Here is a 140904-nt window from a genome sequence, read left to right as displayed (position 1 = left end):
TTTCAGGCTCATTGTTTTGCTCCAGAGGAAGCTGGGCCTAGAGAGGTGAAGGCCCAGCTTCTCCATTATCACTGGGGACAGGTCCCTGGGGTTGCGGCTGCAACAAACCTGGATGGGAGAAAGCATGAGTCATGCTATTATCAGGAGTATTAGCGCTTCAGGTAAACATGATTTCCCTAGTGCAAGGTTAATGGTGGCGGTGGTGACGTCTGAGCAATGAACCTGCTGCCCCCCTTGTCCTTGCTAATCTAAATTGCTTTCTGTTGGGACGGCATGCAGGGAACGATTAAAACTGCACCCGATGCCCCCAAGCTCATTAAAGGAATCTTGGCAAGCGAAGAGGCATTCACTGTGCATCAGATAAGGAGCAGCTGGAGGATGTTCATATTGATACTGGGCCCAGGTATGTGTGATTACTCCTCGCAGTGCACTGGCCATGCCAGCCATGACTACAGAATTCTGCAGGGCTCTGCGATATAGTGCTTGGCAGTACCACCCCAGACCTCAGCAAGATGGATGGTCCCTGCAGACTTTGCCAGTGCTCCAGTCTGACTGGACTGTCCCTTATCACCTTTGTCCATTGTCGCACGTTTGTTTCATCACTGTAGCTTCAGGCCTGGCATCCTATGCTGTTGCCATGGTGTGCTTTCCTCTAGTTTATTGCATTTGTGCAGGGCTTTTTAATTATATAGCATCTAACGATGTAGCCAAGGGCGCGTAGCATGTGCAGACTGCCATTGAGGCTGCCATGTTTAATTAGTTTATTTCTCATTTTTGATCGATGTCTCTAATAAAATGCAGCAGAGCCAGCATAAGCATGTCAGCAAAACCCTTCATCTCTGACCTCCCGGAGTGAGTGGCAGAGTTCAGCTGAATGTGCCCTGGAAATACACAACTCTGTAAGGCACCCTTGTCTCCTGAGCCCAAAGGCAGTGGGATGAAAGCGTCCTGTGGCTCATCCGGACAGGTTGGGAAACTGACTATGGTGGTGCAGAATGTGCCATGTTATTCTCCAGCAGGTTAGAGGATTTATGAGAAACTAGTTTGCTCAGTGAGAGGGTTCCTGCACTGGGATTGCTAAACCAGTCTGCTGCAGCATAGCATCGTGGTCTGAGCACAGGCCTGGAAGCCAGGAATTCCTATATTTAGATTAGCTGTACCACTGCTAGCTCTGCTATTTTGGGCAAGCTACCCTCCACACTGTCAGTTTAGCTATCTGTAAAACGGGAGCAATAAAATGCACTGTGACGGGCTGGATCACAGAAACCTCCTGGGAGCTGCCACCTGATGTGCCAAGACTACTTCTGCCCCTGCTTTCCCTGGCGGCCTGGAACCCCAGCACCCTGTCTTGCTGACCCAGACACGCCCGTCTGTTCCAACACAGACCCAGGGTCTGAATTACTTGCCCCAAAGCTGCAGACTTGACTGAAAGCAGCTCACAGAAGTGTTCCTGCCTTTAACACTCAGATGCCCAACTCCCAATGGGGTCTAAACCCAAATAATTCCGTTTTACCCTGTATAAAGCTTATACAGGATAAACTCATAAATTGTTCGCCCTCTATAACACTGATAGAGAGATATGCACAGCTGTTTGCTCCTCCAGGTATTAATACATACTCTGGGTTAATTAATAAGTAAAAAGTGATTTTATTAAATACAGAAAGTAGGATTTAAGTGGTTCCAAGTAGTAACAGACAGAACAAAGTGAATTACCAAGCAAAATAAAATAAAACACGTAAATCTAAACCTAATACAGTAATAAACTGGATACAGATAAGATCTCACCCACAGAGATGTTTCAATAAGTTTCTTAGACTGGATGCCTTCCTAGTCTGGGCATAGTCCTTTCCCCTGGTATAGCCCTTGTTCCAGCTCAGATGGTAGCTAGGGGATTTCTCATGATGGCTCCCCTCCTCTGTTCTGTTCCACCCATTTATATATCTTTTGCATAAGGCAGGAATCCTTTGAGCCTCTGGGTTTCCACCCCCCTCCCCACTGGAAAAGCACCAGGTTAAAGATGGATTCCAGTTCAGGTGACATGATCACATGTCACTATAAGACCCCAAGCCTTCATTCCTCCCAGACTGACTCACAGGAAGGCCTGCCACAAATAGAGCCATCTACTGTCAATTGTCCTGGTTAATGGGAGCCATTAAGATTCCAAACCACCATTAATGGCCTGCACTTTGCACAATTACAATAGGTCCTCAGAGTTATATTTCATATTTCTAGTTTCAGATACAAGAGTGATACCTTTATACAAACAGGATGACCACACTCAGTAGACAATAAGCTTTGTAATGATACCTTACAAGAGACCTTTTGCATGAAGCATATTCCAGTTACATTATATTCACCCATTAGCATATTTTTATAAAATCATATAGACTGCAACGTCACACCCACCTTACAGGGAGGATGAATTGGTGTCTGCGAGAGCTACAGAAATGCCAGAAATTACTAGCAAAGGCAGGGCTTTTCAATGTTTGGAAAGATCCTCGTTAGCCTCAGTGTTTTAAAGTGACAGGCAGAGGCCATTGTGCTGCCTTCTGGCCTGGCCTGGTTTTCCCAGACCGGGCAGTGCCCTTGGTCCTTTCTGATCTTTTTCTTTCTTTAAGTGTCTCAAGGATTAAACATTCCAGCTTCTGGGTCTCTCACTCCCTAGAGAGCTTATTTAATATTCCTTCCATGGGGTAAGTGTATGGCTGGCCCTGCACAGGGAAGTGCTCTGTTTATGTGTGAAACAGGTATGGCCTGGGCAGTGCAAGCTGCCCCCAGCCCAGACCCACAGGGGGGCTGCAGAGTGGGGGGATCTCTCCCCATGGCCTCTCCCTTCCTGTTCCCAAGTACCAAGGGAGTGAATTGTGATTACAGTGCTTGTGTGATTACACCTGCCTGCTAATATGGTAATGACTGTGGTACTGCTGCCCCAGGGTGGATTTTCCCCCTTGTCCTGAAGGTGAAAGGCGCTATCTCAGTACCAGTCCTCTGAGCCAGATGGGACCCCACACGACCAGCTTGAAAGATATTCCTTTGCTCACCTACGGCACATTCCTGTGGAGGGTCTCAAAGCACTTGGCAAATATCAGTGCATTTAGGCCTGGCAGTTCCCCCTCTGAGGTAAGTGGCTGTTATCCCCATTTTACAGATAGGGAAACTGAGGCATCGAGCAACGGTGTGAGTGGCTAAGGCCCCATGGCAAATCACTGGTAGCATTGCATATAGAGCCCAGACTCCAGTTCCCTGGCCTGGCTGCTAGCCCAGAGGCTTTCCCACCTGTGGCACTGGTCTGCAGAGACCTGCCTGGTCACGTGGTGCTGGCTCTCCTTGTTCTGGCGGAGGACAGATGGGGTGATGGACTGAAGAGCAACAGGGGATGGTGGCACTAATTTTTAAGAACACCAAAACCTGATCACTAGAGAGAGAGAGAGAGAAACACCCTGGTTCTCACTGTCCGCGTACACAGTTCTGCAGGGATGTTATGCCTGTGCACGTGGCGGGGATGGGAGACGGCTCATGATTGCTGTGTATTGCCACAGCCCCTACAGATCTCAGCCAAGATCAGGGCCCCTTGTGCTGTGTTAGGAGGTGGTAAGGATGGTCCTTACCCCTGGACACTGACTTTTTCCGCAAGGGAGTGGTCCTCACCAAGGGTGAAAGTGCATTGAAACCGGAGTGAGATCTTTCACTGCACCAGCCAAAGAAGAGGGGAGTTGTGCAGAAGTGGTGTTTACCCAAGCCAGAGAGAGGAGAGGGAGCTGCACTCCCCTGCTCCATCGTCCTTTGACCCCAGTCCATGTTATGAAAACGCTTGGGTTCCCTCACGCTGGGAAATGGTCTCTGATCACGATGGGGTGGGATGGGCTGCCACAGGGTGCAAACCTGCACCTTCTGTTTTTCCACTCACCTCCTGGACTCATCTTCAGTTGCTAGAAGTGACTGATGTATGGGAGGAGCAGACAGAGCAAAGCTGTGAGTGACAGAGCGGTACAGAGGTAGTGCAGCCAGACAGATGGCAGACTCCGGACTAGAGAAGACAGGCACCAGCCCTCAGCATGGAGAGGGAGATCAGAACCTCTGAGCCTCCTGGAGTGGGGCCTGATGAGGTAATCCCAGGTCTGGGGAGCACTGGAGTGTTTGCCCTGGGAAGGAAGGGCGCCTCTGGCTTTGGGCTTTATTTAGCGAGGGATAATGTGATGTTCTGATGCACAGGATTGCTCAGGGGGATGAAGTCAGTGGCCCATCTGATCTGCCAATGCCAGTCACATCAGGGATGTTCCCCTGGCTCCCCACCTGTGCGATCCTTTCTCACTGGGGGAGCTTTCCTGCAGACCCCGAGCAGGGATCATTTCACACGTGGGCCTGGAAGGCCTTGTTGTGTATCTTGGCTAGTGTTGCTGTGTATGGGGATGCAGGGAGGGCCGTACTACTTGGGTGACTGCTTGGGGCCCTGCATGCCTGTGGACGCATCCCCTGTCCCCCTCAGCTTGCTGTTGGAGCCTGTGGCCAGAGCAAGAGGCAACGTGTGTTCCGATTTGGGCCACATGGGGCCCTGGGCTGGCGCAGCAGAAGGCTGCACATGCTTTTTCCCCTGAAGATTAGCCAAGGCGCAGAGAGAGGAAGGGTTGAAGCAGGGAGGGTGCTGGGGAAGAAGGCTCAGTGTCCGAGGGGAAACCAGGCAGTGACTTCCAACCTCAGCAGCTGGAAGGGGGCATTTGCTGCCAGCGAGCGCTGAAATGGCCATTGCTAGCACAGGTCCTTCGGGATGCTCAGATCAGCGCCCTCCCCCCCCCCCCCCCCGGGGCTTGTGAGGGAGCGTTCGTGAAGTCCCTGTGTGTTTCCATTGTAATGTGCAAACCTTCACACACACAGGACAGGGAGGATATCACCCCCGCCACTGGGGCTATTCCCTTAAATCCCTAGTCCCACTCCTGCCCCCCATCACACACACCGCTGTGTGCAGCTCCGTCCTCCACCGCTGAGGAACATGGGAAGGAGCTTTCACTGGAAGCCCTCAGGGCCCATCAGTCATCCAGCGAGGGTTGCTGCTGGGCAAGGAATGCCCCCTGCCCTCCGCATCCCAGCGCCTTGAGCTGGGGAATTCCAGGCTGCTCTGAGACTAGCTTTGCCTGTGGGGCTCTGAATTAACAGCAGGGAGCGACGCATGGGGCATCACACAGAGCTGTTTGCCCCCCGCATGCGCTGGGACGGTCTCTAGTAGGCCCACCAAAGTCCTTAATAACAATACCATGTGCCTGTTGAGGGTCTCCAGGCATTTTCCATGGGAGGTGTTAGCCCTGTTTTACATGGAGGAATGGAATCTTGCCCAAGGTCACTAGGCTTAAGCTCAGGCATGCCTGGCTCTCTGGGCCCTGTTCCATCCACTGGACCATGCTGCCTTTCTGCTCCCTGCGAATCTCCGGCAGGACTGGCGCTGTGCTCCCAGAGGTGACGGGGTTGTGCTAATGTATCTGCTCCCCACACTGAGGTCCTGTCGTCTGTTTATCTCAGGGCCCAGTTCTGCTCCTCGAAGGTCAGTGGGTATTTTCCCACTGAGTTGAGTGAGACCAGAATCGGACCCTTCCTGAGCAGCAGCCTGTCTTCTTTTAAATCTGTTTGTTTACTCGGACCATCTGCAAGGGGCCGTGGCGTTCCCATGCCCGAGGGTCACGGCTCTTCAAAGTCAAGCACAGAAACAAGCACAGGATTGCACGGGGGGTTGGGTTTGGGACTCCCAGTCCCCTTTGAAATATGCCTCCCAGCCTCTGCCCTCTGGCTGGGCAGCAAGTGGGTGGCTGTAATGGGCACAAGGTGGCCTGGCCCAGCGTGGGTGGGGTTTCCTGGGGGTGAGGGCAGAGCCCCTTCGGCGCAGAAGGAAAGCTAAGTCAGCTTCAGCGTGACTGTAACACAGATTTATTTCAACACCTCATCATTCTTGACCCATGGGGCCATTCAGCAAATGTGCTGCTCCTGGAGAGCCACTGCCTCTTCCGCCACCCTCCCAACCACTCCTATGTACAGTAAGTGCTTCATGGCCAGTCCCAGCAAGCTCACCCTTGACCTGCCACCCTGTCAAAAGCTCTCCCACCCGCTGTGTGACTGCACCCTTCCCGTCTTCCCTGTCCTTCACCTGCAGGCGGGCGGCATTGGCAAACATGCCCCTTGTTCTGTGTCCAGTGCACATGAGCACGCAGGCCAGTGACCGCTTGCGAGAGCCAGGGGCTGGGGCCGAGTTCCACAAGTCCATCTGTTGCTGTGCCGACTGAGCACTCACTGGTCTCTTGGGGACGGCCATCTGGGATGCTGCTCTTCCTCTTGGTGCAGAGGGGGTTTCCCAATGGAGAGCGCTCCCCTGGGCTTGTGTTTTGCTGCCTGCCACTTGAGGGGGCTACGGCACAAGGCCAGAACCAGCCTAGTCCATGCAAGCTGCTGAGCGCCTTGTGAGACCATTGGTCAGTCAGTGGAAATTGGGATTCAAGGACAAGTGCACGAGAGAGACGAGCTCAAGTGATTGGCTCAGCCTCTCCTCTTACCTCCCCCAGTCCAGTCTTTCTGAGTGGCCCCCAAGGCAGGTGAGGTACCGTCCAGGGTTTAGATACCGACTGCCTTGCTGCTGGGGAGTTGGCCAGGCTTCGGGGCTCCTACACGTACCCCGTCAGGTTGTAGGCACTGAATTCGCTCTTAGGTTTTTGAGTATGGCTGATGGACGGCCGGGGGGTTGCCAGGGCTTTGGATTGATAGGCGCTCTGGTAGGCTGTCTCAGACTCCCGGGGCGGGCAGGACGCGGAGAGTATGCAGCCGCCAAGGAGGGTGAGCAAGGCTGAGACAATGCCCAGGTACATCGCCTCCCCCATCTCATACTTGGCACTGTCCGGGATGAGCGGGTTGTAGAAATCCCGCAGCACCACATGGGTGTTCCACACCATGGGGATGAAGCACAGCACACCCCCCAGGATGAAGATCACCCCCCCTGTCACTGCTACCCTGTCCTTGGCAGGGGAGCCCTGGGCGAAGATGGTGCACTTCATCCCCATCACGGAGACAATACTGGCCAGTGAGGAGATGGCGCAGGAGGTCACCATCAAAGCCTGAGAAGCCTGGATGTCGGAGGGCAGGGACAGCAGGGAGTTGTAGATATCGCACTGGGTGATGCCGGTGCTGTAGATGGCACACTCCATCCAAAGGCCCTTGGTGAAGCCCACCGCCGTCACGATGCTGGCACCGATGTAGGAGCTGTTCTTCCAGTTGGGCAGGAGTGTGGTGATCACGGTGCCCAGCAACCCAAGCCCCGCCAGGATGAAGCCCACGAGCTGTAGCCCGACTGAGACCATCTTCAGTTGTTCTCCTCACCTGGCTGTGGCTGCCTGCTCCTGCCTTTCCTTGCTAGCTGCCTGGCTCCTCACCACTAGCCCCTTTCCTGTCTTTCTATTGTCCCAGCTCTTAGAGAGCAGCTCAGCGGTCTGGGCTCATCTCCTCCCCGGTCCTTGTATGCTAGGTCTGTGGGGCTATCTATGTGGGGGCGGGAGAAAGGGGAGGAGAAACTCCCTAGAAGGAAAAAAAAATCCATAGCAGATTAAATATTTACTAGAGACTCCTGAGAGATGCCAAGTGCCCTTTCACCTCCGCTATCATTTCAAACAACCTTTCAAGAGAAAAAGCCCCCCAAATCATAAACTCTGCCAAAGGAGTCTAAATGTGCCTTGGTGGCAGGGCCTGGCAAAACACCCACCCGCAGGAATGTGAGCTGAATCAGAGCTTTGCTTCACATCTCCATGTTCTCTTCCAGCCCGGCTGCTGGATCAGCAGCTAGTGGCATGTGCCATTGCATTGCCTGAGCTAAGGCACCCTGCGATTAGATGCTCTCTCTCTCCCGCAGCCTGGCAGGGGAATCGCTCATGGCTGCCCACAGATCCTGACCCCTCCGGCCCCTGGTGTTTGAGAACACCCCCTCCCCGGAGTCATCTCCGCCAGCCATCACTAATGTCATGCACATAGGGAAGGAGCGCGCTGTAAGTGCCAGGCTAGCGCCAGCTCCCTGCCCAGCCAGGCCAGTTTGAGCAGTAGTGCAAAGGCAGCCTGAGGGGTAGTGCTATCAGGATGCAAAGCCCTTCAAAACGGAGACCCTCTGTCCCTGCTCCGAGGTTCTGCTCATCTGGGATGACCCCACCTCGGTCCCTAGGTTCAGCAGTGACTGGGCCAGGGAGGAGGCTGTGTGTTTCCCTCCTGGAGAAGATCCCCTAGGCTCCCTCGCTGACTGCCTGATGGGAACAGCACTAGTGAGAAGGCACAGCTCCAGTACGCTGTCCCTGTGAGCCCCGCTGTGGCGTCTCAGGTGACAACAGAGACCTGACCCTTTGGAGGTGAGGGGACAGCTCAGGTCTCCATGTCCATCTCATCCTGGGCTCTCTCAGACTGCTCCCCACCCTAAGCCACAAACCTGTCTCCTCTGGGGCGTGCAGCTGCTCGGCCCCTGCCTGGCATTCGCTGGCTAACTCAGCACTTCTTAATGCTGTAGGGTTCCTGCCGCTCCTGGTGCATACAGCACAGCAACGCATAGGCCTCTGAGCGCTGGGATGGAGTGAGGAAAGGTCCCCCAGCCCCCATGCTTTCTGCTCTCCAGTTACATTCTCCTCTGTGCAGGGCTCGTTCTCCTGCATTTTCTCCTGTTCCATGTGGTGTTTTCAGGTCCTGCCACCCCAGGTGGCTTCGGCTGAGCACTGAGGGGAACCTTGCCTCCTGTCGCACTAGCTTAGAGTCCAGTAGCGAACACAATCCAGTTGGGACACTCCCAGGGAAATGCCAGAGAGCGGCGGGACGGCCCTTGGGAGTGGATCTGATCACCCTGCTTGTCCCACTTTGGGAAAATCTTTATTTCGAATTCAGCCCCTTTCCCTCTTAAAACATCTTCTGAATAAGCCCATCTCTTTGCAATCAGTTGGCTCCCCAGTGGGTTTGGGGCTACATTTGGGGGTCACTGCAGTTCTGAGCTTGAGCCATAGCGTGCGCCAGCGCCTCGTGGCTGAGCCCCCCAAACCCTCAGACTGCGGGGGAGGAGAACAGGCTGTGTTCAGGATCGCTTCCTAATCTTTCCTTGGAGGGGAAGCTGAGACATGTGAGAGAGGACTGGGGCCTGAAAGGGAATGACGTCATCCGGGAATTAACTGCTGCAGAGACATGCTTCGCTTTTTGTCTTCGGTTTGGTGACCAAGCAGGGCCCCAGGCCTCCAGCAGGGGGTGCTCTATTGCCTACTGACAACCTGGATTGTCACATTAGTGGGGAGAACTTAAACTTGTTGGTTGTGTTGGCCAGGTGCCCTCCCTTCTCAGGCTGGCCTTTCCAGGTCTCAGGCAAACCCTGTCTGCTAACAGCCTGTGCCACAGAGACACCTCGGTTAAGTGACTAAGGCCTGGGATGTGAAGTCAGAAGATCTGGTTTCTCTTCCTGCCTCTGCTAGTGAGTTGCTGTTGACCGTGTGCAAGTCACTTAGGCCAGATGTGGGCAGCTGGAATTAATGGGTGAGTTGATTTCCCGGGGCACTTAATGCCCACGTCTCTCCTGGCCACTAACGGTGTCTCCAGCTGGCACCTAAAAATGGAGATGCCTGAGTTGGTGGAGATGATATTTTGAAAATGTTGGTAGCCACCTGGCTATGCCTCGATATTCCCATCCCAACCCAGGGGTCTCCCTGCTCAGGAAAGTGCTTCATAATCTACAGAGGAAAAGCACCACCCAAGTGATGGCTCAGTGGTTTGCGCATAGGCCTGCAAAACCTAGGGTTGTGAGGTCAATCCTTGAGGGGGCCATTTAGGGACACGGGGCAAAAATCTGTCTGGGGATTGGTCCTGTTTTGAGCAGGGGGTTGGACTAGATGACCTTCTGAGGTCCCTTCCAATCCTGATATTCTATGAACAACTCTATAAGTGCAAAGTGTTTATAATAATGTCAGCCTAGGAGAGGTTCTGTAACTGTCCAAGGGCACTAGGGTGAGCTGTGGCTGCTGATTTCAGGTGGAGAGAGGGATCCTTTTGTTAGCAGCCCCTCATCTGGCACAAGGAGGAAACAAACTGAACATCAGTGTGAGCGCCCGCTGCTTGGCAATAGCAATAGCCCAGGCTGGCACTGTGAACGGTCCCTAAGGGCTGCTCTTGTTCTGTACTCACGCTGCTGTTCGGTGCTCTGCTGGGGTATTTCTCCAGCTGCAGCCCCTCTCTCAGGCCCTCCATTGTGCCTGGCTTCTGCCAGGCCCCTCCCAGCATGGCACGACAACGTGGACAAGTAGCCCGCTGCATTGTGCATATGCTTCTGGAGTTTTGCAGCAAATCAATGTCTTTCCCCGTCTGTTTCAAAAATCCCCACAGGTGCATTCAGAAATGGGGCCTGTCACCCCTAAAAGACACAATCATTGCAGGCCAGCTGCCTCTTTCCCTGGGAAAGTCAGCAGCAGGCTTCGACAGTAAGGTTGCCAATTTTGGTTGGATATATTCCTGGAGGTCTCATCACGTGACATAATCTTTAATTAAAGATTAATCTTTAATTCCTGGAGACTCTGGGATGATTCTGGAAGGTTGGCAACCCTATTTGAAAGCCACAACCTGAGAGAGAATAGAACGAACCACAATTGCCTCTGGCCTGTCCCCTTTCCCTCAGAACTGCCTCTCCATCATTTTGTTGCAAGTTTTCCCAACATTTGTTTCCCTCCCAGTCACCCAGTGCCCCCACCCTCCAGCCCAGCGGTTTGATGGTATCTCAGCTGTCTACCTTTGATATTTCTATTGAGCACATCACTCTAGTATCTTGGCACTGCCCCTGTTAGTCCCAGGGCATTTCACTGGTGCCAACCGTCTGGGTCGGATCCCAGCTCTGATGTGATCTCTGGAGATGACTGCAGTGTGGACTCCAAAAGTGGAGTAGACGTGTTTGTTCAAAGGACAGCTTAGGCCCTGCCAAGTGACATAGGCAGAGCAGCATCCCCCTCCCTGAAATGCAGACAGGAAAAGAATCATAGAATCGTAGGACTGGAAGGGACCGCAAGAAGTCATTTAGTTCTGTCCCCTGCACTCACGGCAGGACTAAGCATGAAAGAGGACGGAGTGTTGAAAGCCGGCAGCAGCCTGTACATATGGCTCAGTGACACTCCACGAGTGCATTGGGACTGGGTCAGGCCAGGCCAGGAAGTGAAGAAAGGAACGAGGGGAAATCTCATACAGACAAGCTGGCACCCAGAGAAAAATGCACAGTGGCTCTGAAATACTTACCGGAAATACAGGACCTGGAGGGAGCGACGGAGTAGCCCAGTGGAGATTGCACAGGGGGCACGAGTATCCAAGTGCAGGAGGACCATGTCTCCTCGGGACAGGGCGAGCAGAGAGCAGGCCAGGGCCCAGGGGATAAAGGATTTCTAGTGGTTAACTGCAGCTTTGCAAAATCCATCTGCAAATCTTAGCCTGGGGTCAGAGGCTTATTCCAGATCAGAACTAAACCCTTGAGAGGATGCAAAGCATCGAGGAGTTGGGGACACCTTTTTGTTTGTGTCCTGCCCCCCCCAATTAATTAAAAATGTAAATATTTTGCAAGGGGTTTGGGGTTTATTGCCCATGTGATTTCGTGGGGGGTGGGGCAGGGAGGACAGAGCAAGAAGATGGTTTGGGGCAAAGCTGAAAAGTGCAATTCCCTGCAGAGTTTGGGGTGCTGATTTGGTGCAGCCTCCAATCTGTGCCAAAGTAGGAAATTGACTGGGCGTGGCATGACGCAGATGGTGAGAGCTGCCCGTGGTGGTGGAGAGAAGGTGGGACTCTTACTGGTGAGTACAGGATTTCCCCTAAACCTACAGAGCTGATTTTAGATAGCAGCATCCCATAAGCATCCCTTTGAATTATCTCAGCCAGTGCATGGGGAAGCGTCTCGAAACTGAAGGTGAATTAGACACAGTGGTGGCAAAATGTAAGAGTTCTTGAGTCAGTGCAAGTGTCGTTTGGCTACTGCTCTCGTACCTCCATCCACACATATGCATCATTGTGCCCCCATTAGATCCTCTGGTGGCATAGCCGTCAGCACACGGGTTTTCCTTGGAGAGCTGCCATCAAGGCACTGGCCAGCTGCAGCCCCACTTAGCTTATAAACTCAGATTCTCAAGATCAAAGATCACAGGGATACTGCTGCAGGCATGGTACTTCTGTCACCAGTATAATGGCAGATCTGCTGTAGATAGGCCAGGGCTCTGCAAACTCTCAGCCCCATGGGGTGTGAGAAATCCAGACCCATCAGGCATGCAGAAAGGGGGTGTATGACCCTGTGACCTTTGTCTGACTCTGTGCTACAAACTCCGAAGTGTGCTGGGTCCAAAGGTCTGGAGAAGTGACAGCTAAGCAGAGTGTGCCAACACCTTCCCAGGCCAAGCTGTCGCCTGTGAAAAGGGCAAGAGAGACCATTTGGGAGGCTGAGGTGTGAAGTCTCCCATTTAGGCTACACTTTCCAGACTCCTGTCCACTCCGCTGATCCTATCTTTGCTGGTGCTAGACATGAGATGGGTTAACGCTGCTACGGGGTCCTGGCAAGTGTGATCAAAGAATTGCTGCACTGACAAAGCAGCCGGTACGGCCATACATCAGACCTGTCTAACCTCAGGCTTGGGGCTTTCCCAGGGCCTCAAACCTGCATCCAAATCGCAGGCTCTTTCGTGTGAAAGTGACACTGAGTAGCGAGGAGGAGGGATAGAGAGAGAGCCCTGTTAGGCTGCAGAGGAGAGCGTTGGTGAGCAATGGGACCTGCTGTTGGTGGGAGTCGCTGAAAGTCGGGAGCTGGCGTTTTAAAGAATTCCTGTCGGTGTTTTTGCTTTGTCAAGAGAAGCTGTAGGGCCAGGGGAGTGGTCACCATGGCCAGTTTCCATTCACAGGAAGCCAGGCGGTAGATGGGGGGGATGCTGGAAGCAATTGGGCTGGAACCAGGGGTGAGCTGGAGCCGGTTCGCACCAGTTCGCACGAACCGGTTGTTAAATTTAGAAGTGGTTTTAGAACCGCTTGTAAACTGGCTTCCCTGCGAGGGAAGCTTTGATGGGCCCCGGTCGGGGAGCCTGTAATTCCTCCTCCCGGCCACCAGGGGGCGCTGCGCTGCGGGAGCCATGTGGGCTGCCTCCAGGCCCTGTTGCTGCTGCTCCTTGGACCTCTGGCTGTGGGGCTCCTGCTGCTACGTTGTGGGTTCCCAGCTGCTCTGCTGGACCTGGGCTGCGTCCTGCTGCTTGGGCTGCTCCCAGCCGCTCTTCCCACCCCCTGCCCACAGCCAGCTCCTGTTGCAGCCAGCCTGTGTCACACCCCCTGCCTCCAGCTAGCCCTGCCCCACGCCCCTGTCTGCAGCCAGCCCCATGTCCACTGGTGCCCTGCAGTTCTCAGGGCAGTAACCCTGCACACCTGCTTCAATGAGGGGGGCAGGGAGCAGCTGGCACCCACACATGTGCACACCCTAGGGTGACCAGACCGCAAGTGTGAAAAATCAGGACAGGAGGTGGGAGGTAATGGAAGCCTATATAAGAAAAAGACCCAAAAATCAAGACTGTCCCTATAAAATTGGGACATCTGGTCACCCTAGCACACCCCAAAGGAGTGGCGGGGACCCACACGTGAAACAGAGCTCATTTCTAGTTCAGGCCCATCTTTTTAAAAAAGAACTTTAGGTAGGGTTAACATACATCCGTATTTTCCCGGAGATGTCAGGCTTTTTGGTTCTTAAATCGCTGCTCCCGGAAAAATACGGACGTATGGTAACCCTATTGGTACAAAAAATACATACTGTGGCACATCCCTTAAATCAGAACTTTTTATAGGGAACCCGTTGTTAAGATTTTAGCAGCTCATCACTGGCTGGATCCCTTGACAGGGCAGGTTGCTATGGTGTGCAGTTGTCAGGCCCCCCTCACGTGACCACAAGTTGATTTATGACTAGTTTATAGGGTGCTTTAGAGCCCAGGTAAGGAGACAATGTCCCTGAACCAAAGAGCTTGCAAACGACAACAGCCAAGTCTAGACCCAGGGAGGTGGAGAAGGGCTGCACTGGTGATGGCAAAGGGATTGAGCTGGGGCGTATGCGTACGGCTTGTTTGTACCGTGGTGGTTGTATAAAATATAATGTGAGCGGGGGGCGGACAGGTGTGGGCAGGGAGGCCAAGCTGTGGGGTGGGTGGGTAGGGCAGCACGTCCCTGCCTAGCCAGGCATGTGAGGTTTGGCTGGAGTGGAAGAGGAGGGAGGTTTCCAGGTGTCACAGGGTGACTGGGCCCTTGAAGAGGGAGCAGGGGCCAGTGCACCCGGGGCTGCTGACCTGCTGCGCCTTTGGCGTTTACAGGGAGGCACTGGGGCCTTTGTAAAGAGGAATGGGGCAGAGGGCTGCAGACGCTGTGAGGCTCCTGCAGGCTGCAGAGAGCTGCTATCCGTGGAGCCCGCTCAGCCTAGAGAGGTAAGGGCTGAGAGCCAGGTGAGCAGGACTCGAGCCAGGGAGGGCTGGGAGTGGCTTGCCAAGGCAGGGAAGTGCTGCAGAGAGCAGATCAGGGAGAAAAGAGAAGCCCCAGGACTGAGCACTGTGTGATTTAGGCCATTAAATTAGCCCCTAGGAGAAGGGGCGCTACTGGGGGGAGTTAATAAGGGGTGCAAGGAAGAGACCGGAGGCAGGCTGCTGCTGAGGCACACCAAGCCGGAAAGGGGGTGCTGTGGAGCAGGTGTGCCATTCTAAAGCGCCCCCTTCTGGCCTGCTGTGGCTCGGCAGCGCCCTGGCTCAGGTTGTGGGTTGTCTGCCCAGAGCTAGCCTGTAGGGCCTGATTCTCCATAATGCTGGGCAGCTGTGTCTCTTGCTGACTCCAGGTGGAATTACGGGCGCTTAGCCCCTCTGATTATCGGGGTGTCGGAGTCGAAGCTGTTGGCTGGGAATGAGCTTGGGTTTGGTACACAGGGCACTCCAGGGAGATGGAAGGCTCTGTATTAAGAAGAGCATGTGTCTCCACACCACCAAGAGTTGGCCCAAGACAACATTGACAGTGGGCCAAGTCATCCAGCTGGGAGGTGTCCATTCGTCCTGAGCAACCCTACAATAACAACTCAGGCTCCTGAACAGGATGGAGGAAAACAAGCTGAAAGGCAACAGTTGTCCATCCGGTATCAGAAACAATGGGGAGGACAAAACGGGGTCTGCGCCCACTGAACTCGATGGCAGAGCACCTCATGCCGGCAGTGAGAGCAAGATGGAGTTCAGGGTGAGGATGCCATGGCTAAGGCTGAAGTGCTTCCACACAGAGCTCAGCAATGCCCAGGGTGTGTCGGCTCAGCGCTCGCTCTCTTTACTCCAGGGCAGGCCCATGTTTTCCTAACCACTCTCTCACATCTGTGCACCTCACAACCTTAATATATTTAGCGTCCTAACGCTCCTGGGAGGCAGGGAAGGGCTGTTACCCCCATGTCTCCCCAGCCCTCTGGTTTGTGTGTGCAAATGGCATTTGCATGTGCAGCCTGGCTAGGCAGACCCCGATGGCTGGAGGGAGGAGCGTGAATGCACACGCAAGCTGGAGTGCCCCTAAACACAGATCCAAAGCATTGTAAACTGGAGCGGAGGGGATCCTGAAAATCTGCGCCATGGTGTCCATCTGTCTGGTGCGTACAAATAACCCCGATGTGATCCCCCTCTCCCCCAGTGTAACAACGGCAATGGGGCACTCAGGCTAGTTCCCAGAGGCTGCAGGGCTCTCTGGAGCAGGGTAGCGGGGAGGGGAGGATGATGGGGGATCTGGACTGACTGGCTGAAATACCTCTCTCAGCAGCAGCCTTCTCTGCCCTCCCCAGGGTTTGTTATTCTAAGACTCCTGGCCCAAATGAGAAACAAATGGGGAAATGTAACAAGCCCTGCACAGGCTGCCGTGCAGGCAAAGGCCTAACCACCATCACAAATGGGGGGCAGAGGGGAGCCCCAGGGGTGACAAATTGTGTTCTCCAGAAGGGCCCAGCAAAGCCTGGAGTGCTCGTTCCCAGAGCTGGAGCATTTGGGACAGCTGGACGCAGAAGGCAGAGGCTGGACGGGACCATTTGCTATTTTCTTTCCTTCTCCCACATTGAAGGCATCTTGGGAGAGGGGGCTGACCCATGACCCCACTTTGCCTCCTGCCCCCATCCCCACCCTATGCGTGTTTCTAATCCGAGTCTCACCCAATGATGAGAATAGCAAATGGGGAAGAGGCAGATCTTTGGAGTGGGTCTCCTGGGATAAAGTGGGGCATCCTACAGCATCATGTTTAGGTTGCTTTTATTTATCTCTTTGCACGCCCTACATCAGCCAGGACCCATGTGCTTCTTGGTGTGACACTATGCTGAGGCTGAGGGGGATGGTTGCTGACTCTGTTTCGAAATGAATGACAGTTAATCTGGGGTTAGAATAAGGACAGCGAATGGAGGAAGAGGGGTGGGAAGCAACTGGCATGGAGTCCCCTCCAGATCAGACCCTCAAACGGAACGTCCCTGGAAAGAGGTTTATTTTCCCTGCTGTACAACACCCAGCGGCAGCTCTGCACAGTGGGCCTTGTTTGGAATCAGACGCATGCTGTTTCCCTGCCTGCCTGCATCAGTTTCCCCTAGTCTCAGCTGGCAGGTGCGTGATGTGAAGTGCCCCATAGCCCATGCTCCCGTATGGATAGCCACATGGCACCCCAGCCCCAGAGGGTGGGGATGGGGGAGAGGCCCAGCACAGAGGAGGTAACATTTCGGGCCTTATAGCACCTGAGCAAACACGGTTGGGAGGGGGAATAACCCCCGTGACTCCCCAGAGGCCGAGCAGCACTGATCCCCTAAATGTGCCACAAAAAGACCAGAGAGCAGGCCCCTCATGTTTGGAATCAAAGGGCAGTCGGAGGTACTGGAGCAGCCAGCATGAAGGGGGTGGGGAGGGGGTTGGCCAGCGCTGGAGTCCCATCCATGCACTGAATCCCCAAGTTCTTTCCCTTGATTATGTCTGTTGAACAAGCAGTGGGAGCTGGGTCGCCTCATTGGCAGGCTGCTGTGTCTCAGAAAGGAGACGTCTCATGGCCGTCAAAGCTCCCACTGACTTGCAGAGTGACCTTGAGCAAGTCACATACGCTCCGATCTTCAGACGAGTTTAGGCACCTAACTCCCACTGAAATCCCCTTGACATGGGAGCTAGGTGCCTAAATACCTTTGAGGATGTGGGCCTTTCCCTCCCCATGTCTGAGCTTCCTCCACTGCAAAATGGGGCTGACGATGCAGCCTAGCTAATGATTTTATACTGCCGGGCTGCCCATCATCCTTGTATGTGGGCACCTTCCCTATGAAATTGACAGCAAATGGGGAGGTTGCTAGGGGACTTGGGATCTCTGGCCTGGCTCCTTCGGAAGCGTCCCATCTCAGCTTGGGCTACCCTTTGGTTTGTTTTATTGATCTCTCCTTTGTAAAGGGCTCGGAGAGCTGCAGCTGGCGAGTTCTCTGGTAATGGTAGATACTGTTGGGGGGTAAACTTTAAATGACGTTTTACAGAGCTGAGGAGCAGCTTGTCCCAAGAAGTCGAGTACCGAGTATTAACAATCAGACACGAGCAAGCTGCTGCACTGAAAGCAAGGACTGCTTCGTAGCTTGAGACTCTTGTGTGATCCGTGGGTGTGATGCACAGACACTTTATAGCTAAGCAGCATGCTCAGTCCTGCAGTGCTCAGCTCAGAAATACTCACGACAGGCATTTTCTGTTGTTGGATTGTCCATAGGATCCTTTCCCCGGCTTCTTGTTCCAGGGCCAATGGTTGCTTCGCCAGAAGCAGTGGCCAACCCTAGGGTCGGAGCGGCCTGTTGAAGTCGGATCCCTGCTCTGTGACCATGGACAGGAAAGAACCGGAGTGCTGGCTTCCAGACATGCAGCCTCGGAGGTGAGTGAAAAATCAGCTGCCATGGTGAGGAAGGGCCCAGCATGCGCCTGACTTGATACAGCTCTGAAGGGGTGACCGTGCCCCCAACCCAGCATTAGGCTGTCTCGGGGCTTGCAACGTCCAGCGATTCAGGTGCTCTTAGGTGCGCCGTGTGCAAAGTCCCTCCCTGCATGTTTGTCCGGGCTGTGCTGACTCAGCAGGGGACATTCCCTCCAACTCCTTCCTCCGGGCCCAAAGCTGGGGCTGGGGGAGTGGGGGCTGTGGCCCCAGCCTGGCGGTAGAGATTTCCCAGGGCTGAGGGAAGGGGAAGCTGGCCTGGCGCAGGGCGGGAGGTGGAGATGTCACTGCAGAGTCAGTGTTAATCGGAGGCCCCGTAACAAATCCTATTAGAGCTTCATTAGGGCCCCTTTGGGGCTATAATTATCAGAGGCTCCCTCTGGTGCTGCAGATACTAGAGCAATGCCTCCTCAAGGCCAGATGGGAGGGGTCGGGTGACGGGCAGACTGGGAAGCAGAGAGGCGTGGGGGTGTGTGAGACACGGGGCCTGGTTGGTCCCGGCCTCATGCCCTGTGCAGCATATCCCCTGTACGGAGCAGGGGTGAGATGGTGCTGTTCAGCCCTGGGCCGGTTTTGCACGCCCTTTGCACTGTCAATGGGGGTGGGGAGAGGGACCAGTGCTGTGAAGGCAGCTCTGGCAGGGGCTTAGTGGAGGGTGCATGGACTGTCCACCCTGGGCGGGTGAGAGGGCTCTGCGCGGCTGGTCTGCCAGGAAATTCCAGAGTCCTGCTCCCCAGGGAGCCCCTGCTAATGGCCCAGCACCTGCCGGCAATGCCCAGCTGAAAACAAACTCATTTAGGGAGACGCACAGGGCTGCCCCTAGCAGCGGCATAGCCTCATGCCAGGCTGGGAGGACAGAGTGCTTGGGAAAGAGAATCTCTCCTGCAGAGCCGTGGGGCTGGGTGCCGGGAGCTGGCTCCCTGAAGGTCCTGCAATACACAGAGCTAGACAAAAGCGGGGCCTGTCATCCCCAGCTGCAGTGGGGCTGCCCCATTGGTCACCCCTGCTGAATTATCCATCCTTCTCTTGCCAGAGCACACAGGCCTAGGGGGACCTGGCTGCCTTGTGCTGCTCCAGAGGCACCAGCTGCCTGTTTCTCCTGCAATCATAGAATCATAGCATATCAGGGTTGGAAGGGACCTCAAGAGGTCACCTAGTCCAACCCCCTGCTCCAAGCAGGACCAATTCCCAACGAAATCATCCCAGCCAGGGCTTTGTCAAGCCTGACCTTAAAAACCTCTGAGGATGGAGATTCCACCACCTCCCTAGGTAACCCATTCCAGTGCTTCACCACCCTCCTAGTGAAATAGTGTTTCCTAATATCCAACCTAAACCTCCCCCACTGCAACTTGAGACCATTACTCCTTGTTCTGTCATCTGCCACCACTGAGAACAGCAATCAGTGATGCAGCTCAGCCCCAGAGGAGGAGCAGGGCTGCTCCTTGTACTCCTACATCCCAGACAGCAAATCCTTTTGACTACATGCATCCAGCCCCGCACGTTGTTGCTGGGGCTGAATCTCTGGGCTGCCCTGGTGCTGTCCAGCCTGCAGAGCAGTGGCCTGACCTCAGTGCAGTCAGAGCAGGGACTCTGAGCCCAAGCCTGCCCCTGCCCTGTGTGTGTCCCTGGCAGCTGGATGGGGCCCGCAGTGAGAAACCCGCCATTGGTACCAAGCCAGGCCCGCTTCCCTATTTACCGCTTTGTTACAGCCCTGAAATCTCTCGCCTCTCTCCCCTCCCCTCCCCTCCTCTGTTCCTTGCCCCCCTCCCTCTCTTTCCTTCTGGCCCTCTCTCCATTATCTGTGCCATCCTGCACAGACCCATTTCCTCCCCATGTTACTGCCCCCCGTCCCCTCCCTTAGGGTAATGCGGACAAAACTCCTAATCACCCTCATTAATTGTCCGCTCCCCACTCCCCCTGGCCCCCTGGGGCATTTCTCACAAATGGTGTCTAACTTTTCCCTTCTGTGTTTTGTTTTTCCACTGGAGCTGACGGTTCCCCCCCAGCCTCCCGCTGAGCTGCTGTTTACTCAACTGGGGCATGCTGGACACCCTGGGACCTCCTGCTCTCCCCCCTTCCCCAGCCCCGACCAGGCCGGGATGGCTATAAAGGGCTCTTGGGACAGGCGGGAGAGAGACACCTCACTCCTTCTTCGCCTGCTCACCTCATGGAAGCTTCTGTCCACGCTCCCCTCGGGCTGGCTGGCTGGCTCCAGGGCCCGCTGGGTGCCTGGGGCTGCGGGCGCCCTGTGCAGGGCCGAGAACAAGGCGGAAGGTAATGAGGATCTTGTGGCCACAGTGCCCGTTGCCCGCTCTGTGGCTGGCGCAGCTGAGTCGGAGGAGACGGGGCTGGCAGAGCGGGGAGCGTGGCGCTCCGTGTCACTGCTGTTGGCAAAGGGGCGAGGGGGGGGGGTTCATACGGAATGGGGTGCATCTGACTGTGATTGTTAATAAGGGCTTTGTACTTCTCTCCCATTCTGCCCTGGCAGCTCAGAAACAGGCCCCCCAACCCCCATGTCCAAACCCACCTTCCAGATGGGGAAACTGAGGCCCAGAGGGAACACCTTGAGACCGTGCCAGAGGACCAGGATGCAGGGACTCTCCTGCTGTCACCGCTAGCCCTTAACCCCTGAGCTCTACTTTTGGGGGAGTGTTAGGGTGGGGGCTGCAGTGCAGTGCTTTCCCCTGCCCCCCCCATCCCTTGGCACTGAAAAGCGTAGGGCTTCTGAGGCAGTCCCCCCAGTCCCCAGGCAGTGAAGCCGCTGGCAGTCTAGGTGCAGGGTCTGTCCACAAACAACAGATCCCCCAAAGCGGGGGAGGCAGAGGGCTGGGGACGGGCTGTGTTTGTGGATGGGGGCGGGATGCAGGATGAGGGATCTTAGTGCTGAGAACACCCTCGCCCTGTGTGGGCACGCGGGTGCTATGGGCCGGCATTTGCCTTGGTGCTTGTGCAAAGCCATGGCTCTATCAGCTGTGACGAGCTGGGGCTTCTCAGCATGATAGCGCCCTGGGCCTGCTGACCACTGACTGGCCCGCTCCAGCCCCCTCTCCTTGTCTCACTTTGCAGATCCCCACCTCTCTGGAGACCCTGGCTTCCCACTGCAAAGGACCTGTGCAGGCAGAACAGGGACCAGACAGACCTGGTGAGTTTCACCCTCCCTGATCAGAGGGTATCCAGCTCAGCCCAGCCCCAGAATTCACCTGGTCCCTCTGGGGCTCAAGGTGGGTCAGAAGGCAGGGTTGGGTGCTCGCTCTTCACCTCTGCATCACAGCATCCCTAGGATGAGCAGCCTCATTCCCGAGGTATTTCCCCTGGGTTCTTTTGCCATCTCTGGGGTTATTGCATTCAGGGAGCTGTCCTTGGGTGACTTCCAGCTCTGGATTCTGTTTCCATGAGGCCCAGGGCTTCAGCTCGCCTGACGGGACACACTGCAGAGTGGGAATTCAGGATGGAGCTCGTGGGAAGCTGCCTGGCTGTGAGATTGGGGGACTGGGGGACTGGCTCCCAGGGGAGATCCATCCCTCAGCTAGGGCTGGACAGCACCTGACAGGGCCGGATCCTGTGCTGGCCCCAGGAGATGGACAGGCTGAGCTGCTGGGCCTTTTCCACCTCTAACCTCTGAGCTCCACGGGCTCGCTGGGCTGCACACAGGGACTGTTCGGGGGCAGGGGCAGAAAAGGACTGAGGGGGGTGTGAGGTGGGAGCCAAGCAATGTTATTCTGAGTGCAGGGCCTGGCATCCTGATGCATGGGATCCTTTGAGTAGTCTCCATTCACATCCCACTGGAGGCTAGTGGACCGACCTCCCCTGGCTGGCACCTCCTGGAGGCTGGCGGGTGGGGCAGACCTCCCCAGCTGGTGCCCCCTGGAGGGTGGCAGGCAGACCCCCCCACCTGGCTGGTGGAGGCTAGTGGACAGAGCCCCCTGGCTGGAACCCCTTGGAGGATGGCAAGAAGCCACTCCCCATGCTGGCATCCCTGGAGGCTGGTGGGCAGACCCCCCCCCATGCTGGCACCCTGGAGGCTGGCAGGCAGACCTCTCTGGAAGCCAGGGCACCTTTCCTCATCCCTCCCAGCTGGCACAGTCTCTCCTTTTGAAGGCAAGCGGCTGTGAAGTGAGCCCCCTCCCTGCAGTGGGTAGTGTAGGCCAGTGCCAGGCTGGCTCCTCTGCTGGCAGGGCTGGCTCTCCCTGGGTAGCTGCTGTGGGGGGTTAGATTTCAGAGGGCTCTGGGTGGTGGGAAAGGGACGCCTCTTCCCTGGCCAGGGCCGGGATTCCTCAGGGGTTAGTGGCGCTGGGCAGGGGTTTGGCATGGGCGGGAGATTACAATGGATAAAGCCCTCCCGAGGGTAGAGCCAGCTTCCTCCCTGGCCCTCTTTGCTGTGGGCACCAGGGAGTGTGTTCAGCAAGGCTGGGGTGGGCGGAGGAGGCCGAGCCACATCCCCTCAGTGGGCTCACTTCTCAGCGTGGGTGGCAGCCAGCCGGAAGGAAAGGAAATCTGCCTTGCTGGGTGTGATCCCCCAGGGATGGGGAGCGGCCAGCATGGCCTCCCTACTCCCTGCACTGCTCATGTGCCCTGCCCCGTTGGAGAATACCAGCAGGCAAAGGAACCACAGAGCCCAGGAGAGACGACAAAGCCCCAGAAGGGCAGCTGGCTCCTCATGCCAAGGCTGCTGTCCTGGCCGGGCTAGCAACAAGGCTCCCCACCCTCTGCTGGGAGCAGGTCCCACAGCCTCCCCCATCTCACGAGCAGGAACCTTTCCCTACTATTCAGCCTAAACGTCCCCTCTCCTCATCTCATGCCATTGCTTCTTCTCCTGTCCTGCCTGATCCCACAGAGAAAGTACGGGACACTCCAGAGCTGGGAAAGGACCCACGTCCTCTCCCGGCCAATGCAGGCTGGTCCCTGCAGCGCATGCATCAGTGCTGGGTCTGGGTCTAACACAAGAACAAGGGGACGCTGGTGGGAGGCAAGTTCAGAACTGGTTCAAGGAAATACTTTCCTTCAGGGCACCATGCAGGACTCTTACTACTGGGGGTAAGGATGCCACTCTCCCTGTGGGGAGGTTAGTCCCTATCTCCCTGCTTGCAGGATCTCCCTCTGCAGCAGCTGGTGCTGAACATAAAAAATTAAGAGTCAGACCAAAGGTCCATCTAGCCCAGTATCCTGTCTTCCAACAGTGGCCAATGCCAGGTGCCCCAGAGAGAATGAACAGAACAGGTAACCATGAAGTGATCCATCCCCTGTCACCCATTCCCAGCCTCTGGCAAACAGAGGCTAGGGACACCATCCCTGCCTATCCTGGCTAATAGCCATTGATGGACCTATCCTCCATGAACTTATCTAGTTCTTTTCTGAACCCTGTTACAGTCTTGGCCTTCAAAACATCCTCTGGCAGGGAGTTCCACAGGTTGACTGTGCATTGTGTGAAGAAATACTTCCTTTTGTTTGTTTTAAATGTGGTGCCTATTAATTTCATTTGGTGACCTCTAGTTCTTGTGTTTTGAGAAGGGGTAAATAACACTTCCTTATTTACTTTCTCCACACTAGTCAAGATTTTATAGACCTCTATCATATCCCCCCTTAGTTGTCTCTTTTCCAAGCTGAAAAGTCCCAGTCTTAGTAATCGCTCCTCATACGGAAGCCATTCCATACCCCTAATCATTTTTGTTGCCCTTTTCTGAACTTTTTCCAAATCCAATGTCTTTTTTGTGATGGGGCGACCACATCTGCATGTAGTAGTCAAGATGTGGGCGTACCATGGATTTATATAGAGGCTTACTATCTATGCCTTTCTTAATGATTCCCAACATTCTGTTCGCTTTTTTGACTGCTAGCCCCTGCCAGAGACAGGCCACGTGGAACCTAGCCTCTGATCTAGTCTGATGAGATGGGTGGGGTCATATCTTTTATTGGCCCAACTTCTGCAGATGAGAGATATTAAGACATGACCTCACCCACTTTGTCTCTGATCTCCTGAGGCCAACCCAGCTACAACACCACTGCAAACAACAATGTCCAATCTTTGATCTAGGCTGGTGGGTCCTGTGTGCCGGAGCTGCCCCTGCTTCCCTTGAGAGATGACCCCATGGCCCAAGAGATCCCACTGGCAGGCCAATCTTTCCTGCTAGTCAAACTAACTTTTCCTTTGCTTAGTTACATCCTATTCTTTCCAGCTAGAGACCCTCGGACTCTCCCGGTGTACCTACTACATCCCCCATCCCTGCCCCTGGAATCCCATCAGTCCCCACAGGGATCCTAACTCGCCCCCATCCCCCATGCTGGGGGGAGGCTGCAGCGTAGGTGCTGAAGGCATGGATCCGAATTCCTGTTCTGTGTTTCCCAAGGCCCGCGGCAGCGAGATGCTGGTGGATGGTGGCTCAGGCAAGGCATCAGCACTGTTCCGGCACCCCGTCAGGTACGTGCACCCTACAGTGCCGGCACGCAGGCTGCTTGCTTCTCTGCTCTGGGGGGGTAACCAGCACTCATGGTGCTGGCTAGAATGGAGCGTCAGCTTCTTGCACCTGACTCAGCCAACACCCCACTGGCCATCCCTGCAGCGCCCCCCTGCTTGGCCAGTCCCGCCCTACCTTTGCCCCATAGCTCTGCTGAGGCCCTGCAAGCCTGTCTTGCAGCCCCACTCCTGCTACTCTACCACTGGGCTCCCCCCACACAGCTGTGCCGACACCTCTCACTCCTGACCTGCAGCCCCCTTCTAGCCCGGTGCTGGGCCCCATGCAGGATGTGCTGCCCCTTTCACACCCCTGGGCTTTCCAAAGAGGAAGCGGAAGGAACCTGTATTTCTCAAGTGTGTTTTCCCCACAGACTCTTCTGGCCCCGCTCCAAGTCCTTCGATTACCTGTACAGTGAGGGGGAGAAGCTGCTGGAGAACTTCCCCGTGCAAGCCACCATCAGCCTCTATGAGGACTCCGACAGCGAGGAGGAGGAAGAGGAGGAAGGCTGGGGGGAGGAAGGGCAGGTGGAGGAGTCTGTGTTACAGCAGGAGGCAGGCTGCCATCAGGAGCCAGCTGGGGCCAGCCAGCCAATAAAGCTGTGTCTGAAGTGACCCCCACAGTGCCCAGCGCACCTGGGCAAGACTCAGCTGTGGGGATGAACGCCACACCACCTTCCCCGGTGCTGCCGGTAAAGGAGCTTGCCAGAGACTCCACCCCACAGTGCTGGGACCCCAGCCCTTGCCGCCCTACACCAGGGTGTGTGTGTGCGGTGATGGGGTCCAGAGGGTTGTTTGGAAGCATTTTCAGGTCTCTCCACTAGGAGGCACAGTTCACACTCCAAGATGGTCCTGCTGGAGGCGAGAGGCCCCCGCGCCTGTCCCAGGTGAGCAGTCAGAGCTCGGGGCGGCCGAGCTAAGTGTCTGCCAGGGAGAGGACTCTCCCATTCCAAACCATGACCTCCCCTGAGCAATGCCTACCTAGTGCTGGGGAGCGGGGCTGGGCCGAGGGCAGAGGCCAGCTTGCCCTGCTGCACCAGCCCCTTTGGGAGCCGGATGAGGGGCCTCAAAGAAGCCTGCCCAGACAACACTGCGGGAGCTGGGCTCAGAGCGAGTGTTCCAGCCTGCTCCCCATAGCCCCGAGGGGGTAATGCCCCCACTGGGGGCGCTGGTGCCCAGGTGGAGCTCAGCTGTGCCCCTGGGTTTTAGGCTCTATGTTCTGGGGGTTACTGCATAGCAGGGCATTGAGGAGTGAAATAAAGCATGTGATGCTCTAACATCAGGGTTCATGGCGCTGTGGAGTCCATGGCCAGGAAATCTGCCTGCCATGGGGAAGCGGGCATATGTGTGATGGGGGGAGGGATGTGGGTGGGGGAATGACCTGGTGGGAGCAGGGCAGGGTCATCAGTGTGTCCAACAGAAGGTGGGGAGGATGGGACGCGGGGGGCCCCACAAGGCAGAGGGAAGTGCCAGATTAGCAGATACCCCCTTGCTCCAAGGTCTGACTGCTGTCCTTGGAGCCAGGCACAAGATTATGGCGTCTCCGACCTGCACCTCTGTCTGCAGGGGGCAGGTGGCTGATAGCCAGTCTCTGGGTGGGGTGAGGACTACATTGCTGGCCAGGCCAGGTGCCAATCTGTGCTCTGACCTGGGGCACCCTCTCCATTAGCACTTGGGGGCAGGTGTCCTCAGGCAAGGACAGTGCAGCCCTGCAGGCTAACAGGGCCGGAGAAGGCTGCAGGGGGTGCCAATGCCCGCCACTACACAAGCCTTGCCATGCGGCCGGGTTCAGAGCAGAATCCACAGTGGCATTCAGGGACAGGAAACTCTCAGTTGATGTCAAACTGCTTAAATAGCCCCATCTAGTGGCCGAATGCGGCACGGCTCAGAGCCACAAAGGGGAACCAGGGCTGCCCATTCTTCACTACAAAACTAAATGTGACTCGCTGAACTAATAGTGTGACTGCAAGGTCTAGCCCGGGGGTAGTCAACCTATGGCACACGTGCCGAAGGCGGCACGTGAGCTGATTTTCAGTGGCACTCACACTGCCCGGGTCCTGGCCACCGGTCCGGGGGGCCTCTGCATTTTAATTTAATTTTAAAAGAAGCTTCTTAAACGTTTTAAAAACCTTATTTACTTTACATACAACAATAGTTTAGTTCTATATTATAGACTTATAGAGAGAGACCTTCTAAAACGTTAAAAAGGCACGTGAAACCTTAAATTAGAGTGAATAAATGAAGACTTGGCACATGACTGCTGAAAGGTTGCCGACCCCTGGCTAGTGGTTAAAGCTCTACATCGGGAATCCGGAGATCCGACTTCTAGTCACGCTGCTAGAAGATGCTGGTGAATTGACTGAGGGGTAAACATATTTGCTGTTTGAACATCCAAAGCCCCTATCTCCCCAGACCTGTTCCCCACTCCCACCTGCCCCTCTTTCAGGCTGGCTCTTAGGGTGAGTGAGCAGGCTCATAGAAGGGATGAGGGTCATGTCTGCTGAGGATGCCCAATGCTAGGCCCACGCGTGCATTTGCAGCAGCTTAACTAAAGTGGCTGCAATGGGACCCCACCACAGTTTGACTGGTGCAATGTCCATGTAGACCAGGGGTTCTCAAACTGGGGGTCAGGACCCCTCAGGGGACTGTGAGATTATTACACTGGGGGGTCGCAAGCTGTCAGCCTCCACCCCAAATCCTGCTTCACATCCAGCATTTATAATATATAGAAAAGTGTTTTTAATTTATATTGGGGGGGGGTCACACTCAGAGGCTTGCTATATGAAAGGGGTCACCAGTACAAAAGTTTGAGAGCCATTGATGTAGACAAACCCTGGGGAGGGGCGCTCTTATCCCAGAGTCAAAGTGCCTTCTTCTGAGTGTGCTTAAGTCAGGAGTGAATCAGAACAGGTGAAACAGGTGTCCATACACAGACCTACACTGAAATAACAAGAGGTGGGACTCCAAAGCAGGGTTGTGGTTTTGGTACAAGTTCAGGTGTCAGCCCTTCCCAAGTCATAGCTTCTGCCTCTGAGCTTTTACGGGCAGCCCTGCAGAACCACCCGAGCTCTGAATCTGTTCTGGCTCAAGGATCATCCATACTATTGTTGGCTACGTTCCAGCTGCAGAATCTTTAATCCTGCTGGGGATCCGTGAGCCAGGAAGAACCCAGTTTGACTCTCCGATCCCCAAACCTCTGGCTGCCAGAAGCTGGGACTGGATAACAGGGGATGGATCACTCAATAATTGCCCTGTTCTATTCATTCCCTCTGAAGCATCTGGCACCGGCCACTGTTGGAAGACAAGTTACTGGGCTAGATGGACCATAGATCTGACCCAGTATAACCGTTTTTATGTTCTTATAGGTATTAGTATTGTTATAAGGGTCCCAGTTCTAAAACACAGCCTCCAAACAAAAACCTATGCTACTTGTAAACTGTAATGAAAACTCCAGGACCTCTAATTGATACCCATCCTAATTATGGTGTGGTCAGGCCTTTTCAAAATATTAGCAGCTACTGACACCTGGTGGACATTAGGCGTGTTGCACTTTAGTTAATATTTTACTGTAGGATTGGAGATTATGTGAACCTCTTGAGCTATTTCTTGAGTTGGCAAAGCCCATTCGAGTTCACAGACCTTTCCTTCTGTCATTTAAGAGCATGGATCCCTCTCAGTTTGATTCGTCTAGGGAAAATGTTGATTTCCAGCTAATAGGCAGCTTGTGATCTCCATATTATGCATCAATCACTGATACCCTCAATTTAAACAACACTTTGCTGTTCCCCTTTAAATCAATATTTCTTAGGCTACGTCTATACTACCCACCCGGGTCGGTGGGTAGTGTTCGACTTCTCGGAGTTTGATATATCGCGTCTCATCTAGACGCGATATATCGAACTCCGAACGCGCTCCTGTCGACTCCGGAACTCCACCACCGCGAATGGCGGTGGCAGAGTCGACGGGGGAGCCGCGGACTTCGATCCCACGGCATCTGGAGGGGTGAGTAGTTCGAACTAAGGTAGTTTGAGTTCAGCTACGCTATTCGCGTAGCTGAACTTGCGTACCTTAGTTCGACCCCCCACCCCCAGTGTAGACCAGGCCTTAGCTACAGTTGTGTGGACCCTGTCCCCTGCACTCCCATAGTAAGGGCCTCATTTTATATGTCAAAAAGAGAATCTTGCACTCTAGTCTCCACCTAAAGTCTGAGAATCAAGCTGGGTCTTATGTGACTCCTACACCATGAGTGAATGGCTGTTTGTACAGTGTTAGGAACAAAGGACTGGTAGGGTTGGCTCCTCTGAGGTGCAAAAAACCAGGACATCAGGGATGATCTTGAGGCTAAACCCATAAACCTAGACAGCTGCCAAAGCGTACTGAACCCCGTTATAGATTTTCCCAGGATAGCTACCTCACACAAGGGATGATTCTGCAGCTCTTTCATATTATCCTGTTCATAAATATACCAAGCTCCATTTTAAAACTAGTCCTTATTGGGACGCTGTTCTGGAACCTCCCTCATGTGATGGTTAGATTTCCAGCCTAAGTTTATTTGTGGCCAGTTTATCCCCATTTCCTCCCTGGTGTTGTTGTAAGAGCCTTAGATGATAGACATAAGAACATAAGAACATAAGAAAGGCCGTACCGGGTCAGACCAAAGGTCCATCCAGCCCAGTATCTGTCTACCGACAGTGGCCAATGCCAGGTGCCCCAGAGGGAGTGAATCCAACAGGCAATGACCAAGTGATCTCTCTCCTGCCATCCATCTCCATCCTCTGTCGAACAGAGGCTAGGGACACCATTCTTACCCATTCTGGCTAATAGCCATTTATTGACTTAGCCACCATGAATTTATCCAGTCCCCTTTTAAACATTGTTATAGTCCTAGCCTTCACAACCTCCTCAGGTAAGGAGTTCCACAAGTTGACTGTGCGCTGCGTGAAGAAGAACTTCCTTTTATTTGTTTTAAACCTGCTGCCTATTAATTTCATTTGGTGACCCCTAGTTCTTGTATTATGGGAATAAGTAAATAACTTTTCCTTATCCACTTTCTCAACATCACTCATGATTTTATATACCTCTATCATGTCCCCCCTTAGTCTTCTCTTTTCCAAGCTGAAGAGTCCTAGCCTCTTTAATCTTTCCTCATATGGGACCCTCTCTAAACCCCTAATCATTTTAGTTGCCCTTTTCTGAACCTTTTCTAGTGCTAGAATATCTTTTTTGAGGTGAGGAGACCACATCTGTACACAGTATTCGAGATGTGGGCGTACCATGGATTTATATAAGGGCAATAATATATTCTCAGTCTTATTCTCTATCCCCTTTTTAATGATTCCTAACATCCTGTTTGCTTTTTTGACCGCCTCTGCACACTGCGTGGACATCTTCAGAGAACTATCCACGATGACGCCAAGATCTTTTTCCTGACTCGTTGTAGCTAAATTAGCCCCCATCATGTTGTATGTATAGTTGGGGTTATTTTTTCCAATGTGCATTACTTTACATTTATCCACATTAAATTTAATTTGCCATTTTGTTGCCCAATCACTTAGTTTTGTGAGATCTTTTTGAAGTTCTTCACAATCTGCTTTGGTCTTAACTATCTTGAGAAGTTTAGTATCATCTGCAAACTTGGCCACCTCACTGTTTACCCCTTTCTCCAGATCATTTATGAATAAATTGAATAGGATTGGTCCGAGGACTGACCCTTGGGGAACACCACTAGTTACCCCTCTCCATTCTGAGAATTTACCATTAATTCCTACCCTTTGTTCCCTGTCCTTTAACCAGTTCTCAATTCATGAAAGGACCTTCCCTTTTATCCCATGATAGCTTAATTTACGTAAGAGCCTTTGGTGAGGGACCTTGTCAAAGGCTTTCTGGAAATCCAAGTACACTATGTCCACCGGATCTCCCTTGTCCACGTTTGTTGACCCCTTCAAAGAATTCTAATAGATTAGTAAGACACGATTCCCCTTTACAGAAACCATGTTGACTATTGCTCAAGAGTTTATGTTTATCTATGTGTCTGACAATTTTATTCTTTACTATTGTTTCAACTAATTTGCCCAGTACCGACGTTAGACTTACAGGTCTGTAATTGCCGGGATCACCCCTAGAGCCCTTTTTAAATATTGGCGTTACATTAGCTAACTTCCAGTCATTGGGTACCGAAGCAGATTTAAAGGACAGGTTACAAACCTTAGTTAATAGTTCCGCAACTTCACATTTGAGTTCTTTCAGAACTCTTGGGTGAATGCCATCTGGTCCCAGTGACTTGTTAATGTTGAGTTTATCAATTAATTCCAAAACCTCCTCTAGTGACAGTTCAATCTGTGACAGTTCCTCAGATTTGTCACCTACAAAAGCCAGCTCAGGTTTGGGAATATCCCTAACATCCTCAGCCGTGAAGACTGAAGCAAAGAATCCATTTAGTTTCTCCGCAATGACTTTATCGTCTTTAAGACACTGTAGAAGTGCAGAGAATCATCAGTCATCATCGTTTTAGTTATTTATAAGCTGCAACATGTGGTGCTGGGACCAACTTTTGCAGCTCGGAAGTGTTTGGTTTGAGCCCTTTTCTGTTGTTGGTAGCAACAGCACCAATGCTTCTGGGGTCAGAGCTCAGCTGGCAGTGGGATGCACTACTACCTGTCAGCAAGGTGAAGCCTGGCCCATCTCACCCCATGTCTTTAACTGCCCTGTTGGCATGGACTGTGAGCTCTCTGGGCAGGGCCTGTCCCTTACTGTGTGGATACAGCACAAGGCACAACGGGGTTGGGATCTCAGCTGCGACCTATAGCAAAGGGACTCTTCCCCATGACCCCGGCAGCTCTTGGGCCAGGCAGGCCTCCACCGGGAGCAACTTCCTTCCAAGTCTGGGGCAAGTGGAGAAGACTGGTGCTGAACATGATTGGTGGAGCCAGGTCCCTCTGCAGCCACAGAACAAGGCCCTGGCTTGGTGCGATCATGGGCCCAGACACTGCGGTGAAGGGCGCATCAGAGCCGCAGCGGACGGAGACGCCGCCCACCGCTTCGTGCCCACTCCAAGCCCCTGCAGCGTCCTGGCATGACCCAGCCATTAGGACTACAGCTCCCAGAGCACCCTGCGGCGCAGAGGCCTTCAAACCCAGAAGTGGGACGGCCCTTCCTTCAAAGGCTGCCCTCTGAGTGGACACAGCAGGCGGCAAGGCCCGCCTCTGCCACGGTGATTGGTCACAGTAGGAGAGGCGTCCCTCCCCTCCCATTTTGTGATTGGGCAGACTAGATGAAGCGCTCACGCCTTAGCGGATGAATTATTGGCCATAGACGTCTGCCAGCTCCGCCTCCGCTCTGTGATTGGATAGGAAGGGTGGCTCGGCCCCGCCCCGCCCCGCCCCTTGCCCTGGTGGACACTGGTGGCTGCAGGCTTGGGCTGCGCCGGGCGGGCGGGCGCGGAGCCGTCGGCTCTGTGTGTGCGCGCGCGGGGAGCCCGGAGCTGCGGCGGGCATGAGGTACTGGGGGTGGGGACTATGGCAAGGCGAGGGGGTAATGGGAAGCACAAGGAGGGGGTCATGGTGAGGAGTATGGGGTGCATGGGGCGGGGAAAATGGGGAGGGGAGAAGTGGTGGAGGGGAGGGGTATGGGGTTGGATAGGGGTGAGAGGGATGGGTTGGATGGGGATGGGAGAAGGGTTGGATGGGAGGGGTATAGGTTGGATGGGGATGGGAGAAGGGGAGGGGTATGGGGTAGATGGGCAGGGGTCATGCAGAGGGGAGAAGGGTGGGGTTTAGGGTGCATAGGGCTGGGACAGAGGAGGGCCATTGGATAGTTTAATGGGGTGGGGTAATAGAGCAAGGGGCAGGGGATGAGAGGAGAAGGGTTTTGGGGAGGGTAGTGGAGGATGGGGTGTAGGTTTGGGTTGGAGGGTGGGGAAATGGGGAGATGGAGGAGAAGGGCCAGGAGGCTAGAGGAAAGGGGGTGGAGAGGACAATGGGAGGGGGGCTGTAGGGATGGGGGGTGGATAGAGGAGTGGAGATGGGGGGTGGATAGAGGCATGGGTATGGGGAAGGGGGGCTGGAGGAAGAATGAGATGGATGTCTGGGGTGGGGCACTGGGGAGTGGAGGGGAAGGGGGGAGGAGGGGCAGGGTAGTATGAATTTTTAGGAGCTGGAGACAAGCCAGGGCTGTGGGAATTGGGGGTGCAGTAGAGACTGAGTTGGAGGCTGAGGGGATGTGCTAGAAGAGGGGTGAGGGACAGTACCGGAAGAGGGGATTGAAGGGGAGGGTGGGATTGGGGCTTTGGGCACTGGAGTAGAGAGGAAGGGGGTTGAGTCTGCCTTTGGGAATCAGGAGGGAGGCAGGAATGTCAGGGAAGTGGTGGGGAAGGAAAGAGGGATTGGGATGGAGGGTGGGTGGGAGGAGAAGCACGATGGCAATGGAGGGAAGAGTGAAACGAATCAGTACTTGAGTGCTAAGCTCCGAGGAGCTGGGAAAGTATCTGCTAGGGTGTGTGGGTGCTGTGGATGTGGGGGAAGGTGTGTTCACTGGGGCTACAGTAGGATTTGGGGCAGGTCCAGGAGGTGGAGGGTGCCTGGCTGGTACGTATCAGTTTACACAGCTGTTTGCGAGCATACACTCCAAACCTGGTGAGTTTTAGGATTGGTTTGTGGGGATGAATTCTGGTTCTATTGAGGGTTTGTGGATTGGTTTGTGGGGATGGCATCCTGGCCACCATGGGGCTTTGTGGTCTCTGAGAATTGGAGCCTTCCCCGATGTGTTGATCTTGGCTTTGAAAACAAAAATAGTTCTTCGAACTTGCGAAGCAGCTGGCATCCTTGGCGGTATGACGCCCAGCAATCCGGCAGCCTCCCGACGTGCCACCACACGTCAGTGGTGTTACGGAATCCCACAACCCGCTCCTGCGCTGGCAAGAGGATCGGGGATTCTGGCTAACCTCTCTGTCTGTGTACATCCTTCCCCCAGACCGCATACCCACGCAAAGTCTGCCTGTATTGCTAGAGACAGAGGACACCATAGTCTACCAGCACGGTTTCCTCAGCATCATCGTTGGGTGGGGGGAGCCCGGGGGTTGCGAGATCTGGAAGACACGAATGTGTGACTGCATCAGCATCGCTATTGCTGTATACCTCACGCCTCCTCACCATTGCCATGGCAACCTCCTATTGATGGTGTATTTATAGAGGAGGAAAACACTGTTCGGAGAAGGAGGGAGGGGAACCGATCGGGTGGGCGTTGAGGCTGGGCTCGGGGTTTGGGTTCCTTAGGTTTTTGGCATCCTTAGGCAGAAAAAATTAACTCTTCAGTGTCCTTTGAGGTGGAGTATTTTGTGTTCCATTCCTTATGTTTTGTATGGGTGCCTATAATGCTGGTGTGTTTAGAAATGTCAAATACATGCCCAGAATATAAATGTATTTATATATAATCTATGTCATTTGCTGAAATACATGCCCAGAATATAAATGTATTTATATATGATCTGTCACTTGCTGAAATACATGCCCAGAATATAAATGTATTTATATATAATCTATGTCACTTGCTGCTATGATACATGCACGCCAATCGTGTGTATAGTATACACATGAATATTGAAGCTCATATCTACCAGGTTATTTTTCCATTGGATTAAATAGCCCTACTCCTTTGTGCTAGGAATATATTTGCCTTCCTCACACGACCTGCATCCCATCAGCTGGCCCCTTGCATGCATAGTTCAAGTATTACCAGCCTGGCCTCAAACTTATAATTAAGCTTAAAATATCAGCTCTTCTTAAAATGATCCCCCTCCTCTCCCCACACACTCATACCTCTGTCCCCTGAAATGTGTCTTTTCTGAAGAGGGGTGTACACCGCTGTTCATCAGAGACACCACGTGGCCTAGCGACAAAGAGTCCTGTGGCACCTTACAGACTAACATGTATTGGAGCATAAGATTTCGTGGGTGAATACCCACAGCGTCTGACGAAGTGGGTATTCACCCACGAAAGCTCATGCTCCAATACATCTGTTAGTCTATAAGGTGCCACAGGACTCTTAGTCTGGATCTGTAAAAAGCAACAAACACGGCTACCGCTCTGATACTTGACACCATGTGGCCTAATGAGCCAGGATTCCTGATTTCTAATCCCAGCTCTTGCCACTGACTTGTGTGAGGATAAATTAATGATTGTAGACCACCTTGTCCCTTCTAAGTATTGTTGATGAAGATGAGGGTTTAACCCTCTCCTGTTGTCACATATTTTTTTATTTCTTAATGAAAACTGAACATAAGCAAAAATTAACCAGAGCAAAGCAACCTCTGATTATAGCCGATGCAACTGACCACGTTATAGTCCATAGAAGATCCAATTGGATAGTTACAAGTTCTCAACCTGTGTCACATCAGTGTTTTAGGGACCAAAGTTTTCTCTGTTCGGCTAACCAGAGCTTAGAAAAAATTTCCAGTGTTGAAAGCATCTATATTGGTCCAGTCTGTCTTCCTAGCCCCTGGTGCTATGTGAGATAGCAGACTGTAAAATCAGGTTATCTTGCTTTCTTCCTTCATCCTCACTTTAATTCCAGCATGTATTTTGCAGTCAATATTTCGCAGACTGAAATGAGATGAATGCTTTAGGCCACTGAAATGTGCATTCCATATGGCTACAGACTTATATTCTGTGTCTAACCATTCTTGATACAACAGCTTCTAAAATCATGTAAGACATAGTTGTGGTGTTGGTGGATAGAAATGTTAGTAATAACCAAAAAGAGGTTGTGTGCAAGGTTCACTACTCCCTGCTCCATTGGGGTGAGAAACAACTGCTCTGTGCTACTGGAAGCCTTAGATTCCTGGGTTTTGACAAGATGTGACATTTATTTCTGGCCCTGGTGAGTAAAATAATTGGGCTTAGAAACTGTCGTTGAGCTACTTAAGGATTGATCTAGATCTGAGTATTGTTAATCCTGGACCTCAGACTAGTGTAGTTTTTATTTCTTGTTGTTTCTCCTCTTCTTCTCTCCTCACCCCATAATAAAAGTAAAGTCCAGTGAGAATCTTTTTACTTCTCTGGTTTGCAGTGTCACTAGAGCCCCTAGGTGGAATTGTGCCACTGTATTACATGGTCAGAATGAGGGGGATGGGTTCTGCTGTGCAGATCTGAGATGGGGGGAGAAAAGCAGGGAATTCCTGTAATGATGCATCATGGGCTTGAGCTGGCTAGCAGAGCACAATGGGGAGGTGGTGGTAGAATAGAGTCTAAAGGATCCACTTGTCACTGGTGGATAGGAAATGGCTCCTGTTTGTGGAGGGACACCAGACACTTCTACACAATGTGATTTCATTTTTTACGGCAAGTTAACCTTCCAAATGTAGTATTGCCTTCCTGAGTTTGCTGACAGCTGTAGCACCACGACTGTGCCGTTAGTTTTGCCGTGCAGCATTAATGGAACTCTTCTCATTTGCACTGCTGCTATGCAGTAGGCTGAGCAGCAGTGAAACAGTCAACAGTTGTCATTCTGCAGGTATGCGGGAAAGCTGTGAACAGCAGCACCATCCACTGGAACTGTTCATGGAGGAGAAGGGCTCAAAAATAAATAAATTGGAGGCTGTTGAGGGGCTTGGGTAGAATAGCAGTAGCCGGGAGGTGGGGGAAAGATAGAGTAGCATGCTGCTCAATCCCCCAAGCAGTGCATTCCAGCACCCTCTCTAGCAGCTGGGGATACTATTACTATATTACTGTTACTCAACTTGTAGTGGTGCCTTGGGCCTTGATCCATTACTGGGGCCCCTATGTGCCAGGTGCTGTACAAACTCAGAATGGATGGTCCCTGCCCCAAACAGCTTACATTCTGTGGGCAGGGGCAAAGGGGGTGTTTCTTCCTTCATGTGGCTGGTGTATTCAGCCTAAAGCTAGCCGGTGCCAGGTGCAGTTTTCAAGCCTGTAGTACAGTATCTGTGTGCTGTGGAGATTGGCTTTGATCTAACACAGGGGTAGGCAACCTATGGCATGTGTGCTGAAGACGCACGCGAGCTGATTTTCAGTGGCACTCCCACTGCCCGCGTCCTGGCCACTGGTCTGAAAGCTCTGCATTTTAATTTAATTTTAAATTAAGTTTCTTAAACATTTTAAAACCTTATTTACTTTACATACAACAATAGTTTAGTTATATATTATAGACTTATAGAACGAGACCGTCTTAAAATGTTAAAATGTATTACTGGCACACGAAACCTTAAATCAGAGTGAATAAATGAAGACTTGGCACATCACTTCTGAAAGGTTGCTGACCCCTGATCTAGCACCTCTCGGTGAAGAAATCTTGTTTGTTTCTCGCCCTCTGGCTCGGCTCTGGGCTCCTGGCCATCTGGCTCATCTTTCACTTTATGGACACGGTTCTGTATGCACCCAGGTGTCCAAACTCTCTTCTTCAAGGGCCTGATTCTGTGAGGTGGTTGAGCATCCTCAATTCCGACTGCCTTAGGGAGCTGAGAACACCCCAAGCAGTCTACATTAGAGAGTCTATACCAGTAGCTATGCCAGTAGAGCCGCCTAGAGGAGATGTGGCATAAAGAGATCTTTTGCCGGTATGGTTCAACCACCAGCCCAAACTACATAAGCTATACTGGTAAAAGGACTCGTGCTGGCATAGCAGCATCTACATGGAGGTTTTTGGCAGCCTAGCTGTGTTGGTCAGCAGTGTGGATTTTTTCACACCCCTGCCCTACATAACTATTCCAGGAAAATTTTGTGGTGTAGACCTGGCCTCAGCAGGTTGCAGGATTGGGCTCTAAGCTCTCAGACCAGTAAGGCTCCAAAGTGCACACTGTGGGTTTAGACTGGCTGGCAGAGCTTTCCTGGCCACGTAAGAGGCACTGGCCTTGGGGTGAAGGGTAGTTAATGTTAGGGCAGCGGATGTTGGACGTAGCCTGGCAGTGAACTATAAAGTCTGCTGCGGTGGGGAGAGGTTGTAAAGCACTTTGCAAGCCTGCATGCTCTATGCCTCTCGCCCGCCAGCCTGAGGCTAGATGATATGAGGCAGCCAGTTAATGTGTGGGGACCGGAGTGTGCTACATCTCCCCTGCATGATGTGATGGAGCAGAAGCCATGGGGGTGTTTTTACCCTCTTCTGCTGAAGTGGGGCATATCTGTTCACTGAGAGACAGAGATGCCCTGAGCTGACTGATGAGAATCCCTGTAGGCCTTGTGGCCTGCTTCTTGGGCACTCTGGGGTTATGCAGAGCGGCTGATATGCTCTGTCTTGAAGCCGGGGGATCTTGGGGCAGATCAGATGCCGAATGGATATGTGGGGTGGGAGCAGGGCCGCCTGAGGGAGGGGGGGCAAGAGGGGCAATTTGCCCCGGGCCCTGCAGGGGCCCCGACGAGAATATAGTATTCTATAATATTGCAACTTTTTTTTTAATGGAAGGGGCCCCCGAAATTGCTTTGCCCCAGGCCCCCGAATCCTCTGGATGGCCCTGGGTGGGAGGGCTGAAAGTGGGTTGGATGAGCTGGCGAGGGCCAGCTGCCATTCTGTGACGTGTGGTGTGTACCTAAGGAGCCTGGAGGCAGTATTGGGTGGGTCATAGTTTCCTGTAGAGACGATGGGTATATAGAGCTCAGCTGGGACCTGCAGCAGGCTGCCCAGGCTCCAGAAAAAGCCATCTTTCCCCATGGATCAGTCTCTGCTACTCATGTGACCAAGGGCCTGCGACTTTGAGCCCTCCATGACTCTCCCATTTTCTTCCCAACAGGTAGGTGAGAGCCCTGAGTATCTGAGCAAGGCAGCATGGCAAGTAAGTATTTCCCAATGAGGGCCTCAAGGGCAGGGAGGGGCAAGCGTGGTCTCTCCACCCTTCCTGGAGGAAGAGGTGTGGGGGGACGGGTCTCCTGCACGTGGTGGGGGAAGGGGCTGGTAGCCTCCTCTTTGAGAAGATGGTAGGGAATGGTCTGTGTTGTCTTGGGTCTCAGAGGTGGGGCAGTGTCATGGCTCCTTCTAGGATCAGAGGCTTGAGGCATGGCTTTATCTCTTCCTGCACATCTCTTCGCTGTGTGTTCCCTGGTTGCAGAGTCGGAGTCTGGTGTCCAGTAGAGCAGCTGGGTGAATTGCTGGTCCCTCTTGCACACCTGTAACACACCAGGCACCCCCACCCAACTGTGCATTTTTAGTTATGCCACCATTTGGCTCTGCCTTGCTCTCACTACCTTACCAAGCCAGAGTGGGCATGGATTGCTGGCCCAATAGCCCCACTCGTGGACGGAGTCCTGCTCTGCCCTTCCCACAGTGTACTGGTCACAGCCTGCCTGGTCTGCTTTCCATGCGTGGCACAGTGGGCCATTTGGCTTGGAGCCTGTTACCTGTGCTGTCCAGGCGGTGGCGCTCATTTGTGCACTGTGTTCACAACAACCCACTTCTTCAGCAGCAATTTGACTTTTTTCTGCTCCAGTCGCCAGCATGGCTCTGAGGAGGATTTCCTGGGAGCATGGTAGGGGCAGATCTGAGAGTGCTGGGGCAATTGGTGACTAGCTGGAGGGGAGGTGACCCAGGCCCTGCAGTCGCTATGTAAGTGAACAGCCAAGTAACCCACTGCAATGGCCGCTGCTCGGACTAGCAAGCTGTGCTGGGACAATATAGAGGGCCCAATGGTTCATTATGATAAAGCTGAGACAACAATAGCAGGGTGGGAAAAGCATGTTTGATCTTTAAAGAGCCACACTGAATCCTCCCTGCTCGCTCTTGTGTGCAGCCTGACGTGCTGCTGCATGGCACAGAGGCTGTGTGCGGTGCTCCGCTGAGAGCTGATGATAGCCCTGGTTCTGAAGCCGGACTGGGAGAGGCCAGGGATCTTGCTGTGATCTTGGGATCTGCTTGAGGCATGCCAGGATCCAGACCCAACAGTGGAGACAGCGGTCGAGCTGAGCCAGCAGGAGGACCCAGGGGACGAGGGCTGCTCTGTACCAGGTATGCAGCTCTTTGTTATATGTATTGTGCCAGTGAGGAGGCTGAGTGCAGGTGCAGGGGGAAGAGTTTTGTGGCTTCTTATGGATGCTGCCATTTCTGTTTTTCAAAAGACACTTGTCGCCTCAGACTAGGGTGGAAGGCCCCACCTCTCCCCCTGGCTCCACAGCTACCAGGCCTTCCCCAGTAATTCCCCAGTTCTGGCCTCCTGCTCAGTAACCCTGCTCAATGCCCTTCTGGCCGTATGAGCCGTGTTTACTGTTAGGGTGACCGTACCCAGCAGCCACTGAGCAATGGCATCTGCCTGGACTCGAAGCTGGCAAAGTAAGGTGGGGAAACAAAAATAACACAAACTGGAGCTTAAGCCTACAAATAAGACCTGGGTGGCAGGAAGCTTACCTCTTGGCTGCTGTGGCCAAATATTTATGTGGCACTGCATCTGTTGGCCCCTGGGCCATGGCATCCAATTAGCATGCTGCTCTTACCTGGCCTCAATCACATGCCGTTCTGTCTGATTAATGCATGAAAGACAGTCATTGGCATATTTTGATAGCAAAGTGATGTAGAGATAACACAGGCCATGGGAGCTGCCAGGATAATTACTGCTTACCCTACCTGCTGTCAGGCACTGAATGCATTGAAAGAAATCTACTGTGGATACCAATTAACCTCAATCCTTATTCCTCTGTGTCTGTAAACCTTTCATGATGCTTGTGCTCCAGCGTACAGAGGGAGGTCTTCAGGGGCACACCCTGCTGTTGACAGTCAGTGGGGCTCACTGGTCTTAGTGCCTTTGAAAATCACCCCCCCCGCCCCCGATCCAGTTTGGAGGCAGTGCTTATTCCCCTTTACCCTGTAGAACATGGGAGGGCAAACTATGGCCTGCAGGCTGGATCTGGCCCGTCAGGGCTTTCAATCCGGCCCGTGGGATTGCCAGCCCTGTGGCACAGAGGGGCTGAGGCAGGGACCCTGCCTGCCCTGGCTCTGTGCTGCATCCCTGCGGTCTCTGGGGGGGAGGTGGGGGTAGAGGGCTCCGTGCACTGCCCTCTCCTGCAGGCACTGCCCCCCGCAGCTCCCATTGGCTGGGAACAGGGAAACGTAGCCAATGGGAGTTTTGGGGAGGGTGGTACCCGCAGGCAAGGACAGTGTGTGGCGGAGCTGCCTGCCCCACCCCACCCCCAGGAGCCACTGCCGGACATGCTGGCCACTTCTGGGAGCGGCGCGGGGTCTTAGCCCTGCTGCGTGACGCTGCCACCCCGTAACCGCTTGAGATAAGCGGCACCGGGCCAGAGCCCACACTCCAACCCCCTCCTGCACTACACACCCTCTCCTGTACCCCAACCCTGTGCCTTGAGCCCCCTCCAATACTCCGCACCCCTTGCCCTAAGCCCCTTCCTGCACACTACCCCCCCTGCCCCAGCCCTACATTCATAGCCCTGAATACAATTTCCCCACCTAGATGTGGCCCTTGGGCCAAAAAGTTTGCCCACCCCTGCTGTAGAAGCTCACGCAGCCCCTGCTTTCTCTGAGCCTGTCCCGCAGTGTCCATTCGAGTGACTCCAGGGCCAACCTGCCAGCCTCCCCCCTTGCTCTGACATCCCTTGCTTACTCTTGCTGGGACCATCAGCACAGATGTCTCCGAGGCTCCTGTTTGCCTGATAAGTAGCCTTTGGTAGTGTGGTTATACTGACTGTCTGTAGCTCCCCATCCCTTCCTTGTCCTTCATTCCAGTGATTTAGCATCTCCACCCTCCTTGTAACAGCTGTGAATTCTGGAGGCACTGGCATTTGAAATTGGGCTAGAACAGACACTTCCATTGTGTTCCTTGGTGATCCAAGGAATGATCGAGCTTTTGCTTCACTTATTGAAGCTCTTATTTGTTTCTTTTCATTATAGAAGCCAGTACAGCACCGTGGATGTCCCAGAGCAGGGAACGGGCCAGGTTGCACAGCGGTGGAAAGGCTGGCAAACCTGAGGTCCAGGAGAAGCGGGGAACAGGCTTGTTATTTCAGGAAACACAGAGGGAGACTCAAAGGAGCTCAGAGCGAATGGTCCAGTGCGAGGAGGAGGAAGTGAGATGCGCTCCTGAAAGACTGGATGGGTCGAGGCAGGAGGCCGAGGAGCTGGTGCCAGGCTGTTTCCAGAAAGATAGGAAATGACTTGAGGATAGACCGCTCCATTGTGAAACCTCCACCCAGTGCATGAAGGCTGAAGAGCCGACGATAGCCAAAGCTGACCCAGCAACCGATCCCTGCATCATCTGCTCAGTACAACCCTGCTAAGCTGGCCGGTGCTCCTCTTGGGACAGCTCCCTCACAGCCATTCCCCATGAAACTCCTTCACAAAGACTGAAGAAATAGGAGAGCTGAGGCCCCAGCAAGATGCACTTGATGACTGTAAAATAGTCTCTCCATTGCCATTGTTTTTGTAAATATGTTGCTCTGGTCTAGTATTGCAGCTGGCCTGCATCTCTGTATAATAAAGTAGATTCTGGAGAAAAGTCACTGTAATTCACATCCTTCACACAGTTCTTTATTATGCATGTCGAGCTGTCTGCAGTCACTCAGGAGCATGAGTACCAACCTCAGGGCAGACTGCTAAGAACCAGGGCACAAACCCCAAATTGCCTGTGAGTTCTATACTTAGAGTTCGCCAATCAGTTATTAAGTGTAAACTCCTCAGGCACTATAACAGCCTTAACATGGAGTCACAGACAGACTCCTGGGGTACTCCCATCTGTCTTGTCATCCAGGTGACGGTCCCTTACACCAAGAATCACAGCAATATTCAGGTTACCCCAGTTCAAAGGACCAGTCACTTACCGTAACTCAGTTGCACTTTAGATCTCACACTGAAGACAACACTTGTAACCAATCCTATAATAAACTATCTAAAGATTTATTAAATAGAAAAGGAAATGAGTTATTTACAAGATTAAAGCAGGTAAAAATAAATATACAAATGTTACAATCTTAAGTTTCAAGAGGTAATAGAAGCTTCTATAAAAAGCAAGCTCTATATGTCATTTACGGCTAACCCAGGCTAAGCTATCTTTTGCTTATGCATAGAAAATCTTGCCCCCCAGAGTCCAAGCAGCATAGAGATCCAGTTCTTTCTTGTTACGTGTTTTTATTCCTATCTCTCCATGCAGGGGACTGGACTAGATGACCTCTCAAGGTCCCTTCCAGTCCTATGATTCTGTGTGCTCTGAGTTGTGAACTCAGCTGATGGGAAGAATCCACTTGCATGACTCATCTTTGTGGTTGTGGTGGTTGGTGGGGTGGCGGGGAGAGCAGAGCAACAAATGTCTTGTGTTCTCTTTCATGTTCTACAGTAGTCCATCTGGTGTGGATGGGCCTTCCTCTTGGTCAGGACATAACACCTTCTGTTGGTGACCAGCACTTTACACTAGTTAATGTCTCTCTCCTGTTTAGTGATTTACAGCATCACAGAAGCTTACAATACAGATGCTTAAATATTACTTATAGAGTCTGTATCCCATATTGTAAGGTGAGATTAATGCATGCAGCAACTCACAAGCAATCAGTAAAGTCTAAATGTTATTAAATTCTAATACCTATTTTAATAACACACAGGTGAGCTAGACTGCTTCCAGCTGTGTATTTTTCAGTGTTCAGTTGAGACATGGGGACCTTAGCATGAGCTGCTACCTGGTCTGCCAGTGTCGCAATCCATACAACAGCAGCTCTCTCTTCCATAAACTCCCTCATCAGAGCAAATATTAATAAACCACAGGGAAAAGTAAATGCAGTTACCCATCAAGTGTATCCCATCATGACCAAAAGATGGTGGCATGTCATAGCAGTAATTGCTAATACACATCAATGCCTCTGGAGTAGCATACTCCATAAAACCACTCACCATACCAGTTGAGAGTAGGAAAAATGAAGGTCACATGAAAACAAGGAGAAACCTGCCTCCAATATAGCAACAAATGACTCCTATTTAAAGACAAGGTAACATTTTTCGTTAACTACTTGCATGATCCTTCTTCCAAGTCCTGCCATTAGTTAGAAGTGTGTGCACAGAGCACTTGTTATCTGGGCAAATCGCAGGCTGTGCTAATGAACAACTGCTTTATGTGTAACAGTTTGGCTGTGTGTAAGTTGCTTCAAATCCTGCTGCCCTCTCACTCCACTGTGCACAGGAGACCTTGCCTTTGCTTTCACATGGATTTTGCAAAATGCATGTGATTTGCAGATATAATGGTTACAGCAGTCAGTGAAGTGTCGCGGCGGGTAACCCACTTGGCCTTGTCTCCCAAATGTGCACTGTCCTGGGTACAGGTCTCTGGGTTTGTGCCATCTGAGAATGTTTCAGAAATTGAGGCACTGGTTGGCCTGCAGGGTGAACCTGAATTGTTGTGGAGATGGAGACCCCATCACTGCCTGTGCCATTCAATGAGAGTAGGGTTCGCCTGGAAGAGTCCAGAGTGTTTGACCATTCTCCTGTGTGCTCTGGGCACCCTGGGTATGTTTGCATGATCGTCCTGTGATCCCCAGTGAGTAGGACCCCTTCCTATGAGCACATTCTGACTTGCTGGGACAGAGCACACAATAGGCACGTAGGTTCCATTGATTGGAGCCAACCTGATTATTTAAATCCATGAATTCTCTCTGCCACCTTGGCTGCTCTAGCACATGCCAGTGCATGGAATACCATGCCATTGCGAGAGTCTGAAACCAGCACCTGCAGGAGACTCCCCATCCCCAAACTGGGACCCAAGGGATAAATAACCGTCCTGGGTGGATAGCTTCCACAGGGCACTTGCCACTCTTCTGCAGGGTGATTGGCTGTCTCCTCCTGGTGGGCTGGTGCTTCCGCGTAGGGGCTAGTCCCACACCCACTGCACTGAAAAGTGTCCTTCCTTAGTACGAAGTTATGCAGCTGCTTGCTGCTCCTCACAGGTCCTGAACCACTTGGTGTCCCCAGTCTATGACATGGTGTGGACCCAAAGTGAGATTTCGTCTGCGGAGTGTCATCCTTGCATACTGCACAGATCCAGCCATGGGTGGGGTGTGGGCATGAGCATTGCAGCTGAAGCTGCGTGAATGCTGGTATTGGTCTCTGCCTCTTCACTGGTGCTGTCGGGGCTCTCCTGTACCTCGTAGCAGCTGTCAGATGCACCTCAGGATGGCTTCTCCAAAGCTCCAGCTGGAATCATTCCTGAGCTGAGCGTTTGTCCTGGCCCATTTGAGAAAGGGAGTTGGAAATAATGCCAACTCTTGGGGAACTATGGGAGTTTGGCCTCATCTCCGACAATCCCTCTGGGGTCACAGAAGGCCTTTTAGAATCTCCCACCCTGCAGTGGTGTGCTGGGAACGTGGGATTGGTAATGTAGCATAAGGTGGGGAGGGGGAGCACAGCTAGCATAGGTGCATTGGCCTGTTGGTACTTAGACTGGCATCATCCCCTGCTGCAGCTACCACGATTCAGCGCTGGTGCAGATGCCACCTAATCTGCTGGCCTATAATGTGTAGCATGGGCTGAAGTGACGATGTAGAGAAGGGCTGCAAAAGCCCCACTCTCCTTCCTTCAGACAGTGGCGCCTCTTAACCGAGAGTCCCTGCTCGTCATTGGTTCTGGCAGCAGATAGACACATGGTGCTTTGGTTCTCCTGAGCAGAGGTGGTGTTGCCGGCAATGCAGCCTGCCAGTGGAGGACTCAGACCCTCTGCTTACAGAGCTCCTGTTCCTCCATCCATGTCTCTTCCCTGTGCCCTGGGGCTGCCTCCTCCTGTTGTGGCCATAAATGGGGCAGTGCCATAGTGGTACCAGTTGTGCTCTGGTCCCCGTTGCAGTGGGCGCTTTGCCTGTAATCCAGCTGGTGGTTCCCAGCCTATTGAATTGAGTGCACGTGTTATTATAAGAAACCAGGGCAGGTGATACAGGATGGCTGCATCAGCCCAGATTGGGTGTTGCGCAGGTTTCCAGTGCCGTTAGATAGGAGACTGCAGGTGGGTGATATTGCAACAGGACACCCTCAGCCGCATTCAGGGAGCGGCACTGTGAAATCTACCAAAGGGCAGGGTTTTAACATGAACAATATACCCCAGGCATGACTAAAATCCCCCTGGAGCTTGGCTGATGCTTTTAGTGGATGGTGGCCCAGAGCTGCATTGTGTGGGTTGGTTGTGGGCTGGGTTCTGATCTCCCCCCCACCATGAATCCTAACAGCACTGGCTTTCCCTTGGGCAGAGGGGCGGGATGGACAATAGCACCGAGGGCCTGAAGTTACAACCAGCCCAGTGTAGGACTCACACGTTTCCCCCTCAATCTAGTCCTGCACGCTCTTTGAAGCATTCAGGGCTGTTGAGAGAGGGGGATGGGCTGTGATGTGGCACTGCCGAGGTCATGGTGTTCTGCTGGTAGGTGGGTGGGGACTATTAAAGCTCTCCTTGTGAATCACTCTTGCCATTGTCCTCCCTCAGCCCAGCACACGGTTCCCGTCTGGCTCCATCACACTAGCACTGGCCAGCTTGGTCCTAGGCAGCAGGAGAGCCTGTGAGGGCGGCTCAGCTCCTGCTCTACCCTCTCTCTGGTAGGACGTTGTGCCTTCTTAGCTAGTGGGACTGGGTGGGCGGACTCTAGCACTGGGCTGTGTAGCATAGCTGCTGGGTGCCTGTGCTGCTGGGTACCCGAAGCTGCCATCTGTGTAGTAGCCTGTGCCCTGTGGTAGCGAGAGGCCACTGGTTGGATCATTGTGGGGCTGGGTGTGCAGGAATCCTCAGCACTTCTCTGTGTTGTGTGTTTCAGTGTTCCTGGGGGCCAAGAACGCCCACTCAGTTCTCAAACGCTTCCCCCGGGCCAACAGCTTCCTGGAGGAGTTCCGCCAGGGCACCATCGAGCGGGAGTGCATCGAGGAGATCTGCAGCTATGAGGAGGTCAAGGAGGTGTTCGAGAACAAGGAGAAAACGGTACATGGGGGGCGGGGCTGTGGGAACTAGAGCCTGAGGAGATGGAATAACTCGAGCCCTGAGGGGGTGGTGAAGGAGATGGAGGGGAGAGAGAGTGGATTGTCCTGCCCATGAGGTGGTTTGTTCCTTGGGTGTCAGCAGGAAACCTGAGCTCAGTTTTCTGTTACCCACCTCTCCCATGCAAGGCCATTTCCCTGCCAGGTGTCCTTGCACTGCGAGCCATGGTGTTGGCAAGGCATTGCTGGCACTGCCACCGTATGCTTGTGGCACACTCCCTGCCCTCCATTCTAACCAGGACAGGGGGTGGTGCTAGCACAGGCACCCTCGGCCTCTCATTGGGCCACTTGCTGCTGTCAGAGCGAGAGCCCAGAAACTTGTGCACTGGTTCCCATGATATCTCAGGTACTGGCTCCCTGGTTTGTGCTCCGTTGGAGGGGAACCAGTGGGAACAATTCTACCTCAGCTACAGCGTGGAAGTCGGGCATGTAAGCGAGCAGCCCCTTGCGGCTGCCCTCTTCCTTTGGCCTCCAAGCTGAGGGGCGCTGCTCCGACACAGATGCCTATGACTGGTGCTGGTTTGTTCCTCTCTGCAGATGGAGTTCTGGAAAGGATACACCAACTCCATATACTCCGTCAAGGACCCCGGGCAGGGCACGGAGCGCTCAGATGCCATGTATGTAGTGGTGCCTCTCCTGGGAGTGGCTCTGCTTATAGTCATTGCCCTGTTCATCATCTGGAGGTGTCAGCTGCAGAAGGCCACGCGCCACCGTCCCTCGTACGCCCAGAACCGCTACTTGGCCAGCCGAGCAGGCCGCAGCCTCCCCAGGGTCATGGTGTACCGAGAGACCTCTCACAGCCAGGGGGAAGGCCAGTCCCAGCGCGAGTCAGGCAGCAGGGTGCCTGCCGAAGGCAGAGCAGGAGGCACTCTTTACCCGCCGGAGCACTCCGTCTCCGTCCTCTCCAGACTGTCTAGTGCCACCCCTCCCCCTTCCTACGAGGAGGTGACCGGTCACCCGGAGAGCAGCAGTGGCGAGGAAACCAGCGTCTCCTACAACGACCCACCGCCCAAATACGAAGAGATAGTGGGTGTGGTCCCTGCCTTGGGTAAATAGCGGCGCTAACTCCCTGCGCCTGGATCCTCCTTTTGGTGTAATTCTCTCTCTCACTTTTACTAGACGATGCCATCACGGAAAAGCCTTACCTTCTTCGCTCACCAAAAATAACCGTCCCTAACCGGGGGGAGGGAGTGGCACCAGAGTCCAGGCTGGGGTGCAGCGGAGAGCAGCCACCGATGCAAGAAGGGACAAGCCCTGGAAATCCCCTCTCTCCTGCAGCCACAATCCAGCTCACACAGGCTCTGCATGGAGGGAGACTAGCCCCCGAGAGGCACCCTGGCAGGTTACGTTAGGTTCCTTGGTGCCCATGATCACTGGGGTGAAGGGATCTCGCAGCAGTGGAGTTCCTCTCCCTGTATCCCAGCAAAGCCCCATTTCTTTTTGTAGTGGGAAGAGTGGAGCAGGATGAACAAAACCTTCCCGAGGGGCAAGAGGTGCTTCCTGCCCACCCCAAACAGGCAGCTCTGCCTGTGTGATGTGGCACTCACAGAGGCGGGGAGGGATGCTCTGTGGAGTGCCAGGCTGTGAGGAGGGAGAACGGCCCTGCCATCCCTTTCCCATAAGTGCCATAACAGCAGGAGATGAATGGCAGATTGTCGCTGGCCCTGTGGGGGTTCTCGTTGGTGTGTTCAATCAAAAAAATAGGTGTAGTGTTGTCCTGTGTTTGAAACAGCCACACTGCTGCCTCGGCACCCACCTCAGCCCCACTGTATATGCACACGCTATCCCTGGCACCCATGACGCTGAGACGCCCGTAGACATGGGACCAGCGGTCAGACAGACAGGACCTTTTCAATGTTTCTTGCAACATCCATCAGTGGAGCCAATGATGGTTTGTGCCTCAACAATCCTGTTGTTCGTACATCTGGATGAGGTCCTGTTTTTCCCTGCATCTGGACTGTGGGATCTTTGTTCTGGGGATGGTCCTGGCTATTTCACTGCTCACTTGTTTAGCACTAATATTTAATTTTGCCTTTGGAAGATTTACTTTTCCTTGGTTTCTTGCCAGGGGTGTGTGTGTGTGTGTGTGTGAATGTCAATTACTTGAGATCCCTGCACAGCTTTGCACAAGGGGTGAAACAAATCCACTCTCTAGCTCTGTTACCTGGAACAGTGAAAGATGCAGTTTATATCGGCCTCCTCCCTCTTCTCTGCTCATTCTGCCCAACTGCATTCTGCATCGTTGTGATCTTCTGCAGGATGCGGCTGCAACCAGGGAGACGTTTTGTGATCCTGTATCTTATTTCCGAAGGGGAATATCCCAGGGGCTAGCGCCTGTGTAGCAAATGTCTCTAGAGGTGGGGACTGGGGTTTGTGTCTCAATGATCACTGCTTTTCATAACATCTGTTCTAGGGAGCAGTGCTTCTGTAGCATTGGGGATGAGGGCATTGAACTAGGATTGTCCTCTTGTGTCTCCTGTCTCTGGGTATGGCTGAAGCAGGCGGGCAGTGGTCTGTTCTTTTGCCTTGCATGACGCCAAATCAAAGATTGGTCCTGGCAGATTTTTAAGGTTCTTCCCTTTCGTTAAGTTTGGGGACGCCTCTTTTTCCTTGACCCTTCCCCGTTCCCCCTCCCAGACCTCTGCCAGGGCCTCTCCCACAAATTGGATGCAGTTAAAGAGGATGTCTTTCCATCCCATTCCCCATCCCACCATGCTCCAGCTTCCTCTACCAGTGCAGTCTGAAGAAAGGGATGCATTGAACTACATGCTCACCAGGCTGGAGGCAGATGCAGTGCAGCATCCCTGCCATCCTTCACCCCAGATGTGCTTCCCCATGTCCATTTGTCCTGCCTGCGGCTTTGCTTCTGTGGGACCATCAGCTCTGCAAGGTGAGGATGTGAGACTGGTCTCTAAGGCCCCAGCGTGATCTGTGCTGAGGCTACTGTACAGAATCTGCCAAGGCAGAGGGGAATCCCTGGGGCTTTGTGAGGTCAGGGTGAGCTGACTTGGGACCGTAGGGCCTGGTGCACCTGCCAGGGTCAGGCAAGCATGACTTGCTTCAGTGTCTTGTGCTGCCCCTTGCTGCCTTCTGGGGCTCACACAGCTGGCAGGGCAGAGCTAGAGGAGGCAGGAGGCACAGATGAGGGAGAGCAGAGGAACGAGGGAAAGGGGAAAGGGGGATTGTGGGTGAACATGCTCTTGTGAAGTAAAGTGGGGGAAAGAGGAACTCAGTGCTGTCCAGCCCATAACTCAGAGAAAGCCCCTAGACACTCAGCCGCTCTGATTAGCCAACTGAACTGTGCTGCCATCAACTCAGGTGCTTTGCAATGTTTCTGTTCAGCAGGAAGTGGTGTGCAGGGAATTGTTGGGGCTGGTGGACTCTTACCCTCTCCCCCCGCCCAATGTTTCCAGAGACTGGGACTGGCCATATGGGTAGGAGGCATTTTCTGCATGGTGCGTGTTTGATACAAGCCATTACCAAGCTTCACAAATGTGACTCTCTGTTGAAGATCCCATGTTCACAGCACTGTGCTTTATATGCAACCAGGAGGTCAAATCTCTACTCTTTCCTATGATTTCTGGTCACCTGTAACTGTAAAGAGATCTATGAAACATCAGAAGCATGGATGCTGCAGATTGTGGGGCAGATTGTGGTTAAGGCATAGGATGGGGAGCTAGAAGATCTGGGTTCTGTTCCTGGCCCTGTCACTGAGGCACTGTGTGACCTTGGGACAGTCACTTACCCTGTCTGTGCTTCAGTTTCCAGAGGGACAGTATCTTGTGGGGGTGTTGTGAGGCTAAATTCATCGCATGTAAAGTGCTTTGAGATCCTTGGATCAAGATACAGAGGATCTGGCACAGGATAAATGGGCGGAGCTTAGGAAAGTTCCCTATAAGATTCTGCAGGTTCTTTTGAGCTTCCTCTGTCTGCAGAGGACTCTTATCCTTATGGGTTTAAGAGTGCTTTGGTGCATGGACATGGACTGGATTATCTGTGGGGTTTCCCTAGGGGCTGTGTTGAACTTCAGGCTCTAGGGCTACCAATTTAAAAACAGTGCGTGCTGTCAGACCTTCTAGAGTTGCAGTGCACACTCCCTGTCCCAGCTTCCATCAGCAATAGTGGATCTCACGCTCCCATGCTGCTTGCTCATATCTGTTCTTAGGCCCATTTCAGAATGCCTGGAATGTGCAGAAATTGAGGGTGTGGGCTGGTTTGGCTAAGGCCTGGATCTCACAGAATTTTGCCAGCTTTTTAAGAAACAGTGTCAGATGCACTGATCATGTTTGGTTTTCTAAATATCTTTTCTGCAAAATCTGTGGTTTAGTCACTGGCTTTTTATTGGGGTCGGAGCATTGAGAACCGAACTTCATAAGTAGTTACAGAGAGCAACTTAATTAAACAGTGGACCAAAGTCCCTGCTCTTATGAGGGCACAACTCCATTGTCATACACCAGCCGTGGATTTGGCTTTCTGACTAACATCACCTTTGTTATTGTTTCCCGGTGGGCTTTTGCCTCACTCCAAATTCTTTCCTTCTCTTCCCCCGTCTTCAGAAAACAGAAGCACAGTAAAATCAAAGAGAAACCCCAGCAAAAGGTTTAATGAACTCAACAAAAACTGTGCCCCCCAAACTCTTTAAACCTCTTCTGCAGCCCTATGAATCTAAAAGCTGCAACATTGTGCTAAGGCAGAGGAGCCAGACAGTGAAACTGACAGCGATCAGAAAGTGACCCAGGGCAGCGTGGCCATGAAGTGCACCCAGTACACAAATGGCATAAAGTGAACTCTGTTTGCTTTTAGGAATCCAGTGTGTTGCTAATAACACTGGAAGGCTAATTCTGTCTTGCAGGGTCTGATATTTAACTTGAAGGTGTCCCCTTTGGAAAAGTAGCTGCTTACTGCTTACTGGATCCGAACAATGGTTCAGCTCTGTTACTTTCTTGAGGAGAAATGGATTATTGGTGATGTTTGTGTAGTGCCCCTGAGTTGCACAGTGCACGTATGCCCTGATTGGTACAAGGATCCACAGCTCACACTTAGGATAAGCATGAAAGGAATTGCCGAGGGAATGAAACTGCCCGTACTCCTGTTGCATGCCATCTTGGAAAGCAATCCAGGTGCTTCTCTGAGTTGCACCTCCAACTGACTCTTTTACAACCCTGCTGGTGAGTTCCTCATTGCAAGGATCCCTGCTTAGCAAGGGGGGCTCCTGCTCTCTCCCTCATCCTCCCCGCCCCCCTTACTGGCAGCCCCCCAGTGTGGTGGTCTCATTGCTAGTACTGAAACATCCAGCACTGCCATCCCTGTAATGTTACCGAGCACAAATCTCCCCTCACGAGCACCTGAAAGATATTTCAGCTGGGTGGAAACTCCCATCACTACATATACCTCTCAACTGCCCAAGGTTTGTCTCTGGCCCAAGCACACCTTGTGTTCTTGCTCCTTTGTTCTGGAAAATGTCTGATAGCAGAAAGGTGGACTCAGGAAACTGAGGGTTAGGGAAAATGTTATTTCTGTTCCAGGCGCCGCGCTTGCATTGTTTGCCAATGGCTGCACTACTGTTTGTTGTGTCTCTCTCCTTCTGGGTCTGTGTTCCACATGTGGGCCTTAGCAGGCTGAGAGGTATATATGGTCTATAGCCAGATCAGAATCCACCGGAGCCTGAAAAGGAACAGAGGGAGATAGATGGGAATTTCTTCCTCTCTCTCTCTGTAATATTCACAGTAATTAACCCTGCGGTTTGTATTCTGTAAAACTTGGTATATTTCTGTGCCAAAATATTATTTATTAAAAAAAACACTGTCAAAATTGTTTAGTGTGACTTTTCTTTTAACTGAACTAACTTGTTGGCTCCAGGTTACTCTGGGAGGTCAGCTCCTATTTAGGATGGAGGATTTTTCTGTGGGCCCAGTTCAGTCTTGCGCCTTGTGTAGTCATTTACATCAGTGCAAAGCGAAGCACTATGAAATCACAAGGGGTACCATTTTTCACTCTCATTGTACGAGTGTAAATAGCTACACAAGGTACAAGGGTTCTGGATGAACTGGGCCCTGTGTGCCTTTTATGGACTAGCTTTCTAACTTGGATGAAGGTGACCAGTAAACTCAGGTAATAGGAGCCTATATAAGAAAAAGACCCAAAAATCAGGACTGTCCCTATAAAATTGGGACATCTGGTCACCCTAGCTTGAAAGGAAGGACTAAAGAATGCTGCATGCAGGGCTAGAGCTGGCATTATGCTTATTGAGAAAGGATGGCATGAAATTCATCTTTGAAACTGTACCTGCAGCTCATAGAACGCTGTGCTGGAAACACGGGGAGTGTTGTCTCCAGGTTACAGCCCAGCACTGGCTAGACCAGGGGTCAGCAACCTTTCAGAAGTGATGTACCCAGGCTTCCTTTATTCACTCCAATTTAAGGTTTCGCGTGCCAGTCATACATTTTAACGTTCTTAGAAGGTCTCTTTCTATAAGTCTATAATATGTAACTAAACTATTGTTGTATGTAAAGTAAATAAGGTTTACTGGGCTACAGTCTGTTCTGGACCGTGCTGCTGACTTGCACTGGGACCTCTGTCACTCTGTAAGGTGGGAATAACGCTTACTTCACAGGCCCACTGTGAAGATGAGCCCATGCTGTGATATTTATAGCACAGCTTGAGAGCCTTGTTTGGAAGGCAATGTGCACTGTTCTGGTTTCTGCCTACCAGCGTCCCTGCCCAGCGATCGGCTGGCTGGCTGACCGTCCCTGACAGCCTCCCCAGTGCCAATGCACAGGAACGAAAACCAGAGGGAAAGGTGTTGTTTGCTGATGGCGCGTTCAGCGCAGGGAATGAAATGCAGTCCTGGCCCCACGGAGCTGACATTTATGGAGAGAATATTGCTAACAAGCAGGGCCCAAGGGGTTTCTTGAGTAATATTGATTGGCTGCAGTTATAGCCCTGACATGAACAGCTGCCATGAGCTTTCAAGCAGCGTCCCAGGCTAAGATTGATTAAATGTATGCGGTGGTGATGTGGGGTGAGATTTCCACAGGGACATATAAAGCATTCAGGAGCATTAAGTCCCATTGACTTTTGGTGGGACTTATGCTCCCAAGTTGCTTAGGCATCTTTGAGAATCTCCCCCATAAACAGCAGGACAGAGGCAGCTTGGGGTTTATCTTAAGCCCTTTTGTGACTGGACTCTATGGCCAGGAATTGAATCTCAAGCCCATGGCTCCAGGAAGGGGATTCAGAACTCCTTAAAACTGGCCGTACTTTTCCATCGTCTCATACCACTTATCAGGCAGTAACCCTCGACAGGTTGATGTGGTGCTGATGGTGGGTCCTTCTTTTTGTTTTCTTACCTTTATAAAACCTGCACCCATTGCTGAGGCTCTCTGAGGGCATTTACAGGAAAGAGATTGATCCAGGGACTCCGTCAGGCCAGCTCAGGCCTGACACGTGGGCTTTTGTTTGGATTTAAACTTTTCCCTGCCATGTCTGCAGCCCACATAAGGACATGCCCCTGCTGGAGCTTCTCAAAGTAAAACTGACGAGAGATGTGCCACTGAACCCAACCAACGTACATTGTCCAGAGTAAAAGATGCAAAAAGTAAACAACAGCAATAAACGGGGCAAAGGAAATTAGAGGGTAACGTTCTTCAGTTTCCACGCTCTAGCATGCCATTGAGCATAGGTGCTCAGCAGCTCAGAAAGCCCAATCACGTTTTTAAAAATATCTATTTTAACCTGACCATGTCACGTTTTTAATAACAAAACCACAGTGTTGCTGAGAAAGATTTCCATTGAATGGCAGATAGTTTGTGGAGTGGAGGATGGGGGGAGATTAACAGCCAGGCTCCTCAGTAATAGGGCTGTGATACAGTATAGAGCTGAGACACCAGCCCCATCGCATCCCCAGAAAGCATGTTTCTCTTATATCGCTGCCCCTCTAGCAAATGCACGGTCCCCATCTATCTGGGGACCGAGTTCCAGAGCTGAGAGCCCTCCACTGCTGTTGTCCCACTTCCAGTCCCCCAGAGTGCAAATCTAGTGACTGTCAGCAGGAACACCTGGCTGTAAGGGTGTTGTAGATGGAAAGCACCTTAAAATGTCACATGGGATTGTAACTTCAGATGGGGAAAACACAATAGGAGCAGAGGAATTGTTCACAGTAATCCTTAGATCGGAAGCTCTCTGTTCTGTTTGTACTGTATCCAGCACAATGGAGTCCTAGTCCAGGACTGGAGCTTTTAAGCACTATAGCAATACAACTAATAACTTCCTTGCAAAGAATTGAAAGCGGTCTCCTGGGAATGACAGAAGAGCATTGTCTTAGGGCCCTTATGGGAGGGAAAATAGCCTAGTGGTTAAAGCATGAGGATTTTACTTCTATTCTCGGCTCTGCCTTGGTAAAATGATCTTAGACCAGTCACGTCACCAAGTCTGCCAGATGGTATCTACTTACCTCTGCCTGACAGGTTGAAGTCATTAGTGTTTGTAAAATGCTCGGAGATCCTCAGATGCAAAGTCGTGTAGAAAAGCAGTGTCACACGGCTACGAAGAGTTAGCTGTTTGCCGTGTCAGGGACTAGTGCTGTATGAAATGCTGAACATATTGTGTGTGCAACAAGGTAAGTGGATTTCTAACTCCCACAGACAAGAAGACAGGTGCTAATTAGCCACCTGCCATGTCTCATTAACCGGTCCTTCTGTCTCTTTAAAAGAATGAAGGACAGCTTCTATCATTCAGCCAATCGCACAGCTTTCCTGGAGCCTAAGCTGCCAAAATGGGAGGGATCAGAAATTCTGGGGTTGACATCACCATCCAGCTGATTGCAAGGGGCCGGAAGAAAAGTTGTTTACAGGTTAGTAAGTTTCATTAACAAACTGGAAATAACACAAAAATACCATGAAACTAGTGAGCTGAAAGGGGGACAAAGTTGGCTAGAGCAAAGGGGGCTGGTGGGTTTGTGGCTTTAGAGAGGATGCACAATGTAGGACAGTTTCAGTTTTCTTTGTGGAGCAATTCACTCTGGGCTTGCCTGGGCTAACTATGTGAACGATTCTAGCTTCTCTCTCTTCCCAGCTGCGGCCTGACAAAGACATCAGGCTCCTGGCTTAGCTTGCTTGACTTTACCCCAGGCAGGTATGTATGTCTGTGACTTGCAGGGAGAAGTGTGTTTACAGGGCTGCCCTATGTTCCAGGGACAGGATCAGGACGGGGTGGGGACATGGAGCAGGGGCGATTGGCTGCCGTCTAAAGTGAGCTGAAAATAAATCTCTCTTCTGTCTGGAGCTCTGCCTCATGATTTCAGCACAAGTCTGGTGCAGTTTACATTGGGCTGTTTCCCTTCCAGCTGGGGCTGTATTGTTTAATTTTCCCTACAGAAAACAAGAAGTTCTGGTTTTGGAAGTGGGAGTTTCCTCTCTGATTTGTATTAGGCTGGCATATGAAATCACACTTTTCAAACAGAGCAAAGCCAGCCCTCCTGTTCCTCATGGTTGGAGCTCAGCTCTTGCTGTTTGTGATATTACAAGGTCCCCTCTTGTGACTGTCAGCAGAGCTCATTCTCCACTCTGCCTCCCTTGCTATTGCTCACCTCCTTGCACACAGAGCCCACCTGCCTTTCCTTCCTTGGCCCCATGCCATGCTGCAAGCCAGGCTGCTCCCCGAAGCCTTTGGCACCAAGGGGAGAGCTTGATACCTTAAGCAGGACAATGCACTTTGTTCTGATAGCATCTCTGCCACTTGAGGTGTCCCGGAGTGCTTTCTGCAGGGACGGGTTACCTGTGGGAATGCAGTGACTGTGCAGGCAGACATAGCAGTCACTGGATCAAATTCCAGTCTGGTGTAGGCAGATGTCAGGAGAGTTACTTCTGCCCCCGCTGGCTCAGAATGTGGCCTGCTAAGCAATCAATAATAGCTCCTACCCAACTGCCACAGTTCATTGGGGTTTAATGAGACTGAGCACAAAACCCTGGTCATCCTTTACTCTCTGTGTAAAGCACATGACATCTTCCCAGTACAGGGAGCCGGAAGTGAGTTCGATTTAACATCTGATCCAAAGAACGGATTCGTTAGCAATGCTTGGTCCCCTTGCCAGTGCCTAGCAAGGTTAGTGTTTGGGTCAAAGCTTAGTGTCGTGTATGTGTGTGGGGGGGGGATCTGAAATACCCCTCAGTGCCTCCTGTCCCCCAGCTCTGCCAATTCACCTCTAGCCTAAATCTGAGGTCAGTGCCTCCTGCTGTCCCCCTGCTAGGCACTCTCAGCTCCATTCATGCACCTCAGCCCTCCCTGCCATTCCAGTCCTGCCCACCCACTCACTCTGCCTATCCATCTCAGTCCTAGACCTCCAGCACCTCTCGTTCATCCCTGGGCTCTCCACGCAGCTCTGCCAGTGCCCCTTCGCCCTGGCCCTGCAGCACCCTGCATTCCAGCAATGGGTGTTGCCTCTGTGTTCCGGTCCTTCTAAGCTCTCTTTACAGTAAGGTTGATGCCCATCTGCTAAGGACAAAGTTGATGCCAAGAAGTCACACACTACCATGTGTGACTTGAACAGGATTAGACCTTATGCCTTCAGAGGAGAAGGGCAGATATTCCACAGGGTCCTTAATGCACAGCCTATTTAAACCCCCATCCAGCACTTGTGGGGTCATGTTACCTGGTGAAGTTTTTCATGCAATAGGGACAGGTGGTTCCCTCCAGACAAGGGGCTCCTGAGTGCCCCCCTCAGGAAGGGTTGGCTGAGTCAGAAACTCTCTCTGACTTTTGATGCTTAAAATGTAATCAGCCTGAAAGCCACTCCTGTTCTACTGATGTGTTGGGATTGCTCTGTGGCTGCAAGAAAAGCCCTGAAGAAAGTTTTTTAAGAAGGAAATCCATCTGCTCGAGTGCTTCATTTTTCATGTATTTTGGCAGCTGAATTTTGAGTTTTAATAGTCTGACTCTCCTTGGGGCCTACGTCCTCATTTTCCCCCTGGTCCCTGAGCTCTTTGGAAGCTGTGATATTTCCATTGGTGATTAGAAAATGAACAGATCTTCCACTGTGCATGAATCCAGCATGGCTTCTTTTAATGTCTGTTTTCTAACTACCCACATTGCTTTATAACACAGCAAAAACCTGAAGGAAAATACCATAGATCGCATACACTACAGTTGTGATCAGTGAGCTAGGGGTCTAGAGAAAGGGTCTCTCTGTGACTCTGGCATTTACTTAGTCTCTTGGCCTACCAGGGCCTAGATCTATTGATTTCCAAGGCTCACTGCAAGAGATCTCTTATTTTTTCAGGATTTTGGGGGCTGGGATAGATGAGAGGACAGAGCTAGCTCAAGGATGTGCTCCGCAGGCCGTTAGGGGATAGCAGTGTGGGGTACGTGCTGTTATAGCTTGTAACAGGTTTTTAAAAGTGCCTGTCACTGCTTTAGCATCTGCATTCGGGCCCTGATTCAACACAGCAGATAAAAACTGGTCTAGTGGACTGGGACTCAGAACATGTGGCTTCTATTCCTGTCTCTGCCACTGGGTTGCTGGATGATCCTGGGCATGTCACTTCCCCTCACCATGCCTCAGTTTCTCCCCACACACCTTGGGTAATATCTTTATATTGTATATCTTCGGTACAGTGACTCTCTCTTGGTCTTTGTTAGGCCAACAAGGACCATTTATCATCATCTATTCTGACCTCCTGCATAACAATCTATGAATGGACTTAATCATATGCATAAAGTTAAGCAGCAGCTGCATTGCTTTTCTGGAGTGCCCTGATGCCACTACGTAAATCCATGGTATGCCCACTCTGTGTGCAGGTCTGGTCGGCCCATCTCAAAAAGATATTAGAATTGGAAAAGGTACGGAGAAAGGCAACAAAAATGATTACGCACATTAGGAACAGCTTCCACAGGGAGAGATTAAAAGGATTGAGGCTTCTCAGTTTGGAAAAGAGATGACTATCGGGGGTGGGGTGGGGTATGATAGTCTATAAAACTCAACCGGGTGAAGAAAGTAAATAAGGAAGTGTTATTTACCCCTTCACGTAACACAAGGACCAGGGGTCACCCAATGACACTAATAGGCAGCAGGTTTAAAACAAACATAAGGAAGTATTTCTTCACCCAACACAGTCAACCTGTGGAACTTGTTACCAGGGGATGCTGTGAAGGCCAGAAGTATAACTGGGTTTTAAAAAGAATTGGGTCAGTTCATGGAGGATAGGGCGATCAATGGCCATTAGCCAAGATGGTCAGGGACTTCATCCCAGGCTCTGGGTGTCCCTAGCCTCTGACTACCAGAAGCTGGGACAGGATGACAGGGGATGGATGGACATTCAGTTGCCTGTTCTGTCCATTCCCTCTGGGCCACCTGGCATTGGCTGCTGTCGGTAGACAGGATACTGGGCTAGATGGATCATTGGTCTGGCCATTCTTATGTTCTCTTGTTCTTATAATGGGGCTCCAAGGAACAGCTCAGTGGAGGATGCCACTGTACTGATACTTGTCAGGAGAAGCCTCCGCTCTGATGCTGTGGAACAGACCTGAGGGGACGCAGCTCCCTTGAGCATATACTTGAAAGCAGGAGATTGTCACAGTTGATGTCGGATAAGTTTCTATTTTTTTAAGTAAGGATTTGACTTGATTTAATGAAGAGAGAACAGACTGACTGAGGCAGGTGGTAAAGGGAGACTGCTGATTATGATGGAAACAGGTCGCTTCAGTCACCTGGTCCTTCCACCTCACCCACTCCTCTTTCTTTTACCTGCTGTGCTTTCTCATATGCCTGGTTGTGAGCTCTGGGGCAGGGATTGCTTGTTATACTATTTGTACAGTGCCTAGCGCAAAGGGGCCCTGATTCTTGATTGGGGGGGGGGCCTCCAGGTGCAACCATAGTGCAAATAATAAAAACTTGCCATCTGATGGCTTTGAAAGTCTCCTGCAATAGATTCTTTGGGCCTGGTCGAGCTGTGCTCAGTGTAGAGCCTTGAGTGAGGGTCAGGGTGGGGAGTGGCTCTAAGGTCCCTGTTGGCTCTGATCCTCAGCCCACCTGGGGGATGAATCAGCCGCTGGTATGACTTCGAGCAGCATGAGGGCTGCTCTGCATGAAGCCATTTAGTCTCCTCTGCCAGCTGAGGATGGCTGCAGCGCATTGTACTCTGGCTCCACGCTATCCCAGCCCACCCAGGGTGCCCCCTATGTTTCCAAAGGAATGGGGCACATAGAACTGGCTACCGGGGCTTTACAGCACCCGACATTGGGGCAATCCCCAACAACCCTGTGCTCTTTGGACCATCCGAGTGGCACAAAGGCAATGGGTGTGTGGGCCAGGATCTGGCCCTTCTACCCTACGCAGCAGCAGGCTGTCGAGAGCAACTGCCTGGCTGATCTATTTTTCCAGTTAGATTTAATGACCCACTAGACACATTTTTAAAGTGACCAGTCCCTGCAGCCGGACGATAACTACTTGAAACTCCCATGCTTGGCTCAGCAGAGCCCCTTTACTCAGCCAGAGGGGACCATGCTTCCCGCCTGTCTGAGGCCAGCCTTGGGCCCAGCAACTCCCCGGAACATCTGCTGAGCCAAGCCTCTGGCCTCTCTGACTGTGCTGCCTACATGTTAATTTTGGGGGCTGTTTGTCCAGCCTGTGAGGGTGAAGGGATTGGAGGGGACTGCCTGTAAGAAGCAGAGATTTCACAAGGAGAAGTTGCCATCTCTGCAGGGTGGCACAGTGCCATCCATTGCCCCGACACCTCTGCGGGTGTCAGGAGAGGGTGGGGAGGAGGGAGGAGTTTGTAGGGTCTGAGATGCACACAGAGCCAAATGCTTCGGCACCATGGTGGGTTCAGAAGGCAAGCAGGTGGGCGACAGAGCACAAAATCAAGGTAGTGCTACTAAAAATAGACCCGGGGGCGTAACTGCCATCAACAAGTTTGGGCCCCAGTGCACTCACTTGTGTTCCCGACGCTTCCTCCTCTCCCTTTTGGTGCCTCGTCCCCTCTTGCCATCCTTCGTGTGGTCCTTCTCCTCTCTGAGGTTCTGAGCTGCACGGCGCCCCTGCTGGGCTCCCTGAGGAACCACAGCCTTTGTTATGGAAATCCTGATCTAGCAGGGGACAGGATGTGTGGCGGGGGTACATGGTGGGAGGTAGCTGGGATGGCTGAGAATAGGGATCGGTCTGAGATATGACTCTGATTGGATTCTCCATCTCCTCGGATATAAACTGTCAGTCAGGAAATTCAGGCTTGAAATTAGACGAAGGTTTCTAACCATCAGGGGAGTGCAATACTGGAACAGCCTACCGAGGGAAACAGTGAAGAAGAGACCCCCATGACTTTTAAGATTAAGCTAGATAAGTTTATGGAGGGGATGGATAGGATAATAACGGGCTTAGTCAAGGTCAATTAAATGCCACACACTAAAAATAGTATGGTGGGTCAATGTGGATATAACCTTTTTTTTTTGGGTTGTTTGGCTGGAGTCTTGCTTGCATCGGGTTCAGCTGACCGCCATATTTGGGTTGGGAATTCGAATTTTTTCCAGAAGATTGAAGATTGGCTGGGAGGTTTTTTTTTTCCTCCCAGTCCGGGCAGGGGGGGGGGGGGCTGGGTGGGGGGATCGGGTGGGCCTGGCTCTTGCAGGAGGTCAGACTAGATAGATGAAATGTCCCCTTCTGATCTTGAAATTTGATTCCCCTCCCTCCCCCTCTATGGAAATAGCTTCGGTGCTGGCCTGCTTCTCAGTTTTTTCCCTCTCCCTGCTGCTGCTGCACCTATAAAGAGAACAAAAACTGGGGGAGGCTTTTGGGACAAGCCTTGCTGCATGTTTTCTTCCCTGCTAAAATCCTCCTTGGCCATCAACACCTTCTTATACAGTGCGTTACATCCAAAGGGGGAGGAGGGGGCAGTGTCATCATCCCCATATTACAGAGGGGAAACTGAGGCACAGAGAGGGGCAGTGACTTGCTGAAGGCCACTTAGGCAGCTGGGAATAGATCCCAGTTCTCCTGAGTCCCGACCCAGTGCTCTATCCACTTAGCTATGCTGCCTCCCCTGTGGCAGTGTGAGCTGGGGAGCCCAAATCATCTTTGTGCTTCCCCTCCACTCCCGCCCCAGAGAGAGTTGATTGCACCACAAACATGAATGAATTTGGCATTCTCTCCCTGGTGCAGACTGGAGAATGGAGACATGGGGAGGCTGTGACTTATCCAAGGTCACTCAGTGAGTCAGCGGCAGACAAGGCCAACTCTACTGTTTTTGCCGCCCCAAGCAGCACGCCAAATTGCCGCTGTGGGCAGCTGAAGACAGAAGCTGCCGCCGAATTGCCGCCACCGCGGAAACGCACGTGCCGCCCTAATGGCACAGGGACTGCCCCTGCCATCTGCCGCGGCAATTCGGCGTGCTGCTTGGGGCCACAAAAACACACGGACTGCCGCCCCGTGCAGATTGGCCCCCCGCCCCAAGCATCTGCTTGGAATGCTGGTGCCTGGAGCCGGCCCTGGCGGCAGAGGTGGGACTGGTACTGGGTGCTTTTCTCCCCAGCATTTATTCTCACCGTCTTGCAGCCCCATGGAGAGCACTTCTCTCTGTCTGGGCGCAGCAGGAAGTCAGGTAATGTGGCTTGTTCTGCAAGGTTTCTAGCTTCAAAAGAGCAGCTGCTGGGGGGCCTGTGGCTAGAGCCCTGGTACCCATCTGATGATATTAATTTTCTCTAGGGAAAAGGAATTGTGCTGTTTAAAATAAATCCACAGTAAAACTCTCTTGGCTGGAGAAATATGCTCCTTGAATCCTTCCTGGGTTGGTGGTCTCCATTCTCTCCATTACCAGAACTGGTTCCCTTCTGCCTTTCATCTTTTTTGGTTACCCTTGGGGCAGGGCCTATAGGTGGTTTTTTTTTTTTTTTTTTTTCCTCCTCCCTCCCAACTCGGTGGTGGTGGTGGTTGTTCATTAAGCATGTTTGTCACAGACATGCCTAGGGACTACCCAGGTTCATCATGCTAGTAAAGCTCCATGTATACTTACAATGTTCCAGCCACCCGAGCCAGACCCTGCATGCACCTCCTGGATCCCTTGGGTTTTCCCCACTTACCCCAGCACTTGCCTCTTCCCCACGTCTAGTCCAGATTCTTTTGTCACATTGGGTGCTGCTCTTCAACCAGCAGCTGGCTGCAGAGTGGTGCGAAGTCCCTGCCACATTGTGCTCAGTGGCAGAGGCCTGTAGACCAGCCTGCCATGAACACTTAGTGAAGGGACAGAACTATCCTAACGGGATAACCATGTGGCATAACACCGATCTGGACATTGCTTGAGTTCTGTTGACTAGTAGTTGCTCCCCTGTGCTATCTAGGCACACTGGGTGCCTACCGAGTGGGAGATTGACACTGGAGGCCCTACTGGTTTTCAGAGCCCTGGGTGTAGTCCCTGGCTACTTTTGGGATCCTCTCCTTGACATTTGTCCTAACAAGCATCTCTGCTCAGACACAACCCACCTGTTAGGAAGTTCACTGTTGCACACCATCGATCACCATAGGGGATTGTGCTTTTGTCTGGGTGCCTTGGAACACGTGGCATTTACTCTCCCACCCACCAAAGCCTTCCCTCTAGCTCAGGGGTTCTCAAACTTCTTCATTGCACCGCGACCCCCTTCCGACAACAAATTACTACACGACCCCAGGAGGGGGGACCGAAGCCTGAGCCCTGCTGCCCTGGGCAGGGGTGGCTAAGCTGAAGCCTAAGGGCTTCAACCCCAGGCAGGGGGCCTGTAACCTGAGCTCAGGCTTTGGTCCCAGCCGTGGGGCTTGGGCTTTGGCCCCAGGGAGTCTAACACCAGCCCTGGCAACCCCATTAAAACAAGGCCACGATCCACTTTAGGGTCCTGACCCACAGTTTGAGAAACGCTGTCCTGCTCATCTCTCGTAGCTTTTTAAACAGTAAAACTGCTACACCTATGTTTGCTGAGTGCTGTACCTTTAAGTTTTGAAAAGCTCCTCCTCTTGACTTATGAGGAGAGGCTGAGGGAACTTGGCTTATTTAGTCTGCAGAAGAGGAGAGTGAGGCGGGGATTTGATAGTAGCCTTCAACTACCTGAAGGGAGGTTGCAAAGAGGATGGAGCTCAGCTGTTCTCAGTGGTGGCAGATGACAGAACAAGGAGCAATGGTCTCAAATTGCAGTGGGGGAGGTCTAGGCTGGATATTGGGGAAACACTATTTCACTAGGAGGGTGGTGAAGAACTGGAATGGGTTACCTAGGGAGGTGGTGAAATCTCCATCCTTGGAGGTTTTCAAGGCCTGGCATAACAAAGCCCTGGCTGGGATGATTTAGTTGGGGTTGGTTCTGCTTGGAGCAGGGGTTGGACTAGATGACCTCCTGAGGTCCCTTCCAACCCTAATCTATGTTTCTAAGAGACTGTGACCATTTTCTTCTTAAAGGCACACAAAGGCTTGTTTTCTGAGCAGCCCTATTCTTGCAGAAAATTGCTCCGAAAATGGCAGCAGGGAATTAATTTTTGTTGAAATTTCTCAGGGGAAAATTTCAGCTTTTTCCCTGAAAGAAAAAAAAATGGTTTTTGACAAAAACTTGAAATTGTGTGTGGACAGAACACTCTCTTTTCATGAAAAATTCTGAGTTGAATTGAAAACCCAGTTTTCCCTCAAACAGTTCTGGTGGAAAATTTTTTTGCCTGGCTGTACCACGTATACTATGCTCTTTCCTATGGACACTTTACTACTTTCTTGCTCATTTCTTTATTGCTGAATGTAGATGAGAGAACATGCTTTTCCCCTCCTACAGGAATTTTCCATTTTTAATCAGTATCAGAATCTTTTTGTCTCCTCCCACCAGCTAATTCTTAAGGTGTGCCGTTGCTTGGCTTTTAAAACATAGTGTCCATTTTTTATATTGATTACCTCTGCCATTAGCCTGATGGGTGACCTTGGGCAACTCACTGCATTGCTCGGTGCCTCAGTTTCCCCAGTATCATCCCTATTTCACAAATGGGCACCCTTGTAAAATGCGTTGAGGTCTGCCGATGAAACTCACTGTATGAAAGTTAGGGATTATTCTTACATTTGCATCTTAAATTGTGTCCACCATGGCAGGATGTGAGAGTGTGTTTGGTGTTAATAGCTTTCTTTCAGTGCCGTGCTGGCTTTTTTTTTTTTTGTGTGTGACCTCCAGGCTGCCAAAGTGAGGCTGGGAATGAAATGATAATGTGGCCATTTCGGGGCCTGGAGGTGAACCGAGCCCCATGTGACCTGAGCTTCATGGAGGCCATCAATCAGCGCATGCAGGTGCCCAACAGGCTGAAGATGGCGGATGAGTCCAACCCACTGGATGAGGAGAGAGAAGCTGAGGAGCTTCGCCCTTCCTTCCGGATGCACATCCCTGATAGGCTGTCGCTGGCAGGTGATGGAATGGGCCAGCTTTGATTGGACATGGACTAGCACAGAGCATAGAATGCAATGGACTCTGTGTAGCATCCCCTATCGGCTGATCCTGACGGGCTTTGCCCTGAGAGTGGGGACAGAGTGTTTGTTTCTGAGAATTGCATCAGCTGCTGCTGTGTGAGAGGCAAAAGATCTCGGTGTCTTCCTGTAGCATGAGAGAGGTGTGGGGAGGAGTGTTAGAATGATGGGGAAAGCGAGTGGGAAGTGATGTTCATCACACACTAGTAAAGGTGCCAAAGGGCCCATGGCAGGGAGGGAACGGGCTCCAGAGAGATGAGAGAGGTTACACTTTCCAAGTGTGGAGAGAAGATGCAGAGTGAAGAGGCAAGAGAAGTTAGCTGTGCAGTATGGATGTTTAGCTGGAGCAGCGTGAGGCCATGTGGGGAAATTGAGGATTAGGTCTGGAAGTGGGTAGGAAGCTAGAGATGGTGATGGAGGCAGGACTAATGTAGCTTTCTGGGGCAGCAGAGTAGTCCTGCTGCCGCATTCTGGGCCCTAGTCAGCAAGGACCCAAGAGAGACTGACTCAGCCTAAGAGGAAGTGCTGGAGATATGAATGAGGGTTAAAGCAGGATCAGGGTGAGGCTGGGTTCTGGCAGTGTCTGTGGAGCTGGTGACAGGCAGGTTTGCAGATGTGGGAGCAAAAATGTTTGGGATCCAGAATTGCTCTGAGTGTGCGGCCTCAGGGGCAGAGGGCTTGAGGTGGTTAATGTGCATGCATGAACTCAGGGGGATAGGGTGATGGAGGGAAAGTTCTAAGATCCTCTTGGTGCCACTCAAGCTGGCTAATATCCTTGAGTCCCTGCTTGGGGGGAGGTGGAGCTATGACCTGCATTATCCATATCTTTTCCCCTCTCCACCCCTTGGTAGAGTCTCCTCCTTGGGATGCCAGGTAAAGAAGGACCCAGGGCCCCTACTCTTTGAACACTAACTCCCCAACCGCAGTGCACTAGCAGCTTTGGAGCTGTATAGTAAGTGACGTTCCTTCTCTGTTCCTTGAGAGGAAGGCTGGCTTATCCTCTGCACAGCTGGTGGTGTGTTTCCGAGGAATGCTTGTTTTAGAGATTTGGAGCTAAAACTCTGATTACGTCTCTGGGGGCTGGCTTTTGGGGAGATTGGCTATGAGTCAGTGTGTTCAAACTGCTGCCATCAGTGCCCAAGAGCCTCTAAGGCCCATGAAAACAAGTAGAGCCAAGAAGGGCATGGTTAGACTCTGCCTGAAGCAGTGAATGTCTTAGTCAGCGGAGTTTTGTCATTGCTCTCCATTCAGATTCCGAGCCCATGTGGGTGTAAGAATTCCAGCATGGGATTTCCATGTGCCTGTGGGTGAAGAGTGCCTGTTAATGAAGCCTGCCCCACTTTCAGCTAAGCAGAGAGTGCTCCAGTGATACTGGAGGGAGGTGGGGAGGAAATCCTGAAATGGATTTCAACGGGAAAACCTGGAACAGGCACTAGATAAAGACTGCAGACAATGACTGTCAAAGCTTCATGGGGGTGGGGTGGGGTGGTGGTGTGCCCCACCCTCCCCCTCGTGGGGTACTGTATTGGTAGCCATAGAAACAGAGTTGCTTTTCCCAGGGTTTTGGACATCACTTCCCCCTCTCGCACCCAGTCTGAACACAATGCTGTTATGTTCTGGGACGTATGCAAATGTTTCTAACTGCCGTCTCTTTCCTCTCTGTAGAGATGATGGATGATAGTCGAAGGCCTTTCCTGTTGGACCAGTTAAGGCAGCACCCCTCTATTGTTGTGCATATGCTTCAGGACCCCTCCACCCAGCCTGCAGGATTTGGGGAGCACCTGTTTATGGACACCACTACCCAATCAGGCACCCAGAAACGCAAGCGATCGGTACTGTATCTAGAACAGATGTGGGCACCCATAACAAGGCAGTCTCCCAGAGAAAAATTCCTGGGATAGTGAAATGTCCCCAGTGTTGTCTTCCTCCTGCGTCCCATACCCCCATAGGTAGTGCCCCGTACCTGTAATGAAGCCCTGATTTAAGTGACAAGACAGATGTGTAAAAGGAGAGTTCCCACCTCTGCAGAATAGATTGATAGGATGACTCATGTTGTAGTTGACTCCTATGAACTCTGGCTCTGTCCAGAGCAAGAGATCGTTGGAGGGGTTCTCTCTGAATTCATTTTTGTCCCACCACTAATGTCCACCGCTGTTATCTCCTCTGGGCAGAATGCGTTCTGGTGCCACTTTGTTCCATAAAAAGAACAGGAGTACTTGTGGCACCTTAGAGACTAACAAATTTGAGCATAAGCTTTCGTGGGCTACAGCACACTTCATCGGATGCATGTAGTGGAAAATACAGTAGGAAGATATGTATGTGTTCTCTCTTGCGCACGCGCGCGCACACACACACGAAACAATGGGTGTTACCATACACACTATAAGGAGAGTGATCAGTTAAGGTGAGCTATTATCAGCAGGAGAGAAAAAGAACTGTTTGTAGTGGTAATGAAAATGGCCCATTTCCAGCAATTGACAAGGAGATGTGAGGAACTGTGTGTGTGTGGGGGGGAAATAAGCTATTAGTAAAAATGCTATTTCACCATGCTTATTTCCCCCCCGGGCTACAAACTGCCAAGCCCAGAGGTGTCGGGGCTACGAACTGCCAAGCCTAGTGGTGCTAGGGTTCAGCCCTGGCACAAATTAAGCACTGGGTGTGTCCCAAATATAGGCCAACTGGGCTGTGGGATCCCTTTTCAGCCCTCCTACTGTGTCAAACAGGAAAAGAAGTTAGTTTTATTAGTACTTGGGATCAAAACATTATTCAAAAATCCAGTATCTGATAATCCAGAGACAAATCTTACTCTAATGCGAAACTAATCTAGAAGAAAGAAGCTGTCTCTGGTTCTCCAACGCTTACAGATAGAGACTTGCATCTTTAGTCATCCAGACCATCCAACCAGGCCTTCCCTAAGGTGCCTTCACCCACTGGAGCGCTACAGGAGTGCTAGGATATGTAAAGCTTAATTTCTTTCTCTTCAGAGATCACTCATTGATCTAAATGCCAACTCCAACTTTTCTGGCTCCAGTCAGGCCCTGGCTGTGAACTGAAACCAAGGGAAATGCTTCCACAACTGGCTGTGAAAGGAAACTACCAAATTTCATGCAGCTCTACTGTGGGTGATAAGGGAATGCTGCTGCTGGGAAAGGACGACACTGTGTGGGATGGTCACATATGCACTTCAGGCCCAAGGTCAAGGTTGTTCTATACAACCTGATGGTAGCAGGAATATTTCCAAGAAAGGTTGGATCACTGGGCCTTCTCCTTCTCCTATGGATTGGCAAAACTCCATCTGTTTCTCCCCCCCACAATGGTATATTAAGCCTCCTCAGATGCTGTGGCAAGAGGCTAGTCTGTGATCAAACCAAGGCATAAACCGGTCACTCTAGCCTTGCTGTCTGAGCCAAATGAAATGCAAGAGAATAAACAAACTTCAAACGAGGTTGTATACAAATTCTTTCAGCTTCAATAAGGGGTTTCATTTGAATATGATGTTTGCCTCGAGACGGAGTCCTTATTATGTATTCTCGTGGAGCAAGGCTGATCATGGGCAAGGCTGGTGTGGAGATGGGTTCTGGCATATGCTGTTCTGGGATCTAAACACAATATGTCACATTAATACCTTTATGGCCTGAATGACTGTATAATTATGACATAATGTGTTGCACTGGATAAGAAGTGGGCTAAGATAACTACTGTGTAGGCTGGGAGGCTGTTGCATAAATAGGTTATTATTATGCTACCCCAGTGGCAGAGTATGAATTTGAAATCGTTTCCATGGTTCTTACTCAAGGCAAAACTCCCATTGATGCCAGTGAGTCTTTACTGGAGTAAAGACCATGGGATCAGGCCCACGTGGCTGTGAAAGCACATTCATTTACCATGTTAAAACTCACTTGGCACTGCAGTTTCACAGTAGCTATGGTGGGGCTGCAATAGAGCTGTAGCAATTGTATTGAATTACTGGATGGCAGAGCATAGGGGATGCCGTGGGATCATTGAAGGGTTGAATGAGGAGTGACTCGCAGAGTGTCAGTACTAATACTCTCGTTTTGTGTACGTGTTCTAACAGACCCACCATGGCAGACTGCGAAAGGAGAGAATGAGAGAGACCCCCCAGATCGCCTTGCATAGCACGAGCCGGAAGCCTGACCGGTGAGAACTGCCAGGGGCTAAGTCACACGCTGAGCATTCAGCCTCTCTTACTGTGTTAGATGGCCCATCGGCCCGACAGCACTCTCACACTATGGGAGGCATGATCCCCATCAATCTAAGGGTATTGACAGGCAGTGGCATGGAAGGAAGGGACTAAGCCCATGTTGGCAAGTTCTAGTGAAGTGCTCTTATTAAATGATGTCCCAGCATCAGATGATCCATTCTCTCATGTGTGATCCTCCGTACGAGGTGCTCTCGGCTCACTGAGGGCTCAAGGTCTTGTCAGCACTTGGCCTGACTATATCATGCTGAAAGGTGTGGCTGGTGCCTGGTCAGCCTTAACCAGCTTGGGCTGGACAGGCCATGTTTCTCATAGCCATGCTGATCTTCCCTCATTGATCTTTAACAATGCGCTGGCCTTCTCTCGCACCGTCCATCTGAGAAGGCTGGAACCCTTCACCAGCAATATGTTAAGACTCTGAACACCTTCCTGAGCTAAGTGTCATCTCTGTTTTACTGAGAGGTTGCCACAGTGTTACACTAGTACATCTGTATTCGAGCCAAGGCTAGAACTCCGGCCCGCTGACCCCTGGAAACAATCATCCTTCCCCTGTTGCTAATGCTGTGAAGGCTGACTTCCTGTGACATCGTTCACAGAAGCTAATAGTCAGATACCACTGTGGTGAGTGTGGTATAAGCAGATGGGTCACCAATCTATAGACTCTGAGCTGGTGATCCTGGTTGAGTATAACTATCATACAATGATAGCAACAAAGAGCTTGAAAGATAATTTAATCCATCCCCCCTCTCCAAGACCGGACCAAGTAGACCTAGACCTAGACCATCTCTGACAGGTGTTTGTCTAACCTGTTCTTACAAACCTCCAATGATGAGGGTTCCACAGCCTCCCTTGGTTACCTATTTCAGTACTCAACTATCCTTAGACTTAGACAGTTTTTTCCTAATAGCTAATCTAAATCTCCCTTGCTAATTACTTCTTGTCCTGTCTTCAGTGGACCATGGAGCACAATTGATCATTGTCCTCTTTATGTATGAGAGAGGTAGCCGTGTTAGTCTGGATCTGTAAAAAGGGACAGAGTCATGTGGCATCTTATAGACTAACAGACGTATTGGAGCATGAGCTTTCGTGGGTGTACATGCGTCTGACGAAGTGGGTATTCCCCCCCCCCCCCAATGAAAGCTCATGCTCCAATACGTCTGTTAGTCTACAAGGTGCCACAGGACTTTTTTTTTTTTTTTTTTTTTTGTCCTCTTTATAACAGCCCTTAACATATTTGAAGAGTGTTAGCAGGTCTCCCCATAGCTGTCTAGTCTCAAAATTAAACATGCCCAGTTATTTTAACCTTTCCTCATAGGGCAGGTTTTCTAAACCTTTGATCCTTTTTTGGTTGCTCTCCTCTGGACTCTCTCTCCAGTTTGCCCATATCTTTCTGAAAACATGGTGCCTAAAACTGGACCTGATACTCCAGCTGAGGCCTCAGGGCCGAGTAGCATGGGATAATTACTTTGCTGGTCTCGCATAGGATACTTCTGTTAATACCCCCCAGCATAGTATTAGGCTTTTTTGCCGCTGCATCACATTCTTGGCTCATAGCGAATCACTGATTGTTTGAATACTGCCTCTAGATCCTTTTCAGCAGTACTACTGCCTAGCAAGTTATTCCCCATTTTTTTTTGTAGTTGGGAAGGAAAAAATAAAATGCACAAGTGCAGTACTTTGCACTTGTCTCTCTCTTGAATTTCATCTTGTTGAATTCAGACCAATTGTCCAATTTGTCCAGGGCATTTTGAATTCTAATCCTGTCCTCCAAAGTGCTTGCAATCCCTCACAGCATGGTGTTATCTGCAGATTTTATAAGCATATTCTTTACTTCATTATCCAAGTAATTACTGAAATATTAAATAGTGCCAGACCCACAGACAGACCCCTGATGGACCCCCCACTAGATACTCTCCCAGTTTGACAGCAAACCATTGATAACTACTCTTTGAGTATGGTCTTTCAACCAGTTGAGCATCCACTTTATAGTAGTTTCACCTAGACCACATTTTGCTAGTTTGCTTATGAGAAAGTCATGTGGGACTGTCAAAAGCCTTTGTAAAATCAAGATCTATCACATCTACTGCCCCCCCTACCCCAGTCCACTAGGGCAGTAACCCTATCAAAGAAGGAAATTAGGTTGGTTTGGCATTTGTTCTTGAAAAATCCATGTTGGTCATTACTTATTACCATATTGTCTTCTAGGTGCTTACAAACTGATTTGTTTAATACTTGGAAAGATACTGAACCAAATTATTGAAGTTAGGCTGATTGGGCTATAATTTCCTGGGTCCTCTTTGTTTTTTGTTTGTTTTTTTTTTTTAAACGGGGAACAGACGGGTACTATGTTTGCCCTTCTCCAGCCCTCTGGGACCTCACCTGTCTTCCATGAGTTCCTGAAGATAATTGCTAATGGTTCTGAGAGTTTTTAGGTGTCCATTCCATGATGCCTGGGCGTAAGGGAGACGGTACCCTTGCTAACTACATTCCACAGTAAGACTTGGTGCCATCATAAGAATACTGAGAACAACCCAATCCTGGGTCCCCTGGCGCACCAGTGCATAGGGAGTGGGAGGGGAAATGCAGCACAGAAGGGAATAACCAGAATGATTCTGTATATGCCCTGCAGGCCAGGCATAAGCCCACGCCCCAGCCCCAGCCCCCCATTCCCCCAGGATGCCAGGATCTACTCCCCGCAGAACATTTTCCAGATGGTGTACTTCCTGGGTCACCTACTCTTCCACCGTGTTAAGAAGTCTGCCCGAGACCGAGCCCAGCCCAGGTGACTGTCTGGCTTGCTTCAGGCCTGTATCCACACAACTCTGTGTAGACGCTGTTGCTTTCCTCAGACATAACATGGCATGAAGCGGGTGTGCACTTTTTAACCCGTAGGGGGCAGCACAGCAGGGGAGGAACCTTCAGCATATTCTCTTGGGGCCTTTCATGCTCTTTAGCTGCTTTACATCCCCAACTGCTAGCCTGTGATGACGGGGTGAGGGGAAACTACCTGTGCAGTCAGCCTGGACCAGCCTTTGAGTGCAACCCCCCCTTATACATTAAAGACACTCTTCAATATATTGAACACCATTATAAATTGGGGTGGAGGCTGACAGCAAACGACCCCCATGTAATAGCCCCGTGACCCCCTGAGGGGTCCTGACCCCCCCCAGTTTGAGAACCTCTGGCCTGGACTATCTGGAACTCTGAGCCAGGCTTTTGGCCACCTGCCTCTGCTAACATCAATAATTCCCTTGACAGTCCCAAATTATCTAAGGCCTCCTGTGACATGCACGTGACTCCAGCTGTTACCTTAACGTTACACGAGTGCTAGGGTTCTGCATTTACGCTGCCTAATTGAGTTTATCAAATGGGTTTGGGGCGGGAAAGGGTCTCAAAATCCAGAGCTATTTGGCAGCAGATTCCACGATCTTGAGCCTCTGACATGGGTTTCTGATCCAGCAGCTCTCTTCTCTGCAGAGTTTATGTGGTGGTTTGTTTTTTTTTTTTTTTTTTTTTAAGGCTCCCAACACCAGTGGCTATAACTCAGTCATCCTTCAGTTCTCTTTCAGGATTCTGTTATGCTGACCTAGGCAGCACCTGGAATTTGCACATCATCTCTGTGAGCAGGCTAGGATCTCCGTAATCAAATGACTTTTTGAGGAAGGAACAGGGGAAACAGAAGTTATATTGTGTAGACGCAAAGTGACATTCACACATTTAAAGCTGCTTGACCAACGTTCTTCAAACCTGGCTTGTTTTTGGAAGGCTGTTTTCTCTACAAAACCAACCTAGTTTGAAACTGAGTTTTGGCTATTTTTTTTTCTCTTATCCAAATGCACCATTTCTGATAGATGAAAAGTTTATTTTCACACATAGTAAAAAATGACAATTGATTTTGGTTCCAATGTTCATAACCAGAAACAAATCTACTGCTAGATGACATTCTTGAAAGCTGCATCACTGGAAAAAGGGGTTAGAATTAAAGGTAACTTTCAGTCTATACCATAATGGACACTACCTAGACCTGCCATAATTTTTTTTCAATGAAAAATTGTGGGTTGTTTCAGTTGTTAATATTTTACAGCTGGAGACATCAACACTGCTGCATCACAATTTTTTTTAACTTTTTTCGTATTATAGAGAGTTATATGAAGATATAATATTGATCAGCATCCATTTCCTTAAACCTCTTCAAACTGTCTTGGATTGTGGTGTTTTCCCCAGAGCAAACTTTGCGAACTAATTAAAATCCACAGAGATATCCTGTCTGTTTTATATGTTATCAAACATAGTCCACATTTTGGGCCAGAGCCTCTCAGACTGTGTAAATGGGAGCACCGAAGTCCATGGAATGACATCTGTTCATACCAGCTGAGAATCTGGTTTTACAATTACAATGATATATGATTTGGAGCACTGTGTTAGAAAAGTTGACTCTGAAAATGGCAGCTCCCTTTTACCCAGCCTGTCCCCTCTAGTCCTGTCTGCTGACTTTCCTGAGACAAAGCTGTTACTCCCAGTAGCCCTGCAGAATCAATACAGCTATGGGAGAGTGAGATGGAGTTCTTTCTGTGTCTCTCATTCATAGGATCATAGACTATCAGGGTTGGAAGGGACCTCAGGAGGTCATCTAGTCCAACCCCCTGCTCAAAGCAGGACCAATCCCCAACTAAATCTTCACTACTGGTGATGTAAGAAGCAGACAGAACACAGACGGATTATTTTTTTCCAGGTCTCACATAGAATTTCTCCTGAAGGCAATAAGGTCCTTTTGCCTAGTGAAGTGACCCTGCTGGGGATCATGCAAAGTAACTAGAGAACCCTCCTTTTAACAGAGATCCATGGCTCATGCACTGGGGCAGATAGTCACCATTTGATTTTTTTTTAATGGAAAAAATAGCAGCTTTATACATTACGGACCAGATCTTCTGATTTACACCAGCACAGATCCATAGAATTCAATGGAGCTATGCCAGTTTATGCCAGCTGAGGCCTTGGCCCTGATTTGTGTTTTCATGGGCTGTTTTAATCACTCTATGAATATATAGCAAACTGCCAATTGGTAAATATCACATTCTCTACGCTCCATATGTTGGGCTTCTAACAATGTAGGCATGGCTGTATAACACTGCCCATTGCAGCATGCGCTGTATATTTTGCAATGATGGTAACTGAGAGCTGCATGTGGATAGGTTTAAGTGGCTGTGGTGTGGTTACAAAGACATGCTAGATCTTCACAATAACATCTGGTGTTTTTTTTCCTTTGTTTTTGATTTTTTTTCCCATCCAACAGGTGTGCTTTTTGCATGGGTAACCCTTCCCTCACCTCTTCCTGGCTGTGTACACGAGCTGATGTGATTGCATTCTTTTGATCTCTGTTTGCACATTTGCATCTCTCTGTTTTCCTTCTTCCTAGCTCCCAGGAGGCAGGGCCAGCCTCAGAAAGCTCCCTGGAGGAGATTGGTGTGACTGACATTATAGCCATGAGGAAACAGGTGAGAAAGAGAGGAGACATTTTGCAACTGGACTCTGTGAAAGCTGCCTAAGGGATAATGAGAGCAGGTACCACCAGTACCAGTAGTGGGCTCCTCCACAGCTAGCATTCTTTGATCCCAGCCTCTCCTCTTATCAGGGGTACCCTCAAGGGCAGTGTGTCTGTGGGCTCCTCTTGCGACTAGTGCTCCTGTACTCGGAGCTGGCTGTAGGGATTAGGGTGACCAGACAGCAAGTGTGAAAAATCAGGACAGGGGGTGGGGTGGGGGTAATAGGAGCCCATATAAGAAAAAGACCCAAAAATTAGGACTGTCCTGATTGTTTCTATAAAATCTGGTCACTCTAGTAGGGATTTTACTGTCCTAAGGCAACTGGGAAAGTGCTTGACCCTGGCAGACTCCAGTCACTGACACTAAATGGCCCCTGATGCTCTGCTGGACCCTAACATTTTGCTTCCTGCTGTATTTGTGTGGTCCAGATGACGACCCTTTCCACACCAGGACAGTCTCTCCTGCTGGGAGAGGTAGACCTGGAGTAACTGGAAGCTCCCACCCCTGCACTCAGTGCTGTTGCACCAACCCTACAGAGACACCTGCTGGTAGAGGCTAGGGGCAGCTTCCTTTATACCCTCATTTGCTGCATAACTTGTTACTGACCTGGCTGCTTTTTCTGCAGTTGAACAAGATCTCGGGGAGGCTGCGGACTCTGGAGGAGCAATGTACTGGCTGGCGTCAGAAGGAGCTTCTGGTCTACTCTGTGCTAGTCTCTGCATGTCTCATCAACACCTGGCTTTGGCTAAGGAGATAAAGAGCCCTACCCATCCCAGGAGAGACAGCTTCTCTGTGTGTGTGTATGTGTGATGGGGGAATCCTCACTAGAGTGCTTATGAACAGTAAACTCAGTGTGCTTCTTAAAGTGACTGGCCCACTTCTCCTAGTGTAGATTCCCTGAGGATCTGAGACCTTTGGCCCCTGTTGGAATGAAGATGAACAGACGGGGATGTACCTGCAATGCTGGAGGAAATGGGGGTGGGGGGAGGAGTGAGAACTGCAAGGCTGGGTTCTCTTGCCTGTGCCGCCAGTGACTATGAGGAGATGTCTGGGAGGGATGGAGAAAGCTTGCTTATAAACAATGAATTTTGGTCTGTGTCCTGCAGCCATGTTGCTTTGGGCTGTGACTCTATAAGATATTGACTATAGTGTTGTAAGCTGGGTTGGGTCAGTACCTGGATGGGAAGCCTCCAGGGATATCCCAGGCACTTCAAGAAGTAGCCTTGGTCGTTCGGTAGGTGGTCCTCTATTTCCTCGGGATCTGCACTGAACTGGCACCCCAGCCCGCTGTTAGGGGCTGCTGGGCTGCTATTGGTTCCATCTTTCAGAGGAGAGACAAAACTGACGTTCTGGGCACCTGTGGCCATCCAAAATTCCACTGCATTTTGGACATGATCAGCCCAGGCCTCCTGGCCAAATTCCAGCCAAACAACTGGACTTTGACTCCTTAAGAGTCCCCTCTAGTTTTATTTAGGCCCTTCTGCATCTCCTGGCCTAAATTTTATATTGGGTGGCTGGACACTTTTAAATGGTTACTATGTCTCATCTCGGGGAAGGCTGCATTTTTTGTGGTCAGTGTGCAGGTGTTGTCTAGGAGCCTGGACGATGACTTTGGTATTTGGGTGTAAAGGGGGATAAATGGGATCTCCCGCTTAGAGCATATCAGCTGGATAATAGAATGGTTTATCAACTCTTGTAGCCCCATGCATTCCAGGTGCTGGGCTGGGATAGAAAAGCATTGTTCAGGCTCTTTGCTGTGGTAACTGATGTGGAGCTGTTGTCAGTAAGACATATTGAGCAACTGAAGTGGCCCTAAGATGCTGACAAGGACAATTCTTGGCTCATTATTGGCTAAAAAACTGTCACGTGGTGATGAGTCTGGAAACTGCTGCCATCTACCTTCTTGGATCTCTGCAATCTTCTCTTTTTGGAACAATGGTAACCATTCGGCTCACGTATGCAAATCACTTGCTTGGCTCACTTGCAGCCCACCATGTTTTTTGCAGAGGCATCTAACTTCACCCCTCATTTCGAATGGTGGTTGTGTTCAGCAATATCTTTATATAGCGCCAACATGATAAGCACTTTACAGACCTGTAGGAAGACAAGAGCCCTGCCTCCGAGGGCTTGCAATCTAAACAGACAAGGTACAAATCCAAGAAACGGGATAGATGGTATGTAGCAGGAAACAATGCAACTGAATGGTGCATTCTAGTGTGTGCGCTTATATCGTATACTCTACAGCCATGTATTGCTGTGAATGGGGACACTTCCAGTTAGTTTTGATGTATGTATCATTACATACACTCATATTATGAGCCAGAATTTTAGCTCAGTTGTAAGCGGGCCTCTCTTTTTCTATCTATAAATAAACATGGATGCAGTTTAGGTCATTTAGATGTCTAAGTACCTGATTTACAGGCACAGGTATGTAGAGGTTTAAATGACTTACATTGTACCAACTAGCCAGGCCTATAAATCAGATACTCGGGCACCTAAATAATCGACCCATAAATAATTGTGGGTGCAAACTGTGCCTTGGGACTGAGCTGAGGAGAACATCAAGATTTATTACAGCAGAAGCTGAGATCTGCTGATTGTTCAGCTGTCTCATCATGAAATGATGGTGAGTGTCTGGGGTGGGATGGCTGTCTGCCTACAGGTGCTTCCTGCATCTCAAGGTTAAGGAACATAGGTGAGGGAGTATGGCAGGGATCTTCTAGTGCTTCTGTCTGGGTTATTCTGGGGTGATTGGATTTTTAGTCTGCAGGGCTGTCACTCCAGCTTCTCTCATTTCTTTTTGGGTGGGGCCCCCAAAGGGGACCACCCATTCCAACAGGGATCAGATGGGCCTGCTCTTCTCACTGTATCACTCCAGTCGCATGTAATGTCAAGAAAGAATCTGCTACTATTTTGCTGTGTGTGTGTGTGCTCTTGTGGCGGTCCCTACCCCGAGAAGAGGAGATGTTTGCAGTAGGAAGCCGTGCTTTCCAGTCCAGGCTAGAGACTGATCCTGTGGGGCATCCAGTGCCCTCACGCTCTTTGAAATCATTTGGAGTAGGGGTCGCTCAGCAACTTGCAGGATCAGGCTTGTTGTGCCTACTCAGAAGGCAATTGGTGAGCAGCCACCAGGGGTGAAATATGGATTTATTTTGTATAAGGCAAATGTCCTGCTGTTCGTATGTGTATATGATATTTCCAGATTTAATCAATAAAATGCATTTTTAAACAAAGGCATTGGCATGTGCTAGCAGCCCCTTGGCTAAGGGTGATATGACCCTACAGCTCCAAAACCTGGATCTGCAAGATTCCCAGGTGACTAGTGCTTCTCTGCTCCCACCAAGTAGCTTGCTACAAAGAGAGACCATGAAACCTGAAGCTACATCAGAGATGCCTCGCCAGGGCCCTGATTGGAGGAACACAGGGATCGCTGGTTGTTCAGGGCTTCCTGTTTAAACTCAGAGAGGTATGGGGAAGTGTCTGCACAACTAGAGTGACCAGACATCCTGCTATTGGGGGCTTTGTCTTTTATATATGCAACTATGCCACCCCCTCCTCCCCCCCCCCCCCTAAAAAAAGGTCCCGATTTTTCACACTTGCTATCTGGTCACTCTCTGCACAGTTAGGCTCTCTGGCTGCTACATTGGAGCCTGCCTATCTGACTCCCTGGGTCCTGCCCTGTTTCTGACCCTTGCCCCTGGGCTCTAGCTCTGACTCTTGGTTTGACTCCTGCTCTAGCCACTGGACCTGACCACCTGCATCCTGACCCTGAGAGGTGGCCTCTGAACCCACTCACCCAGTGGTGTAAGTAGAAATCCTTTCTTGCCGGTACTGCACTCATGGGAGGGACAATGGGGGGCATGTGACATCCCCACATGACCCTCCATGTGCCTCCTCCCGGCTCTGCCCCCAGCCCAGGGCCCCCACGCTCTCCTCATCCCCTCTGACACTCCTCCTTGTATATACAAACATCAACATGCTTAACTATTCATTTCTCCCCAAATATGTAGCATTCAGTCTGTTTATATGGAATATGGGAGTTAGGTGGGAGCCATTTCAGCATATGTATGACTTATTAAAAGACAAATTTTAAGTAGAACTGTATCCTAAACTGCTCTATGGTATTGTACCCAAACATTGCATTTCAATGGGGGATTCAACTTCCTGAACCTCTTACCAGTCCACAAAAGTGGTCCATAGTCATGCGAATAGTCACATTGTCTTCAATGGGACCGATCAAATGATTAAGGGTTTACCGCAGGGGTCTCAAACCCCCAGCCCGCGGGCCATCTGTGACCCGCAAGCCTTCCCAATGTGGCCCACAGGGCTCCAGCAGTTTTGGGGCCGGGTCTCTCCCTTGGCCCCACCTGCCACCCCTGGGCACTCCCGCCTCAGGGGCCCTGGCAGTGCAGCGGAACTGAGCGGTGTCTGCCTGCTCGCTCCAGTGGCTGCCGGCCCCACCCCGCAGTCTGGGGGTGGGGGGGCCTATGCCTCTGCACGCTGCCCTCGCCCTGAGTGCCCCTGCGGCCAATGAGATGCTGTGGGGGAGGTGCCTGCCCCGCCTTGGAGCCCCAGGTAAGCACTGCACCCTGACCCCCTCCCAGAGCCTGCACCCCTCCCCACATACCCCCTTTCTGCATCCAAACTCCCTCCCAGAGCCTGCACCCCAATCCCCTACCCCAGACCTCCTCCCCCAAACTCCATCACAGAGCCTTAGGCAGGTGGGGGTGTGTGGAGTTTTTGGGGGGCAGGTTCTGGGTGGCATGAGTGACATTGGCCCACTGGGAGGATTTGAGGACTGGCACTGGCCCTAAGGTAAATTGAGTTTGAGACCCCTGGTTTACAGGATTAGGTTCCAACTTTGTAAATTGTCAGTTTCATCCAGAACAATGCCTGAGCTGTCAGATCAGAAGGAGCTTCATTCGAATAAAGGTGAGCAGATGTGCAATAAGTCTTAGCTCCATTGCTAAGATAAGGAACATATTTTTCAGTAAAGTTCTTGGCAGATTCCTGAGGAAGCTGGTTTAAGGCCATTCATGTCCGGTATTATAATCTTCACTTATAGTTCTCTCACCCACAAAGCTGGAAAATGAGGCATTTATTTTCTTTGTTTTGCTGCTCCAGTTCCAGTTAACCAAATGCATGTTAGACTAGTTTGGCTGCAAAGAAGAACTCTGTGTACGCTGGGGGCAACACCTGATTCCTGTCAGGCTGCAGAACTGGGCTGACATCAGAATCCAAACACCCTCTGGTCAGTGCAAGCAGAGGCTTTCCTCTAATTATTTGGAATTGATGTGATGCAGTATGAATATCATGGATAATTCAGACCAAGGGGGAGAAACAGAATCCATCCCCCCAACCATCCCCTACCATCTTGAGGACTCCTGACCAAGGTAACAGCACACTACATATGCTAACAAACAAACTTAAACAAAGGCTTTTGTTTAAGTTTGTTAGCATATGTAGTGTGCTGTTAAATCCATTTAAAGAATGAATGCCCTCCCTAGCCATGTTCTGCTCCTCAACGGGGCAGAGCACAGCCCCACCCCAACTCCTGGGGTCAGGGGAGAAGCCCCAAGTCTTTCCGGTACCCTGTACTTGCTAAAAATCCCTGTCAGGTACTGTGTACTGGAGGGTACCACCCTACTTGCACTCCTGCACTCACCATATCAACCTGGGTAGGAACAATCAGGAAGTTTCCTGGTGACTGCAGGGCTGGGACCTTGCACTGGGTATTGTAGCCACACATTTAACAGATGTTCAGTATCCTGACTGTGTAAGAGCATGTTGGTGAAATTGGCCAACCGGTGTAAAATAAAAAAATGACACAAGCCAAAGGCCATGGGGAATTCATGGCTGGAGGCTGCTTGGTAATGCTGCTGCCGTTTCCAGGTGAGGAGCAGCCTCCTCCTCCTCGGGGCATCCTTTCTATCAGAGACGGGAGACGAGACTGGCTAAGCCACTGTTGGTTCTGCTAAGGTAAGTCCTGTTCTGCTGCTCTTGCTGACCCTTTTCCATAATGATTTGCCAGGGAACTGTGGGCATCTGGCAGGCTGCCACTGTCCATGATGAGCTTCTGAGCCCTTGAATGGAGGCAGCTTTTCTGTAGCAGAAAGAGACTGTCCTTGGCTTTTGGGAAGTTGCTGGCACAATTTCCACAGTGGCCTCAGGTGAGTCACTTAACCCCCGTGCCTCAGTTTCCATGTCTGTAATGATGCTTCCCTGGGGAGGCTGGTGGGAAGGGGAAGTTTGAAGCAGGTTGTGTGACAGAGGTGCTCAGGGCAGTTGCTTGGCCATGACTCACAGGAATGGAAACAAACAGGCCTCTGAAGTTCCCATGGAGCTTCGCTATGTGTCTGTGGGCTCTGTGTCTGATTCCCTTGTCTCTCTCCTTCACCGTGCTGGCATAAAGAGGAGGAGCATCAGATTCATCCTTTGTGGTCCCAAGGGCATCTTCACCGTTCATATGCGAGACTCCTGCTGCCACAAGGTGCTAAAAACGAGGGCAATCTAAGAGCAAGGGGTGGCAAGAATGGGGGCTTAGCTGCTAGCGTGTTACTGTTGCAGCACCGCATTCCTTCACCCATGAAATGAGTTGGGTGGAGGGGCAGGTCTCAGCTGCTCAAGCTCTTCCCCTGGTGCCAGGTAAAGATCCTTTGGTATGAGACCAAAATTTAGATGTTAAGCATGGTTAGCTGGTGCTCGCGCCGTTCACACCCCTCAGCCCACCTCTGCTTTGTGAGATAGTGGGATTGGCACTGAGGTAATCTCTGATGGAACTGCCAGCCTGGGCCAGCTTGAGGCAGGCATGATGGGCAAAGGCATAAATTTAGCACTGTCACCAACTTGAGACATGCAGAAACCATTAATTAGGCCCCCAAAATCATAAGATTTGCGAATCATTGTAGTACACTTTAGTCTTTTCATTTGCCTTTTGGGTTTTCAGCCTTTAGGATTCACATTTTCAAGATTTGCTCTGCAACCATAAGGGCTAGAGACTTTTTTTGTTTTCAGTGTAAGCTGAGACTTTTCATGTAATCACATAACACCAGAGCCTAGGACTTTTAGAGAAACACCAAATATTATGAGACTCCTCTAGGAGGTGGCAACCAACGGATGTAGCCAAGTAATTAGCTGCTGCACCTTACAAGTGTTTTAACATAGTTGGGGATTGGATAAAATACCCATTTTGTATAAACCTGCAGGCTGTAGATGCTCTGAGTTGCAAATGGAGAATTCCCTCCCGCCCCCACTGTCTCTCTCATTACAATGGCCTCTGAAAAGCTTTCATACCTCCTGAAAAGATGGCCTCATGAAATGTCTCCCACATAATTCTGTCCTCCTGATGATCTCCGCACCAACCTGTTCGCTTCCATGGTAATCTCGTGTGCCAGATTTCACTTCCTGCTCCCTTCTGGGTAAGTGCGTGTCCAAAGTGGTGATGGTGGCATATGGTACTAAAATATTGGCCCTTCCCTGTGGTTTTCAGGCTGAGTGATAGCTGTAGCATAGCAGGGACACAATGGAAATAAAAATATTAGTGCTATGGCATCCCATGCAGTATTGATTAAAGCCAGCAGGAGGTGCTGTGCAGAGGTGGGATTTGGGTTCTAGTCCTGACTCTCCTAGTTTATTCTGTAGTCCTCTGGCTCAGTGTGACACGGAGAAGGAGGGCATATTTCATTGGACCAACTTCTGTTGGGGAGAGAGAGACAAGCTTTTGAGCTTACATAGAGCTCTTCTTTAGGTCTTGGAACTAGTGGGTGAGTCACTTAACGCCCTTGTGAGGCACAGAGCGGTTGGGTGGGTTAATTCATGAAGGTTTGTGAAGTGCTTGGAGATCCTCGTACCAGAATTGCTAGGGAGGTGTGATGGATGGCTATTCTGTTCAGTCCCACTATTCCTTGAATGCTTTGTGAAATGCCTGCCTGCCTCCCCGCCTCTCATCATAGGAGGGCAGAGGAAAGGAAGACAATGGATACCCCTGTATTCTTTCCAGGCAGGTGGAGACTCAGCCAGACGCAGATGGAGGACGAGTGGGAATTTGCTGGGAAGTAGAGCAGTCCCAGCCCAGTGGTATCAGAAGGGGGGTTGGGGGGAAAGAGCTTTTGTCTCTCCTCCCCTTTCATTCCCCAGACACAAAGCCATCTGTGATTAACGCCTGTGAAGTACACCTAGTGCTTTGGGACCGTGTAGGTAGCACACTGTAGCAGGGGGAGAGAGAGACCAGCTCGGAGACTCTTTCGCTACTGTCGGGGGCACCTGCCCCAACCCCTTTCATCTCAAGTTTACTTCATTTCTTGGCTCTAAGCTATAGCCTTGCCCCATGGGCTACTGGCTGAGCTCCTGAGCCCAGGCGAAAGGCAGCACCTTGGAACAGGGACAGAGCTGTTTCTTTTCAAATCAGTATGAGGAATTAAAATCCTAAATTAGTTCAGTCCTAGAAGCTGCTGAAAATTATTGGGGTGATGAATCCCCGGTCAGCTCCTGGTTGCCCCTAGAGATAACAGAAGTTTGTGTGTGGTTTGCTGGATCCACCTTCTGCACTGAAACAGGAACTTGGAGGCGAGCGACTGGGTCAGACGGCACTGTACCGGAGAGGCTGAGCCAATTGGAGCAAATCGCTTGTGCTAGCAAAGGCTGCTCTGAGGCTGAGTTTTGTCACTAGATGCTGCACGGGACATCTGATTAGTAAGTACAACGGCTTATTCTGTCCCCAGAGTGTCCCATATGTGATTGTTCCCCCATCTCACAGTGTGCATGTGTCTAGTGGCTGTAGGACCGACCTGTGCATGTTCCTGGGATTGGGAAGGAATTTTCCCCTGGGTCAGATTGGCAGAGATCCTGGCGGGGTTTCGTCTTCCTTTGTGGCATTGGGCATGGGTCATTTGCTGGTTTAAACTAGGGTAAATGGTGGATTCTGTGTAACTTGAAGTCTTTAAATCCCAGTTTGAGGACTTCAGTAACTCAGCCAGAGGTTAGGGGTCCATTACAGGAGTAGGTGAGGTTCTGTGGCCTGCGATGTGCAGGAGGTCAGACTAGATGATCATGATGATCCCTTCTGACCTTAAAGTCTATGAATCTACTCATCATGCATAGCTGGATGTGTACGTATGCCAGATGCATTGCACTCTGTATGCCTATGACTGAGTGTGTGTGGATCTCATTGCCCCTCAGTTGTATGTTGGTATGTATGTGTTCTTTGTCTACAAAGAAAACATTCAGTTTATAACGCACTGCATGCATGTATGTATGTATGCATGTGCTCAACTCCTCTGCGTGCTGCATAAGCGTTTCCTGTATATAATCTATATGCGTATTATTTAGTGTATGGTGCATATGTAAATGAGAAGTGTGTGTGTGTTTTGTGTGTGTATATAATGTCCATGCAGCCTGTCTTTAATGTAGAAATATGTGGTGTTAAGGGAATACATCCCTGTTAGTGCATGTGTACTGGTGGCTATTGTCCATGGGTCTTTGTGTATTTCAGTGTGCATGCTTGTGTCTCCATGGAGTGTCTTTTTAAGCTGCCGCATCGTTTGTGGTGTGTCCACTCTGTACTTATCTATTATTAGCACCTCTGCATGCTGTATACATTACTTGCAGTGGAGTGGGGTACCCAGGCGTTTGCCCACTGTGGGTACATACGTACGGGGGAGGGATAGCTCAGTGGTTTTGAGCATTGGCCTGCTAAACCCAGGATTGTGAGCTCAAACCTTGAGGGGGCCACTTAGGGATCTGAGGCAAAATCAGTACTTGGTCCTGCTAGTGAAGGCAGGGGGCTGGACTCAATGACCCTTTGGGGTCCCTTCCAGCTCTATGAGACAGGTGTGTGTGTGTGTGTGTGTGTGTGTATATATATATAGTTTTAAGCTGAGCATCCCTGGGAGCTTGGCAGGAAGAGACTACAGACTTCCTTTAGGTTCCCCAAGTTTGGTTTCTACCCTGTGACTGCATTAGGGATCTGTGGTCTCTTGAGCAATTGTGAGGATTTCAGTTGCTCAGCCTCTCTGGTAAGAACAGCTCTGACATCGCCCCCTTAAGCAGGGTCTGATCTGCCATCCTGAGCTGCAGCGGTCTGGTCACAAGGGCAGTGGCAGGTGACCCATCCAGCTGCCAAGAGCCCTGAAGGTTATCAGGGCTGGAACTGCCCATTCCTCCTACCAATGTGGTCAAGGGCCCATCTCTGCTGAGACGTGTTCTGGATTTAATAGGGAATGAGAAACCTCTGTTAAGTGTCCCAGTTATGGGGCTGGCTGCACCTCGTCCCCTTCGTGGATTCTGAGTTCATCTCCTCAGGTCTCAGGACTTGGGCCTTCTTCTCCTGGGCTGGAATCCCATGAATCTCCCACTCTCAGACTGGGCCCTGGGCTACAGCACTTTGTGTATATTGACTGTGCTTACTCACCAGGTCCGACTGGGCTCAACACTTGCAGTTCTGCCCTGCCGGGGTCTCTGATCTCTGGTGACTAGACTGACCAGAGGGTCTGCTTAAACCAAAGTATTGTTTAATCTGAACAGTAGGAACAAAACATTTAGAGAAAAGGATTTTAAAACAACATAGTCAATATACATGCCTCTCTATCTTACCTACAGCCCTACCATCCTGTGAGAGAGTCACTGCTATTCTGCTGGAGTTCCTTTGTCTCTTCAGTTCCCAGGCATTTGGGCCCTGCTGTCCAAAAACAGTTTGGTGGGCTGATTGGAAGGTTGAGTCAGTCTCTTCATGGCCAATGACTCTCTGCCATTGTCCTGTAACAACCCACAAGTGTGTGCTGAGAGGTGTTTTGTCTTGTTTCCCAACAATGCCGGTAGTTTAAAGCCAATATAGTCTTCCAGTAAACATCCCAATAACCAGGTTAGGAGACAGTGCTCATTAATTATTACCAAGCTGCCTCACTGCTGCCACAAAGAGTTTGACTGGGTTCTTTATAAAATGTCTTGTCCTGTGGGAGTTTCATTCCCTGCAGCTGTCCCCTGCATGACTGGTCTGGGGGAGCAGTGGCTGACGCAGCAATTATCTCATCTCATCAGTGGGTGAGCTCCCTCCCTGCTCTGACTCGAGCCCCCAGTGACTAGGATTTCTGCAGCCATGTTCCTAAAGCTGGGGTGAGTCTCAGTTTCTGCAAATCCGGGACTGAGAGCACGGGCTTTGACTAGGCCCAGAACAGTAAGGTGTTGTAAGCTCTGACATCAGATCTGATTCCTAATCTGCAGCACAGTCCCCGCCCTTTGTCCAGTGCAGGGTCCCCCCCACACTCTGAAGCCCCTCAGTCCTGACCTGCCACAGTCCCAGCCCTGCACCCCTTCAAACCTCTTATTGCAGCTCGGTTCCCTGACCTGCACCATCCCCCATTACTCTGGTGACGGGAGGCTTAGCAACTCACCGTATTCATATCAGACTCTGACAGTCCTGTGATGTCGGCTTCATAACACTGGTGCTCTTTGTGGCCAGCTGGGTATAATTTCCTTGGCTGGAGCGTAGGTGGCTTCATAAGTAAGGAAGGCCAGGGAAACACTAGGCCTGTTCCTCCCTCCTTTCTTCCCCACACCTAATTGTTCAGGCAGCGGTTATACACCCAGCATGAATTCTTCTTCCCTGAACTGTGCAAGAGTCCGTCCTTGTTGCTCCCATTCCTGCCTTTAGCAGACTGTCCTATATATCAGCTTTATTCTGTGCCAAGAAATTCCCATGAAATCCCTTTAAACTCCCACCTGCCTGTTCTGACTTAGCATTACAACTCCTCTCTGCTCTGTCCCCTCCAGACTGTGTGAAGTCTTACAAAGCATCCACTCTCTTCTTCCCTCCTCCTCCAACCTAATCTTCTTTACTCCAGCTCTTGCAGGTGTGGTTTCACTAACCCCTGTGAACCAGTCAGACCCTGGCATCTCCGTGGGTCTCTGTTCTACCATCACCCCTTGTAGAAAGTCTCCGCTATGATGCATGCAGTATTCCAGATGTGTCCTCAATGAACCCTTGTTGGTCATCGTTGATGGTGAGCCCCGAGGGGAAATAATTGCCTTAGGATGCTAGATAATACTTAGTTCTGCCATGAGTGCAGGGGTCTGGCCTGGATGACTTCTCAAGGTCCCGCCCAGTCCTATGATTCTATGATTAATGACTTAATGTCATGACAGGCAATGGGCTGAGCTCTCTGCTGGATGAGATGTTCGTTGCTTTCCAATGTCTTCTGGAGGAGATGTACCAGGCCTGTGTGTGTGTATCTAGATGCTCTCTGTGCTGCTGGAACTGATCCTTTATCTCACCCGGGGCCTGTGTTTGGAGATGAAGGTGGTGTGAGTTTCCAGTGATGTGTGTTTGCAGTTGCCTGATGGCTCCAGTGTCTGGCTGTACACAGCTCTGGGGTGTTAGAGGTGCCACTGCTGCAAGTAGGTAAGACAAGGAGAGGAATCAGCCGTAGCCAAATGTTGTATTACCCGTGCACTCACGCACTGCTGGCAGAGTCCCCATGGATTACTGCTGGTCTGCTTTGATTTTACTCTCCCCTTGCTATTTCCTCAAGCAGTTCATCGTTGCTCCCTCTACATCCTCCCATTCTTCTCTCCAGGGGACTTCCACTGTAGGCCACGTGCCTGGCACCCTCTCCCTGAGTCAATCTGCTGAGCCTCGGCACTCGCTGAAATGCAGCTCTTGCCAAAGGCCTTTGTGATGCTAACAGGGGTGTCTTCACCCCACAGTATCTTCAGTCACACCTGCGGTATCTACATCTAGGCATAAGTTGAAGCCTGCTGGGCAAGTGGCACAATTTGGGCAGTGGCAGCACTTGCCCCGAGGAGCAAGGAAGCAGCCAAATTCAGCTTGCCATCTCCCCTGTTCAACCAGCCCTAGTGACCCCTGCACTTCGCGCTGAGACGGATCTGTACAGCATGCATTGCAACTAGGGCTGTCAAGCGATTAAAAGTGCTGTTAATAAAATACCATTTATTTTAAATATTTTTGGATGTTTACTACATTTTCAAATATATTAATTTCAGTTACAACACAGAATACAAAGTACACAGTGCTCACTTTATATTATTTTGATTACAAATATTTGCACTATAAATAATTTTTTTTCAATTCACTTAATACAAGTACTGTAGTGCAATCTCTTTATCGTGAAAGTTGAACTTACAAATGTAGAATTATGTTCAAAAAAACCCCGTTTTATTTTTGAATGCAATGTAAAACTTTAGAGCCTACAAGTCCACTCAGTCCTACTTCTTGGTCAGCCAGTCACTCAGACAAACAAGGCTGGTTACAATTTTCAAGAGATAATTGTTTACAATGTCACCTGAAAGTGAGAATAGGTGTTTGCATGGCACTGTTGTAGCTGGCATTACAAGATATTTACGTGCCAGAAGTGCTAAAGATTCATATGTCCCTCCACATTTCAACCACCATTCCAGAGGACATGCTTCCATGCTGATGATGGGTTCTGCTTGATAATGACCCAAAGCAGTGCAGACTGACACGTGATCATTTTCATCATCTGAGTCAGATGCCACCAGCAGAAGGTTGATTTTCTTTTTTGGTGGTTTGGGTTCTGTAGTTTCTGCATCAGAGTGTTGCTCTTTTAAGACTTCTGAAAGTCTGCTCCACACCTCGTCCCTCTCAGATTTTGGACCGCACTTCAGATTCTTAAACCTTGGGTCGAGTGCTGTAGCTATTTTTAGAAATCTCACATCAGTACCTTCTTTGCGTTTTGTCAAATCTGCTGTGAAAGTGTTCTTAAAACAAACATGTGCTGGGTCATTATCTGAGACTGCTATAAAATGAAATATATGCAGAATGCGGGTAAAACAGAGCAGGAGACATACAATTTTCCCCCCAAGGAATACAGTCACAAATTTAATCGATGCATTATTTTTTAACGAGCATCATCAGCATGGAAGCATGTCTTCTGGAATGGTGGCTGAAGCATGAAGGTACACACACTAAACATTTGTATCTGGCATGTACATATCTTGCAACGCCAGCTACAAAAGTGCCATGCAAATGCCTGTTCTCACTTTTAGGTGACGTAAATAAGAAAGTATCAGATTTGCAGCATGAGCTTTCGTGGGTGAATACTTGTTTAGTCCTGAGCTGATGGTGTCTGAAGTGTTCTCCTCCTTTCTAAATAAGAAAGAGATAGCAGTATCTCCCATCAATATAAACAAACTTGTTTATCTTAGCAATTGGCAGAATAAGAAGTAGGACTGAGTGGACTTGTAGGCTCTAAAGTTTTACACTGTTTTGTTTTTGAGTGCAGTTCTCTAACCAAAAAATAAATAAATCTGCATTTGTAAGTTACACTTTCATGTATGAGATGAATTGAAATTTTTTTTTATAGTGCAAATATTTGTAATCAAAATAATATAAAGTGAGCACTGTGCACTTTGTATTCTGTGTTGTAATTGAAATTAATATTGAAAATGTAGAAAAATATCCAAGAAATTTATTAAATTTCAATTGGCATTCTATTGTTATAAGTGTGATTTAATCATGCTTACATTTTTTAATCACGATTAATTTTTTTGAGTTAATCGCGTGGGTTAACTGAGTTTAATTGACTGCCCTAATGGCAACAGATGCCCACGTGCCCAGCTGAGCTGCAGAATGGTCTGTGGATTCTGTAGTGCATGGCAGGTGACTGAGTCCAGGACCCTGTTTTGAGAAGTGCAGGGACGAATTCACAATCCTCCAGAATTAAACCCCTCCCCATTTTGTGCTCACAGGGAGAGATGAGCTCTACATTATGACAAGATTCTTCTCCTTCTCGAGGGCTGGCTGGGGAGGGACTCTCTGCTAAGCCCTTAGGGGGGTCCTAACTCAGCCAGGATGACCTTTGTGGAGTGGGGTGAGGAGTTTCCTCATTCTCAGGACTGACTCACTCTGCTGATTTACTGCTCCAGGCTTGCTGTCTTGGAAGGGTAGTGCTTGAGCACCAAAGCTGGGTCTCTATTGGCACCCTCAGCAAGTTCGCAGATGACACTAAGCTGGGGGAAGAGGTAGATACACTAGAGTGTAGGGATAGGGTCCAGAGTGACCTAGACAAATTGGAGGATTGGTCCAAAAGAAATCTGATGAGGTTCAACAGGACAAGTCCTGCACTTAGGAAGGAAGAATCCTATGCACTGCTACAGGCTGGGGACCAACTGGCTAAGCAGCAGTTCTGCAGCAAAGGACCTGGGGATTACAGTGGATGAGAAGCTGGATATGAGTCAGCAGTGTGCCCTTGTTGCCAAGAAGGCCAACGACATATTGGGCTATATTAGTAGGAGCATTGCCAGCAGATCGAGGGAAGTGATTATTCCCCACAATTTGGCACTAGTGAGTATTACGTCCAGTTTTGGTCCCTCCACTACAGAAGGGATGTGGACAAATTGAAGAGAATCCAGTGGAGGGCAATGAAAATGATTAAGGGGCTGGGGCACATAACTTATGAGAGGCTTAGGGAACTGTGATTATTTTAGTCTGCAGAAGAGAAGAATGAGGGGGGATTTGATAGCAGCCTTCAACTACCTGAAGAGGGCTTCCAAAGAGGATGGATCTAGACTGTTCTCAGCGGTGGCAGATAACAGAACAAGTAGCAATGCTCTCACGTTGCAGTGGGGGAGGCTTAGGTTGGATATTAGGAAACACTATTTCACTAGGAGGGTGGTGAAGCACTGGAATGGGTTACCTAGGGAGGTGGTGGAATCTCCATTCTTAGAGGTTTTTAAGGCCCAGCTTGACAAAGCCCTGGCTGGGATGATTTAGTTGGTGCTGGCCCTGCTTGGAGCAGGGTGTTGGACTAGATGACCTCCTGAGGTCCCTTCCAACCCTGATATTCTAAGAGAGCACGGATCCTAGAGCTCCTGGGTCAGTGTGAAATGGGCACAGTAACATTGACTGGGAAATAATGCTGGGAGACACTGGCAGTGGGAGCAGGAGGTTAGCACTTGGAAACCAGTTTGCACCCTGCCCCACCAGAACATTACTCTCTCTGCTAAGAGACTGGAGGGCTCCAGAACTTTGTAGGGGAGTGTGGAGTTTTTTCTTCTTTTCTTTCTTTCTTTTTTTTTTTTTTTTTATGTCTAAGCTCCTGTATGGTGGCCTCTGCGATGTGAGTTTTATGTTCTCGGTTCCATTCCTAAGGGACAGATGTTCATACCGAAGAAACCAGAATTGGCACTACCTGGCTTATTCGTAGGCAGTCTCAGCAGAGAGTGCGGCCTGGAACCCAAACACCCTTCTTCTTCTTCGAGTGTTTGCTCCTATGCATTCCAGTTAGGTGTGCGCGCTGCGCATGCACGGCTCTTCGGAACATTTTTACCCTAGCAACTCCGGCGGGCCGGCTGGGCGCCCCCTGGAGTGGTGCCTCTATGGCGCTAGATATATACCCTAGCCGGCCCGTCCGCTCCTCAGTTCCTTCTTACCGCCCGTGACGGCCAGTTGGAACAGTGGAATGCTCCTTTACCTCCACAGCCCTAGCGTTTCTCCATTTCTTCAGTGTACATAGTTGGTTAACTTAGTTTAGTTGTTAGATTAGTTGAATAAGTTTAGTTAGATATAGTATAGTAAGGGAATTAGGGGGGTTTAGCCCCTCTTCTTCCACAACCGGTGCGGGCTCATGCCCAAGGCACCGGGATTTAAGCCCTGTGCGGCTTGCCAGCGGCACATGCCGGTCGGGGATCCGCACGACTCCTGCCTGCGCTGCCTCGGGGAATCCCACGGAACAGATAAGTGCCCGATCTGCACGGCGTTTAAGCCGCGCACTAGAAAGGAGCAGGACTCTCGCCTGAAGCAGCTCCTTACGGAGCACTTCAACCTCCCGCACCGACCCCAGCGGCACCGAAATCGTCCTCGGCGCGCAGCGCACCAGCGGCACCGAGCCGCCCCGGTACCGAGCTTGCTCGGGCTTCGCAGCCGGCACCGGCGTCCTGGCACCGTTCCCTCTCTCCACCGAGGAAACAGAAGACAGCGCAGACGGCTTCTAAGCCTCATGCTCTGGGACAGCTTACCCAGCCATCACCGGCACCTCCGGCACCGGCTGTGGTAGTGCACAAGCCATGCACGGTTCCGTTGACTCCGGCACCTCAAGAGCCGTTGAGTCCGGTACCTCCCTGCTCCCCGGTGCCAACCGCGGTCGAGCTACATCTCCCGTCCACGCCCGAGACCTTCTCGACGGCGAGAGAGCTCATCGAGCTCACAGAGGCACCGAGCCTCCGGCCCCCAGCACCGCCGGTGCGGGCTGTTCAGTTGGTGGGCAAGCTGGCAATGATGCGGCCCCCGACCCCTGACAGACGGGATAGACGGCGCTCCAAGTCTCGGTCCCGGTCCCGAAAACTGTCGCCGTCACGCCGATCCCGATCCCGGCACCGATCAACGTCTCGGTACCGCTCCCCGTCTTGGCACCGGTCGCAGTCCCGGTACTGCTCAGCATCGCGGTACCGGTCGCACTCCCGGCGACGCTCCCGGTCCCAGTCACCGGACCGCCGGTACCGCAGGAGGTCCGGCTCCCGATACCGTTCTCGGCACTGCGACTCCCGAAGCCACTCCCGTCACCGCCGATCGAGATCGTGGTCATGCTCCCGGTACCGAGGCAGTCGATGGTCCCGATCTCCATCCCGGCACCACGACGGTCGGCACCGATCCTCGGCACCGTCCGGGGACAAACTGCCAACTTCCACGGCACACTCTATCAGCGCCTCTGCCCCCCCGTGGCCTTCGCGTCAGCCGTCAGTCGCCTCTCAGGCTGGCAGCGGGAGAGATCTCCAGGCTGGCACCCAGAACCAGGACCTTGGACCACAGCAGTGGGGTTTTTTGGTCCCCTGGGCCTACCACGAGCCTCAAGGGCTCCCTTTCCCCCCGCGTCCCGCGGGTGCTGAACACAGGGTGCCAGAAGCCACAGTGAGCAGGCCTCCCCCATCACCACTGGGTGAGGCCCTGTCGCCACCTGGTCCCGCAGAGCATCCGGGGTCCGACACGGCTTCCCACCCTCCGGAGCAACCACCGGCAGATGTGGTGGTCCCGACTCTATCCTCATCTTCCTCACCGGATGAGGCGGTGGCGGGGGCTTCTACGGCGGACCCCCCTCCGATTGACTTGCGGGCCCACCAGGACCACCTTCGCAGGGTGGCGAAGGCTATTGACCTCCCGGTGGCAGAGGTCCCAGAGGATGACGACCCGGTGACCAGGGTGATCGGAGCTGAGGCCCCGCTGCGGGTGGCCCTCCTGTTCATCCGGACTATCCAAATGAATGCCACTACCATCTGGCAGTCACCGGCGTCCGTCCCTCCTACCGCACGGGGTGTCGAACGAAAATACTCGGTTCCTCCCACCGGCTACAAGTATTTGTACACCCACCCCACTCCGGACTCCCTCGTGGTGCAGTCTGTTAATGACCGCGAGAGGCATGGGCAGCCAGCCCCGGCGCCAAAGTCGAAGGAAGCCAGGCGCATGGACCTATTGGGCCGGAAAGTATATTCGGCAGGGGGTCTCCAGCTCCGGATTGCCAACCAGTTGGCCCTCCTAGCTCGTTACACCTTTGACATTTTCGTGTCCCTGTCTAAGTTCTCGGAGCTGCTCCCGACAGCTTCCCGACAGGAGTTCTCCGCCCTCATCGAAGAGGGCAGGAAAGCCTCCCGGTCCTCCATCCAGGCCGCTCTGGACTCGGCGGACTCAGGGGCCAGAACTCTGGCCTCAGGAGTGACCATGCGGCGCATCTCCTGGCTGCAGTCCTCCACCTTGCCGCCGGAGGTGCAATATACCCTACAGGACCTCCCCTTTGAGACTCACGGTCTTTTCTCGGAGAAAACGGACTCCAGGATTCAGACCCTCAAGGATGGTCGTATCGCTATTCACACCTTGGGTATGCACACACTGGCTACCCAGAGGAGGTCATTCCGGCAGCAGCAGCCCTACCAGCCATTTACCCAGGCCAGGTCGCGGCCATATAATAGTCGGCGAAGCAGCCTAAACCACCGTAGGCCATCCGGCAACAAGCGCAACCAGGCCCAGGCGTCGTCCAAGGCCCCGCAAGGGCCCAAGCAGGCGTTTTGACGGGACGCCCGAGGACGGCCCATCAGTCTCTTCCCCAGATCCTTCCCGTTTATTTTGCAACCGCCTTTCTCACTTCCTCCTGGCGTGGTCCCAAATAACGACGGACACCTGGGTACTTCATACTATCCAGTGCGGGTACCGCCTTCAGTTTGTTTCGCCCCCACCCTCCCACCGACCCTCCCCGTCCCTCTTCAGGGACCCCTCTCATGAGCAATTCCTCTTGCAAGAGGTCGAGACTCTGTTGAGCTTGGGTGCCATAGAGGAGGTGCCGCACGATATGTGGGGCAGGGGATTCTATTCCCGTTATTATCTGATCCCGAAGGTGAAAGGAGGTCTCCGGCCTATACTAGACCTCCGGGAGATCAACAGGTACCTGGTCAAGCTCAAATTTCATATGGTAACCTTGGGGACCATTATTCTCTCTCTGGATCTGCCGCCCTCGATATGAAGGACGCGTACTTCCACATCGTGATTTACCCTCCCCATCAACGCTACCTGCGTTTCGTGGTCAACAGCGCGCACTACCAGTTTGCGGTGCTACCCTTCGGCCTGTCCACCGCGCCGAGGGTCTTCACCAAGTGCATGGCAGTAGTTGCTGCAGCCCTCCGCCGTCGTCGCATACACGTCTACCCGTATCTCGACGACTGGCTGGTTCGCGGGCCATCCCGACAACTGGTAGCAGATCAAATGGCCGAAATACTATCCCTGTTTCGGGTACTGGGCCTTCTCGTCAATGCTGAGAAGTCCTCTTTGACTCCATCGCAAAGAGTGGAGTTCATCGGAGCGGTCCTCGACTCCACGGTGGCCAGGGCCTGCCTCCCTTGACCTCGGCACCAAACGATGGTCTCTATCTTCCGGGACCTGCACACCTTTCCCACTACAACAGTTGGGTCCTGCCTACGCCTCCTGGGTCACATGGCATCCTGCACGTTCGTGACCGCGTAAGCGAGGCTGCGCCTTCGCCCATTTCAATCCTGGCTAGCGTCGGTGTACCGCCCGCACCGCGACTCCATAGACATGGTAGTCAGTCACGAAACCAACCCTCGACTCGCTCAACTGGTGGCTGAACCCAGAGATTGTGTGCAGGAGTCCCGTTCTGCCCCCCTCACCCATCCGTCACCCTCACCACAGATGCCTCGGCGTTGGGATGGGGGGCTCACCTGGGCGACCTTCACACCCAGGGTCTCTGGTCGCCCCAGGAGCTCTCCCTCCACATCAACGTCAGAGAGCTGCGAGCAATCCGCTTGGCGTGCCACACCTTCCGTGCCCGTCTGCAAGGCCAATGCGTGGCGGTGTTCACGGACAACACGACAGCGATGTTCTATGTGAACAAGCAGGGCGGAGCCCGCTCCTCCCCGCTCTGCATGGAAGCGATGCTCCTGTGGGACTTCTGCGTGACCCACTCGATTCGCCTGGAAGCGTCCTTTCTTCCAGGAGTGCAGAACACGCTGGCCGACCACCTCAGCAGGTCGTTCCTCTCCCACGAATGGTCCCTCCGTCCAGATGTGGTGCACACAATTTTCCGGAGGTGGGGGTTTCCCCAGATAGACCTGTTTGCCTCCAAGGAGAACAGAAAGTGTCACCAGTTTTGTTCATACCAGGGTCGCTCTCCAGGCTCCCTGTCGGACGCTTTCCTTTGCTCCTGGACGGATCACCTCCTCTACGCCTTCCCTCCGTTCCCGCTCATACACCGGGTGCTGCTCAAACTTCGGAGGGACAGGGCCCGTCTTATACTCGTCGCTCCGGCCTGGCTGAGACAACATTGGTACACCGTGCTGCTCAAGCTCTCCGTTCGGGATCCCATGCCCCTTCCGTTGTGGCCGGACCTCATCACGCAGGACTTTGGCAGACTCCGCCATCCGAACCTGCAGTCCCTCCATCTTACAGCTTGGTGCCTGCGTGGTTGACCCACGCGGAGAGGGACTTTTCGGCAGCAGTACAGCAAGTCCTGCTAGAGAACAGAAAGCCTTCCACTCGCTCCACCTACCTCGTGAAATGGAAGCGTTTCGCGCTCTGGTGTGACCAACGCGGCCTCAATCCCTTCGTAGTCCCTATCCCTACAGTCCTGGACTACCTCTGGTACCTCAAGGAACAAGGTCTTGTGGTCTCCTCCTGGAAGGTGCACCTGGCAGCAGTGTCCGCCTTTCGTCCATCCATGGGAGGTCGGTCCATCTTCTCCAACCAGATGGCTTCCCACTTCCTTAAAGGCCTGGACCTCTTGTACCCGCCGGTGCGGCGTCCTACCCCGACCTGGGATTTAAATCTCGTTCTGGCCAAGCTTATGGGACCACCCTTCGAGCCCCTGGCCACGTGCTCTCTACTCTACCTCTCCTGGAAGACAACCTTCCTAGTCGCAATTACATCGGCAAGACGAGTTTCTGAGCTCCGTGCATTAACGGTTAGTCCACCATACACCGTATTCCACGTAGACAAGGTGCAGCTTTGACCACACCCGGCCTTCCTCCCTAAGGTGGTGTCGGCCTTTCACCTCAATCAGGAGATCTTCCTTCCGGTCTTCTTCCCGAAGCCGCACGCCTCACCTCGTGAGCAGCAGCTTCACACCCTGGACGTCCGCAGGGCCCTCGCTTTTTATATCGAGCGGACGAAGCCCTTCCGGCGTTGGCCACAGCTGTTTGTAGCAGTTGCTGATCGCATGAAGGGTGAGCCGGTCTCCTCGCAGCGGATTTCCTCCTGGGTAACAGCGTGTATCCGGACATGCTACGAGCTTGCTCGCATGCCACCATGCCGCCTCACCGCTCACTCGACGAGAGCGCAAGCCTCGTCGGCCGCCTTCCTGGCCCATGTCCCCATCCAGGACATCTGTAGAGCAGCCACCTGGTCTTCTGTCCACACCTTCGCTTCCCACTACGCGTTGGTGCAGCAATGCAGAGACGATGCAGCCTTCGGCTCAGCAGTCTTACACTCTGCCACGTCTCACTCCGACCCCACCGCCTAGGTAAGGCTTGAGAATCTCCTAACTGGAATGCATAGGAGCAATCACTCGAAGAAGAAAAGACGGTTACTCACCGTAGTAACTGTTGTTCTTCGAGATGTGTTGCTCCTATCCATTCCAGACCCGCCCTCCTTCCCCACTGTCGGAGTAGCCGGCAAGAAGGAACTGAGGAGCGGACGGGCCGGCTGGGGTATATATCTAGCGCCATAGAGGCGCCACTCCAGGGGGCGCCCAGCCGGCCCGCCGGAGTTGCTAGGGTAAAAATGTTCCGAAGAGCCGTGCACGCGCGGCGCGCACACCTAACTGGAATGGATAGGAGCAACACATCTCGAAGAACAACAGTTACTACGGTGAGTAACCGTCTTTTCTCCTCTGCTGCAGTGACTGCCCCAGTCAGGATTCAGGTGTGTTGGGGAGGGGCGTGATGTATGAGGACTTCAGCAGCGTGCTGCAGGACCTGGAAAAGATGAAACGGCAGAGCCAGCTGAGATGCTACTTCTAAGCATCTGCTTGAATTGGAGCAGCTGCCCTGTTTGAAGCTGGACCCCTAGCTAAACTGAGCTGTATCTCCTGAGTCTGGGGGCAGATGTCATAACTTGCTGGGTAGCAGAAGGAGAGCAAAGCTGCCTGGCATGGTCAGATCCCTTAGCTCCTGCATCTCCTGCCTCCATGCTACCTGAGATAGGGCAGGTTCCACCTGGTGCTGTTCCCAATTCATTTGAGGACATGGAGTTTTTATTCTGGAGGATCTGAGATTCTGTGCCAGTCAGAGGTTTATTTAAGGACCAGTAAACAACACAGCAGGCTCTGTCCAGCTACACAATCCTTGAGCCATCGTTGGTTCAAATGGTATTATAATGTAAGGGAGGGGGGGCTTGGACCCACTTGAATATGAGTTCTCTGGAATGGTTCATTCACCCTGTGCATCTTAAGACCCGTTTTTGCTTCTGTATCATGGGCAGATGGTTCCACTCTGCACAGTTCGTCAGGTATAAGGACAAACTTCCCACCCTCTGAATCTGCCTAGATATTTAAACGGTTCAAAGGGGCTGAACTGACTGCCTGTGAGACACTGCACTAACCCTTTGAGTGACCAAGGGGACAAAGCTTAGCCCTGGGTGCATTATAAAGGTGAATTGGGGATTATTCTGGGGGGGGGGGCGTATAAAATCTTCCCTCCTCCCCCTAGAAATAAAACAAGCTGTTACTGTCTAATACAGAACTGGTCTATGGGGCACTTGCTGGGGAGAGCTGGGCTGAGTCTCTTCCTGGTTTCCAATGGCTAAATTGCATTAAAAGAATCCTGGTGCCGTGGTTGCCACAGGGAAATTCCGGAGTCGTGACTGGCAGGAGGGCGGCAGTCTCTCTACTAAGATGTGGTGCACACCATGATAAACCGGAAGACCCCCTGCTCTAACAACTCTGCAGCATTGTTCATGTATCTGTTATGGTTTCCCTGCTGCTATCTGGAGCAGGGCAGTGATAGCTGCTAGTCAGAGGCTCAGAAAGGCCCATTTTAATGACTAGCCTTAATTTCAAACGCGGCAGAGAACTTGTGCCTGATGAGGCTTGTGGCTTGCTGGGCGAACTTCCGGGCTGTTGTGCTGCCTTGCAGGTCAGATTTCTTTGTAAGAAAACAGGTACCAGGTGCTGCCAGCCCTGGCTGCAAGACAGGGTAGCTTTGACTTTCTTCACTGCCTGGAGTCTTCTGCTTTCATAACTATTGAGTATTCACAAGCGGGCGGGGGGTTGAAGGAGCTGCTCCTCCCTGCACGCTGCCTCTGGGGGGCCTCATTACCTTGCTGAGGTTGCAGCCCCTGGAGCAGCTGGCACCTGTTGTTAGGGCAGTGCTTGATGTTGACGCCATCACCCTGGTAACGGTGCAAAGATTAGAGCTAGTGCGAGAGCATCTTTCCACTCACACAGCACAGGGCCATGAGGGAGGGGGACGGGGGAAGGGAGGGAGGCATGGAAGAAGCAGAGGGGAGCAAAAGAGGAAGGGGGCAGGGAGGAAGAGAGAGAGAGGCAGAGATTAAGGAAGAGGAAAATGGGGAGAAATAGGGAAAGATCAGGACAGAGAGGAGACAATTTTTCCTCTGCCTCATGTGATCTCTCTGTACACATACGCACTTGCACCCTTGTCAGGAGATGCATGTGCTTTTAAAAGACAGTCAAAAGACCGCTCCCAGCCATGTCCCATGAGACAGGCTAGTAAGTGTGGTTCTTGCTAGACTACAGATGGGGAAACTGCCAAGCACAGAGATTAACTACTTTGCTGACAGCCCCTGGGGGAGTCTAGAACCCAGATTTCCTGTTTCCAGCCCCGTGGGTTAACCCCAAGCTTGCATGTGGATAGTACATGATGAGATATATTCACAAAACCATGGTTTGGGATAGCCGCCTGTGATGATGAAATGAGAGTTGCCGTCTTTCTAATGGCACAAAACTGAACACCCCCGCCCTGCCCCTCCTCTGAGGCCCTGCCCCCGCTCGCTTCATCCCCACTCCCTCCATTGCTCACTCTCCCCCACCCTCACTCACTTTCCCTGGGTTGGCATGGGGAGTTTGTGTGGGAGGGGGTGAGGGCTCTGACTGGGGGTGTGGGCTCTGGGGTGGGGCTGGGAATGAGGGGTTTGGAGTGCAGGAGAGTGCACCAGCTGGGGCAGGGGATTGGGGTGCAGGGGGTATGATCTCTGGGATGGGGGTGCAGGCTCTGGGTGGGGCCAGAAATGAGGGGTTCAGGGTGTGGGAGGGGGCTCCAGGATGGGGGTTGGGGTGTGTGTGCAGGGGTAAGGACCCTGGCTGGGGATGAAGGGTTTGGGGTGCAGGAGGGGGCTTAGAGCTGGGGCAGAAGGTTGGAGTTGGGGTGTGTGTATGGGACGCAGGCTCCGGAAAGGAGTTTGGATATGGGAGGGGACTCTGGGCTGGGGCAGTGGTTTGGGGTGTGGGAGAGGGTTTGGAGTTTGGGGTCCCTGTGGCACTTAACATGGCTCCCAGGAAGTGACTGCCAGGTCCCTGCAGCCCCTAGGCATGTTGGTGGCCAGGGAGGTTCTGTGCACAGCCCTTGTGCCTGCAGGTGCCACCCCTGCAGCTCCTACTGGTCGCGGTTCCTGGCCAATGGGAGCTGTGGAGCCAGTACTGGGGTGAAGGCAGCACATGGAGCCTCCCTGGCTGGCCATGCGCCTAGGGGCCACAAGGACCTGGTGGCTGCTTCCAGGAGCTGCGCGGAGCTAGGGCAGGCAGGGAGCCTGCCTTAGCTTCGGGCCAGCACTGCACTGCCAATCGGACGGCTAACGGCCTGCCAGGGTCCCTTTTCAACTGGGCATTCCGGTCGAAAACCAGACACCTGGCAACCCTAGATGAAATGCATTGTGGGTAATTTTCATCTTCCTCCAGTAGAGGCTACTGCTGGAGGCACAATGGGGAATGCCCTTTTAGTATGATCCGGATCAGCAAAGCCTTTGTTCTTGGATGCATCCTCTTCCAATAGCAGAAGCCTTCACGAGTGCCGTGTACAGGGGGTTGGGGACAGCCCTGCATGGGGTGTGTTTTATGTGTGTGCCATATGTTACAGATCTTAGTTATTTTCTGCTCTTTCTTGCAGGGTTCATGCCGGTGGCTTTCTCACATGGAGGATGAAGGGACAGAGTAATGGTCTGAAGAATTCGCCTGCCAGCCGCCCTCCCCGGTTGTCCGTCACAACCAGTACTGAAGATGATCCGGAGCGGACCGAGCTCAGCTCCAGCAGGTCAGGCTGCTCTTCAGTTTGGAACAGGAACGGTCTGCTAGAGAAGGGGAGTCTATTAGTAGGGGTGAAAGGACAGATGGGCCTCAGACTCCTTCGGGAGGTATCTGGCCCTCTCAGGCATGTCATAATAGAAGGATCTGGACAGCACAACCCAGCTCTAGGGGAACTTAAACTGAAAGCAACCAGAGTGGTATAGGGAACCTCTAGTCAATATGGAAAAAGTGTGTGTGTGAAGGTGTATCTTGGACACCCAGTTTTGAAGGGGGAGCAGAGCTATTCTGCTGGCTCAGCCTGGTAGGCAGACCAGATAGTGTCTTGTTAATGCTGCTTCCGAAGATAAAGGCTGAGTCGTTTTCTCTCAGGCCAGAGAGTGGTGGGTCCTGCAGGAAGAATCCAGGTAGGAGCCTGAGGGATGAGGCTTAGATTTTGGAGTTCCAGTTCTGGCTGAGGCATTGGGCAGATCCCAGGAAGGCTCTGTGTGGGTCAGGCAATGCCCACAGTATGTGCCCTGTGTTAGAAAAAGGTGCAGACACCACCTACTTAAAATGTATTGGAGCTTTGGGGAATGCTGCTGAGAGGTCCCAACCTCTCCTACTGTAGGTGCTATCCGTCTTAGATACTTATATGCCCCCATTGAAATAGTAACAAGACAGATTCAATACCTATGCACACGGATGCCCAAGAAGAGTTCGGTGAGAGAAGAAAGTAAGGCCCAGTTACAGAGCGGGAATACCTGTTACTTTGCTCAGCAGGGAATGTTCAGCTCCAAACTACTACTGAGAGAGCCCAAGCTTTAGATGCACAAAGACGGTAATTTTATACGGACATGAGCCCGGGCACTGACTAAGAAGGAAGAAAGATGCTAATTACCTTTAAAAATGAAGTGTTGAGATGAATTTTGGGGCCAGTAAGGGAGACTGACACATGCAGAAGATCTAACAGGGACCCGCACAAGGTTTATGGACCAAGAATAGTAAATGTAGTGAAGAAGCCCCAGTGATTTCAGTGGGCAGGGCACATGGTTAGGATGCTGGAAGGCAGGCCGGCTGAGCCTGTCTTTGTGGTGTGCAGCCTGGTGGCCGACCTAGCGGAAGATAGAGAGAGGTGGGGGCAAACTGTGAGAGGAGCCAAGGACTTCTGTGCTCCGTAGAGCCAGGGAGGAAGAGTAACCATAATATGCTAGTATCTGAGCAGCTCATAATCATTAATGTATTTACCCTCGCAGACGTCTGCGAGGCAGGGCAGTGCAGTTATCCCTATTGTACAGATGGGGACGGAGGCACGGAAAGCTAAGTGACTTACCCAGGATCACACCGGCCGTCTCTGGAGGAGCAAGGACTGAACGCCTGTCCCCTGAATCACAGGCTAGCACCCTAATGGTTGGACCATCCTCCCTCTCAGAATCAGGGCTTTAGCATTGAACACATACCCCAGGGGCTGGTGAAACCAGTGAGTATCCAAAGGGAAATCCAGACCTCACTGTGCAAGTAGCCTGGTCACTTTACTCCAGCTCCTCCTGGACACCCACCCTATTCTCCACAGAAAGCCAAGTGGGCTCACGTGCTTGGAGGGGAACACTGAGGAGATGATATTACCATGAACAGCCTCTCCAGGCTGAGTGGAGGAAATCAAGGATTGAAATAACAGTTCTAGCACAGGTGTGTGAGGGGAAAGTCCATGTCTGAATTAACTTGGGGACCCTAGGCAATCGCACATGTCAAGGAGCAGAGGGCTGGGAAGCAGGAGGGCAGGATCTTGATGATGTCAGGTCTCTTCTCTTCTCTTCTTCCCTCAGGGTCTAGTTCATCTAATGTAACTGGTGGTGGACACCGAGCAAGCAGAGAGTTATCCTGATCTCTTTTCTCTTCTGCAGAGCTCTGTCTGCAGGTGATGATACCTCCTCAGAGCTGCAGAGGGTGGCTGCGTTGGACAATGCAGATCAGCCAGACCGCTCCACCTTCCAAGGGAGAGGAGCTCTGTCCAGGTACATGTGCCTGTGGGATGTAGCCAGGTGGAGGATGAAGGGTTGAGCACTGAGTACTGTTCAACCACCACTGCTTTTGCAGGGGCTGTGTGGGGTTCCAGATGACCAGCATGTTTGGGCCCAGCTGCTCTGTGGTTACAAAGTGAAGTATTAACCTGTCACCTCTGGCAAATCCTTTTCCAGCCGCACTCGGCAAAGTGGGCTCTTTCACAACTGTGGCCTTTTCATTCACCCCCCTGAAGAGGTGACATTTTCCTGGCTTAGGGCCTTATCCTTTGCTGAGCTGAGCTCCCTCCTGTCTCGCTGCATTCAGTGGGAGTTGGGGACGTTTGGCACCACACCGGATCCCATTGGCTTTACAGGGGCTGAAGATCTTGGATTCAGACTTGCTGTTTTTTGTACAGGTTCACCTGGCATGCAATAAGCGTGTCCAGCTGTGTGGAGGGCTAGAATGCCGAGCAAGTGAGCCCAGGGGGCTGGAGGGTGCTCATGCTGTATGTCCATGGCTTAGAATGGGCATTTGGCTTAGGTGTGCACAGTCCACCAGCACCCATGCAGCTGCACTTGGGACTGCACAGCGACGCCGCTGAACAATGTGCTGGCCGGGAATGTTATTTTCTGTCACAGCACAGACTCCTGACTCTGACTTCTTCTCTCCCTGGCCAGGATAGTCCGGCTGGTCGTGGTGCTCAGAGACTGGGCTAACAAAGGCTTGCGGGAGGAGGAGCAAAGGCCAGACTCGTTTCTCGAGCGGTTCCATGGCCCGGAGCTCCAGACGGTGACCGAAGGAGATGGCAACGCCCAAGGGGACCAAGAAAATGATGGCAGCAAACGCAAAAAGTAGAGTTTTTTCCTCTAAAATGTCTTGGCAGAAAGGGAAATGTTTCTTGTATGTGGTAGACCTCTTTCCCCCCCCTCCCCCACCCTCTGGGCTCCTCTCTCCCACGATGAAGGGGGCTAAGTGATTTGATTGTGTGCCCTGATACAAGTGGGACGGTTGCATGAACTAGAGGTGACTGGGGTCACCATGCTGTGCTATGTCAGAGGACCAGACCCAGCTCGGTTAACCCTGTTTCTGAACAGTTTCGTATCAGTGTGTTTACTGTCTGGAAGCTGGTACTGGGCCCTGGTAGGGGAAGTATATACAAGTTGTGCCCGATCCATTGCCCAGACGTGGGCACCAGCACCTGTAGTTGGTGCACACCCTTTACTCGCTGTCTAGTCTCACATGCCATCCCTGATTCTGTACTAGACCCTTACACTAATCACTTATATCTGCCACAGTGCTCACAGCTGGCACATCCTGATCACAGGGTCTCAAAGCACTTTATAAGGGTCTGTAAGTCGTAGTGTCCCCATTTTATAGAAGGCAAAACTAAGGCTTATAGCACTGGTCTGCTATCTTTTCCATACGGTGGCCCCCTTTTCTATACCAGGACCCCCTTCCGATCTAGCCATGACCACTCTTCCATGTCACAATATGGGAAGGCAGTGTGGCTGTTCATGATCCCCCTGGCTGAGAGCCCCTGGTTTTGAGTGTTTAAGCTCAAATTGGAAGTCTGAGGCAAAGTTTGAAATGATCTCTAGTCTCCCAGCTCCCCAACCCAAACTGCAGCTATTAGGCTCTCATCAGCAGTAGCTCCTTCCAGGAGGAACTCCCCGGGGGATTTTGACAGTGAGTGAGTCACCCAGCTGATGCTGTATTTGCAAGTCTTGTTTCATCTGCAGGAGAGGAAGGGAAGTGTGTTCCTTGCCCAAGCCTTCTGCCAGAACATACTTTGAGGGCTAGTTCTCTAAAAGGCTCTTTCAAATCCAGTCCTTTCATCTGCTCTACACACACTCACATGGTGAAAAACAGTAACCTGGCTTTTCTTCCTCTCTATAATTAAAGGGCAAAGCTCATTGACTAGTCTGGACCCCTCCATTATAAATGGTAATTAGAACACTGAGAAATGATTGTTTTCTGCAGGAGAAAAATATCAGAGGCTTGTATCTGAGACTTTAATAGGCAGAGAAGAAAATGTTCTGCCCTGCGAGGTTAAGGGTATCTTGTTAATTATCAGAGGCAATAGGCTTAGAACTCAAATACAGAGAGATGGAATTGGAGTATATTCTGAAGGGGTACAGTGAGGTTCTTCAACCAGAATGAGCTCTGGACAGGGGGCTGCCACCTTGCTGAGGTTTGGCTTGCAGGCAAAATCTGTCTGCATTTGCTTGTTGTGGTGCAACAAAATGTCACCATAATGTTATATGACAGGATGGCAAAGATGGTGGTTGTTACATGTTTGCCGGCCTGTAGTTATGTGGGGCCATTACTCCATTTGAGGTTTTGTAAATTCAGGATGGGTTCCCTGGCCACCTGGTGCACATAGGGATGACTAAGGGTGAGGGTTTCCCATTTCCATCATTTTCTAGGGAGAAATATCTCATTGGCCAGAGATTGGGGACAGAGATCAACCCAATACCTGTCATGACATTGTCACTAATGTGATGTTGTGACACAGCATTTCGGCATCCTCAAGCAATTATTTCCCCTTGGGGTGGACCGATCCATGATGATTACCAGGGGTTCATAGAGCAAAATGGCATCCTCCATACATCGTGACCCTGCAGGCACCATACGCGATGTATGGAGCAAAATGGTGTCCTCCACACTCAGGGGTGCTGGAACAATTTTGTACAGTGGGGGTGCTGAGAGCCATTGAAGCAAACTGTAAACCCTGTATATAATGGAAACCACTTCAAGCCAGGGGATGTGGCAGCATCCCTAGTTCCAGCACCTATGTCCGTACTAGGGATCAGTGCAACCCCATCTGCTGATGGCACAACCTCATTTGGGGTCATGATCTCAGAGGCTTAGCTGCCTCTGAGATCAGCTATGTGATGTGCAGACACAGTAGAAGATGGTTTGTTTCTCTGAAAACACTTGAACCATTTTTAGAGCCATGTTGAACAATCACCGTTGTTGTGGCCCTACCAAAACCATGTGAGAACCGGCTCTCCAGGCTTTGCCAAATGCGTTATTCCCAAAGCTCGGTGCATTCCTGCTGACGATGCCTGTGCTGTGCAAAACCAGAGGCATAAACAAAAGGCCAGAAGATGCTGGTTTTGAAGGTGGCAGAAGCAGCACTGGAGGGTGAGAGAACTGGCAATTGCCACATGGAAAACAGTGAAATTTGTTGGCAAATGAGTTGTTTTCTATTTCTGGGAGGGATTTTTGTAAACTCAAAGGCTGGAGGGAATTTTGTCCTCTTGGCACAGAGTGAAAGAGAGACAAGCCTATCAGTTGGGAAGCAGAGTTTCTGTCCCCTCTCTCCTCCAGTGAAATCTAGCCATTGCAGCACACACATCTTACTGCTCAGTCCCTAGATAAGCAGGATCAAATGCTTGGGAACAGTTCAAAGGCTGGACCCAGCGATTCAGTGAGCAGACTGCAGGCAGCATACAGCAGAACGGAAATGGCAATTCCATAGTACTAGCTGCCACAGCAACCCACTTCTTTCCTTAGGGCTTGGCTACACTTACAAGTTGCAGCGCTGGTGGAGGCTTTCCAGCGCTGCAATTAACACCCCGTCCACACTTGCAGGGCACAACCAGCGCTGCAACTCCCTGGTTGCAGCGCTGGCTGAAAACCCATCCGGGTTGGGGTATAAGGAGTGCAGCGCTGGTGACACCAGCGCTGCTCAGCAGGTGTGGACACTCACCAGCGCTTTACCTGTCCTCCAGGGAATAAGGAGCTATCCCAGAATTCCTGTTCAGCCACTCTGCACATCAGTTTGCACTCTACTGCTCTTGCCTCAGGTGACCCGCCCTTTAAATGCCCGGAAATTTAAAAATCTCCTTCCTGTTTGCTGCAGCCAGGTGTGGAGTGCAATCAGTTAATCAGTTACAGGTTACAGGTAACCATGCCTCCGCATGGAGCACAGGTGAATTGCAGGACCTCATCAGTGTTTGGGGTGAGGCGTCTGTTCAGGCACAGCTGCGCTCCGGCCGTAGGAATTACGATATCTTTGAGCAGATAGCAAGGGACATGCTGGATAGGGGCCATCAACGGGACGCACTACAATGCAGGGTGAAAGTTAAAGAGCTGCGGAGTGCCTATTACAAAGCCCGAGGGAATCGCAGATCCGGATCCGCCCCACGACCTGCCGTTTTTACTTGGAGATGGACAACATACTTGGGGTGACCCACTGCCAATCCCAGGGTAACGATGGACACTTCTGAGCAGGCTGGGGTACAGGAGGAGGAGGAGGCTGCAGGGGGGGGAGAGGAAACCGCGAGTGAAGCTCCTGGGATGGGGGAAGAAACCGCAGATTCCCTGGAGGCATGCAGCCAGGAGCTCTTCTCAAGCCAGGAGGAAAGTACCCAATCGCAGCAGCAGCCAGCAGTTGCAGAAGGACAAGCAGAGGAGCGGTGTACGTAAGCGGCTTTTATTTTCTGGGTGGAAATGTTTCTGGAGAGGAAGGGGTTATGGATGCATGCATGGCAGCGTCTAGATGTGGAATAGCCCGTTGATGTGGTCTATCACGTCGCGGTAATCTGCTTCAGTTATCTCAGCAAAAGCTTCATCCAGAGCGTGGGCAATATGCCTGCGCAGGTTTATAGGCAGAGCCACTGTGTCCCTTGTCCCAGTGACGGTGACGCGTCCGCGCCACTCTTCGGCCAGGGGGGGGGGGACCATTTCTGAACACAGGCACGCCGCATAGGGTCCCGGGCGGAATCCACATTGCTCTAAAAGAGCCCCCCGCTGTTCCCTAGTGACTGAAACATCTTCCAGGATTAAGTCCTGTGAAAAATGTTGGGAGACTCTTTAGTGAAGAGATAGTGAGATAAGATCACCCCTGCATCTGCATCTTCACTCAACCCCTCTAGCACTCCAGATTACCCGAAGCAACCAGCTCCCCTCTCACTCAAGCCCCACTCCTCACTCACCATTTCGTGGCTTCTGTTGTGTTTTCCTTTTGGGATAAAGAATGCAAGTGAGAACTTGCAAGTGAGAACTCCTCAGTGTAACAATTCATGTCTGGAGATAGTGGATACAATGCTGCCCGTGTTAAATGTTGTCATTTCTGTGTGTACAGTGACCTTGACTGGACTGCCCAGATGTTCAACATCACAGAGGCTTCAAAATTTGAGAAAAATCCCGAAAGAGCAAAGAGGACATGCTGAAAACTGTTCTTCAGCACTCTGCTACAGAGAGAAAAGAATTGAAGGAGTGGCGAGAAAGAAAGCAGGACCAGAGAAATGCAGTGGCCAAGAGGAAAAGCACGGAGCGGCTGCTAAGCATCCTGGAGCGCCAAGCGGAGTCTATAGAGTCACTCGTTGCCATGCAAGCAGAGCACTACCGTGCTACTCCCCACCCGCCCGTCCTTTGTGCCTTGTGCCCCAATGTCAGCTCAACCACCTTTCCCCAGCATACATGCTCTTACCACCCCCAGCTGCCGACAACACCTGTACGTTCCACACCCACCCCAGAAAACTAACACCACCCTTACCCTCTGCATACAACCCCATCACCATGCAGTATATGCACCCTGAAGTGCAGGATTCATTAAACAGCAATCCAGACATGGCATATGCAAACTTGTGACTGTACAGTTCACCAACCCACACCCTTGCCCTCTTGTGTTAATGAAATGTTGTGTGTCTGTCTGTCTGTCAAGGAAGTTTAAAACTTTTCAATAAAACAATTCTTGGCTTTGAAAACAGTCTTTATTATAGCAGATAGTGAAAGACACCTTAGCCCAGTAAAGAAAGAGGCACTGCAAATCATATTATTATTATGGATAATAGAATAACAGTGTAAGCAGTGCAATTCACTCCCATGCAAGGCAGCAAACATTACTGTTGGCTTTCAGCCTCAAATTCTTCCCTCAAGGCATCCCTAATCCTTGAAGCCCTGTGCTGGGCCTCTCTATTAGCCCTGCTCTCTGGCTGTGCATATTCAGCCTCCAGGACTTGAACCTCGGTGGTCCATGCCTCACTGAATGTTTCACCCTTCCCTTCACAAATATTATGGAGGGTACAGCAAGCGCTTATAACCGGGGGATGCTGCTTTCCACCAAGTCTAGCTTCCCATACAAACATCTCCAGCGAGCCTTTAAACGCCCAAAAGCACACTCCACAGTCATTCTGCACCGGCTCAGCCTGTAGTTGAACCGGTCCTTGCTCCTGTCAAGCTTCCCTGTATAGGGTTTCATGAGCCAAGGCAGTAACGGGCAGTAACTGGTCTAAAAGGATCACAGTGGGCATTTCAACATCCCATACTGTGATCTTCCTGTATGGGAAAAAAGTCCCTGCCTGCATCTTCCTGAACAGGCCACTGTTCCGAAGATGCGTGCATCATGCACCTTTCCAGGCCAGCCTGTGTAAATGTCAATGAAACGCCCGCGTGATCCACAAGCGCCTGGAGAACCATAGAGAAATACCCCTTACGATTAACGTGCTCTGATGCCAGGTGGGGGCCAGAATAGGAATATGCGTCCCATCTATCGCCCCTCCACAGTTAGAAACCCATTTGTGCAAAGCCATCCACAATGTCCTGCACGCTCCCGAGTCACGGTCTTTCTTAGCAGTATTCGATTAATTGCATTGCAAACTTGCATCAAAACGATTCCCACGGTCGACTTTCCCACACCAAACTGGTTCCCGACCGACCGGTAGCTGTCTGGATTTGCCATCTTCCAGATTGCAATAGCCACCCGCTTTTCCACCGTCAGGGCAGCTCTCAATCTTGTGTCCTTGCGCGCAGAGTGGGGCGAGCTCAGCACACAGTCCCATGAAAGTGGCTTTTCTCATACGAAAGTTCTGCAGCCACTGCTCGTCATCCCAGACTTCCATGACGATGTGATCCCACCACTCAGTGCTTGTTTCCCGAGCCCAAAGCGGCGTTCAACGGTGCTGAGCATTTCCGTGAATGCCGCAAGCACTCTAGTGTCACACGGCAGACAAATCCATATTGATATCATCGTCGGACTCCTCACTGTCACTTTGGAGCTGAAGGAATAGCTCGACTGCCAAACGTGTTGTGCTGGTGACACTCATCAGCAGAGTCCTCAGCAGATCGGGCTCCATTTGCCACAGAAATCGCGATTCACAGAGAGTAACAGAAAGACACTCACAATGGCGCCAAACGCTGCCGGAATGAATGCTGGGATGTGAAGCGATGCACCACGGGGCGCTGGCAAACAGGAAGCGGAATGACCCGCACACTTCCTTCCCCTTCCCACAATACTCAGCGCCAAAACGGCGCCAAAACGGGACGAGGTGTTCTGTGGGATAGCTGCCCACAATGCACCTCTCAATACAGCGCTGGAAAGTGCTGCAAGTGTGGCCACACTGCAGCGCTGGTAGCTGTCAGTGTGGCCACACTCCAGCGCTGGCCCTTACACAGCTGCATGAGCAGCGCTGTAACTCCCAGCGCTGCAACTTGTAAGTGTAGCCAAGCCCTTAGTGTGGTGCCTTGTATGCTCCTAAACTGCATGGACATGCATTTCACTCTGCCCTAATCAATACTAGAGTTATAAACTATCTCAGAGCTGCATCTATTATACTGACACATACTGTCCCAACAGTCTATATGAGAGAGCATGTTGTCTAGTGATGGCAACAGCAGCTTGGAAATCAAATTCCTGATTCTGCCACTGACTTGCTGCATGACCTTGGGCAAATCAGTTAGCTGCTCTGTGCCTCAGTTTCCCCATCTGTAAATTGAGTGAGCTCATTTTTTACCGACTGCAAAGGGGTGTTGGGTGGGGGATGGTTAACTGAGCAACCTTGGCAGGTGCTTAGTGCTTTTTAGATGGAAGGGGCTCAGTGCCCGATATGATAATTAAACCAAGCTGTAATTGATGCTGCTTGTGCTGTTAACCACATTCAGTCTCTGATGCCCTAGTTGCCTTGGTTTCTATTTTCAGGAAGAAATGGGAGCTCTTTGTGGTGGATCCTGCTGAAGACTGGTATTACCACTGGCTGCTTGTCATTGCAGTGCCCGTCCTTTACAACTGGTGTTTACTTGTGGCAAGGTGAGTAGGGAGCATTCCAGGGCAACTCTGTTCTGTAACCCTTCCACCACCTTAGATGCCATCTCTGAGACCAGCATCGGCCAGCTGAAAACTGGCTTATGTCTTGCATTGTTAGTTTCTGAGGCTGCTTGTCACTGGGTGGCTGGCCCATTCAAAGGGAGAGAGGGCTCGGCTCACCTGTGATACAGCTGATTTGCCTCCTAGCGCAGAGAGGATGAATTAGATCATGTGAGAGGTGGTCATGTGTCTAAATTGGAGGTGTGGTGGGGGGAAGCAGTGGCCAGTAGACAGCTGGGGGGCAGTGACTGCAGAGTGAAGTTGCAGGAAGAGTGTCTCCTGCAGTGGTCCCTCTGGGAGGGAGTTGTGGCTGTGTAGAAAACGCTGGTTGGAAGTTTTGCTTTCCTTTTGGGGAGGTGGGCAAAGAAAGCAGGCCAGGCCTTGCATCTCGTCCAGTGGCTCTGAGAGCAGTAAGAGACGGTACCGTGGGGAGGTGGGGTTGTGCCGGGAGTAAGGCCGGGGTGGAAGTCTTCTTGGGTTCATTTTTCAACTTTATGCTAACAAGCCAGACCCCCAGAAAGGCAGCTGTTGGATTTGTGAATGTCTTGGATATATCTGAGGAGTCCAAGGAGGGAAACTGAGGCAGACCAACCCTGGCCATGAGGGGGCAGAGGGGAAGTGCTTGATCTTGTTGCATCAATGGCAAACCCCCACATTTTATGTTGTCATGGCTCTGGAAAGGCAGAGCCACTCCCAGCTAGGTTGGCTGTATGTGCTGGGTTGGTAACAACCGAGTGTGGGGTGGTAGAGCAGCATTATGCTGTTGCGTGTGGGAGGCAGTTTCCGGAGCATTACTGCTTAGCTTAGTGGAGGGCAGATGTCCCAGACATGATGGACTTAATTTCCGAGGAGCGAGGGAACGGCTGGCAACTGTCGGAGATCAGCCCTGGCGCCCACCGGGACACCACTGCCTGTAGGAACCCAGTATCCACCTTTGTTCAGTATAGGTGATGGGGGGTGAGTTGGTTTCAATATCTTGATAACACCCCCTCCCCCCAATTACTGCTGTGTGCTTCTCCTGCAGAGCCTGTTTCAGTGACCTCCAGAGGGACTACTGGATCCACTGGCTGGTGCTGGACTATGTCTCGGATGGTATCTACGTCGCCGATATTGTCATTCGGCTGCGCACAGGTGAGCAGAAGAGGCAGCCTAGCCTGGGAAGGGTTTGTTTTAATGTCATTACCCGAGATTTGATATAAGCTGTGAGGGGCTGGCCTGATCTGGGGCTCCTTTAGGAGGAGTGGCTTAATCCAATGTTCTCAACAAGGGGTACATGTACCCCGTGGAAAACCTCTGCGTACCCCCAAGGGTACATCAACTCATCTAGATATTTGCCTAGTTTTACAACCGGCTACATACAAAGCACTAGCAAAGTCAGTGCAAACTAAAATTTCATACAGACAATGACTTGTTTATACTGCTCTATACACTGAAATGTAAGTACAATATTTATATTCCAATTGATTTATTTTATAATTCTATGGTAAAAATAAACCAGTCAGCAATTGTTCAGTACTAGTGTGCTGTGACACTTTTGTATTTTGATGTCTGATTTTTTGTAAGCAAGTCGTTTTAAAGTGAGATGAAGTTGGGGATGCACAAGGCAAATCCGACTCCTGAAAGGGGTACAGTAGTCTGGAAGGTTGAGAGCTACTGGCTTAATCCATACCTTGGTGTTAGCTGGCAGGAAACGGCCTCTGGAGAAAGACTCTCATTAAAAGCTCTGTAAAATAGACTAAGTTTCAAAATGAAAGATTCATCATCCACAGCTTTTAACTTCACCTATGAATAATTGTACAAAAGTACCCACATGACCATTAGTATTCGGGCACAGCTTTAGGTCTGTGTCTCTGGTTTGGTATCTGTTAAGTTAATGAGTAATCTAAATGGAAAAACGGTAGAATTTAATGTTCCCAGAACGTAGCTGGCTGCTTTGCAATTTCTCTCTGTCACTGAAGAGCTCTGATTTAATTCACTATATGCAGGGCAGAAACATCAGTATGTCCTCCTATCTCTGTGTCATCAGAGTAAATCCCTAAGTAATACCTTTTTGTGGCTTTTTCCAGATGAAGTGCTTGAGGGCTGGCAAAGGCTTGTAGACTGAGCAGATCAGGTGGAATTAGAAATATTTTAATTACTATATGTGTATGTTGGTTGAATGCAACCCCAAATCCAGGAGAACAAACATACCTGAGCCAGGATAATTCTTCCCCTTGTTTTTCTGGTAGGTTTTTTGGAACAGGGTCTGCTGGTCAGGGACCCAAAGAAGTTACGGGATAACTACATCACCACCTTACAATTCAAGCTGGACGTCCTCTCCATCTTGCCAACAGACTTGGCCTACCTTGCAGTGGGATTACATCAGCCTGAACTACGCTTCAACCGGCTGCTGCACTTCTCCCGCATGTTTGAGTTCTTCGACCGGACCGAGACCAGAACCAGCTACCCAAATATCTTCAGGATCAGCAACTTGGTTCTCTACATCCTGATAATCATCCATTGGAACGCCTGTATTTACTATGCCATCTCCAAGGCCATTGGGTTTGGGACAGACACCTGGGTGTACCCCAATATCACCGACCCTGAGTATGGCTATCTCGCCAGAGAATATGTCTACTGCCTCTACTGGTCCACTCTGACCCTGACCACCATTGGGGAGACCCCGCCCCCGGAGCGCGATGAGGAGTACCTCTTTGTCATTGTCGACTTCCTCATTGGTGTCCTGATCTTCGCCACCATCGTGGGGAATGTGGGCTCCATGATCTCCAACATGAATGCCACCAGGGCAGAGTTCCAGGCCAAGATAGATGCCATCAAGCACTACATGCAATTCCGCAAGGTCAGCAAGCACATGGAGGCCAAAGTTATCAAGTGGTTCGACTACCTGTGGACCAACAAGAAGGCTGTGGATGAGCGTGAGGTTCTCAAGAACCTCCCTGACAAGCTGAGGGCGGAGATTGCCATCAACGTCCACCTGGAGACTTTGAAGAAAGTGAGAATCTTCCAGGACTGTGAGGCTGGTCTGCTGGTGGAGCTAGTGCTGAAGCTTCGACCACAGGTTTTCAGCCCAGGAGATTACATTTGCCGGAAGGGGGACATTGGCAAGGAGATGTACATAATCAAGGAAGGAAAGCTGGCTGTGGTGGCAGACGATGGTGTGACTCAGTATGCTTTACTCACCTCAGGAAGCTGCTTTGGCGAGATCAGCATCCTCAACATCAAAGGGAGCAAAATGGGCAACCGGCGCACGGCCAACATCCGAAGCCTTGGCTACTCCGATCTCTTCTGCCTGTCGAAGGATGACTTGATGGAAGCAGTGACCGAGTACCCTGATGCCAAGCGGGTCCTGGAGGAGCGTGGCCGGGAGATCCTGATCAAGGAAGGGCTTCTGGATGAGTCTGCAGCTGCAGAGAGCTCGGAAGGGAAGGACACTGAGCAGAAGCTGGAGAGGCTGGAGTCCCACCTGAACATGCTGCACACCCGTTTTGCCCGGCTCCTGACTGAGTACAATGCTGCCCAGCTGAAGCTCAAACAGCGCATCACTGCCTTGGAGTCCAGGGTAAAGCAGTACAACCAAGAGGAATTCTTCTCAGACAGCTCAGACAGCTCCTTGGAGGATGAAGAAGTAGCTAAATTCAAAGGACAAGAGTGAGGGCCACAGATGTTAGCTCTGGCTGTGTGTGCACGGTGTTGAAATGGTATTTCCAGGAATGCATTGCTCCCACTGCCTTATATGAGACGTATCTCGAACCCATAGAAGTGCTGCTGCTGCCTTGGATGGCTGGGAACTGAGTAGAGAGCAGTCAGGTGACTCCAGTAGCTCTCACTCAGGTTTCTCTCTCTCTCCTTGTTGCCTTTATCCAAGACCTCACAGATCAGTAAAAGCACAAGACTGACTTCTGCTGCTAACATTTCCTTCAAGCTCCTGCAGGGAGCCTGCTGGCCTCTTTCTGGCCTTAGAGACCGGGACTCCATTAACTCAGTGCCTTGCACCTGGGAGTCAGTGAGGACTTCTGGGCCCTGGCATTGCCTAGGTGGGGGTGCATAGGCATTGATGTAGTCAGAGATCTTCACTTCTTCTTCTCCCTTTTTTTGATGGGGCTGGTGAGGAGGATGCCCTTTATCATCTCATGGGAATGCTGGTCCTTCTAAACCGCAAGAGAGAAACTGAAGCATAAACCAGATGCTCATTAATGTATTTTGGTATTTGCTTTTATAACACACACACACACACACACACACACACACACACACACACACACACACACACACACACACACACACACACACACACACACACACGTAAATACTACTTTTCCAGTGTCTGAGTCCATCTGTTCAAGAGACTAAATCCTGATGGGGGAGGGGGGAAATCCAGCCCAAGCCTTGTCTGTCTGCAAATGGAATGTCTTCTGGTTCAGCGTAGCCCTGTAGATCAGACTCACTATAGCCCTGAACAGGAGATGATGGTGGGGATAGGAGAAACCTATTCCCTACCTTACCAGGCTGTATTTTCCTGTATGAACATCTTACTTAATAGGCAGAAACTCTTTTGTGTGTATTTAGCACTTGGCTCATGAGGTTGAGTAGTAATTTTCCTGGATGCATTTTACTAGATCATGCTTTCCTGGAGAATGGCTTTTTGCTAGGCATTCTGTTCCCGAACCACTGGCTACAGTGGCAGCTTGAATTTTACTTGGGCTGGAGAAGCCTCTGGTGACATTAGCAGTGTGCTTGGGTCTGACAGCACCTGTTCCTTTAGGTGCAAAAATAAGAAACTCTCTCTGCTCTCTAATCATGACTGGATGCACCAGGGATGCATGTTCTAAAGACACAAAGCTGTGGCAAGACCCAACTACCTGCCTTTTGTTTACAGTGGGTAACTCATAAGCTGTTAGCAGAGCCCATGTATTTTTCTACATGATGTTCCCCTTTCCAAGCAGCAGTAGGTGTCAGGGCTTTGCAGATCCATTTGGAGGAGGAATTGGTGACCTAGGATCAGGGGATGAAATGTTGGCCCCCTTGAGGTCTATGGCAAAACACCTGTTGACTTCACTGGGGCTGGGATTTCACCCCTTGGGTATTCTTGGTGTAACTGTTTGTAACCAAGGAAACAGCTAGTAAATAAACAGCAGCCAGGCAACTCCCTCTTGCAGCAACCTCACCTCTGCTCTGTCCACAAGAAGCAGCTTTGCATGGCCTCTGCCTCTCTTAAAATGCTGCTTAAAATGCCATTCCCTCTTCTGCCTCAGCTCCTGAGCTTCAGCTGGGAAATCCCCTAATCCAAGCGCCTCACCTGGGACTACATGGCCTTCAACGGTGAGCCTAGGCACCAACCCTGCCTAGGGGAAGCTGCTTTGTGATACAAAGGAACCTCTGAAAGGTTTCTCTGCCCACCAGCGAGTGCTTTAGCCCCTATCCTCCCTGTAATGACCTGTGTGGGTGTGATAGCAGTTTCATTCCCATTGCTTATATACCAATGACTCTTACCATGCAGGATGGGCCATCTGCACCCTGTATGTTTACAAACTAAGCATTCTGGGAGCTGGAGCCCCCAAAGGATCCTGTAACATCACTGTACTTGCAGAACCAAGGTACACGGGGTGTGTGGACTGCCATCCCACTGCTCTGAACTAGCTAATGCCCGAGCACTGTAGTCATAGTAAGCCTGTAATGTCCCTGCTTGCAGAAACTGGGCATCCTGGAGAGGGAGAGGGAGAGTGAGTGAGTGGACAGTTTCCCAAAGCCACAGCAAAGGATACTTACCTGTACCCCTGTGTTACCGATCTCTGAGAAAACCCCCTGGGGAAACATGATCTGTTAACATGGCCCATTCGCTTTCTCTGCGACATAGAGGATGTGCTTCTTTCACAGGACTTGCATAGTTTTGCTTCCTGTTGTATCTCAGTGAGCCAAATTCATCCCCCCATTGAAGCTAATGGAATTTTATGCCAGGGTTGGATCTGGCCTATAACACAATGAGGTTAATAGGATTTGAAAAATATATCAGGCCCCTGGAGGTGACGGAGCCATCTTTCCTGCTGCTGCAGCCCCGATGACCCCGACTTCAGCTCCTTCACATAAGAAGATGCAGTTCATCTCACTTGTTTATTGTTTTTATTGTTGCCATGCTAGTCAGGGTCACTCTCCCTTCCCATAGTGGACATTTAGCATGGGGGGGCTGCACAGACCCATTAGAGTAGAAGTGGTGATTAGAGATGTGTACACGCCTCCTGGTGACCCCACTGCACACTTGCAGATCAGAAGCCTTATTTTTCAGGGCAAGTGGAGAGGTTTCCAACCCCAAATGGTTAATATCTTGTCAATTTCCATCAAATTAATGTAAACTCAGGACTAGTCCGGCCCCTCCCTGCAGTTGAATTTCTCTATGAAAAGCTGCAGTTGCTGGTAGGAAAGGTCACATTTCACCCTGGATCCACTCTGTGGACAATTTTCAAACACTTGTGACACGACTAGTTTTCACGTGGGAGGTGAAAATGGGTCATTTTTTCACACCTCTGCACAACCATGCCCATCATGTCATTCCCTTGTGGTGGAGTGAGAACCAGGGGTGGCTCCAGGGCCCAGCACGCCAAGCGCGTGCTTGGGGCGGCAAGCCGCGGGGGGCACTCTGCCGGTCCCCGGGAGGGTGGCAGGCAGCCAGCCTTCGGCGGCATGCCTGTGGAGGGTCCTCTGGTCCCGCGGCTTCAGTGGAGCCGTGGGACCAGCGGACCCTCCGCAGGCACGCCTGCGGGAGGTCCACCGGAGCTGCGAGACCAGCGACCGGCAGAGCGCCCCCCGTGGCATGCTGCCGTGCTTGGGGCGGCGAAATGTCTAGAGCCGCCCCTGGTGAGAACTGTGTCTGTTTCCCTAGAATCCAGGCCCAGACTGAGCCAAAAGGCCTTACGAATCCTATGCCAGGTGGTAGAGCGGGATCAGGTGCGCCTAGTTAGCTTGGACACGAGCTTTGTCTTCACTCTATAAAATCAGACTCCCTTATTCCCGGTCCCTGCACCTTCACACCCTGGGAACTTAGTATGTGTATTACTCTAGCACCTACAGGCTCCTCATGAAACTGGGGCCCCATTGTGCTAGCTGCTCTACAAACACAGAATGAGAGTCTCTGCATGACATCTAACCTAACCAGACAAGACAGCTGGCGTGGGGAGGAGAAAGGAATCCTCATGCCTGTTTTCTGGATGGAGAACTGAAGCACCGAGAGATAAAGCAGTTCACACAGGGTGGCTGGGGCAGTCAGAAGCTGAATCCAAATCTTCGGAGCTCCAGCCCTGTGCTTTAACCACCAGGCCTGCCTTCCTCTGTCTTGGTGCTAGCTGCCTCAGCTTCTTTTTGGTCCTTTGTTGTACAGCAGCTTTGCTAGGGTCCTCCTGATGTGCTCAGATGTTATGGTGATGGATACACTGTAGGAGCCTAGATAGGGAGAATGTAGATTGGGCTCCTGTCATCCCCCTCAGGCTCACCCCAGCTGAGGCCTCACCCTTGGAAACTTCCCTAGAGGGCCTGGTATTTCCATTAACTCTGATCCTGCCCGGCTGCTGCTTTAGGCTTAAGGAAAGAATGGTGTAAATGAAGCCTTAACTTTCTTTTATTGCTGCTGCAGTTGGGCAAGGAGATGGAACAGAACTAGGTGGGAGCACAGGATGGGTTGGACCTCTCCTTGTACCCCCACATCTTTGTGCTCCTGTCTTAAGGGCAAACCACAATGAGCCCATAAGCCCCCAAAATAAAATGCCATGTGGCCTCCCCAGCCATGTGCACCTCTATGTCGTGTCACTGCAAACACAGGCAAACGTTAAGTCCACACCCCTCCCCTAGAAACAGCGATTCCCTGGCCAGTTTGGATGCTGTCACCGTGTGGATGCATGGAAAGAGCCACAAGAGGGTGCTGTGAACCACAGAACTGCACACACAGCTGGCTCCGTGACAGGGCAATGCTAAAATGGGGACAGACTGGAATAACGAGAGAGAAGTAGAATGTGGGTCATGGTTTCACCCCTGAGCTCTGGATCCCTCCACCCCACTCCGATAGCACCCTCAGGAAATTATCTGATTCCTTCTCCACCAGACAAGGAAGCTGTCCCAGCCGAGGGGCTAGAGATACACTGAGCCAGTCCCATGTTCTCATTGGAGATCTGAGGGTCCGAGCGGGAGTGGGTGGCAGAAATGAAGGGATGCAGCTTAAAGAAGGAGCATTTGCACAGACAGGCCACCGCTAGGGCAGAGGTTTCCTGGAGACTGGGGCAGGGAAGAGAGAGATTTACAGTCCTGAGCTGGCAGAGACACCGAGGGACCAATGATGGGGAGCAGAGAGATTCAGTTTCAAGGGGCCTAGCCCACAGCTAACTGACATATCAGCACTGGGACAGTGGCTGCAGGGAGCAGCTACAGCTGCAGTTAGTTCCAGGGACGCGAGCCCTGCAGCCCTGACAGGCCAGCGCTGGCAGCTGATAGCAGCTAATGGTGTATTTTGGCTTTTAGAAAAAGCAAACTTTAATCCAACATATGAATCCTCTGGGGAAGTCTGAAGCCTTTAGACAAATTACCTCAGAGGATGATGTTAAGAATTCTGAACAGATCCCGCCAGAAAATCACAGGGTGATGAACTGCTCGATGAGAATGTTAATGAAACAAACACCGGCTTTAGGGTTCTCCCGTGAGCAGGATGGAGGTGGGTTTACAGGGAAAGGAACAATGGCACCGATGCACTGTCAGGCACCCTCTTTCCTAGGAAAACAGGGACATGGAATCGGGGGAAGGGGATTTAGCAGCTTGGTTTGAAACGTACCTTGTCCCCTTTCGGTTTATTGTTGTTACTAATGGGGACTAGGAATAGATGAGCTGTGAGCTTTCAACACTGCTCTCTACAGTGCCTCCTGCTGGGAGAGGCTGGGACTGGAATAGCTCAGAGCTCCCCACAGTGCCTCCTGCTGGGAGAGGACGGGAATATTGGCTGAGAGTTCTCCATAGCCAAGGCTCCTAAACCACCCTTTACAGTGGCTCCTGCTGGGGAAGACTAGAACTAGAGCAGCTGTGAACTACCCCCATCTACTCTCTGGCATTCACCAAAGCACCTCCAGCCAGCAGTGATTAAGGTTATTGTTAAGGTTTCAGCACCCGCCTAGCCCCAGATACAGCCTGTCTATGAAAGGCCACGTCTTAGGCTGTAATATCGGTGTGTTGTTGATACTCTTCCTTCTGCACCTCTTCAGTGGGAGGTCATTTTTGATTAAATTCCTTTTCATTAGCACATGGAGCGCAGCGTCATTTAACAAGCCCCATCTCCACCCCTCAGGCAAGAGGACATTATACAATGTAATCCCTCAGTGTGGGCACATACTAGAACAGGGTTATTCTTCCTGAGAGAGTTAAGAAGAGGATGACAGCAAATATTTTGCCAGTTTGCCTTCAGGAAAAGAGATGGACAGGGAATGTGGATTTCCTTTGGGGTTAAGTGTAAATGAACAGCTTCATATTCTCTAGGGATGGGTGAGGCAGCGCAGGTAGAATAACTCACTGCTAATGATACTTTGTGTAGCTCTGTTGCCTTCCCACACACCGTCTCAACATTAATTCATTTAGCCTCACACCCTTCCCCACCCAAGGAGTAGCCCTGTCCTGCTCCTATGCACAGCCAGGGGAGTCTTGCTGTTGATGTCAGTGGAGGCTAGATTCGGGCCGGCGTGACCATTATTTCTATTGTACAGGTGGGAAACTGAGCCACAGAGAGGTTGTGACTTGCCTAAAGTCACCCAGATAGCCACTGTGATGAGGTGGCAGAGCAGGTTAAATTAGGTTAATTACCCTGATATGCCGCACCTGGGGGAGAGCCAGGGTTAGAAAGACTGACTGAAGTTAAAGCCCAGCTGAGAAGGAACAGGCAGGGCTGGTACAGAGCCAGGCAGTTGGGAGCAGAAAGGGGCTGCAGGGGAAGTAGTCTACAGCCACTACCTGGGACAAGGGAGGGGGGAGTTTGGGCTGGTAAACACAGTTGGGGGAGAGAGCCAGAAGATGTAGGAAGGAATCCAGGGAAAGAGGAATAGGGTCTGGGAACAAGCAGACCACAGTTGCTAGACACAGAGTCCCTGGGCTGGAACGTGGAGTAGAGGGCAGGCCTCTGTTCCCCTACCGGTCACTGGGGAAGTGGCACAGACTGGGCAATGGAGCAGAAGACTGAGACAGTTGTCTGATAGGGCTTTGCTGACATGGAAGGAAAGGACTATAGTCACTGGGCTGAAGGGCTGAGCCATGAAGAGAGATCACCCTGGGCCACAAAGAGAGAGAAGAAGGTGGTGTGTGTGAGTGGCAGAAGACGGCATTGGACCTGGAAGGAGATAATCCCCACAGCAGCCAGGAGGAGGTGCTCTAGTGGTGAGTGGAGCCCAGTGACAGAGCTGGGAATGGAACCTGGTTCCTGTGCTTTAACTCCAAGACTGATGGGGTGAGGATGCGGTTTTGATTTTCTGACTCCCAAGCCAGGTGTGGCTTAGAACTGGTTTCCAGTTAACCTAGTTCTCCCCTAGGCTTGTGGACAGGAAAGTTGGTGGTCTCAGAGGTAGGGTGCATATAAAAGATTCTGGGTTTGTTCCAGCTCCAGAATGGGCAAGGTGGAAGGTCTCAATCGGCAAACCCAAGCTCCAAACTGAGCTGATTTGGATGTAGGTTCTAATGAATTTGAATCACTGGTGTATGGGATTGGGGGAGGTTCTGGTTTTGGTCTATCTCTAGCATGAAACCAGACCTTTCACTGAATGTGGCTTGTCTCCCCAACCCCTGTTACGTATCGTTGTCATTCTCTACACTGTCTGGGGTGAGCAGATGACATTGGGCAAGGTTGTGGTGTTTCTGGCTTGCTGGGAAGTAGGGAGTGCTGGCTGTCTCTCCTCTGGCGTGAGTGCCAGCCTGCTCTTGCAGATGCAACAGATTCAGGCAGTTCGGAAGAGCTTCTGTCCTCTGCAGTGTACATCCTCACTGCATGTCATTGCTAACATCCTCTTCTCCTCCCCTACTCAGATAGTTTAGGAGGAGAGATGGACCTGAGTCAATGGGCAGGCTCCAATCTCGATTTATCTTCCTAGCTGGCCCTTACTTGCACAATGTGACCAACTAGATTTGAATTCCTTGAGCTGTGGGAAAGTTCAGATCGAGATCCAGACTTTGCAGCATGGGCTTATCTAAGCGCTGAAGGCTGCATCTGTAGAAGTATCCGTCCCCCTGTCCATCCCTTTCCCTTGCATCTGGCTGCCACTTGCACTATGTCCTCTGATAGTGAAGTTTTTGCTCCAATCAGTTACCTTGTGGCTTTGCAGGATCTCCCTTGGTGGCTTGTGAGGGCACCAGATTGCTAGGCAATTGCATCTAGGGGAGGCTTTGGAGGCTTGGCCAAAGAGGAGCTGGACTTTATTAGCTGTAAACCTGAACTGTTGTTCCCTTCTCCTCCTAAGGGAGCAGAGTTGGGTTTTCTAAAAAAAAGAAATAAAGGCTCTGACCTTATGCTGCTGTCAGTGCTGGTGCTGGATGGGGCCGTGATTCTGAAGAGGGGCCCCTGCACATGTGCTGAGGTACAGTGTGGGGAGGGAGTGAGGGAGCCCTTCTCCACTCCCTCATAGGTTATGAAGGAACCTAGATGGAGCCAGGAAAGGCCTAGTCCTGCTCCCATTGGAGGCAATGGCAAAATGCCTATTGGTGTCAGTCCGAGCAGGCCTGGGCCCTAAGATAGCCCTGGCAGCTGCTCGCTGTTCCCCCTGCCTGAACCTGCAGTGTGTATAGGAGCTCAACCCTGGCACAGAGTGCCCAGCTCCCTGCCCCTTCCCTCCCAGCCATGAGCTTGAAGCCAAGTGCTGCCCTCTTAATTCTCACCAGCAGTTCATTTCCTAGCCCCCCACATGAAGCCCTGGAGAAGAGCATTGCTGTGTGTGCCAGGCACGGTCAGCCGGTCTGAGGGCAGCTCACTGATTGGGGGGGTGGGTGTGACCAAGGTTAGGACCAAGTGCAGGGCAGCATTCATGTGTGTGCACATCCATGCCTCTGCGTATGTCAGTGTGTATGGCACAGTGTCTTTGTGCCAGTGTCAGAGTGCATGTGTCATTATTGTAGTGTGTGTACACTAGTGTCAGCAGGTTTATGCAATAGGCCTGTCTGTCAGGGGTGTCTCCTATTCCTCTGTGTGTGTATGCATGCATGCAAGTCTGGGTGTGTTGCTGTGCCTGTCTTCACATGTGTCCTTTGCAGCAGGCATGTATAACATGAAGATGGCATATGTGACTACTGTCCCACATTGGCTAATTCTGTATTTTGTGGTCCAAACCAGTGGCTAAGGGCTCTCACGACATGCTTGTAAGTGGGAATTAGAGCATCCATGTGAAGAAAGTCTGTAGAGTTCAGCCATGGGAAATGCCATTCAGACCCACAGCCTGGAGTGGGTGAGATGAGATGTTACATTGATAGGGTAAATTTACCTGCGATATAAATCAGCAACTTACCAAGGAGAAATTTCCTGCACAGGGCTGACACGTTATTGCAACGTTTTCATGCTTGCTGGGAGAAATGGCAAGAAAGGCGCATTGCTGCTAGCCTGGATTTGCAAGCCCCCTCAAAGCTTTCCTGAAGCAAACACTTGCTGTACAGGAATGGGCAGTTTCCTACAGCACCAGTAGTCACCCTTCTTCTGTGAAGTTCCTCTTTGCCCAGGGGAAGTTGGCATCCTGTTGATTGACTCAGATGCAGGCAGGAGGAGGGGCACAGAAGAATAGATTCTGGGCTGTGCTGCCAGAGAGACAGCCTGGGAAAGGGGTGGCAAAGATAGCTTTAAACAGTGTTTAGATCTCAGAGCGCTGTACAATGGAGGGCAGTATTGTTATTTCCACTTCATATGTGGGGAAACTGAGTCCTGGGGAAGGGCAGTTACTTGCTCAAGGCCACCCAGCAGGTAGCCAGAAATTGAAGCTGGGTATCTTGAATCCCATTCCAGTGCCCTACCCACTGGGAAACACTGCCTCTCTTGCTGCTGGCACGCCAGGGCAGAATCCCTCCCAGAACATTGCAGATCTAGGCCTGACCCTCAGAGGTGCTGAGCACCTGTGACTTCAGAGAGCTGCAGGCATTCAGGCCCTTTGTCCCATCATGATGTCTTGCTCTTGGGTCCGGCCATGGCAATGAGATGTGATGGTGCAGCCTCACCGGGTCTCATGGTGACTTCTCCAAGTCGTATGGCAATGACCTGCTCTGAGGGCACTAGGCAATCTTTACTCCCAGGGCATGGGACACTCCACCTGCTCCGTGGGACAATAACATTTGAAAGTAGCCCTGTTTAATTACACCAGGAAGGAGCAAATGGGGCTCACAGGACAGTTCTTCCAGAGTTCCAGCCAGGGATCTCTCTCTCTCTCTCTCTCTCTCTCTCTTGGAGTCTCTTCTTTTACATTCAAAATGTCAGGGGCACTTTCTAGTCATTTAAATAAACACAAGTCACAGGTTGGTTCCTTGCCCAGATCAAAGAGCGAGTTGTCATGACAACGGTGATGGGCAACAAGAGCATGGCACATGAAATGAGCCAGAGTGGCCCTCTGTTAGAACTTGGGGGGAGATGTCTCACTTCCCGAGAGAGAGAGGGAGGGAAAAGAGAGAATTGTTTGATTACAGAGGCTGGAAATATGGCCTGCGATTGTTCTCAACCCTCCAAATATCCTTATGGATGGAGAATCGTAGACACATCAGGCTGGAAGCACACCTAGACCACCCCGGCAGCTGTTCACTTAACTCGTTCTTACAGGGAGAGGGCACTTATCTGCTCAGCAGCAGCTGAATCCCAGGCTGCAATTCCGAATCCCAAGTGCGAATTCTCCCTTACTCCTGGCAGAGGAGGGGAGAAGGGTCTCTCTCTGCAGTGCCCCCTGTAACCCATATGGGATTGGCATTGGTGGCAACCTGCCCTTTCATAGCTGAAGGAAAGGGGTTTGGCTGGGGGTATGGCTAACCCCTTCTGAACACTGGCTTTGAAAAGGCATGCGATCTAGTTAATCCCAACCCACCAGGATTTGCTCATCTGCTGTGGGCCTGCTCCATGCTTGAGGGGGAGCTGAGCTGTCTCAGCGCACGGCATGCCAAGGAGCAGAAGTTGGTCAATCACATCAAGGCTGGATGTGGTGGGAGCTAAGAGAAGAAATGGAAAGTCCCTGTGGGCTAGACTGAACCTTGGACTGTATGAGCTGCTGCCAGAGTAGTTGAGCAGCATGGTGGATGAAATTCTGCCTGGAGCGGGTGGGTGGGTGGGATCAGAGTGCCTATAACTTCCCCTTGGTTAGGAGATCCTCATTGTGCTGCATTTCCTGGGAGGACTCGGAATTCAAGGCCTAGAACTTGGCCAGATTCCTCCAGGTTCAAGCATGATAGTGCCTGTGGATGCCATTTCATCAGAAGGTTTGGCATTGTAGGAGCAGAGTTGTGGGGCAAGGATATTCCCAGTTCCATCCTGAGATGTATGTTTTTATTTTACAGGCCTCTTTCCCTCTCTCGTTCCCCTCTGGGGTCCCACTCTATGTCCCTTCTCCTCCCTGTCCCAACCACCGTCCCTATCTCATGCCTTTCCCTAATGTTGTTCATAGAATCATAGAATATCAAGGTTGGAAGGGACCTCAAGAGGTCATCTAGTCCAACCCCCTGCTCAAAGCAGGACCAATCCCCAGACAGATTTTTGCCCCAGAACCCTAATGACCCTCTCAAGGATTGAACTCACAACCCTGGGTTTAGCAGGCCAGTGCTCAAACCACTGAGCTTATTTCAGTCTAAACCAGATTGTCTCCTGGAGCTGGAGATTGGAGAGAGTGAAGGGGATTGGGGGAGATACAGTGGAGGATTTAGGCTTATCCTTCCTGGAGCCAGATAAGGTCTGCAAAGAGAACTGAATTTGCCTGACTGCTTCGCTCCAAGGATTATCTGTATCTTTAGTAGGACCCTTGAGCTCAGTAATATTGTGATCTTGGTGACTGGGTGGCGGGGGGGGGGAGATTGCAAGAGGGGGTTGGGGTGGCACTCAGAGACAGACATGCCTGAGTTACAACATGGGTAATCCAGGGATCTGCAATGTCTGGTTGCCTGGGCAGAAGTGAGAGGGCCCGGTGCTGTCACCAGCCTTTCCGTTATCATTCTCGAAGGCTGGTTGAGCTCCCTGAAGTCACAAGAGCACTTTGCTCAGAAAGATCAGCTGATGCTCAGGGAGGCTGCCTGGCTGTGCTTGGGAGTGGTTATGGGTAGCAGCAATCTGGGCTGTGTAAAATCAGCCTGAAACTCGTGGGAATGTTGAAACGAAGTTCAGCTCATGTAAAAGACAGAGCACGGCAGAGCCTTTGCACCCCAAGCAGATAGCATTCCTGAGTGTGCCTCTGCCTACAAGATTACCAGCGCAGGGCTGGAGGCTTGAGTTTGGAGATGGCTCATAGAGGGGTCTAGACAGTGGGTTGCGTGTCCAAACCCAATCTTCAGCCTGGAGCATCAGCCATCGCTCCATGGTTATTCTGTGTCCCCTGTGAGTCCCTGCTTAGAGTGATCAGACAGCAAGTGTGAAAAATCGGGACAGGGAGTGGGGGGTAATAGGCACCTATATAAGACAAAGACCCAAATATCGGGACTGTCCCTATAAAATTGGGACATCTGGTCACCCTAGTCTCTGCTTGATCCTACTGCTCTGGACGAGCCTGCTCACAGCTCACTTACACCAACGTGATGAATTTTGCTGGCTGCTGCACAGTGCACGTGATCAAAGGAAGATTTCAGCAGACTTCAGTGGAGCTGGGAGCAAAAGGGACTGACCCGAGTTTCTAGTTTCAGTTGTTGGCTCCTTTCACAGCTCATGGGATAGCAGTTTGTAGGTTGTACAGGGCGAGAGGTGCAGGGTAACACGGTACAAGGGCGCAGCAGCTCCCTGCCTCATGGGCAGGTGTTTGAGTCTATTCATAGCGCTGTCAGTGGCGCAGAGCTGTCAAGCTGCTCTTCACTTTGTTTATCTCTTAATTAAGACAGAATGTTTTTGTTCCCATCCAGAAATGAGGAGTCAGCAGCTTCTCCTCTATCCAAGCAGAGCACAGGTGCTGTGACCAGACATAGGCAGTTTCATTTCACCCTCTGTAGAAAATAGCCTGTACAGCTGTTGAGCTCTTGCTGAATAATTGACTGGTGCATGCCTGTCTGTGTAGGAGTCAGATGATGACTTACCTTTGTGAGTTGCTCAGTTCTTCACAGATTCAAAGGCCAGAAGGGGCCATTGTGATCCTCCAGTCTAGTCTGACCTCCTGCACAGGCCAGGGAATTTTGCCCGGCAAATCCTGTATCAAGCCTAGCAACTTGTGGTTGAAATAGGGCATCTTGTTTAGAAAGACAGGATTTCTTATTTCAGGACTTTTGACATCCCGGGTGACTGTTCAACATATAAAAATAGGCGAGGTTCCATGGTATGCCAGGATATTTACAGAGTAAATGTCATAGAATTGCAGAGTTTATTTTTTTCAGTAAGGCAAGCGCCATACAGTGGTTCATTTATTAATCATGTGACTGCCCTGTACTGGCTGGATGTTTACAATACGGATACTCCCCTCCCCTCTACACACACACACTGGCAAGGAATCACAGAGGACCAGGGCACTTCTGAGTCTGGCACTGTCACTCAAATCACAGCCGTGGTATTTACAAGGAAGTCTGCTCTGTCCTTACTCAATAAGCATGGAGATTGGGTAGCTTTGAAAAACAAAGTTTGCTGAGGATCTAACTCCTGGCCAGCTGCACAGCTTTTGATTGCTGTGGATCAATATTTTTAATTAGCTGTTTCTCATTTCTTCTCTGCTGGGTTGAATAAGCAACTTTAAACCGAACATTTTGTTGTTAAATGTTACTGTGGGTCAGTTAAATGCAAACATTGTTACGTAACCTGGCTGAGGGCCACCTTTCTGCTGCTCAGTACAGTGCAAAGCTGCTGGAGGTGCTGTCGGCCATGCCATGGATATTGAACTGCATTTACTGTACCTCCACCGAGAGTGGTGTTAAAATACAGAGATGCTTGGGGTGCTGTCCTTTCTAATTGGGACATGCATCATCTTCCAAACATTCAGCATGGCCTTAGGGTGAGGCGCACTCCATCATCTAGTCATACTCCACCACCGGATCCCCCAGCATGCTGTAATGGATGACTCTGCTAGTGGCGATGGTATTCTATACTGGACATCTTTTCCCAATATCCAAAAGGTACCTGGAGGCTCGGGCTTATGCTTTGTGAAGATGAATTTAACCTCCTTTGAGTTTCCATCTCGGTGCTGATGGTGATGAGGGAGGTGGATAGGGGATGGATGGAACAGGAGGAGGTGTGGAGCAGCTCCTAACAACTGGAGGGGACTGTTTTTGTGTGGTGTGAGAGGAACGAGGTTCTGGTGGAACAAGGGTGAGAGGATGTGAGGACTGGAAAGGCAGCCAGGAGGAAGGGGCACATTTGGTGGAGTGGGGAGGCGAGTGTTGGGTGGAGGAGTAAGAATTTGGGATGGTGGTGGAGTGGGGCTAGCATGGGAAGAGGGGAAAGTGCTGGCAGGAGGGATAGGCTATGTGGAGTGGAGAGAGAGCTGCGCAGAGGAACTGGGATATAGGGTTGCAGTGGAGATGTGCTATTGGAGGGGGCCCAGAAAGAGAGAGAGGTCAGGCTAGAGGAGGAGCACTGGTGGTGGAGAGAGCTGGGGAGCACAAGAGAAAGCATCCCCAGTAGGCATGTGCCCCACTCCAGTGGTACATTTGGATGAGGTGGCTAATCTCATCCAAATTTTCATTGGACTGTTTGTCGGAACACAAAAAGCACCATGGCATTCAGCATAAATGTCAGGTGCTGCTTGTGGGGAGGGGAAGGCCAGAAGATAAGTAGTGCTACCTGTGAGAAATCAGATGCATTGTCAGACCTGTATGGAGACCCTGGAACTGCAGGGGGTTAGCATGTCAGAATTAAGCCATGACCCGTCTAAATCCAGTTGGGGGCTCCATGCTGCACATGAATTCTGTTCTTGTGTGTGGATCCCAGGGCCAGAATAGATGGGGAGGCTTCAGGTCAGGATTTAAGAACATTGGGCAAGCTGTGAGTGGGTCCACTAGAACTGCTTCCTTCTAGTCTCACTCTCAGCCTGTCAGAGAGGAAAGGCAGACTGAAACAGAGATGTTGCGAACTGGGGAACCAGTTTGCCCCCTTTGTTCGAGAGATGCCCTGATTCTGCAGCAGGAGAAAGGAAAAGAAAGGTGTCCAGGAGGCACAACTCCTATCTCTGCATCAGAGGCTGTGGATTGAAGATCCCCTGCCGCAGCGTCTGCACTACGCGCCAGCACATGTTCCAGCTCTCTGGCCCCCAGCAGCTCGCTGTCGGTTACAGGAGTGAAGGATGGCTTTATACCTCTTGGAGTTGATACAAACAATTAAGAATACTACTGACTGCCTGAGGTTAGCAAAACCTTTCCCCAGCGGCAGGTTATTGCAGAATCATCCTTTAGGAGGTTTGAAACCTTCATCTAATACTGAGTACAGTTGGAGACAGGCAACTTGGCTAGACAGAGCACAGGTGTGATCTGCTACGGCAGCTCCTAGCTTGCCAGGAGGACTCTGCCGTGATATCAATGACAGACCAGGATTAAAATGGTGTCAGCTCTGTTGTTTGACTCCACTCATCAGCTTTCTCTTGGCTCCAGAGCAGTTCCAGCCCAGTGTGGTTACTGACCAACCAGTGGGGCTTCAGGACTCGGGGAAGAGGCTGAAAAGCAGATGTGAGGCTGTGCAGAATGGATGGGGTAGTTCTGCACCCTCCAAACCATGTGTTAGGGAGGGATATGAGCCATTGATTCTCTTCTTGGGCAGCCCTGAATCTGCTGCAAATATCTGCCTTATCCTCACTAGTGCAAAGAGTAGGTAACCACAGGGTGGGATTGGCAGGTCTACAGCTGTTCAAACACCCATATGAGCCATCCACCGGGCACTATTAGGATGGACTGAACCCAGCACTCTTCAGTAAAAAGCTTGGTACTCTACTTCATGAGCCAACGGAGCATGTCCCCTAGCCAGTAGCTGTAGCAGACTTAACTTCTTATGCGGACCAGCCACTAGAGGAGAACATAGACCCACACTGTGATAGTGTGGGTAAGTCTGAAATTTCAGGGTCATCATGCCAGGGCAGGCAGCTCCTGAGAAGACAGAGGCAACCTTGGTGAATGAAGGAGCATGTGGGGTGCCAATCTTGGTCTGAGTGTGATCTTATCCAGGTGAATACCTTGGTCTCCTCCCTGCTCTCACTGGAGAGCTTGCCCACAATGGCTACTGAATCTGGCCAGTTTTTAACACATGGTATAGTAGCAAACTACCAATCACAATGCCAATGTGCTGAATAACTAGCAAAGCAGTATGGGGCCGCACCGATGACCACAGTCATCAGCAACATGATCTTGTGTCTCCCTTTTCCCTGCAGTTCCCAAGATCCCCATGGATCAGACAAAGGGCATGGACAGAAGAATAGAATGTAAGTGGTGAAAAACTTTCTTTGAATCCATCTGTCAACAGTACAAAGACTTCTTACAGAAATATGCACTTCTAATAAAGGGAGGCAAAGAAAACCTACTTCTCTTCTGTCATCACAGAAACATGGCCTGCAGGAGGGTTCTGCACAGTGAACTGGCTAATCAGTCAGTGCTGTGTGATCCAAACACAAGACCCAATCACCAGCTGCTGTGAAGAGCTCTCTCCCACTTCACAGATAAGATCAGCGGAATGTGTGGTGAGCTCTCTGAGACAGAACACTCGACACTGGGCCAGAGTGCACGAGACGTTCCACTACCCTGATGGAGTTCTGTCCGATCTTGCACAATAAGGTCTCTAGAAGCCTTGAGAGAGACTTGTTACCCCCTGCAAGATAGATATGTGCCCCTCCTGATAGGTGAAAGCCCAAGCAGAACAACTGCGCCCACTACTAATGGAGTTTAATGTCTCCTTCAAAGAAGTGATGCTTCAAACCCCATTGAAAAGTGCAAATGGTTAATGGCATCCTCAAAAAGCCAGCGGTGCTGAAGACCTCTCCTACTACTGACTGACTGGTTTCCAACCCCCTGTTACGAGGTCAAATCACGAAGGAAGTACTGAGAACCATACTCTGCCAGCAAGAGTTCTGCCAGTATCCCTGATGCTTTGCAACTGGGCTTTGGACCATGGCCCAGCAGGGAGACAGCTGGAGTCTTTAATGATGACTTCCTCATGGTGCTGGCCAAAGGCCATATGTCAAATGCTCAGAGTATTCAACTTCTGTCCAGCCTTCGATGGCATCGACTACAAGGTGCTGGTAAATCAACATAGCTGAAATAGAAGGAGCAGAACTACAATGCTAGCAGACACTTCTCTCCAACAGGACCCAGGAAGTGGGCAGCTGCTCCTTAGGACTGGCATTTAATGGGAGATGCTGCAGGAAGTGAATGAGGTGCAATGGCGGGGCGGCAGGGGATCCCAGGACTGGAATAGCGGCGGGGCTGCAGGTCAGGCCTGAGGGGCAGTGGCAGACCTGTGGGGGAGGCCCAGGGCTCACAGAACATGAATGATACGCAAGAAAGTTGAGGTGCGTTGATGGAGCTGCACAGAAAAAGCCTGCACAATGGCTGCCTTCCCTATGTCAGTGCTAGCAGATCTATGCAGTTGGTGTAGCTATTTGTGTAGTGTGAACGCTAGTCCCTGCAGCCATCAGGTCTTCCCTGTTCATCTCCCGCCTCCACAGTCTGGAACCGTTTCCCTCCACTCTCTGTGCCCCAGCCAATATTTTATCCAACAGACTATCTCACTGGGGCCCATCACACATCTCACTGGGGGCCATCTCTATGCCAAGCACTAATGTGGAGAGCCAGCTCCAAGGAAATGCATTGCAGTCACTGTCTGATTTTTTCAAGCCCCCCAAAGCTGAGGGAAATCAGATTCCAGGCTGTGTATACGAGCGCACCCTCCAGCCTGCATTGGTGTCAATGTGCCTTTTCTTTTAGGCCCCTGCCCCCAGCCCAGCATTTTCATCCTTCACTCCAAATGCTGTTTGCAGATTTAAGTCCAGCCATTAGCATTGCTGGAACACAGGTGGGAGCAAGGGGGGTTTCAATGAACTTTTAGTCTGTTTTGAATGGGAATAGCTGTAACGAAGAGTTTCCAGAGGTTCACTGCGCCTTCAGCCGGGAGCTTCAGTGCCTGGGCCCCCGTTCCGTAGCATCAGCCCTGAGCTCCTGTGGGAAGCCTTAAAATGGCAGCCACTGCTGAGGGAGCCAACAGCTCTGTGCACCGAACGGACAGGCTCACAGGATCCTGCAGGCTCTCTGGAGCATTCAGCTACCAATAGGAATATTCTTATTTAACTCTTCGCTGTGTGAAGAGCTCATTGCTGCTGTTCCCCTCCCATGGAGGCCTGACTGATTAGGACTCAGGCAGAGAGGACCTGGCCTCTCCGGCCCCAGACCCCTGGTAAACTATAGAGCTAGTTGGAAATCCCACCCTTCAGCAGCGGGGACATAGGATTGATTGGCTTGGGGCCGATCAGCTAGCTGGCTGGAAGAAGGCCACAGGCCTGGGTGCAGGGAAGCGTGTGGCTCACTGCTGGCATATGGAGTGGGGACTTTACACTTTTAGATTAGTGGCGTATTCTGCTTGGGCCTGATCCAAAGCCCACTGAAGTTGACAGGAATCTTTTCATTGCCCTCAGTAGGCTTTGGCTCAGGCTCTAAATGCAGATACAGGCTAAGGGGTTGGGGGAGAAGGGGGAGGTGAAAATGTGGAATAACCATATAAAAACCTGCACCCAAATTAGAAATGTTTCCATTATAAAAAGGAGGAGCTCTTTGGTACCAAAACTGAGCACTCTCGGTGTGTCTTCTCACTGTCTAACTTCAGTTCTCATTCTGCTCACGCTGACAGTGGCTGCTTGTGAGTCTATAGCTAAAAGAGCATGTTAGCAGAACAAAAATTCAGTTTAGGAGTCAATGTGGAGTATCTAAGCCATAGGACTCCTTCCGACTGGGTCAGTACCGCACCAGTGCTCCAGCATGGTGTGTAGGGGCTGCAGCACTGCTGGAGGTTACGGCTTTTGAAAGAGATGGCAATCTAATCACTTGTGTTTCTCGAAGATCCCAGGCCCAGCTTGCCAGAAGGGGATGGTTAGCTTCAGTGTCCTGGCCAAATTCTGCCTTTGGTAACATTCTGCCCACCTAAACGTCTTCCTGCAGTTTCCATTGGATACAGTATCCTTCACTTCCTGTCCTAAACTGTTGCCCAGCACTGCTATGCCATGTTAAACAATGAAGGCTTTTTACCCCACAGTTCAGTCATCAGTTTCAGTGATAGGTGATGCAATTTCTCTTGCCTGCCTTTGAGGGTTTTTGCAAAATTTAATTGCTTAATATATGAAAAGCCCTTTGAGAACCTTGGATGAAAAGGGCTATTAGAAAAGTGCAAATGATTATTTTTTTTCACCGTGTCTTCTGATAGAAGTTTACTCCACTGAGAGAGAATCTACCACCATGCTCTGATGTGCAGCAGACTTTGGCCTGGGATGCATTAATCCCAGTCCAAAATGTGGTGGGGAACTATGGCATAAGAGCACACAGGCCTGCACAGGATCAATTTTATTATGGGAGGCAGGGAACCAAGATGTAAAGTGTGGCTGGGTGATCTACTCCTGCACCATAACTACCACTGCCAAAAATGCCTCTGACTAGGGCTGGTCAGAAATTTTCCATCTGAATTTTATTTTGGAAGAAAATGAGGGTTCTTGACTAAATGTTTTTTCACACAAAGTGCCTGATTTCCATGGAAAACTTTGAATGTACAGTGGAAAAACATGAACTTTTTGGGTGTTGGCCAAAACCTGAAAAAAATTGATTTGGAAATGCCACCCTGGTGCCCTGAACTGTGGTAGTTTGGGTGCCTCATGTCACTGTTCTTCACAGGCTGGGCTCCCCAGATGGATAACATATCCCATGCTGCACTGCAGTGGCTGACCAAGCAAAGACCATAGTGCATCATGGGAAATAAAGTCTGACCAGGAAGCCTGACCCATAGAGGAGAATGGAGGCATGAGGCACCAGAACTACAATTCACATTTTTCTGAAATGCAGATCAGTGGGTAGGATTGCTCAGTGCTACTTTCACATCACTGTGCACTACTGCACCTATACTCACATCCTGATGTAGCATGATTTGTCGTTCCATGCTGGGCACGGGAGTGATACCCCCCCATACTTTTAATGAGTATGCAGCTTTCTCTCACCAAGTCTTGATGAGCTGGCACTTACTGGCTTTTGCCCCTTCCAAGTGTGAGCTCCCGCAGCATGTGCCCAGGATGTTCCCCATCTTAGTGCAGCTTTTTCTTCTCTCACCCTAACGGGTGGGAAAGGAGATGGAGAAAGTCACTGATGAGGGATCATCTGAGAAATGCCCATCATTATTATTTATATCACCGGAGCCCCATTGTGCTAGGTGCTGTAGAGATAAAAGTAATAATTGGAGATATACCAATCTCCTAGAACTGGAAGGGACCTTGAAAGGTCATTGAGTCCAGCCCCCCTGCCCTCACTAGCAGGACCAATTTTTGCCCCAGATCCTTAAGTGGCCCTCTCAAGGATTGAACTCACAACCCTGGGTTTAGCAGGCTAATGCTCAAACCACTGAGCTGTATGAGACTGTTTTTATCCTCCTTGTCTAAGCAAACATGACTGAAAAAGAATGGGAAGAACCACAGTGGCACAAAGCTGGGGAAGCAACTTGCCCAATGTCACCCCACAGGTCAGTGTCAGAGCTGGGGACAGAACACACCTGGTTCCCAGCCCAGGGTCTTGTCCACTAGACTGTGCTGCACATGGCTCCCTTAATGTTTCCAAGTTGCTCTTCACGGTTTCCGATGCTATGGGTTATGTTTGCCCCCTTCAGCAGAGCGAAGGTGCCGCTCTCCCCTATCCTCTACTTTCTTCTGCTTTGCAGTGAGATTCTCTCAACCTTCTCCCGCAGAGAATTCTCTTCCCCATCAGCCCAGCTCCTCCTGTGACCTCTGTGATCCAAATTCATTTCAAGACACTCTCTTGTGCTCTCCTCTATGCTCTAGCTAATCCATACCTTCACATGCCACAGCAAAGTTGCCAGAAAGCTCAATGTGACTCAGAGTTTCTTTGTTGCTTTGTCCCAAAAGCTGCTTGCAGCCAGCAGGAGCTCAATTCTGGCATGAACTAGGCACCAGCCCCTTGCTCTGGATTAAATAGGAGCTAGCCCTTATTGTTTCACCTGGAACAAAGGATTGATGGAAAGGGAAGTTTAAAAAGGATCCGAAAAAGAGAGTGAGGAAAGAGGGCAGGACCTACAAGAGGGGGAGAGATGCTGTCAGTGGTAACGGTGTGTAACAAATCCAGGGTTGCATATGCACAATCGCTGGCTAATTTGCACGCACCCAAAAGCTGTCATATTATTTATGTTCCAGTAGCCTCAGCTGAGATCAGGGCTGATCGTTCCCATACTGAGAGACAGGCTCTGCTGCTAAGAGCTCAGTCTAACTAGGGACGACCGGCAAAGGGTGGGAAGGGAAACCGAGGTCTTGAGAGGGGAAGCGACTTGTCCAAGGTCATCCAGCAGCTCAGTGGCAGAGGACAAACCACATCGTATCAGCACCCTTGTGCCAAGAGCACAGGCTGTTACTATCTGATAAGATCTTTAAGCCAAAGAGACCACGGCTTACTCCGTTATGCACAGTACTATGCACAGTGACACTGTAAGTGATAATCTCCTACATGAGACCCTGATAGTCTTCACCCTGCTCATCACCATCCTTCTCACCCCTTTAGCCTCTTCATCCCTGTAGGCCCAGTATCACCCCACATCCTATCTGTTCTCTTCAGCTCTAACCTTCCCTTTATCCCCATTCTCCTCCTCCTCCTCCTCGTTGGCATTCTATCCTCCTTATTCTTTCCCAGTTAGGGACTGATCCTATGAGGTACTGAGTGTCCTCAGCTCCCACTGAGGAATTAAAGACATCCAGCTCTGTGACTGGCCAGCATTAGCATTGCTGTCATATCCCTCCCCACAGCCACTTGCCTCTGCAGTGCTATGATCTCATCCCCACTGTAACCCTGTTCCCTGCCAAATGACACTACGGTCATTCTTCCCATCTCCTTTCCCCTGCCTCTCTTTGAACTCTCTGTGATGGGTTGGATCACAGAAACTCTCTTGGGAGCTGCCACCTGGCGTGCCAAGACTACTTCTTTCCCTGCCAGCTCAGGACTCCAGCACCCTGTCTTGCTGAGCCAGACACTCCCGTCTGCTCCAACACGGAACCAGGGTCGGAATTACTTGCCCCAAAGCTGCAAGTTTACCTGAAAGCAGCTCACAGAAGTGTTCCTGCCTTTAACACTCAGATGCCCAACTCCCAATGGGGTCTAAACCCAAATAAATCCGTTTTACCCTGTATAAAGCTTATACAGGGTAAACTCATAAATTGTTCACCCTCTATAACACTGATAGAGAGAGAGATGCACAGCTGTTTGCTCCCCCAGGTATTAATACATACTCTGAGTTAATTAATAAGTAAAAAGTGATTTTATTAAATACAGAAAGTAGGATTTAAGTGGTTCCAAGTAGTAACAGACAGAACAAAGTAAGTCACCAAGCAAAATAAAATGAGCAAATCTATGTCTAATCAAACCAAATACTGATAATCTCACCCTCAGAGATGCTTCAGTAAGTTTTTTCCTCAGACTGGACACCTTCCAGGCCTGGGAACAATTCTTTCCCCTGGTACAGTTCCTGTTCCAGCTCAGGTGGTAGCTAGGGGATTCATCATGATGGCTCCTCTGTTCTGTTCTACCCATTTATATATCTTTTGCAAAAGGTGGGAATCCTTTGTCCCTGTGGGTTTCTACGCCCCCCCCCCCACCACTGGAAAAGCACCAGCTTAAAGATGGATTCCAGTTCAGGTGACATGATTACATGTGACTGTAAGATCCCAAGCCTTCATTCCTCCCAGCCTGACTCACAGGAAGGCCTGCCTGCAAACAGAGTCATCCAGTCAATTGTCCTGGTTGATGGGAGCCATTAAGTTTCCAAACCACCATGAATGGCCCACACTTTGCATAATTACAATAGGCCCTCAGAGTTATATTTCATATTTCTAGTTTCAGATACAAGAGTGATACCTTTATACAAACAGGATGACCATGCTCAGTAGACAATAAGCTTTGTAACGACCACACTCGGTAGACAAAAAGCTTTGTAATGATACCTTACAAGAGACCTTTTGCATGAAGCATATTCCAGTTACATTATAGTCACTCATTATCAAATTTTTATAAAATCATATAGACTGCAACATCACACTCTCTCCATCAGCCCCCTCTGGCTGTGCCTGTGGTGACAAATGGCCTGCACGGCTAACTGTGCATGCACTTCATAAATGGAGACAAGCATCTGGGGGCCAGGCCATAGAATGCCTTGGAGAGTCGGTTTTGGCATCTCATCTGTTTGAGGGAAAAGGGAGGGGGAAGTTGTTCAAGGTGGCAGGGACGCTAGACCGACCTACTTACAAGCCTATCGTTCTCCTTCTCCCATACCTGCCCAAACTGAGAGTGGTTACTTGTCCTTTGCAAGATCACATACACAGATCAACGCCCCCTCTTTCCCCTGGGAGCTTTGTACGGCAGCCAGACACTGCCTTTGAGCTGAACTGAATACATCCATCACCCCGCTCTGCACACTGCAACAATACGGCAGAGACAGCGAGAAGGTAGTGGGTGGAATGAGGGTCACATTGGCGAGGGGCTGCTGAGGAACCCAGAGGCTTCTGCAACCTTCCCTGGTCCATTTTGAAAATGCGGGGGTGCCGTTCTGTCTGGAACCAGTCTGTGACGTGCTGGGAATGTTCTCGAATCAAGGTGCAGCTCATTCAGCATTGCCAGCCCCTGTACCCGCTGAGCCAAGGTCAGCCACTGTAAGTCTGTTATTTTACTGCTGGCCATTGCCCCTCCTTCATGTAGCCACCTGCATAGGGAGCTGAAATCTGTACTCTGCCATCCAAGTTCTGTGCACATTCCCACACTTCCCGTGCCTCCGTTCCTGTGTTTGTCTCTTCACCACGTTTTCTAAATGGGTGCTGGGTACTCCAAAGCTCTGGGGAAGAAGGGGTTCTCCCCCCAGCCCATGCCAGGAAACTCGCTGTGCCAACACTCCCAGAGTGCTCTGCAGTGTCTTAGGGGCAGAGCTTCCCACCTGGAGAGAGGGTTTGAAGATTTCCTCCCATTTCCTGTTGCTTAACCAGCTCTTCCATGTTACAACCACTTTTCTGTCAGGAGAGGGGTTAGTGGGTTCCCTCCATACGCCTTCACCTATTGATCAGCAGGAGTGATGGATACTTTCTCCACCTTTCCCTAGCTAGGCTTGAGGGTGGCGGCTTGGGCAGCATGTCCATCGCAGCCACGCCCACAGAGGGACAGCCTGGGGGACACTGGGATCAGCTCTCCCATAGTGTAAGGCTGCAGGGCTCTTGGAAGATGGATCAGCTACAAGGAAAATGTCAGGCTTTGTGATTTCTCATTATGGACAACTATGGTACTGTCTTCTTGGAAGCAAATTGCTATAGGACCACACCTATGCTACTGAATGACCCATTTGAGGGTTCTGGAGGTTACCAGAGTATGGTGGCCTTGGAGGGACACCACCATTAGGACAAACAAAAATGTGCTAAGTATCTGGGAGGCAAATCATGGTTTGACATTTCCTTTGGCTTGTCAGTATCCTTAAGTGACGTGTGTCTGTGGGCTGCTCTCGTTAAAACAACCCTTTGTGAAAGACAAATTAAGGAAAAAATAGCACATGAAAAAACAATTATGGAAATATTTTGAGGGCGAAGCAGTGGCAAAGGTCACCTGAGTCTCGCCCTTGTCGCAGTTGGTTTCTGTCAGACATGAATGGTACAGCAAACCCTTTTTGCAAAAACTCAGCTGTAGGGAGCTGTTTATCAAAATTAGTTGTTCTCCCCTCCACCCCCCGTTTCTTTTTATGTCCTAAAATTTGAGATGTTTCTGATGTTCTCACGTGTGGATGGAAAGACTTGAGCAGAGTTAGAATTTTCCACACAGTTCTGAGCCTGAACTTCAAGACTCACCGACAACCCCCTGCTTAGCTCATTCCTGGGACCCCGTATGGCATTGACATTTCTGCCAGTCCACTTTTAGACGTCGCCCTTGTACTTGTGCCATGATGCAATCTAGAAATAGAATCCTGCATGCACTTTTTGCTTGGGTTGCTAGAGGTTCCCCACCATCCATTTCAGGTCTCATGTGTCTCTTGAAGCATTGATGGGGCTACTCCCCTGTTTGTTTGATATTGAGGTATGACGTGAGATGAGACAGCATGGCCACAGTCCCTGACACACATTATTGTACATGAGACGTGCATATTGCACTGTAGCTACACGTCCTGTGTATGTCATACCAGAATAATTTCAGCTCCAGTTCCACTTGGGATCAGGGAAGAGGGCAAATCTCCAAATTCAACAGGGTATCAGCCTACAGAGTTTCTGGGCCTAATCATCCGAAGATATCATTATTGTCATTACATTGTCTGGCTCTTGAGACAAGTGCTCCAGGTAAGGCATCCACATTCAAGCATGTTCTGGTCAGAGTCTATTGGAGTTTCCCAACCCGAAGCAGCTGGGAGAGTCACTGTTGCTACACCTGGAGCTGCTCAAGCTGTGACCTCTCCACAGAGTCCCTAAAGGCCCAGTAGGAATTGCTGAAGCTTAGGCTTGCGCTGATGAGTGCTTTCTAGTGCTGGTGGAGCTTGTCATATTGTGGTTGGGTGTTAAACATGGACACGGCAGGCCAAAGCTCGTTTAGTCCTAAGCTTGAGAGGAGGGAAAATGAAACTCAAGAACAACCTCTCTGTGTTTCTGTCATGGCCCTTTCCTCCTCTAATCCCTCTATTGGCTTCTTGCAGCGCAATTGCAGAGGGCCTTGTAGGTGCGGGTGAGGTGCAGGAATTTGATAGGGTAAACAGAAGGGTATGTCTACATTGCGCTATGGGTAGAAATATCCATGCTAGCATTGCCCATGCTAGCATTGCCCATGCTACCATGGCTAAAAATAGCCATGTAAACAAGGTGACAGGGGCTTCAACGCAGGATAGCAATGCAAGTCCAGATGGAGGATCCCTTGCATGCTTGGACAGTCCATGCTATAGCTGGTGTGGCCATGTCCACACTGCTATTTTTAGCCATGCTAGCTCGGGTATGGCTACCCATGCTGTAATCACACCTTGATTACAGTGTGGACATACCCTTTGTGGCCAATGGAAAATTCTGTTAGAATCCTCCTGCCAGTTTTCAATCAGGTAAGATCTTCTCCCTCCCTATGCTCTTTCAAGTTCTCTCATGCTAGAGCTGGTCAAGAACGGGAATTTATGTTTCAGAGGAAATTCTGACATTTTGGGGGAAAATATTTTGTTCCAAATCAGAACAAAACCCTGACATTTTAAATTTCCTGTGAAACAAACATTTCTTTTTTGGGGGGAGGGGGAAACATGTTTCAGGTCAACTGAAACAATTCATATTGAGAAAATGGAACAGTTTCATTTAGACTTTCAATTTTGTAAAATAATATAAAATAAAATACATTTCAAAGTGAAAAGTCCTTTTGAAATGAAAAATGGAACTGTTCCATTCTGACATCAATGAAATGTGACATTTTGATCTTTTTCTAAAAGAAATTTTGTTGAAATTGACACGTTCTTTCGGGAAGTTTTGATTTCAACAACACTGCATTTTCCAAGAGAGAAATTATTTATCTTGCACCTTACTGTTCCCTTTGTTCTCTTCTCCCATTTTCAGCTTTGTGCCTTCTAACATGCTGCTCCTTAAGTACTATTAATATTATGGTCACACTCACCACAACCAAGATCACGGCCCCGCCGTGTTAGGCATTGGAAGGGGCAATCTTTGTCCTAAAGAGAGTACGAGAGAGAGAGACAGTCTGGGCAAATGAAAATATTGTTATCCTTATTTTTAGGGTGAATTTTTTTTCAGGCAAAAAAAAAAAGCAGATTTGATGACACTGTACTTTTCACAAATTTGTGTCATTTTTTTACTGAATTGTTCATAACAAAAAACAAAACAAAAAATTCTGAAAGTCTAAACATTTTGTTTCAACAGCTTTGGAAATAAAAAAAAATGATATTCTGGGCCGAAATGACTTTTTCTTTAAAAATGTCCTTCAATGTTTATAAAAATAATTAAACACTCAAAATTGAAATGATACATTTCATTTGACCTGAAATGAATTTTTGTTTTTCTTCTTGATTCACTGAAAATTTCAAAAATGTTAGTTTTTGATTTGACCCTAAACAACTTTCCCCCCTAGTTTTTCGAAATTGCCTGTGAATTGTAAAATCTGTTGTTCGCACGGCCCTCCTGGTTTTACAGTTGAGGTTCTGAGGTGCAAAGAGTAAGCGACTTTCCCTCGGTCACACACACAGTCTGTGGGCAAGCTGGGAACCATATCCAG

At 50.9% G+C, this 140904-nt stretch overlaps 5 protein-coding genes across 9 annotated transcripts; 4 read left to right on the top strand and 1 right to left on the bottom strand.

Moving 5' to 3' along the window:
- Nucleotides 1-5930: 5930 nt before the first annotated feature.
- CLDN2 (claudin 2) lies at nt 5931-7473 on the bottom strand. The gene has a single exon (XM_039489163.1). The coding sequence runs from the start codon at nt 7329-7331 to the stop codon at nt 6642-6644; it is 690 nt and encodes a 229-aa protein (XP_039345097.1). The 5' UTR covers nt 7332-7473; the 3' UTR covers nt 5931-6641.
- Nucleotides 7474-9289: 1816 nt separating this feature from the next.
- Nucleotides 9290-25493, top strand: RIPPLY1 (ripply transcriptional repressor 1). The gene is made up of 6 exons (XM_039489192.1): nt 9290-9516; nt 17740-17898; nt 19944-20229; nt 21022-21097; nt 24300-24370; nt 24778-25493. The coding sequence occupies exons 3-6, from the start codon at nt 20123-20125 to the stop codon at nt 25016-25018; spliced, it is 495 nt and encodes a 164-aa protein (XP_039345126.1). The 5' UTR covers nt 9290-9516; nt 17740-17898; nt 19944-20122; the 3' UTR covers nt 25019-25493.
- A 6258-nt stretch (nt 25494-31751) lies between these two features.
- Nucleotides 31752-50128, top strand: PRRG3 (proline rich and Gla domain 3). Of its 4 annotated transcripts, none has more exons than XM_039488331.1 (4): nt 31752-31899; nt 38139-38180; nt 46120-46280; nt 46874-50128. In XM_039488331.1, the coding sequence occupies exons 2-4, from the start codon at nt 38174-38176 to the stop codon at nt 47390-47392; spliced, it is 687 nt and encodes a 228-aa protein (XP_039344265.1). In that variant the 5' UTR covers nt 31752-31899; nt 38139-38173; the 3' UTR covers nt 47393-50128. The 4 variants fall into 4 exon arrangements, 2 of the variants coding, with proteins under 2 accessions (XP_039344265.1, XP_039344264.1); XR_005584636.1 differs by lacking the exons at nt 46120-46280; nt 46874-50128 and adding exons at nt 39132-39346; nt 41240-41853 and having other exon boundaries at nt 31755-31899; XM_039488330.1 differs by lacking the exon at nt 31752-31899 and adding an exon at nt 32727-33033.
- A 4966-nt stretch (nt 50129-55094) lies between these two features.
- Nucleotides 55095-77770, top strand: LOC120371894 (mitochondrial fission factor homolog A-like). The gene is given in 8 exon segments (XM_039488329.1): nt 55095-55155; nt 55158-55187; nt 64487-64714; nt 66439-66605; nt 68849-68931; nt 71622-71774; nt 74409-74487; nt 75161-77770. Coding segments are annotated over 8 exon segments (918 nt in total). The 5' UTR covers nt 55095-55109; the 3' UTR covers nt 75293-77770.
- Nucleotides 77771-79653: 1883 nt separating this feature from the next.
- Nucleotides 79654-114213, top strand: CNGA2 (cyclic nucleotide gated channel subunit alpha 2). 2 transcript variants are annotated; one of them, XM_039488854.1, is made up of 8 exons: nt 79654-79786; nt 80428-80514; nt 100123-100266; nt 102140-102250; nt 102917-103090; nt 110167-110274; nt 111356-111462; nt 112560-114213. In XM_039488854.1, the coding sequence occupies exons 3-8, from the start codon at nt 100154-100156 to the stop codon at nt 113981-113983; spliced, it is 2037 nt and encodes a 678-aa protein (XP_039344788.1). In that variant the 5' UTR covers nt 79654-79786; nt 80428-80514; nt 100123-100153; the 3' UTR covers nt 113984-114213. The 2 variants fall into 2 exon arrangements, with proteins under 2 accessions (XP_039344788.1, XP_039344787.1); XM_039488853.1 differs by lacking the exons at nt 79654-79786; nt 80428-80514 and adding an exon at nt 98023-98133.
- Nucleotides 114214-140904: the final 26691 nt, after the last annotated feature.

The sequence above is a fragment of the Mauremys reevesii genome, linkage group 9 (genome assembly GCF_016161935.1).
Source record: "Mauremys reevesii isolate NIE-2019 linkage group 9, ASM1616193v1, whole genome shotgun sequence".
NCBI lineage: Eukaryota > Metazoa > Chordata > Testudines > Geoemydidae > Mauremys > Mauremys reevesii.
This window is presented reverse-complemented; position numbering and strand designations above follow the sequence as displayed.

Bases quoted from the DNA above. Each gene is read 5' to 3' on its own strand.
- CLDN2 (XM_039489163.1), bottom strand. From the start codon at position 7,331: ATGGTCTCAGTCGGGCTACAGCTCGTGGGCTTCATCCTGGCGGGGCTT.
- RIPPLY1 (XM_039489192.1), top strand. From the start codon at position 20,123: ATGGAAGCTTCTGTCCACGCTCCCCTCGGGCTGGCTGGCTGGCTCCAG. The intron at 20,230-21,021 runs GTAATGAGGATC...CTCACTTTGCAG, and splicing joins GGCCGAGAACAAGGCGGAAG to ATCCCCACCTCTCTGGAGAC. The intron at 24,371-24,777 runs GTACGTGCACCC...TTTTCCCCACAG, and splicing joins CTGTTCCGGCACCCCGTCAG to ACTCTTCTGGCCCCGCTCCA.
- CNGA2 (XM_039488853.1), top strand. From the start codon at position 98,081: ATGAGGCTTGTGGCTTGCTGGGCGAACTTCCGGGCTGTTGTGCTGCCT. The intron at 100,267-102,139 runs GTCAGGCTGCTC...TCTCTTCTGCAG, and splicing joins ACCGAGCTCAGCTCCAGCAG to AGCTCTGTCTGCAGGTGATG. The intron at 110,275-111,355 runs GTGAGTAGGGAG...CTTCTCCTGCAG, and splicing joins TGGTGTTTACTTGTGGCAAG to AGCCTGTTTCAGTGACCTCC.
- PRRG3 (XM_039488331.1), top strand. The intron at 46,281-46,873 runs GTACATGGGGGG...TCCTCTCTGCAG, and splicing joins TCGAGAACAAGGAGAAAACG to ATGGAGTTCTGGAAAGGATA.